Here is a 135,265-nt window from a genome sequence, read left to right on the forward strand (position 1 = left end):
GAAGCTCGGACGAATGGTCAGGTGGCTGATAAGTGATGGACCCAAGAATCCATCCTTGGGCTTTGTGGTTAAACTGGCCATTGTTTCCACTGCCGAATGCAACTATTAAAAGCATCTTTCAGTTCAGTGGCTCAGTCGTACCCGACTCTTGGCGACCCCATGAATCACAGCACGCCAAGCCTCCCTGTCCATCACCAACTCCCGGAGTTCACTCAAACTCATGTCCATCGAGTCGGTGATGCCATCCAGCCATCTCATTCTCTGTCGTCCCCTTCTCCTCCTGCCCCCAATCCTTCCCAGCATCAGAGTCTTTTCCAGTGAGTCAACTCGTCGCATGAGGTGGCCAAAGTATTGCAGTTTCAGCTTCAGCATCAGTCCTTCCAATGAACACGCAGGATTGATCTCCCTTAGAATGGACTGGTTGGATCTCCTTGCAGTCCAAGGGACTCTCAAGAGTCTTCTCCAGCACCACAGTTCAAAAGCATCAATTCTTCAGCGATCAGTTTTCTTCACAGTCCAACTCTCACATCCATACATGACCACTGGAAAAACCATAGCCTTGACTAGACGGACCTTTGTTGGCAAAGTAATGTCTCTGCTTTTTAAGATACTATCTAGGTTGGTCATAACTTTCCTTCCAAGAAGTAAGCGTCTTTTAATTTCATGGCTGCAATCAGCATCTGCAGTGATTTTGGAGCCCCAAAAAATAAAGTCAGACACTTTAGACAGTGACATATAAAAACTGGGAATCCTGATGAATGCGAAGTTTTTCTTAGGAACTCAAGTTCCTTCAAAGCTTGTTCGAGTTTCTGTTTTGAAAATAAAATCTGGGCACTAGTTTTGAATGTGTTAAAATACTGATTTTTTTAATTTGTGGAAGGGAAGTAGTTCTTACGCAAGTCCCTATATTTTCTGAACAATTTCATCTTTTCCCTTGAACCCAGTGCTGCTTACATTAAAGTGCATCTTAACTCCACTCTTCCAAGATCTCTCTTCAAGATTCAGTCCTTAATTTCCAACTGGTGAACATTATCATGTAGATGGATCCCACCTCCATTTTGCCTCCCCTCCACCCCGACCCCCATCAGCACCTCAAACTTAAGCCCTAAACCAAATAGCTTATCTCCCAATAAATAGCTTCTTTATCCCCTACCTGAATTAATTGCATCATCCTTCTGTTAGTGGTCATTTTCAACAACTTCCTCCTACTCATATTAACTGAATTGTAAAATAGTTGTCTTCTGTAATGCCTCATAGCTATCTTCTTTCTAAGCCTATCGATTAGAGATTGAATTCTGGACAGTTTTTGGTGGAAATGACCATAGTAACTACCTTCATGTCTTTTACATTCATCCTTCACAGTCATCACAGAAGTCTCTCTTAACACAGTCTTCAAAATCTATTAGTGACTAATTCTTGCCTATAGATGATCTGAAATCTGCCATTTAAGCTTGATGACCCTCTACACTGTCCCTAAGCAAATGATCCTGCCACAGTGATCTGGCCTTTATTCTTGGGTTTGCTGTGTTCCCACTTCCATTGCCATATTCTTTCTCTTTCCCCAGCCTGTAATGTTCCTCCTTTCTCCCTACTGCTTGTCCTTCATGGCTTCAATTTAGATGCCCTTTCCTTGAAGCCCTCCTTGGACCCTACACTTAGATTAGATTTGTACTGCCTTGTGCAGTGTTGGGGCCTCCATTTGGCACTTGGGTATAGGTACATGTTTCTCTCCTCCACCAAATTGTAAGCTTATTAAAGAGGTTCACATCTCTTTTTTATCCCCCACTCACTGCCTTCTACATAGTAGGTTAATTGATTCAACTGTCAATTGAAGGAATAGATTCAGAAGTAGTGTTTTAAATAAGGGAAACAAGATGATAGACCAGGGACTGAGTTATCTTCCTAGAATCTGGGTTGTTAAGCTAATGGAAGATTGCAAAGTGTCCAAGAGTTCAGGAAAAGATCGTGCTTCTATCCTGTTGATTGTTCCCTTTTTTCATGAAACGTGAGCCTCCACATATCTGGAGAATTTACGGAACATTAGCAGTTTTATATATATATTGGGTCTCAGTTGTGGCACAAGGGATCTTTGTTGTCGCATGCAGGATCTTTCATTGTGGTGCACAGGCTCTGTGGTTTGTAGCACGTGGGCTCAGTAGTGGCAGTGTGGGGGCTTCGTTGCCCCATGGCATGTGGGGTTTTAGTTCCCTGACCAGGGATCAAACACGTGTCCCCTGCAGTACAAGGTAGACTCTTATCCACTGGACCAACCAGGGAAATCCCAGCAGATATCTTTAATACTTCCATTTTTGTAAAGGTGGTATCTAAAAAAAATTAATGCACATATAAGTTGCTCAGAAGTAGTACTTCACTACTGACTGATCAAGCTTTATATTTATCGATGACACATGCTACTATTACATCCTTTACTTTTCTCAGAAGTTACTTCCCCACTGAAGATCAGCTGATTGGATTGACTATACTTAATGAGAAAATAGAAAAAGGCAGATCAGGAGAGATAATCCCTTCTGGTTTTCCCTCCCAAAGTGAGTATATAAGAGTGCCCTACAAGTTGTTCACCTACAAGATAATGCCACTGAGAAGTGATTCACGATGAAATTGAATAAGAGTAAGATGGCTTTTTGTGAAATTTTTATGAGAAATTAGATTGGCCTTTAAAACCAGTGCCTCTGGAAGCTGAGTGACTTAATCAACTTGGAAAGTGGACAGATGGGGCAGATAATGAACAGGAAGAGCTCCCTGTAACAGAACAAATGTCCTACCTGGAATTTTCCTCATACCTGAAGAGCCAGTCTTGCTTAGTTCTGCATTGTTTGTCTTCAAATCTACAGTAATTTATTATACACCTGCTGTACTAAATTTTAGGCTGCATATTTCCTGTTCATTTTTTTTAACTTGCAAATTTTTATAAAATAGGCATTAATTTTTAATTAGCTTTTATTTTTAATATTCTTCTGATGTTGGCAATTGTGTTTTAAATGATAATTACTTAGTAAGCTAGACTTTCAATGTTCACCCAAAACCAACTGGGGAAAAGGCTTTACATAGAAAATACTCTATTTAAAGACTCATGCATATCTAAGCCTAAGGTTTAAAATTTCATCCTACCATCTCTTGAAAGCTTTATTAAAGCTTTTTATTAAGAACTTTTCATGTTTATATGAAAGTAGAAAGGTTAGTATAATGGGCTGGTTCTAGGTTTTTAAGTCGGTCTTTGATATGTAATTTTTATAACCCCAAATAAAGAGTCACTCTATCAATTTCAAAAAGCAGGTTGTAGTTAGTTTTGGGAATTTTTAGGGTTTGTCTTTTGAAACATTGCACAAGAACTATTTTAAAGAATGAACATTCTTAATAATGATAATATATATTTTCAGCTAACAGGTATTCATTTAGTACCTACTATTCATTTCCCAGATACTATTCCAGGCACTGGGGCTACATCCATGAAGAAAATGAAAATCCCTGCTGCCTTCACAGAGCTTGTCTTCTAATGAAGGTTGATTTGACAAATTAACAAAATACGTGGTGTGCCAGGTGATTAGTGCTGTGAAAAAAAATTAAGTAGGAAAGGAGGGATAGAGAATACTACTGGAGGAAAGTGTTTGCAGTTTAAAACAGGAAAGTCAGGTCTTCAGAGAAGGGGGCATTTGTGTGATAGTATGGAGAAAGCTTTCTGGGCAGAGGTGCGAAAGTCTTGAGGCAGGAGCAGAGTGAATGCGGTTAATAGTAGGAGATGAAGTCAAAGAAGTAATAAGGGCCAGGTGGTAGGAGCCTTGTAGACCAATACAAGAACTTTGGCTTTTATTCTGAGATGACCAGCCATTGGAGGATATTAAAACAGGGGAATGACATGATCTTACTGGGATCTTGGAAGGATCACTCGGGATTTTGTGTTGAGAATAGTTGTGGTGAAGGCAAATGCAGAAGCAGGTAGACTTGTAGGAGCCTACTGCAATAGTACAGGTGAGAGAAGATGGCTTGGACCATTTTCTCCATCTGCTAAGATGAATCGTAGCAGTGGAAATTGTGAGAAGTGGTCAGGTTCTGGATGTATTTTGAAAGTAGAGACAACAGTATTTGCCAACATATCAGATGTGGAATGACAGAAGAATCAAAAACAACTCCAGGGTTTCTGGCTTGAGCAACTGGAAGGATGGAATTTCCATGAACAGGGATGGGGGAAAAGAGGCAAGTTTATTTTCTGTCAAACCTATAGGATATAGAGGGGGCTGAAATTTAGGGGAGTAGCTGGGGCTGAAGATACAAATTTGGAAGTCATCATTTGATTCGTTTTTAAAGCCATGAGATGGAAAGATAACTGGAACCCAGTTATCTTAACTGGCTTATGTCTTAACTAGGTCATCTCCCTCATACTAAATCATCATGCCAAAGTAGGGTGTATTCCAAGGACAGAGATGGTTCAGTATTTGAGATCTTGCACTGCAGTTCACCATGGTAACAATGAAAAAAAATATGATCATCTCAGTAAATGAAAAAAAAAAAGTGGTTGATTTTTTAAAAACACACATATATGATTTTTTTTTTTAATTTGGCCTAGCAGTGGCAGAAAGGAGCATCCTTAATCTAATACAAAGGATTTGCTGAAACTTTCAACAAATCAGCATACCTAGCAGTGAAATTTTAAAAGCTTTCCCATTATAGTCAATAATAGCAAGTCAGGGATACCTATGCGCACTGCTATTGTACTATAGGTCCTAGCACAGTGCAAGGTCTTGATCTGACATCTCCATAATGCAATAAAGTGAGACAAAAAAACATTGATTATAATGATTGCATTAAATTGCACACTAAATTGTGTGGTGATAGAGAGTGCTTTTGTGGGGTATTGTTTAAATTGGTCCTTAAATTTGAATTGATTGTTTAATTCCCGTTAGGAATTTTTCACAGATCAGGAAACAGAGACCAAATTGCATAGCTATTAAGTAGCAGGGTTCAGCTTTAATCTCAAGTCTTCTGGGATTGTCACCTGCCTTGCTCTGTTTGTACCGTAAGGAAGTAACACCGTATTTCTTATGGCTCAGTTTTCCTTTTGCCACCACATCATCAGTCTTGTGCCTAAATTCATACATTGTCCTTATTGATGTCCCAACTTCCCTCCCCATTCCAAGCAAATCCATCTTGAACCTGTTGTCAGAACAGTCTTCCTTTTGGAGGAAGACTCATTAGTTCTTTTTCAGAATTCCTTATATCCAGTATTGGGGAGAAGGTGGAAGAAGGGGGAGAAGGTGGGCCTTTCCCCCACTTCTCTCTTTATAGAGTGAGTTTAATAAAAATAATGTTCATATGGAGTCTGCTGTTCACCCCTTGCTCTTCCTCGTGCAGGTTGAATGAATAGCCTAGTTGGTGGATGATTGCTTTTGGTCCATGTTTCTCATTTGGGTGGAACTAATCAAAGTTTGACAGACTTAATGTAGGGGATTTATTATTCTCTCTTTACTTCTCCCTATGACCAGAAGCAGAAACTTCAGTATCTGCTTTCCCTTCAGACAGGAAAGTAGCAAGCCCATTCAGGGGTCACATAAAGCTCTATTGTCTAACCTATTGATAGTAAAAATGATATATTTTTTTCTTCATCTGCTTTTTATCTTATTTCTCAAAAACCTAGGTTCAGAACTTGGGTGCCACTTTTTTGGCCCTGGCAAAGCCCCCAAAGCTAAAACATAGGCATAGGCCAGCATTTAAGATCTTCCATATCTGGATCTCAAAGTAGAGGAGAAGCTGGGGCTGTGCTGACTTGACCTCAGAGGAGGATGGCTAAAACTTGTGAGCTCAAGGTAGCTGAGGGCAGTGGTTTTCAGCCATTTTTCCACACTAACACCTTGTCAGCAACAGTGGTTCACTATTGCCACAGTTCTCAACCAGGAAACAGAGTACACCCCTAGGGTGGCACCTCAGAATCTGTGGGGAAGATACATTGATTAAACAAGAATAAAAGGTGACTGTAACATGCCCCCGTGGGGGAGCCCTCTGCATTCTGCCGGCCCCATGGGAAGCAATGACCTAGGCGCTGATCCTCAGCTGTACACATTCACAAGCTGAATTTTGTCAGCTCCTCCACTGATAATTGATCCCTAGGGTACAGAGACACACAGCTCACAGCCACAGGAGGCTGATTTATAATCTGGAATGTCATTTAACCAATTTAAAATGGAAGATACAGCTTCCTAGCGCTCGAACTACTCATGACCCCTTTTCAAACCACTCTCAATGAGTATCTACATGGCTGAAAATCAAATGAGTAACCAGCTATAAGAGGTTAAGAGAAAACTGGACTGACGAAAGACCTGGTTTTCAACCCCAGTCCTGCCACTGACTTTGATCTTGGGCAAGTCTAAGCCTTTCTGAATCAGTAACCTTGAGACAAGACAGCCTGCATCACAAAATTGTCAAATTGATTAGCATGATGGAAGCACTTTGGTCATAATCAGATGTTTTTCACATCTAAGAAACTCACCAAAGCATAGATTCTTTTCAAGGACTTGCTGCCTATTCTAGGTCTAGCAATACAACCTTGCTCCATTGGAGAAAAATTTCTTTTTTATTTGTAAACTTGGCATGCAAGGCCAGATATAGTGTAATTAGTGCCAGATTCTTTCTCTCCATCCTACCTCCTTCCTGTAAGCACACCATACACTATCGTGTGTTCACTTGAAATCACACACATTCATCGTACACATTTTAGATTGGTTGCCTCTTGGGACCAGACTGCTTCTAGATAATACCAGAGTTTCCAGTTCAGTAGGTCTGGGGTAGGGCCCCAGGATTTATATTTCTAACCAGTACCCAAATGATGCTGATCTAGGGACTACACTTAGAGAACCTCTGATCGAGTGCAGATGATAATAAGCTTTGCTGATTCTACTAAGGAAAGCTGCTGCTTCCCTGTTACTGTCTTACTCTCACTTGAGTGCCTGTCCTTTCTTCCCTTGGGAGCTGCTTTAGGCATTTGCCTGAGCTGTTATCTCCCAGCTGAATAGACACTCATGTCTCTCTTACTGTATCACTGTCTTTATGAAGAATTTGAATTTTAAAAATATATAGATTTTTTAAAAATTCAGTATCATTTAGAAACATTTACCTAATTGTCTTAAATGGAAATAATAGGGAGTGGATAGCATCACTTCACAGAAAAGGAGTTAGACAACCGGCTTACGTGACTGAAAGCTTCTTGAGGGCTGTGTCTTACATTTTTACGCTCAGGTTCCGGCACTGAGTGCCCTGGCATTGTTCCACAGGATTTGTACACACTGACACATTTAATCCACACAGCACTCCTGTAAATCCCTGTTTTACAGATGAAGGGCCTCGGCTCAGGGAAGTTGAGTGATTTGCCCAAGTTCACACAGCTGAAATGTATGAAAGCCAGGATTTGGACTCAGGCTGTTTGACACTAGAGTCTGAGCTCAGAAAGTTTATTCACTATTCTGAAAGACTATCTGCTTCCCACTTCATAGAAGAAAATTAAGTCAACAGGTATTTCTTCCACTATAAACTTATATATATTCATACTTCTCCCCACTCTCTCTCCTCTAGTCTCAAAAGGTTTCTCTCTCTCTCCCTGTTCAAGGCCAGTCTCCATTATGCCCTTGACCCTGCCTATTTTTAAGCACTGTCTATATTATATAAACATTCAGAGATGGGTGCTATCATTTGTGGCTGGGTTAGACTTTGTGAAGGTGGTAGCACTTGAGCCAGAAACAGCTTACATCCAGAGGCAGGCAAGGGAAGAGGAGAGTCCTAACATTTGACTCCCAGGCCAGAGACTGGAGGGCAGCAACTGGAGTATCTTTATTGATACATCAAGTTTGAATAAGGGAATTGAAGAGTCACCTAAAAAGTTAGTTAGGAAATATAAACACAGAGGGCCTGAGGGCTGAGCTAAGGAATTCTGACTTTATTCCATGGGCAAGTAGGACCCTATACTGACAAGGGTGCTCAGTGATCCTACATAAACCTGGTGGCAGAACATTTGCTGCCTTGTAACCAGGATACACTAGGTGAACAGACCAGTGGGACACCCACGAGGAAAATGAGAGCCCAATTCAGGGCGGTGGCACTGGAAGCTATAAGAAAACAGATGTGGTACTTGGCATATTTTATTAAATAAATTTCATATCTTTGAAATTGGAATACATCTTTCAGTTAATTGTATGTCTCAACTGGCAGCATTTCTCCTCTCTTAACAACAGGTAAAAATCACTGTGTATCTTAAATCTGATGGTGTCCTAGATTCAACGACTATAAGACCTGAAAATGAGTAAGAGATAGGGACTTTAAAGGCTAAGTTTTAAACCTGGGTGACTGAAAGAACTATATTAATTCTAACAGAAAAGTAAGGCATTTCCTTGACCCTATATAGAAGTCTAACCAAATCTTCTATTTGAGCAATGACTCATAGATGATAATGCTACTCACCTACCTTCCCCATCTGAACTATTAAAAGGAAATACTTATTAATGACAACTTTAATATGAACATGTGTTTGACCTTCAAGAAACTGTCATAATTTGGGGATTCCCTGGTAGTCCAGTGGTTAGGATTCTGCATTGCCAAGAGTGTGGGTTCAATCCCTGGTTGGGGAACTAAGATCCCACAAGCCATGCGGCATGGCCAAGAAAAAAAAAAACTACCATAATTTAAAAGGAAGAGGGAATTGTCATTGAATGGAGTACACGGTGCTTAGGGATGGATGGCATGCAGTTTCTGGATCCAGCTGATACTCAAACATACAAAGCAATGGATAACATCAGTCATTTGAACAATCGGAACTTCTTCAAATACTGGCTCACTTCTTCCTTGGGGTAGGGACGGAGCGCGATGCAAGTGGGGATGTTCTCTGGCTGCTCCATCCACAGCTTGTGGTCAATGTTCTTCTGTTGCAGCGTCTCTGCCAGCAACTTTAAGGTGGTCTCATCCGGGACCTGAAAGGAGCAGTACACAGACTGAAAAGCCCACTTAGGAAGTGACAAAAAGCAAAAGCAAAAAAAAAAAGTATGAAGGGGGACTCCTTTTAACTGAAAGTGGAGGAACAGCTCTACCAAAGAAGGTGCTGTAGAGAATATCTCCAAAAGCAACAGCTTCATCGCTCCATTTGCCATTCACTCTCCGAAGGGGTGGGAGTGAGGTGAGGTTTAATATTCCTATGTATAAAATGGAGCTTTTTCTCTCCCCTCCTGAGACTGAGGGAATGCGCTGTCAGTAATTATGCTCTATACATTTTCTAGTTCTGGTACCTAAACAGTCATCACTAATCCCACAGCCAGCTTTGACGTGAAGAGTTGACTACTGGAAGGCTTTCTAAAATCACATCACTTCCACCTCCCTCCTACTTCCACCCTAGTCCACACAAACCAAGAAGGATTTTCTTACTGCTGGGATAGTTCCCCCTTGTTAACTCAGTGGTGGGCAAATGATTCTCTAGTGTCCTTCTGAAATTGTTTCTCATCTTTATCACCCATGCTGAATCCCATTACAGGAAATAGTAAAGCTATCATTCAGAAAATAAAGATCGTTAGTGTGTTATGTTGCATAAGGTATATATATATATAGCCTAGAAAGGCAGAAGCCACTAAGATAACTAGAGGTTTGTCTTATCAAAGTAGAGGATGCTGGGATTGCTACTCTTAATGTATTGAGTCCTTTGGGCATACTGAAGAAGAATGCATTGACTTCCCTTCCTTCCTGCAAAGCAGGAGACCTGGGTTGAGGAGATCCCCTGGAGAAGAGAATGGCTACCCACTCCAGTATTCTTGCCCAGAGAATTCTATGGATAGAGGAACCTGGTAGGCTACAGTCCATGGGGTCACAAAGAATTGGACACAACTGAGCGACTAACTTTGCACCACTTACTGGTTGTGTGATCTCTGATAAGTTGTGTGGCTTAGCTGAACCTTTGTTTCCCCCCTGTAAAATGGGATGATAATGCTTCCTAGTAGTAATGAGAGTCATTGAAATTAGGCTCAGATCTGTGTCTGGCACACAGTAAGCACTCAGTAAATGGAGTTAATCATGCCATTGTCATATCTTATTGGTCTTTGTGGCTATGGGAGCACCTTTATTTAATCAGTGGTGACTCCTAAGTCCCTTTCTTGAGTCACAGCTAACAACAGACTCATGACATGTTTTTTAAACTCAGAGGAGTTACTTAATCTCTGAGCTTCAGATGTCTCATCTAAAGGGGTAAATATTTTATCTGCTAAAGGCAAGAGAGAGGGAGATGTCTGAACCACATGATTTCTTGAAGTTTTCCTATAAAAGTCCTATAAAAAGAATCCAAAGGAAAAACGATCTGTTTCTTTTCTGCCTTACAGATTCTCAGGACTTCTCCCTGCAGGTTACTATTTGATGTTTCAACACTCAACAGCAAGTTTTCTCTTGAAAAATAATGCTTTTGCCAGCTAGCCAAGAAGGAATTACCCCAACCCTCCACCTCAGTTATTAAGATAAATTTTATAATGAGAAGAAAGCGGCTTTAAAATGAAAACAATCATTTTTTCATTATAAAATATGTGCTTGATGTAGAAAAGTAAAGAGAGAGAAGTATTACTAAAAAACCAAAATTCCACTATTTAATATTTGGATGTATTTAGTTTTTCCTATCATAATCTGGATCATTTTGTATGTAGACTATAGTTCAATGAGCACCACGTCATGAGCACTCTTCCACGCCAGCTAAATGTACTTCAAAAACACGACTTAGGCAAGTTTCATAATAATCCATTATCAGAGCCGAAGTTTAGCTAACTCATCATATTGGAAATTTAATGATTTCCACATTTTTTACTATTATAAAACGCTCCTATGAGTATCTTTGTGCAATGCTCTTTGGATGCATCTTGTTATTTTCTTAAGATACATTTCTAGAGACAGAATTGACAGAAGGTAAGGGTAAGATCTGTTTGGCCATCTGTAAAAAGAACCTTACCTCTGATGGCTAGGTTCAAATCACACTAGGGTTCACGTTTATTTTCAAATGTTGGGGTCAGACCCAGGTAAATGCTTCAGTTTGATTTCACTTACAGTAAGGAACCCTCAGTCCCTATCCTTCTGGATCGATTTTTCGGAGAGGGATAAGGACTGTACTTTTCGGCACAGCCATTAAAAGGCCAGCCCAGAGCTCAGGTAGAAAGGCGGGGAGAAAGCCCTCCGCCCTCACAGGCATCTATTTAAGAGGGACGCCGGTGAGACTGGAGCGGTGCGGAAAGCATTTATAACCGGCCGAGTGTCCATTCTTCACACCGTCAGGCCCCGCCCCGTCTAGGTAAGGCTCGCCGGCCAGTAAGTAGCTCAAGCCCCAGAACCGTTTCCAAAACTTGCAAGTTAAACGCCACCCCAAGACCGGCCCAACACACACACACACACACACACGCCACACCCACTCCATGATGTTAGGCGCCCCCCCACCACACACACACACAAATGCCACACCCACTCCGCGAGGTTAGGAGCCGGGACTCAGAACTACACGCACTTCCGGCCCAACGTCCTCAAGGTCCCACCCCTCTGCCTAGTGCCTCACCTCTAGGACCACTTTGCGCATGCGCTCTAGCTCCCGGAGGTAAGCGGCTGTGTGCGGGTGGTCGCGGTGAAGGTGCAAGGCCGCGGTGGCTGCGTGACAGGCCTGTGCGACCACTGCGCCAGCTGGCCAGGAAAACGGAGCCTGTAATAGATCCTTTCGTAACACCAAGTACTGTACCAGGATCTGCGGCTCTCCGCCAGAGGCCGCCATCTTCCTGTTCAGCTGAAAGGCCGGGACTACCAGGCGGTGCATGCCGGGATCAGGGAGGGGCCTTGAGCGCTGCCATGTTTTTGTACGGCAGGAGCGCAAAGCACGCTGGGACCGCTTGGCTAGGTTTTGAAGGCGAGGGTGGCGGGAATTCTTGGCCCGGGCTAGAGTGAGCAAGAGAGGCGGTAAAGGGAAAGACAGACCCAGTGGCCGACGGGGCTCTGACCAGGGTGGAAGGCTGTGCGGCCTCTTAACAGCCCCTTCCGTGTGCGAGGAAATCCAGAGAGGGGATCCAGAGGCGTGGCGCCGCGGCAGCGCGCAGGGACCGGGAGGTAGACGCCGACTCGGACCCGGGGATGGGCCGGGCGGGTCAGGGAAGGGGTGTCCTAGCGAATACGTTGGGGTGTCGGGGCTCAGGGGTCCGTGTCTGCGTTGTGTGGGCCGGCCTTGTGGGTTTGTCGTGAGTCTGAATACATTCTTGCTATTTTCTTTTGCCCGCAAGGATAACTCAATTACTGGTGCCTGGACAACTTTTCTAGGAAGGCCTTTGAATATCTGAGGAGGAGATGGAGCTGGCAAATACTTTAAGACAAGACGGCGAGTCTCGCGGAGGTATTCAAAGGTTCACGTTTAACTACTGCGCCTCAAAATAATTCTCGGGCTGAAAGGCCATTTCTCCTCTAACCCGAAGTTTGGGAGCAGGATGGTGAACGAAACTAACGTGGAAGACTTAAAGGCAGCTCAGATCATTGGAGCAGGAAAAATGACTTTTATTTATTTCTAAGCTCTTTTCCTTTTGTCGACCAGTAGGTTGCATTCTGTAGTATGCCAAATGTTCGTATTCCGAGCTGCAGTTCTAGCCAGTGAGCCTTTTCTTCTCAGAACTTTTGGGGGGCCATTCCCCGCATTACTCCCATGTAAGGGGCCGTGCCAGGCAGTGACCAGTGCTGGTTAGACGTGGGTTTGAGTCTGGCTGTGTCATTATAAATATTGTGGCCTTGGGCAAGTTATTTTACCTTTTTCTGCCTTGATTGCTTCATCTGAAAAATGGAGGAAATAATAGCATTGTGGTGGTGGTTGTGGAACTTAGATAAGTAATTGTTTTAATGCTTTTCATTGAAGCATTTAGCAGATGCATAGTGTATAGGAGATATAAACGCTTTAATTCTTTACGTCCTTGATCTAGTGTTAGTGTCTTAGTATGTAGGAAATGTTCGCAGATGCTTCACTGCTAGAGTTGATTAGCATTTTAAAACTAGGACCTCAACTATATTGGTCTTTAGTCTCTTGGAAACTGAGATTGCCCGAGTTTCTGTCCATTGGTGAGCTTGTTTTCCTGTCTAATGCCCAGTAATATTGGTGGACAGTTCCTTTGAGTGTGTGCCTTAATAGTTCTATGCCCCTGATACTTTTCAGGGCTTCAGAATACTCATTCAAGTCTTTATGGATGTCGAAAATAAATCCAGTTATGCATTATCACTTTGGGAAAACGTGTATAAAACCTAATTAAAAAAAACTTTTTATGACCCTGTTTTCCTCTGGGTCACTATTATCACAGATAACCGAGATTAGCTATATTTAGATGATTCCGTTTTTGAACAGTGGCCTAGTAAGGAACCACTTGTAGGTCAGTTTTCTGCCTAAGAGGTTGTTGACCATTGACTTCTGTTGTCAGCTCCTCTTGTTTTATAAATTGTTGGTAATTGTTGTCTACAGTTTAACGGACCACAAAGTTCTGGGGAAAGGGTCACAGTCTGTTCTTCCCTGAAGTGCTTCCTGTTCCTGGAGTTAGAAATCCTTAGCTTTGTTTGAAAGTTCCCTTTTACTTCCTTCAGGTGTTTTAGCTCACTTGGAAAGACTAGAGACTCAAGTGAGCAAATCCCGTAAAAAATTGGAAGAGCCACAGGATGCACAGGCTCTTGAAGCCAGGATTCATGAACTGAAACGTCTGCGAGATAAGCTGAGGGCTGAAGTGAAACGTCGTCAAGCTAGAGTGAGTAGAAGTGTGATCGATATTGGCAGGCTTTCCTGAAGTGTAAAAACCTAATATGATCTGGGATAAACAAATATTTTACCTATGGTCTTAACTGGAGCAATTTAGCAATTTCAATCCTTGATTCCTCAAGTGATCACACCTATAGAGTCAGCTGATATCAATATCATCTAACAATTGGCAGGCCTTACTGATGGGCCAGGTGAATTCATAATAGTCTCTTACCTGCCCTCATGGACATGAGCCTCTTACCTCAGTTTCAGCCGGACTTGAGTCATTAGTACTTTTGTCATTAATACCATTTTTCTAGCATCATCTTTCACCCAACTTGAAACTTCACAGTAAACTTTAACTCTTTCCTCTTTTAAGCTTTCTAACCCAGATCCAGTTAGTAAAACCTGTCAAATACTTTAGATTGTGCTGCCCCCCAGCTCCTCCTTACCATAGCTTGTGCATTATACACATGGTTCTTAATATTGACCAGGTGATTTAGATGGTAGGAGTATTATAGTAGTCTGCTAGTTGGTTCTCTTCTAATATTTATGTTTTCCAATAAATTTTGCACAGCCAAGAAAATGTTCATAAAATACTACACTTTTCATTAAATTACCAGTTTTCTTGCTCATTGTTAACAAGCGTCCTCAGCCTTCCTTCTTTTTCTTCTCTCTCTCTTCCTTGTCTCCTTTTCTTCCTCCCTCTTCCCTTTCTTTTTTTTAGCAAAGAAAAAATCTGTATCTGTGTATTAATGTAGATAGATAAATATGTATATATAGTGCACAAATCTAAAGATGCTTTTATAGAGATGAGCACACTTTGGTAAGTACCACACAAATTAAGGTGTGGACTGTTACCACTACCTGAGAAGTCCCCCTCCTCCATCCTCGTCGTCATTTCCTTCAAGGTAACACTATTCTGGTTTCTGTTACCATGCACTGGTTTTACTTGTTTCTGAGTTTTATATAAATGAAAAAAGTATGAACTCTGTTCTGTCTGTCTTTTGCAGATTGATTTCTCTGTGAGGTTCATCCATTTTTGAGCATGCTGTGGTCCTTCTTAGCGACTGAACAGCAACAATGTATGTCAGTTCAGTTCAGTCGCTCGGTCGTGTCCGACTCTTTGTGACCCCATGAATCGCAGCATGCCAGGCCTCCCTGTCCATCACCAACTCCCGGAGTTTACCCAAACTCATGTGCATTGAGTCGGTGATGCCATCCAGCCATCTCATCCTCTGTTGTCCCCTTCTCCTCCCGCCCCCAATCCCTCCCAGCATTAGAGTCTTTTCCAGTGAGTCAACTCTTCACATGAGGTGGCCAAAGTATTGGAGTTTCAGCTTCAGCATCAGTCTTTCCAATGAATACCCAGGACTGATCTCCTTTAGGATGGACTGGTTTGATCTCCTTGTTGTCCAAGGGACTCTCAAGAGTCTTCTCCAACACGACAGTTCAAAAGCATCAATTCTTTGGCGCTCAGCGCTCTTCACAGTCCAACTTTCACATCCATACACGACTGCTGGAAGAACCATAGCCTTGACTAGACAGACCTTTTTTGGCAAAGTAATGTCTGCTTTTTAATATGCTATCTAGGTTGGTCATAACTTTCCTTCCAAAGAATAAGCGTCTTTTAATTTCATGGCTGTAGTCATCATCTGCAGTGATTTTGGAGCCCAGAAAAATAAAGTCTGACCCTGTTTCCACTGTTTCCCCATCTATTTCCCATGAAGTGATGGGACCAGATGCCATGATGTTAGTTTTCTGAATGTTGAGCTTTAAGCCAACTTTTTCACTCTCTTCTTTCACTTTCATCAAGAGGCTTTTTAGTTCCTCTTCACTTTCTGCCATAAGGGTGGCATATCTGCATATCTGAGGTTATTGATATTTCTCCCAGCAATCTTGATTCCAGCTTGTGCTTCTTCCAGCCCAGCGTACCTCATGCTGTACTCTGCATATAAGTTAAATAAGCAGGGTGACAATATACAGCCTTGACGTACTTCTTTTCCTATTTGGAATCAGTCTGTTGTTCTGTGTCCAGTTCTAACTGTTGCTTCCTGATCTGCATGTAGGTTTCTCAAGAGGCAGGTCAGGTGGTCTGGGATTCCCATCTCTTTTAGAATTTTCCACAGTTTATTGTGATCCACACAGTCAAAGGCTTTGGCATAGTCAATGAAGCAGAAATAGATGTTTTTCTGGAACTCTCTTGCTTTCTCCATGATCCAGCGGATGTTGGCAATTTGATCTCTGGTTTCTCTGCCTTTTCTAAAACCTGCTTAACATCTGGAAGTTCACGGTTCACACATTGCTGAAACCTGGCTTGGAGAATTTTGAGCATGACTTTACTAGCGTGTGAGATGAGTGCAATTGTGCGGTAGTTTGAGCATTCTTTGGCATTGCCTTTCTTTGGGATTGGAATGAAGACTGACCTTTTCCAGTCCTGTGGCCACTGCTGAGTTTTCCAAATTTGCTGGCATATTGAGTTCAGCACTTTCACAGCAGCATCTTTCAGGATTTGAAATAGCTCAACTGGAATTCCATCACCTCCATCACTTAGAAAGTGATGCTTTCTAAGACCCACTTGACTTCACATTCCAAGATGTCTGGCTCTAGGTGCGTGATCACACCATCGTGGTTATCTGGGTCGTGAAGATCTTTTTTGTACAGTTCTTCTGTGTATTCTTGCCACCTCTTCTTAATAATATCTTCTGCTTCTGTTAGGTCCATACCATTTCTGTCCTTTATCAAGCCCTTCTTTGCATGAAATGTTCCCTTGGTATCTCTAATTTTCTTGAAGGGATCTCTAGTCTTTCCCGTTCTGTTGTTTTCCTCTATTTCTTTGCATTGATCTCTGAGGAAGGCTTTCTTATCTCTCCTTGCTATTCTTTGGAACTCTGCATTCAAATGGGAATATCTTTCCTTTTCTCCTTTGCTTTTTGCTTCTCTTCTTTTCACAGCTATTTGTAAGGCCTCCTCAGACAGCCATTTTGCTTTTTTGCATTTCTTTTCCATGGGGATGGTCTTGATCCCTGTCTACTGTACAGTGTCACGAACCTCTGTCCGTAGTTCATCAGGCACTCTGTCTATCAGATCTAGTCCCTTAAATCTATTTCTCACTTCCACTGTATAATCATAAGGGATTTGATTTAGGTCATACCTGAATGGTCTAGTGGTTTCCCCTATTTTCTTCAATTTAAGTCTGAATTTGGCAATAAGGAGTTCATGATCTGAGCCACAATCAGCTCCCGGTCTTGTTTTTGCTGACTGTATAGAGCTTCTCCATCTTTGGCTGTGTACGTATTTTATTTGGTTGTGCTGAATCTTTTAGTTGTGGCATGTGAGATCTAGTTCTTGACCAGGAATTGACCCAGGACCCTTGTTTTGAGAGTGCGGAGTCTTGGCCACTAGACCATTAGAGAAGTCCCCTGGTCATTATTGCTATATAATTATTCCGTTTGAGAAAATATCCCACAATTTATTTACTTATTGAACTGTTGGTGACGTTTACTTTATTTGGATTTTTTCACTTTGGGGGTATTAAGAATAATGCAGTATTCTTGTTGCTATCTTTTGATGTGAAAATACATACTTTTCTGTTGAATTGCTGGGTCACAGGGTACAGCGATTATTTTTAGTAAATACTGTCAAACAGAATTTGAGACTGACTGTACCAATTTTACATTACCAGCAACAGTATATAGGGTTTCCATTGTTTTGCATCTTTACCAATACTTGATACTACCAGTTTTAAAAAATTATCATTCTAGTGAGTGTAATAGTAAGTCACTGAATTAATTTTTCTTTTAATTAATGATTTTAAGTACCTTTTTGGACACTTGAAAGTCTTATGAAATGAACTTTTCAGAACTTTTGCAGAATTTTTATTGTGTCATATATCTCTTATTAAATTGTAGAATTTTTTACACATTTTGGTTAGAAGTACCTTGTTGTGTATCTGTATTCCAGATCTTCTTTTGAAGACTAACTTGCCTTTTCACTCTCCAGTGACATCTTGTGATGAGGAAGTCTTCATTTTAATGAGGTTTAAGAATCTAACTTCATGTTTCCTTTGAATAAATATCTGCCTAACTTAAGAACATGGAGATGTTCTGTGTTAACTTTCTGTAAGTTTTTATTTTACTTTTTACTTTCAAAAATACAGTCCCTCTGGAATTGATTTTTGTGTAACATGGTGTGAAACAGAAGTCATACTACTTCTTTTTTAAAAGCATTATTTATTTATTTTGCTGTGCCAAGTCTCAGTTAATGGCACTCTGGGTCTGTAGTTGTGGCATGCAGTCTCTCAGTTGTGGCACATGGGATCTAGTTCCTGACCAGAGATCAGACCCAGACCCCCTGGATTGGGAGTGCACAGGCCTAGCCGCTGGACCATGAGGGAAATCCCTGAAGGTCATACTTGTTTTTTTCCACATGGATATGCAGTTCATTCAGTACCACTGTTGAAGGTCACTCTTTCCCCATTGTATCGCAGTGGATCTTTGGGTCCGCTGCGGGCCCATCTTTGACTTGTTCTGTTCCATTGGTCTGCTGGTCTTTGTGCCGGTACCAGAGGTTTATTACTGAAAAGTTTTGATGCCTATAGTTTAGGTCTTACTCTTCAGAATTATCTTGGCCATTCTTGGCCCCTCAAATTTCACATAAATTTGGGAAATGGCTGTCAGTTTCCAAAAAGAAACCTCTTTTTAATTTTGATGGGAATTGCATTAAATCTATGCATCCATTTGGAAAGAGTTGAAATCTTTATAGTATTGTGCCTTCCAGTCATTGTACATGGCATATATCTTCTAGTTTCTTGGGATGAATACTTAATTGTTTTTTAAGTCTTTTTTTTTTTTTCTTCCGTATGTGTTTAAAGTTATAAATTTCCCTCTAAGCATACTGTCTTAACACACATGGGCCACAATAACAAAAATACGTAAACTAGATGGCTTATAAGCAACAAATATTTATTTTTCACAGTTGTAGATGCGGGGAAGTCTAGGATTATGACAGTGGCAAATTTAGTGTCTGAGGGCTTATTACCTTTTTTTAAAAGAATATTTTATTTTTGGCTGCACTGAGTCTTCATTGCTGCAGTGCCCGGACTTGTGGTGACTTCTTTTGTAGTTACGGCACACGGGCTCCAGAGCATGGGCTTTGGTAGTTTTGATACTTGGGCTTAGTTGCTCTGCGGCATGTGGGATCTACCCAGACCAGGGATTGAACATGTATCCCCTGCATTGGCAGGTGGATTCTTAACCAGTGGACCACCAGGGGAGTCCCCCTTACTACCTCTTTGATTGTGGTCTTCTCATCACGTGGCACAAGGGGCAAGCTAGTTCTTTGGCATTTCATTTATAAGGACACTAATTCCAGACATTATAAGGACACTAATGAAGGCTCTCCAGTTATGACCTAATCACCTCCCCAAGGCCCCACCTCCAAATACCATCACATTGGGCATTAGATTTCAGCAGGAAATTTGAGGGACACAAATATTCATAGCACATGGCTTTAGCTATATCTTGCAGGTTTTGATATGTTTTCATTATCATTTCAATTCAAAATATTTTTGATTTCCATTGTGATATCTCCTTTGTCCCATCGGTTTAAGAAGTATACTGTATAATATCTAAAAACTGGATTTGTTAGTAATTTTTTTAGTTACTGATTTGTAGCTTAATTCCATTGTGATTGAAGAATACGACCCAGCATGTGGTGAATTTTGATAAATGTTCCATGTTCATTAAATGTGGATTTTACATTTTTGGGTACTGTATTCTCTCTATATATCAAATAGACCAAATGTGTTCATCATGATGTTCATTTCTTAACTATTTTACATGTCAACTTATTAGTTACTGGGATAAATGTGTTGATCTCTCACTATGATTGTGGATTTGTACATTTTTCCCCTTCCATTCAGTTTTGCTGTGTAGTAGGTACAGACAAATTTAGGATTGTTTTATCTTCCTGGTTGGTAAGCCTTTTATTTTTATGCAGCGACCTTTTATCATTATCAGCTATCCCTGATAGCTCAGTTGGTAAAGAATCCGCCTGCAATGCAGGAGACTCCGGTTTGATTCCTGGGTCAGGAAGATCTGCTGGAGAAGGGTTATGTTACCCACTCCAGCATTCTTAGGCTTCCCTGGTGGCTCACCTGGTAGAGAATCTGCCTGCAATAGGGGAGACCTGGGTTCGATCCCTGGCTTGGGAAGATCCTCTCGAAAAGGGAAAGGATACCCATTCCAGTGTATAGTCCATGGGGTTGCAGAGTCAGACATGACTGAGCAACTTTGACTTTATCATTATGCAGTGTTCCCTTTTATTTTAGTTAAACTTCTTGCCTTAAAACCAACTTTGTCAAGTATAACTTCGACAGTTCATATTTTTGTAAGTAGCATATAGTTCGTTTTATTTTTTTTAATTTATTATTTTTTATTGGAGGCTAATTATTTTACAATATTATATTGGTTGGTTTTGCCATACATTGACATGAATCCGCCCCGGGTGTACATGAGTTCCCCCTCCTGAACCCCCCTCCCACCTCCCTCCTCCCTTTATCCTCCCTCTAGGTCATCCCCGCACACCAGCCCCGAGCATCCTGTAAGTAGCATATAGTTAGTTTTAATCCAGCCTGGCTGTCTTTGTCTTTTAGTTATTTAGTCCATGAACTTTGAATGATTCCTAAGTGTCAGACTTTATATTTTTGGGTTCCAAAATCACTGCGGATGCTGATTGCAGCCATGAAATTAAAAGACGCTTATTTCTTGGAAGGAAAGTTATGACCAACCTAGATAGCATATTAAAAAGCAGAGACATTACTTTGCCAACCAAAGTCCGTCTAGTCAAGGCTATGGTTTTTCCAGTGGTCATGTATGGATGTGAGGGTTGGACTGTGAAGAAAGCTGATCGCTGAAGAGTTGATGCTTTTGAACTGTGGTGCTGGAGAAGACCCTTGGGAGTCCCTTGGACTGCAAGGAGATCCAACCAGTCCAATCTAAAGGAGATCAATCCTGGCTGTTCTTTGGAAGGACTGATGTTAAAGCTGAAACTCCAATACTTTGGCCACCTCATGTGACGAGTTGACTCACTGGAAAAGACTGATGCTGGGAGGGATTGGGGGCAGGAAGAGAAGGGGACGACAGAGAATGAGATGGCTGGATGGCATCACCGACTCGATGGACATGAGTTTGAGTGAACTCCGGGAGTTGGTGATGGACAGGGAGGCCTGGCGTGCTGTGATTCATGGAGTCGCAAAGAGTCGGACACGACTGAGCGACTGAACTGAACATATCTAGAAGAACTTCCCTGTAGCTCAAACGGTAAAGAATCTGCCTGCAATATAGGAGATTAGGGTTCAATCCCTGGGTCGAGAAGATCCTCTGGAGAAGGGAACGGCAGTCCACTCCAGTGTTCTTGCCTGGAGAATCCCATGGACAGAGAAGCCTGGCAGGCTGCAATCCATGGGGTCGCAAAGAGTTGGACACGACTGAGCGACTAAAGCATATAAGGCAATATATCTAGATCTCCGTCTACCATGTTACTATTTTATTTGTTGTTTGTTTCTCTTCTTTCTTGCTTCTTTTTGGATATTATGCCACTGCTACATTAGCTTCTTAATTATATGACTTTTAGCATTTTTTTAGTGATTATCCTTGAGAAAACAGGCTTGTTTTTCTTACTAGAATATACTTTAGATTAGTACCTTTACCACTTCATAGATAATTATAGAACCTAACATCTTTTCTTTCCCACACTTACAACCTTTCCTGTTGTTATTGTCATATGTAAATTCTACATGTATTAAACTCTATGAAACACGTCATTGTACAGTCACTGTGCCTATAAAGTTATATACCTATTTATGCTTTTCAGTGCTCTTTAGTACTGCATTTCCATATTTTCATCTGGAATTATTTTCCTTCAGTTTAAGGAGCTCCTTTTGGTACTATTATCAATATTGGTTTGCTGGAAATGAAAATTCTCTATTTTTGTCTGTCTGAAAGCACCCTTATTTCACTATATTTTTCATGTTTAAATGGGTATTTTTGCTGGGTATTCAAATTATAGGTTGAAATTTCTTTCATACTTTAAATACATTTTTTCATTGTCTTCTGGTTCCATAGTTTCTTTCAGATGTTAGTCTTACTGTTTGAATATAATATGTCTTTTTTTCTCTGGCTGCTTTTAAGATTCTGTCCTTGGGTTTTAGCAGTTTCACATCATCCTGTAGCTAGGATTGGTTTTCTTTATCCTGCTTTGTGTTTGAACTGAACATATCTTTAATCACTTGCAGTTTTCATTTGTTTGGAAAATTTGCCCAGTATCTCTTCAAGTAATGTACCTGTCTTGTTCTTTTTCCTTATTTCTGGGGTTTCCATGTGTGGAGTTTTTGTTTTTACTGTGATCTGTCTTATATCTTTACTGTGCTTTAATCTAGCTATGAAAATATACCTATTTTCCACTTTTCTTATGTGTCCGGTCAGCTTTTAAACCCATTGAATTCCTGATTTCTGTTACTGTAGTTTTTGGATTCAGGATTTTCATCTGATTCTTTTTAATAGATTCCAGCCCTTTGGTATGAATTTTCCATCCTTTAATCTGTGTTAATGACTATGTCTGATAATAAATAGCTGAATGCCCTCAGATCTGCTTCTGTTGTCTTCTTTTTCCTTCTGGTTTTCAGCCATCTGTTCTTCTTTCCTGATATGCTTGGTGATTTTTCTTTTTAATTCAGTGATGGGTAGTGTTTGAAAAAAATTGGGATTCTGAACTATGCTGTCTTCTAAAAATTTCAGAAAAAGAATTTCAGTGTTTTTTTCTGACAGGCAGATAGTGTATGGGCACTTCACTATCAACCAGCTGAGGTCATCTGTTTCTGGTTTGCCCTCATTCCTAGAGTGTAGTCCTTTGTGGAGGCCTTACTTGAAAGCTTGGGTGTGCTAGGACAGATGTGTCAAGATCCATCTTTGGCAGGCCCTGAGCTCCACAGTCTGCTTAGCTTTTTAATTTTCAGCAGCTTCTTTTCTGTCATGTCTGGAGGACAAGTGGCATGCAGCCTGTTGGGTTCCCATTTCTATATCTTGGCCCATAGGAATTCTGCTCTAGATGGTAGGTATTGCGAGGTGGCATCGGAGGGCAGAAACACTGAAATCATAATCACAGAAAACTAGTCGATCTGATCACATGGACCACAGCCCTGTCTAACTCAATGAAACTAAGCCATGCCGTGTGGGGCCACCCAAGACGGGTGGGTCATGGTGGAGAGGTCTGACAGAATGTGGTCCACTGGAGAAAGGAATAACAAACCACTTCAGTATACTTACCTTGAGAACCCCATGAACAGTATCAAAAGGCAAAATGATAGGATACTGAATGAGGAATTCCCCAGGTCGGTAGGTGCCCAGTATGCTACTGGAGATCAGTGGAGAAATAACTCCAGAAAGAATGAAGGGATGGAGCCAAAGCAAAACCAATACCCAGTTGCGGATGTGACTGGTGATAGAAGCAAGGTCCGATGCTGTAAAAATGAGATGGCTGGATGGCATCACCGACTCGATGGACATGAGTCTGAGTGAACTCCGGGAGTTGGTGATGGACAGGGAGGCCTGGCGTGCTGTGATTCATGGTGTCGCAAAGAGTCGGACACGACTGAGCGACTGATCTGAACTGAACTGAACCTCAGTCTCCAGTTTCTGTTGCCCTGGCACTGTGAGACTGCTGCAGAATCTAGCCTGCAGCTTTTTATTTGGCCTGTATGCCGTGTGATAAAAATCCACAAGACTATGAGGGGGAAAACCCAACTAACTTCCACATTTTTCTTTAGTCTTCAGTCTGGCTGTTTTGGTGGTCTCTGATGCCTTCGGGCCATTTTCTGTTTGTTTACTTGCGCAGTTGCTTATTTCTTTTAGGTATTTCATCAGCTTGTGTGATTGTCTCAGAAGGAGTTAGTCTGATAGCATCTCCTGGGTTGTAGCTCACAGTGTGCGACTTATAATCAGTATTTCTCATCCTGGCACTTGAAAGCCTGCACAGTCTGACCCAACTTTCCCAGCTTTGCCTCTTTACAGCTGTTTTTGCTCACCCTGTGCTTTCCTTACCTCCTTTTCTTTCTCCTCTCACAAGACTCTGTACTGCAGCCAAATGCATTGTTCTTCAGGCTGGCACAGTTTCTACTTCTGATTCCTGGTACTGTATATAACCCACAAGATTCTTCCTCTACTGTGAATTCATAGCACCAGCTGGCTGACCACAGTAGCATTTCTTGATTCATAACATAATAAATACTTTGCATTTACATTTTTCCCATGTAGGTGAGGGCATGGGACTTTTATTACGCCTCTGTACCCAGATTGATCTTCTACATGCCTTGCAGGTTAAAGCATCTACTGCCAATGTAGAACCTGACCAAACATTAGAGATTAATGAGCAAGAAATTTTGGAGAGAAAACAGGAAAACGTGAAAGCCATTCTGCAGGCATATCGTTTTACAGGTACAATTTTTTTCTGGCCTGTTTCAGTCTGAGTCTCCTCTCTAGTGAGATAGTTTGCAGGATGTATTATTAGTCCTGGACCTATTTCATTAACGCTGAATTTTGCCCCCCACCCCCTGACATACACATGCAGAACTGGCCCCTGTGTAGCAGCAGATTGGTTGGTGACTGGCTTAGACTATTCATTGTAGTGATTCAACACGTACTAGACCTTCCTTTACAGCTGGTTTGCTTGATGCCACTGTTCAGATAGTTTGAACCCCTCAAGTCTCTGTTTCACCACTAAAATGAGGACTGACTTACCTATTATCTGTATCATAAGAGGATTGTGAGAAGACCTGGGTACTACCGCAAATTACTTGACACTCAGGAAAAAAGGAGCCATAGGTAAATTGAAAATTTCAAAATCTCTTCTTCAATAATTTGATACTTAGAATGTTCCCCCCCACCACCATTCTGTGGTTTTAAGAACACAAACTCAAAGTGAGTCAAAATCAGAAGAAAGAGTCTAGACATTCGTTCAGTGAGCATTTGAGCCCATGGTGTGTGTACTGGGCGGAGCTGAGGGCCGTGGGATGCACAGATGAAGCCTTTGCCTCACGTCCCTTAAGGCACTGTCTTACTTGTCCCAGGGATCAGCGGGAAGCTGACCAGCCGAGGAGTCTGTGTCTGCATAAGCACTGCTTTCGAGGGGAACCTGCTGGATTCCTACTTTGTGGACCTTGTCATGGAGAAACCACTTTGGATACATCACCATTCGGTTCCAGTCTTCATTCCCCTAGAAGAGATATCTGCAAAATACCTACAGACTAATACTCAGCACTTCCTGTTTGTTCTCTGCGAATACCTAAATGCGTACTCGGGGAGGAAGTACCAGGCAGATCGACTTCAGGTATCTGTGATCTTATAAAGCATTTTGTGAGCCCAGATAGACTTGAAAGAAAGGGACATGTTCTTTTGTACTTTAGAGTGGTTCATAATTCCAAGCCAGAAGTTTGACTGTTGTCATCCTAATGCTTATTTCTTATTTATATACAAGCTGTTTTCTACCTCCTCTTCTGTTGAAACTTTGGATGATGTTGAGCATGGGTACTGGTGAAGGGATTATATACTCATGAATGATGATTCTCAGGCTTTTATACTTGACCCTTCCTTCCTCTCACAAAGTGATAGGGTACAGTTGCTTTATTTTTAATTCAGTGGAGGCCCAGTAGATGACCTGCTGTGTGCCAGGTATCTTTGCTGAGCCTTGGAAATAGGTGCAAAGCAGAATAATGGTTTCTGAAAATGCTATAGAGGAATTGCTGTCCATCTTTGCCTAAGCTCAGGCTTACATTCTTAGGGTTGTAACTGAGCTAGGGTTGCAGTAAAAAGGGGGGGGGGGAAGGAAATGAATGCAGGCAGGTAATACGTGACTCTTACAAGCTTAGCATTTCTCTGTGCATTTGGAATGACTGAAGCTTCTGGTTATTAATTAGATACTGACATGTGAATGTAGACATGAAGCATTTCAGCCAAACATGTGACATCCCCTGAGTTCTTAGCAGAAATAGTGTCTCCCCAGCCTCTGGCCATTGACTTAGTAAGTGCTTCTTACAGGTCTTCTAGGCTGCTATCAACTCTTAATATCTTATATATCTCTTATCATTTGTCCTTTTTTCAGGCCTTTCTCTATCCTCATTTTTTTCTGAGGTTTAATTAATGGGCCCTGTTTTTGGTAGACATGTTTGATGTGTCATAAACTAAAGGAGATCAATCCTGGGTGTTCATTGGAAGGACTGATGCTAAAGCTGAAACTGCAATACTTTGGCCACCTCATGTGACGAGTTGACTCACTGGAAAAGACTCTGATGCTGGGAAAGGTTGGGGGCGGGAGAAGAAAGGGACGACAGAGAATGAGATGGCTGGATGGCATCACCGACTCTGTGGACATGAGTTTGAGTGCACTCCAGGAGATGGTGATGGACAGGGAGGCCTGGAGTGCTGTGATTCATGGGGTTGTGGAGAGTCGGACACAACTGAACAACTGAACTGAATTGAACTGAACCACCTATTGCCTTTAGAGCTGTAATTGTCGTATACTTTGTGTCTCTTTTGATCCCCATCCCCATTAGAGTGACTTTGCAGCCTTTCTTGTGGGGCCGTTGCAGAGAAACTCATTGTGCAACTTGCTGTCATTTACTTACAAAGTGAAGCCAGAAGGTCAGTCCCTCCCCTTTTGTGCTAGACTGCTGTATAAGGACCTCACGACAACCCTTCCAACTGACGTCACTGTTACTTCTCAAGGTAAGAGGAAGGATGCCTCCAGGAAGAAATTATAATATGCTCTGTGTTATTCACGTGATTGAAACAGAGTGAAATAGTGAGACTATATCAGCTGGTCTTGTTGAGATACTAGCTTCTGTTTCTGTACTATGAACAAAAAAATACAGTCAGTAAGATACCAAGAATATCTGCCCTATTTCTGTCAGTTTTTCCTCTCCTCTTTGTTCAGTAGTAAACATAATTATCCAACTTTTTCTTTCTCCTTTGCTCAGTCCACTGCCACCAGAGTTTTTTCAGCTTACGATTTGTTTTCATTGAAAACCCCTCTTAGACAGCAGATGAGGTTGCGTCATAGGGTCGCTGTGGTGGCGAAAGCCGAGACTCGCTTCACTGTGAAGCCAGGTAGATGTGACGAGTCAGCATACCCTTAGCTCTGCAGAGACCGGTCTCTGAATGGGAATTTTTCAGTGATGACCGAGATTTCTGTTGTTAAACGTAACATAATGACAATGACGAGAAAAAGGGTAAAGTTTTTTAGGAGGCAGGTTTCACATCATAGGTTTTTAGATTTCTCTGGGCAGAGTCTATGTTTCTGGTCTCAAAATTTCATTGGACCAGTAAGGAGCAAGGCTCTCTCAGCTCCAGACCAAAAACGAAAAAATAAAAGCTCCATGGGTCCCAAATATTAGCACTGGGAGATTGACAAATCCTGTCTTTTTCTTTTTTTTTTTTTTCAGGGACAGAAGCATTACCCAGCACATGGGAAGAACAGCGAGCAGCCCATGAAAACCTGTTTTTTACGAAGCCCCTACATCAGGTGTTTACTTCATTTGCAAAAAAAGGGGAAAAGCTGGATATGAGCCTGGTCTCCTAGAATATTTTCTTTGGGAACACATTAGAAGTGAGTGAATGAGTACTGACCACACCCACGGGCAAGGCCCTGGGGACTGAAAACTGCTGAAGGGTCACACTCCTCCTGGGGACCGTCCCTGGAGTGAGCACAGACAACCACCTTATCAGGATGGTCAGGGACAAGTTTGAGTCGATTGACCCTGGCATTTTTGGACAGGTCTCCGAAATTGCCTGGTCACTTGCTGCAGTGCTCAAAATCATCTCTTCTTGAGATATTAATCACACATTTTAGCTGATAATGAGAATTTTTTATAGAAGGCATTTTGTGGGAGAGGGTGTATTACCATTATGAAACCTTTAGCTAACTTTGTCTCACTTTCCTGTCTGTGACTTTTGAGAAGAAAGTTCTTAGAACTCTCAGGGTTCATGATATGACATGAATCATATAGTTAAGAAGGGAAGTGTGGTTAATCTTTGGTTTGGAGTGGAATATTCTCAGCCACTGCTTCACAAGGAATGTGGAGTGAGTACTACGGATAGAGTAATTGGGGTTGCATGTATCTAATGTTGTTTCCTAAAACATGTTGGGAGAGCACTGAATGTCTTGAGTCAGCTCATGATCAGAAGTCTATTCAGACCTTGATCATTGCAAAGGAAGTGGACCTCTCTCCTTTATCTGTTTCCTTTTCTGTAAGCTCCAGGCCCTGGCCGTGCAATTGTCTTCATCCTCTCCTAGTCCAGTTAGTGAACCACTTCTCCACATAACTATGGCCTCTGCTCTGCTGGCTATTTTTTGTTCCTTGCCTTGGGAGTATGTGCAAGGCCAATGCATGGATGTGAAAATCTGTCACTTGCCGGGTCACAAATAGGAGTTGTCACTACCCTTACTGTCCAAAGCCCTGAGCTGTATTCTGGCCTCACTCTAAAATGGTCCCATCATAGAGCTGATGGCCAAGCAGCAACCTGCAGGTGTGGATGCCACAGGTACCTCTGGGAGGAGCACAGGGGGATGGTCGAGCCAGCTTGAACCACCATCTAGAAGGAAGCAGCCTAAGAGGGAGGTGTTAGTTTGTTCTTGCCTTCCAGGCACACGGTAAGGACCAGTGTATTAGGATCAATTCAGTCGCTCAGTTGTGTCCAACTCTTTGCGACCTCATGAACCGCAGCATGCCAGGCCTCCCTGTCCATCACCAACTCCCAGAGTCCACCCAAACCCATGTCCATCCAACCAACTCATCCTCTGTTGTCCCCTTCTCCTCCTGCCCTCAATCTTTCCCAGCATCAGCGTCTTCAAATGAATGTGGGAGAGAGCAAAGCACTTCTCAGATGAGGGCTGTTAACAGAATTGGCGCAAATGATCATATTCAAGTTGAATAAAGCTTTTAATAAAACAGTCTTGTTCTTTATCAATACCTGTAAATTCTCTCTTTAAGCAGTAGCAAAGGCGACTGTAGCAAGAGCTCAAAAGGCAAGGCAATATTGGAGTGTTTTCTTAACAGAAAGTTAAAAATATAAATGTAGAAGATCTGTTTATATATTTTTCTTTCAGAAATAAAGTCCCTTTCCCTCCCTCCCTCCCACCCACCAGGTAAAAGGAAATATTGCACTTTCTGCTCCCATGACTAAGGTGACTGGGGTTCCAGAAGAACCTTTCAAGATTATCAGGACAAGGGCCATTTCACCTAACTCGGACCACAGACAAGCAGGTCTTCAGAGTGAAAAACACTGCTTCCAGGTTCTAGCTGGGGAGCAAGTGGTGGCCAGTGAGTAGCCCTCATCTGAAGCAGAGCTGCTCCACCTCTGGCAGCCCTTCATACTCACAGTGGCCGTGGCCTCTCTGGGTGGAAGAGGGCTGGTAAGAACTAGGGCTCTGGAAGGAACATTCCAGCACTATGACTATGAGCCCTACTCTGGGTGAGCTAGAGGCACACTGAGGAATAGTGTGGCCCCCCTCAGAGCTCACACGTCCATGGACAAATGAAGGCTGCAGGAGCTTGTTTAAACCTAAAGTCTGAGTGTGCACGTCAACAGCCTGGGTTGTTGGGACTTGGTCACATGTCCTTTCCCGAAGCCTTTCTTTGATACCCAAAAATAAACTCTCCCTCCCACTTCGAATCTTGTAGGGTTGGAGGCCATTCAGGAGTTGTCTACTACCTGGTGAGGCAGTGTAATTGAGGCGCCGTTAGGGAAGGTGGCCAGCTTGTCTCGGCCCTTCAAGAAAAAGGTTAGCAGTTCCCCCTTCCCTTTCACAAAGATGGGCCCTCTCCTCACGAAGCGGAAGCCGTACTCTCGAAGGATGACTTGGGTTTCTTCCACCACCTGTAGAGGAGAACCGAGAGCCTGGGCTGAGGGGCTTGGCAGCACCCAGCACAGTTCCCATACTCAGGCCTGCAGGGCTCTCCTGTCCCCTTCAGCCTCGGCACAGATTGGGGGTGGAGAGAAGGTTTGCCTAGTTCTCTCTTCCAAAGGTAGCCTTCCTTCCTGCTCTCTTAGGAGGTCAGCCATAGGTCACCTTGTTTGGCAGCTTGTATCTTGCTTTTTTGTCCTCTTTGCCTTTTCTGTGGAGCTTTCCTGCCAGACCCAGTGACAAAGATCAGGTGGTTTTGAGGGGAGCACTTGGAGGCACCAAATGTCAGCTAGTTCACACCAAGAGGCAGGATGTTCTTACCCAAAACTTAAACCTACACTTTGCAAATAGAGTTGAAATATTTCCTCCCTTCTACTGAGGCAGCTCTTCGCACTCTTGCTCTTGACTGCAACACCACCTGCTTAATGTTCTGGGCCCACAGAACAATGCCCAGCAACACATGCATTGTTCTGATTCTGTTCCCTGGACTTACCTGGATGTTGCCCATGACCCCTGTGGACTCCATCCTGCTGGCTACGTTGACTGTGTTGCCCCAGATGTCATAGTGTGGTTTCCGGGCTCCAATGACCCCAGCCAGGACCCCTCCTTTGTTCATTCCTGAGGGACAGGCACAAACCTGAGCTTAGCCCCATTGCAGAAGCCACCAACTCCTCTCAAGAATTTCCGCCCGACTCCAGCCACAAAGTTCCTGGTTATATAACCTGATGTCATCAAGCCTGACTCGAGTTCCCAGAGGACAGAAATCAAGTCTTCTCATCCTCACTGTGCTCAGCAGACATCAGCCACCCTGCTGTGCTAAGTAATTTAGTGCAGAAGTTGCCAGTTTCTCTTGCCACCCACATGGTACTTCAAGTCTCCTGTGACCTTGCCCAGGATTGAGAACCCCCTCCCCAGAAGTGTGTGATGGGTGGCATTAATCCTAAGGGGCTGGACTGAAGTGACAAGAGACCCTGGAAAGAGAGACAAACTCAAGCCCCAGCCAGATTCAGAAGGGAGGCCATCATAAACAGCATGGGACAGGAATGGCTGAGCATCACATTTTCGGTTTGATCACTGACCTAAAGACCCTTAAGGTCTCTTCAGCTCGAGAAGTGTGACCCTCCCCACCCGAAGTGCATCGTGTCTTTCCAAGACCCCTCCCCTGATCTGCAGAGTGCCCTGCTTGGGGACGGGGGCACACAGCAGGAGAGGGCACGCTGAGAGGCCTTACCAATGCGCAGCATGAAGTTGTTAAAGGACTGGTTGTTGATGTTGGTGAGCGTGTCCTTCATGGCCAGCGCAAAATCGGCCAGATCTGCCAGGTGCTGCCAGCGCTCCTTGTCTGACTTCTCCTCCTGCGCCAGAGAGTGGCTGTGAGTGCCAGGGCCAGCTGGGCGCCTTCAGCTAGCTTATAAACACCGTCCTAGACATGTCTTTTTAAGCTCATCCATAAAATGGAGATGGCTGTTGGGTCTACAGATAACAAATGCTAGAGAGGATGTGCAGAGAAGGGGACCCTCGTACACTGTTGGTAGGAATGTAAATTGGTACAGCCACCATGGAGAACCATACAGAGGTGCCTCAAAAGAGAGTTCCCGTATGATCCTGCAGTCCTGGGTATATATATGGAGAAAACTTTAATGATCTATGCACCCCAGGGTTCACTGAAGCACTGTTTACAATAGCCAAGTAGTCATGTATGGGTGGGTGTGACAGTTGGACTATAAAAGAAAGCTGAGTGCTGAAGAATTGATGCTTTTGAATGGTGGTATTGGAAAAGACTCTTGAGAGTCCCTTGGACGGCAAGGAGATCCAACCACTCCATCCTAAAGGAAATCAGTCCTAAAGGAAATCAGTCCTAAATATTTCCTAAAGAAAATATTCATTGGAAGGACTGATGCTGAAGCTCTAATACTTTGGCCACCTGATGCGAAGAACTGACTCATTAGAAAAGACCCTGATGCTGGGAAAGATTGAAGGTGGGAGAAGGCGACGACAGAGGATGAGATGGTTGGATGGCATCACTGACTCAATGGACACAAGTTTGAGTAAGCTCCAGGAGTTGGTGATGGACAGGGAAGCCTGGCGTGCTTCAGTCCATGGGGTCTCCAAGAGTCGGACACGACTGAGCAGCTAAACTGAAGATGTGGAAACAAATGTCCAGTGGCAGATGGATGAATAAAGGTGTGGCACATACAGTGGAACACTACTCAGCCGTGAAGAAAGAAAATGCCATTTGCAGCAGCATGAATGGACCTAGAGATTATCACACTAGGTCCAAAAGACCAATACCATATATCACTTTTATGTGGAATCTAAAATATTACACAGATGAACTTATCTATGAGTCAGATGCAGACTCAGAGAACAGACTTGTTGCCAAGTAGGGTGGGGGAGGGATGGTTAGGAGTTTGGGGTTAGCAGATGCAAACTATTATACAGAGACTGGAGAAACAACAAGGTCCTGCTATATAGCACAGGGAACCATTCGATAGCCTGTACTAAACCATAATGGAAAAGAAAATGAAGAATGTGACTACAACAATCATTTTGCTGTATGGTAGAAATGAACACAAGATTATAAATCAACTCTGTATATGCCAATAAACTAGAGAGCATGGCCACACAAACCATCTCGTGCCTGGCCTAAGCTGTGGAACAGTAGTGCAGGAGGAGGGTCGTGTGTGTTCCCCTCTCTGCTCATAAGTTCAGTAAACCCGTGTTTATATTTGTACCGCATGGTGCTAGTTGGTATGTCCTAGGGGACCCCTTCACACAACAACAGCAGTAGTTAATGGCAGCTACTTATATTACACCATTTCCCACCAATGATGTGTGGGCTGCCTCTCTCTCCCCATCCATCTCCTCTAGCTACTGCTGGTTAGCTACCTTGTTGGAGCTGGTAAAGCCATTGGTGTTGACATCTGGGGTGACTCCTGAAGCTGCCATGTAGGTGCTACCAATGGTCTTGATCTTGGTGATGACCCGGAACTTGGGATTGTCCAGAAGCTGAGGCCAGTGTTAAGAGAGAATTGTCAGCAGTCAAGGGAGATGAATGAGCCAGCTAAACGACAGATCTGCCCATTTTTTTACAACAAACCCATGAAACATCTGAGAGATGTTTTCTTATAAAAGCTTCATTTAGCCAACATCTGCCATGTTATCCTGGGCCACTGTCCTGATTTTTGAGCCTCAGTTTCTACCATATTAACACACGGATAAAAGTGCCAGTCTTGAAGTGTTGAGCATGATTGTAAAAGCATTTCCCCTGGTACACAAGTTATTAATACCTGATAAATGTTTGCTGAATCTGAATTTGAGGATAAGAGGAACCAGAGGGGCCTCAGAATCTTGTTTTGGCCCGACCTTATCCTATGAACTTGTAGGTGATTTCCCAGGCTCCCACCTGGGACCCAACATTTCCAGACAACTGCAGAAGGCCATGCATTTTGAGGAGGAGTTTTTATGGGAAAACAGCAGCCAAAGTAACTCTCAAACTTCTTGGGCTGCAATCTGGAAGGGCTGGCTTTGTGGCAGGATGCGGGGGCCAGGATAGTCACTCACAGAGTCAAAGTCTGAGATGATCTCATTGAGGAAGCGCAGACACTCAATGCCGCCATTATTGATGCTCTCCTCTGTGTAGAAGTCAGCAAAATTGGGCAGGGAGGCAAACATAACTCCAATCTCATCATAAGACTGGCTGTACAGCTCCTAAAGAGAGGCAGGGCCAAAGTGCTCAAAGACAGTCTAAGTGAATGACATGCTACAGAAATGAATGTCCTTCACACCCATGACATGGGCACTCAGCTTTTTGGACACATACATCTCCCAGACTATCCTGACTTTGAATTATTAGAAAGTAGCTCATTGCAACCTTGGAAACCAAAAAAGAGTTTTGCTAGTTCCTGCCAACAGCCCAGCTCTAGGAAAGAGGGCAGTGGGAAGCTGGGAAGTAAGGCATGAGAACCACTCGGACAATCAGAGTCGACAGAAAGGTGGGCTCCGCTAAGGCCTCGTCTTCTGAAACGGGCCTCACAGAGATTATGGCTTGTGGAAACTGTCTACGGTGATGCTCTTCACCAAAAGAGATTCTTTCGCTTCTAATACTGTGGTGCTGTGTAGGTCCAGCCCTACCTGGGCCCCCAGGCCATGTCACGAGAGGACAGAAAGCCATAAGACAGCCCCATGGCTCCAGCATGGGGCCACACCTCACCTCATCTCTCTTCTTGGACCCCAGGAAATGGCGTGCCACATGCTCAGGTAGCATGTTGGTGACCAAGGCTTCGTTCCAGCGTCGCATTTCATAGACACGTTCCTTCTGGTCGTGGACCTCAATCTTCCACAAGAACAGTGTCCGTGCCAGCTTTTCCACCTATGGATATAGACACAGACAAGGTGTGTGCCCTAAGCTGGCCATTTGAGGGACTTCTCGGGGGTCCAGTGGTTAGAACCAGGTGTTTTCACTGCTGTGGGCCTGGGTTCAGTCCCTGGTTGGGGAACCAAGATCCCATAAAGTGCAACCAAAAAAAAAAGTTGAAAAATGGGAACTTGAGAGGTTCCAACATGGAAAAACTGAAAGGAAGATGGAAATGGCTGGATAGCAGGGGAAATGAATCCCAGAAAGATTCATCTCATCAAAAAAGGCCACACTCTACAGCTGGGGTGAGGATCCAAGCCTCTGTGGTTACAGAAGGATGTGAGGGGCCTCCTGGGACCTCATTTTAACTACAGATTGGCCTTGTGGGTGGTGGCAGCAGTGGGGATCTCTTAGTGCAGGGAAGAGCAGTCCCCATTTCCAGTGGGCTCCAGTCACCAAGTGGCTGGAGGTGGCTGCAGTTCTCTCACAAGCCACTGGGTGGCTCCTGAGCTAATATGGAAGTAAGTCCCTTGTGTGGGTACTTCCCCTCCCTCTTCTTTTTCCTTTTAACCAAACAAAAATTTCACCAGCTTCTTTCCCTTTCTGGCTCTGTAGTCAGTGTGTTAGTGACCCCCAGAGTCAGGATGAGTGGAGATACATGAGCCCCTGGCCTAGGAAATTAGAGATTTTACCCAGGCTTTGTGCCCCACCCCCAGGCTTCCATCAGCAGGTCAGAGCAAGAGGTAAGAACTGTTGTTCTGGTATTGATATTCCTGAAGAAGAGACCAGAAAATGGCAGAGGTGGTGGCCCGACCAGGGTCACATGCCATGTGGGGTAAGAAAAACGGCATCCCCTAGGAGCTTGGGTTCTTTGATCCTGGGGCTGCTTCTCAGGAGGCCCTGAGCAGTCGGCGCAGAAGCGGCGGGTATGCAGGCACTCACATGGCGGGAGAAGTAGTAAAAGCTCAGCATCATGACGAAGATCATCACTGTCATCGAGTACTTAGACGGCACCAGGGGCAGCCTGTGGGGCCCAGAGAATTAGCTGAAAGTGCGCCCTGCTGCCCTCTGCTGACCAGGGAGTTTTTATCCCCTCTAACGTGGCTATGCTGTTTCCTATCACCCCAGAAACCTTTCTCAGCAGCTTAAGCACCTTCATATCAGTCCAGATGCCCACTGGGCAGTAAACATTTCTGAAATCACTTGGTTTTGGTCTTAACTTCCAGCCAACTCCTGGACAGTTCAGGTTGCACTTGGAATCCACGTCAAGCCTTCAGAGCTGCTCCCTAGATGTTTATTAAACACCACATCACCTGACTGATCACGGCAGTAGCCATAACCATGTAGGAATCTGGAGAAGGGAAAGACTAACATCTCAGTGATGGGATGAGGGCACAGTTGCACCATGCTTTTCTATAACTGTCAGCCATATTTTTGTGTGGAGCAGAGTTGGTATTATATGCATATACCACAATTTACATATCCACTTAGTCTTAGTTTCAGTGGGGTTCTTTGTTTTGGATGTTTGTACGTGTGTGGCTATTATGAACAGTGCAGCTATGGACATTCTAGTACATACATCTGGGGACAAATAACATGTACATTAATTTCTCTAAGGTGTATACACAGCAGTGGAGTTAGTCATAGGTCTATTTTCACCTTCACCAATTAACTCCAAATTGTTTTCTTAAATGGTTGTACCATTTATGCTTCCACCAGGAATGTATGGGTTACCATAATCCATGATGTTATCAGACTTCTTAATTTTTGCCAAACTGGTTGGTGTGTCACAATCTTTCCTGGTGGTCTTAATTTGCATGACCCTGATTACTTGAATGCCCTTAATTTATTAGTGCCTATTTAGAATTCTTTTGTGAAAGGGCTATTCAAGTCTTCTATCCATCTTCTGTTAGGTAATCTTTTTTCTTTTCTTTTTTTTTAAACTTACTTAAAAGTCTAATCAAGTCACTGCATCGTAACATTCTAAAACTTCAGAGCTAAGATGGGATCTTGAAGAATTCTACTGATAACCTCTTCAAGAGATGACACAGACTCAGGAAAACTGGCCTGCTGAGGCCCCACAGAGAACCACTGTGGTGGGGAAAGAATCCAGGTGTTCTGTATGAATGCCACAGGGCTCCTTCCTCCTCAGGCTTCTGAGGTCTGTTCCGCAGCTGTCATCCTGTGGCTGCTCCTTCTCTCCACCTCTCCAGCCTGCTCTCTATTCCACCCTCTAGACTGCTCTGCATTCTCTGCACCTCAGGAGAGGCCAGCATGGCCAGATAAGCAGTGAAGTCTGCTCCAACCTCCCACAGAAACATGCTGACTTTTCGAGCTCAAACAGCCCATACAGTGTGCTTCTGGAAGGATGAGACCCTGGGGCTTTGGCCTGTTGTATTCTGTCTGCTGAAGAAAGGGACCAGAAACGCAGGGCAGGACGGGAAAGTAGACACCCTTACCTGTTAGTGCCATTGAGCCCCGAGCTGGAAAACACCTGCATCTTCTCCAAGGCCACCATCGGAAAGCTGTTGGGACAGATAACAGCACATACTTGCACCCATCCAAACACTGAGGTGACCTGGGCCTTCCAGTCCTCAAGAAGGGACAGAATCCGTCCTGGGATTACAGCCAACCAGTCTGTGAGAAGCCACAAACCCTGATTCCCATACAAGCCTTTGATTAGCCCTAGAGACAGATGGCCAGCTCACTGCAGGCCCATGACCTTGAATCGGGGACTGGGGAGGCGGGTGGGAGGAAGGAGACCATGCAGATCTCCAAACAGGCTTCATCTTACTCGTGTTGCTGGAAGCGTTTGCGGTCGTAGTCATCAAAGATGGGGCACCAGGCGTAGATGTTGATCACAGCCACGGCCCCCGCGATGAGCAGCATGAGTGTGAGCTTGACCATGTGGCTGACCTGCACCAGCATGATGGTGGCGATGAGGGACAGCACGGCCACGTAGTTGTAATACTTGGGGTTCTCTACGCAGCCATCCTCCACCTGCATCTCTGCGGTGCCGTTGGTGGGCCCTGTGTAGTACTGGAGACAGCTGAGCTGGAGGCCAGGACAGTGAGTGGGTGAGGAGAGCGTGGGGTGCAAGGGGACAGCAGACACTGGTAAGAAAAGGCTGGGCCGTGGCAGCTGCCACTTCCCATGGCTCCCTCAGAAACCCCAAGCAAGAAGGGAAAGTTTACCAGGGGACAGTAATGCGAAAGTCAGTAATTCCTGCTAAGAGCTTTACCATCATCTCCTCTGATGATCATGAAAATTCTCTTGTGTATTCTGAGTACTGGTCCCATCATATAAGGTGCTTCCCAGGTGGCTCTAGTGGTAAAGAACTTGCCTGCCAATGCAGGTTAGAGATAAGAGATGCCTGTTTGATCTTCCTGAGTCAGGAAGATCCCCAGAGAAGGGAAGGGAAATCCACTCCAGCATTCTTGCCTGGAGAATCCCACGGACAGAGGAGCCTGGAGGGCTATAGTCCATGGGGTCGTACAGAGTCAGACACAACTGAAGCAACCTAGCACATAGCACACACACGATCATATAAAACAGACAGGCCACCCTTGGCCAAAGTAGCAAAATTAGGGGACGACAGAGGTGAGATGGCTGGATGGCATCACCGACTCGATGGACATGAGTTTGAGTGAACTTCGGGAGTTGGTGATGGACAGGGAGGCCTGGCATGCTGTGATTCATGGAGTTGCAAAGAGTCGGACACGACTGAGCGACTGAACTGAACTGAACTGAACTGAAAGCCAGACTAGGAATCTGGGGTTTAGGTTTCAGGCCTAAGATGCTCTTGCCCACATCGTACTGTTTGCCCCGGAGGAGCCGTGGGGCAGCCAGTCAGCCACCTCACGGTTCACTGTGAGGGCAGCCGGTCCCCGCTCAGACTCCTTCCTGGAATCTGGTTGCCAGTCCCGCTGCTGGGCAGATGTAGTCAATGCAAACTGCATCCATAAACTGAATCAGACCTACTTTCCTTCACTTTCCCCCCTTGGCCCTTATCTGGCTTTGGGAAAGCCCTCAGCATGTGACTCTATCACGGGGAAAGTCTTACACTTAGCCGGATTTTCACCCCTCCCCTGGTGACAGGACCTCCTGCTGGCCTGCCAGTGTCCATGACCCTGATAGATAGTGGTCCCCAGACTCAGACATCAGGTTCCAAGGGTTCCTGACACACAGGAGACCTGGGCCTTCTCTTCCCTGCACTGTGGTCACCAGCTACCTGTGGGCATGTCAGGGCTCTGAACCCCATTCCTGTTGAACTTGGATCGAATGGCCTAGGATTTCTCACCTATATGCTGCCAGAATAAGCCTCCATGCTGAGTGTTCTCCTGTGCTTCAGTGTTAAAGAGAACAACGCAAATAATGTTATATTTTCAAAAAACAGAACTCTTAAGAGAGTGCACCTGGTGCTACCAACATTGGATGAAGCTGTGAGGCCTGACAAGAGAACACCAGTGACAGTGCTAAGCACCCAGTGCTCAGTAACTGGCTGGTGGCTTCCCACAGCTGTCCTTCTGCCCCTTCATGGAACCTGCAAGAACTGAGGAGAGCAGATCTCACGTGAGCTCAGTCGCTCAGTCGTGTCTGACTCTTGGCGACCCCATGGACTGTAGCGTGCCAGGCTCGTCTGTCCATGGAGATTCTCCAGGCAAGAACACTGGAGTGGATTGCCATGCCCTCCTCCAGGGGATCTTCCCAGTTCAGGGATCAAACCCAGGTCTCCCACATTGCAGGCAGATTCTTTACCATTTGAGCCACCAGGGAAGCCCCAACAGAGGAGTAAATCTGCCACCAGCCTCCTGGGCTCAGTGAGGCAGCCGCCCCCAGTGACCCACCTCTGGAAGGTCTGGCTCTGCTCAGGTGGATGAAGGCCCAACAGGAGCGCTCCTCTGGGGAAGCAGGTTTACTTCCCTTGTCCTGCTGGATGCCTGACACTAGCCTCATTAGGGGACACTTAAGACACACAGAAAGCTTAAAGTACTAGGGCCCCTGAGCAGTGAGACATGGAGGAAGAAAAGACAGGACAGGGGTTTAGAACGGCTTCAGTTCTCCACTGTGTTACTAACTGGCTGTGTGACCTAAAACAACTGACTTAACCTCTCTGAGCATCATTTTTTCCCATGAAACTACAGATGATACCGACCTCTTGGGATTATTATATGGATTATATGAATCAACCTATGTAAAGCCCCCAGCACAGGTCCTGGAGCTGGGCTCCTAGATGCGGGGAGAACAAGGAGGTGGCCTGGGGAGAGAGGCAGTCTGGGAGGTACCCTGGGGAGATGACCCCGCTGGTCGGGATGATCAGTTAGGAACCCAAGTGCCACTCCAACCTGTGTCTAGCAGCCAGTGTGAATAGCTGTGGGGACAGGATGGGCTGGCAACTGCTCATGCAGGTCAATTCAGAACCCTCCTCTGAGAGAGGGTGTCCCTTCAGCAGGACAGCAGGGGCTCACCATGTCCACCACGTTTGCCATGACCAGAATGAAGATGGCCAGCATGGCCCAGGTGTTCCTGGCCCAGCGTGTCCGGTCGATCCAAGTAGAGAAGGCCACGAGCTTCTTAGGAAAGGCCTACAAGCATGAAATTTCAAGGGCCTTGAGACTTGACAGCTTTCTCCTCTGTAAACATGGCTGCTAAGCACTCTGCTTGCTCCCACACTTCCCGGGAACCTGGGAAGCAGTGCTGTGTGCGTGCGTCAACCAAAACCCGACTGTGGCAGAACTGAGAAGGCACGTGGATCCCAGCTCAGCCTGCCAGTGCTGCTGGAGGTGTGGGTGACACTCCGTGACCCAGATATCAGAGCCCTTCCCAGAGCTGCTCAGGGATCAGCCCGGAGCCTGTGCGTGGCCCTCCAGCAGCAGTCCACTCCTGGCCTCTGGGCGGTGAAGCCAGGTCAGGGGAGTTTTCAGGGCTGGCTGACTTTGCCTGGCCCCTCCTGCCTTCCCTGGGTCAGTGTACCTAAAACCCCCAAGTTACTTGTGAGTTACCTGCCAGATTAAATTTCCTAAAATGCTGCTTTTCCCTTGTCATTCTGATCAAAACCTCTGCCTGGCACCCACTGCTTATAGGAGAAAGTCTTAATCCCTTGTGTCTGGCTTTGGGTCCTTTGCAATTGGAGCCAGTTCACCTTCCAGCCAGGCCTCTTCTGCTTTTCCACACAGGTTCCCATTTATCTTGAAACAGCTCTCTCACCCTCGCATGCTCAAGGGCCTGGACCAAAGTGGGTGCACAGCCAATAGTGAAGGAGTCTGTCATAAATGAATGGATGGTGCTGAACCATCGCAACAGGAGTCATCTACTTGTCAGGACCTGACAGCACACAGCTCCATCAGCACCTGCTCTCACCGGGAGTGGTACTCACTTCCAGATGGCTCTGAGCCAGGAGGAGATGCGCTTCTTACCCGCGGAAAGATGGCAGCCAGCGAGCAGATCGTCAGGATCAGGAGCAGAGCCTCCCCAACCACAAAGGTCACATAGTTCGTCATGAGCCTGTAAGAGAGAGAACATGCTGAGGAAGAGCCCAGGGACTGGGGAGCGGGGGTCACGTGGGCAGGGGGCTTAGTGAGCGGGGTCAGGGGCCAGGACAACAGGGGAAGGGAGACAGAGGGCAGACCCTCCATGCGAGGCCAAGCCTGTACCCTAAAAGTTCCATGTGATTTCCCCTTCACACAGCTGCGTGCAGGGTCTGGAGAGATGCAACTCTCCCCACTATAACTGTTCTCTAGAGGCATTTCCCAAAGCAGGGCAGACTTACAGATGCCCTGCGTAGAGCCCAGTAAAATCTGGGAAGGGATTCTCAGGAACAAGCCTTCTGCCGTGTCACTGTGATGGAAGGGGAGAGCATGGAACAGAGCAGCTTACGGCCAGGGGCCGCTGAGCTGACAGTGTTCGCTGCATCCCTAGACCTTAACCCTTGGTGCAAAGTAGACAGTAAATATTTGTGGAGTAAATGAATGGATTTGGTCCTCACAACAATTCTGAGTTAGCCAGATATTATTATCTTCAGATTATCAACATCCTGCTCTTTCACTTTACAAGTGAGCAAACTGATGCTACAGGAGCCCTTAGTGATGTGCTCAAGGTCATAGAACAAACAGGCGGCAAGCCACACCCAGAACCTAGGCCTATGTAACAAGTCCAAAGCTCTTCTAAGTTCCCCAAACTGTAATCAGAACAGGGCTCTGCACCTCTCCCGGTGGGGAATCTCTGAACTGGAGTGAACTGCTGATCAGCTTTGGGGAGAAAGCAAGGGAGGGGGCAGCCATCCTTCAGTTCAGGCTTCAGCAAGGATTGGGGCAAGGATTCCACAACAACTTGCCTTGCCCTGGAGGACCTGCTGCTGTGAGAGGAGACAAGCCTACACCCAGAGCCTGAAATCTGTCTTTACTAAGATGAGCCAAGAAAGGGAGCAGGTGGGTCACGGTGATTGAGGTTGAAGAGCATCTCCAGCCCGTCTTCTTGTCCCAGCACCACTCAGGCCCACCCAGCCAGATGTCCAACCCCTGGACCCCTCCCTTCCTCAGCTTTCTCAGCCCTGGTGTGAGCTCCACTTTGACGCTAGTTCTATTGCAAGACCCAGGGGCAGAGGGAAGGAAGGGGGTGCAGGGCGCAGTCCCAGCATTCCCTGGGCTGCTCCAGCGGTGCGGCCTGAGGAGCTGAGCCTGAGGCCCTGAGTCACGACGCTCCATCTGAGTCCTTCTACCCTCAGGCCTCCAGCCTAGGTAGCTTGTCCCCTTCCGCCCTCCTGAGTGTAGGGCCTGCCCTGCCCATCCCTCACCAGGGGTCAATGAGGATCTCCACCACGGCTGTGCAGAGCAGGATGACGCAGGAGCAGCTGAAGGCAGCCCCGCTCTGCTTCTCCTTCTCCACCGAGTAGCGGGTTTCCATCTCGGGGTCCATGAACCGCATGGACAGGAGGAAGGTGTTTCTCTTCTTCACTCTGCAGTGCAAACAAGCCCCATGAGACACATTTAAGAAGACTAAACTTCCTGGACCACGTGCCAGGGCTGCTCAAGGCTAAGACCAAGGGGCCAGGTGTCCATAGGGCCGCTTACACCTGGGCAGACTCCCGTTCGAGCAGCGCCTCATTGAGTAGCTGGTTGAGCTCATGCTCGTCCTCAGAGGCGTCCACCACGCGATCAGCTAGGTCCTGAAGGCGCAGCCTCCGGCGAGGGTTGGGGAACGAGGGGTTGTCGGCCTGCAAGGCAGGGCAGCAGAGTTGGGGGGGCAGGTAGGGTGGAGCGGGGAGAGGTTGGGGAGACACACGGCAGTGTTGGGGAAAAGAGGAACAGAAGGGATCACAGAGCACCACCCCGTGGCTCTCAAACCCATCTCCTGGGGAAAGTCTTCCCAGTGGTCTCACGTGGCTCCATCCTGCTTGGGTCTGGACCCAAAGCCGCAGGCCTTCTGGCTTTCCCTGAACTCACTCAGGCCCCGTGCCCCTAACAGGAGCTCTACAGTGATCACCCACTAATGGTAGTGTGGGGAGCAGCCACCGGGCTCCTGAGCAGAAGACCTGGAGTCAGAGATTGCTGCTGGGCAGTGCGGTGCCAGTACCTTCCGCTATGAGGCCAGGGGAGTCACACAGCTGTACGCGTTGGCATTCTCAGGGATGTAAAAGACCCCCAGCCCTCGGGCTTAAGGGAGCTCTTAAAAGAGCTCAGATCTGGCTCATCTGAGGGGAGGAAGATCTGAGGGGGGAAGCAATGCAGAGAAACTAACAATCTTACTGCTAGTGGGGTGGTGGGGCTGGGGCGTCCCCTACCATTTTTATTCCCGGTCACAAAGGAAAAGCATCAGCTCCAGACACATGACTCCAGACCACAACTACACAGCCATCAGTCCAAACAACAGCTGGGACTGGGCTCGTTAGGGCTGTCGGGATGGGTCCAAGAGTCCATCCGGAAGCCAGAACCAAGATGCCCCGGGCTGGAGCTCAGGCATGCCTCAGGTGGAGTCTGACCTGTATAATCCACGCTCCTCCAGCCCCAATTTCTTCTCTGTAACACAATACGGATGCTCTTTTCCAGCACCAGGAACCTCTGTCCCTGAAGCATATCTGAGAGCAGTGCAACACTGGCTAATCGTGAGGACAGAAGAAATCACAGGCTGCTAATTAAGCCTTTGTTAATTTGTTAGTGAATTACACTGCATTGGTATTTCATTTTCTACCAAGAAAATCACAACAAGGAAGAGTGACTGAGCATTGTGGTGCTCAAGAAAACCCAGTTCTTCTTCAGCCCCATCCACCCTCTCGTCCTCCAGCTCCTGGCCTACAGGCACAGGGCAGGAGAGACCGGTGGTGAGGCTGACCAGCTCACAGCAGCCTCCGTGGGGCCGAGACCCATCTCAGCACCTGCCTCTGCCAGGGGATGCACTGAGGAAGCTCTTCAGTAATGGACGGATCCTGGACACTCTCCCAAAGTGGACCCTGATTTCAGGGGCACAGCCTGTGAGCTCCTTTGGAAACCCTCCATCTGAGCACAGGACTTGCGGGGTTTGGACCTAGCTAGAGAGGTGGGCACAGCCCTGAAGGCCCACTTCCAAAACAGTCTGATCCTGGAGCAGTATCCACTGGTATCCTCACTGCCCTCAGACCTACAGGGTTAGGGACATCAGAGCTGGACCAGGCCGCGGCAGTGGGCGCGTCTTCTGACCTCAGCCACACCATCCCCAGTGACTGAAGGGGGTCCAGTGAGACCAGGTGGGGGGTGACCTGCCCCAAGTTATGCAGCTCCAAGGATGGAGCCCAGCGAGGGGCCAGGCCTGCCCTTCAGCTCAGGACTCTTCACCTGCTGCCTCCTCATCTCCGCCCACATCCATACCTGGGCATCTTGCTCCTCGGGCTCCTCAGATACAGAGCCGCTGGTGTGAATGCTCCCGTTGGACTCCTTGGTCTCAATGAGGGCAGGGGAGCTGGGCTTTGAGGAAGGCGGCGCTCCGTTCAGCAGGGCCTGCAGCAGAAGGGAGGGGCCATCAGGGGCCTCCAGGCACTGCCAGCTGCCCACCCAGGCAAGGGGCTGGTATATTCTCTGGTTTGGAATCTCCCCACTAGAGTTCAGAGGCCTCATAGCCTTAGAAACCTCACTATTTGTTTCCACCTCCCGAACATCCATTTTAGAATGCTGTAATTTTCTAGTATTAAATTTCTAGTAATACAATTTCTAGTATTAACACTTTTCCAAGCAGAGAAAGATCCTAATGTTCCAACTCCTATTTCTTTTTTTTTTTTTATTAAAAAACTGAAACTTACAATGTGTTTATATCACTCACTGAGTACATGGCATTTAAAAACAACATCATTAGAGAAAGATAAAAATACAAAGTCTTAAAACCTACGGGATATGGAAAACAATATCCACTGAGGCCTTAAATGTAGTAGACTTTACATAACTCCTATTTCTAAGTAACTCAGGGACATAGAGCTTCACAGGGATCATTTTTGGGGTAGGGAGCCCTGTCAAACGCCTTCCAAACATCTGAATAAACTCCATAAACCAGTTTCCCCGGGATTAGTGCTTTTCTTTGACAGAATAAATGAGATCCTCTGCACAGGAACACAGTCCACTCATTCATTTACTGAGTATTTATTGAGTAGTTACTGTGTGACAGGAACTGTTGTAACTTCTGGGGACACAGACACAATGTCCTGACCCGGGAGCCCACCTTCTAGTGAGGACAGGCAGACAGCAGTGAAGCAAAGAATAAATGGCTACAGGAGGCCTGAGAACAGGGCCTGGAGAGGCAGGGGAGGCAAGGGACACAGGGGTTCCCGGGGAGGTGACTGTAAAGGGGAGGCTGGGGAGGAGTCACTGCAAGGGTAACATTTCCGTAAACATGTGACGGAGCACATTATGCAGCTCTCAGACGGGTTTTGGGGAGCAGGAAGCCTGGAGTGGGCGTGCACCTGGAGTGGGTGTGCAACCAGAGTGGGTGTGCACCCAGAGGGTCCGAGCAGCAGCCAGAAGGCCGGCGCTGCCTGAGCCAAGCGAGTGAGTGAAAGGGGTCGGGCAGTGAGGACCTGCTGGATGGGGTTCCTGACCTCAGGGGACTTTGGCTCTTCCTCTGAGTGAGACGGGGACCAAAGGAAGATGCTGAGCAGGGGGGTGGTGACATGATTCACCCAACATCCCTGCAGGATCACTCTGGTGGCTGTGAGCAGACAGAGGGCAGTGGGGCGAGCGCAGGAGCAGGGTGACAAGCTGGGGGAGCACCGCGCTGACACAAGCATGAGACGACAATGGTGCAGATGGGACGTGGCTGCCAGGGGTGAGAAGAGGGGGCCTAGCACTACATTGTGCAAGAAGGGGCTCGTGGATTGCAGACAGGGGGCAAGGATGTCTTCAGAGGTTTGGGGCTGAGCAGTTATAAGAATGGAGTTGCCACTGTTAGAGATTGGGAAGACCAAGGAAGAGTGGGTTCTAGGGTGGAGAGAGGTTTGGGAGCTCGGCTTTGGACCAGTGGGCTTCCCAGGTGGCGCAATGATGAAAAAATCTGCCTGTCAACGCAGGAGACACAAGAAATACAGGTTCAATCCCTGGGTTGGGAAGATCTCCTGGGGGAGGAAATGGCTCTACCCACTCCAATATTCTTGCCTAGAGAATCCTGTGGACAGAGGAGCCTAGCAGGGTACAGTCCATGGGGTCGCAGAGTCAGACATGACTGAGCACGCATGCACACACACACACAGATGGAGATGCAAACGTGGCTGAAGTTTAGTGCAGGGATGCCAGTGGGGCTGAGATCGCAATCTGGGAGATGTTGGCGACAGCATTCAGGACAATGGAATGAGACTGGCAACAAGGTCCATAGAGACGGGAGACGTCTTTTCAACACTTGGGAAGGATTCGTTGTGATAACTCTTCTCACACTCTCCTCCTCATCACCCTGTTCAACTAAACCACGGGGAGAGGTCGCTGTAGATGGAATGGTGTCTGCTCCCGTGAGGCCCAGAGAAGCCGTCACCTCTGTCCCGACTGCTCCCTGTCACCGCTCACACATGGCTCACGCGTCACCTCCTCTATCTTGTCTGTGTTCGACTGCTTCCAACTCACTCCCTGCTGAGCCGGTTTGGTGATCTGCTAGCTCGGCCTTCTCAGAGCACATCTGGAGCAGGAGAAGTTCTAAACTACCGCTGAGCTAATCACAAAGGCTTATGATAACTGTGCTAAACTGTCAGTGCAGTTAACACGCACTGGGGGCTGACAGTTGCTGCAGCGCCCGGTAGAGAAGACAACTATCAGATACGATCTACAGTAGGCCAGCATCTTAAGTTCTCCAAGAGAGATGCGCCACAGTGCTGGGCATGAAGTGGATGCCTGACACAGATCTGATAAGCATCGTGTGAGAGAGGGTTCATCTCATAAACAACAAAGTCTACAAATCAAAGGTGCAGAAAGTCCTCAAAGGTTAGATACGAAAATGCCATTCATAGAAGAGAAGCCCCAGGCTGACAACCATGTGGAAAGTGTCCAATCATACTAATAACTGAAGAAATGCGATTAAAACAGTGAGATACCCTGGCTTCATCTTTCAGATGAATGAAGAAAAAAGTGAGTCAAGAACCAGCAAGGGCCCAGGGAGGGTGGCAGGAGGTGGGGACGTGGGTTAAACTTACATTGTACAGAACCTTTAACCCAGCTTTTCCACTTTGAGACATTTATATTTTTCAGGTAGGGGCATCTAAGAAACAGCTGAAAGTCAACTTTACAAAACACTGAAAATCTGGATTGCCTCAAAATGTCAGTACAAGTTTTGAAGGGGACCGCGCCCATGATTCCATGAGGAATGGATTGGCTCCTTTGTCTGGCTGGAGCATTTGGGAAGAAGTCTAACTCCCATCCGTGGGATGCTGTCGCCTGTGCTTCCGTCCTGCATGGTGGCATCCGGGTCCTGGGGCCCAACAACTCAGACCCCACTCCTACTCACCCAGAGCCTCTGTGCCAATGTTTCAAGCTACACATCCATGAACTCAACTTTTCTCTAATTGGAAAACTGAATAATGAAAAGCAGCTTCAGAAAGATGCTGCTGCCAAGCCAAGACCCCACCCGTAACTCGGGGGTGTCAGGCGCCACAAACAACTCCTGACTCACGTGATGCACACCATGCAAGGGTTGATTGAATAAGAAAACACAAGATTAGAGCAAATAGGAATGTGCGTGGCTGTCACAAAGATACATTTGACTGCTGCTCTGTGACTTCAAGATGGTCCCTAGGACAAGCAAATTTGTGGGTAATTTTTTTTAAGGAGTAACATTTTAAAATTTACTAAAAACTTTTTTTTGGCCAGAAACTGTAAATGTTCCATCACTTCACAAAGGTCACTGGTTTCTCAAATGACTGTCAGTTAGCATCTTACGGAATTGCTTAGAAGAAGATTTTTAGTTTGTTCTAGGGAATATATTGAAGTTCCGCATGTAGCACTCATAAAATATGAAGACTCAAGAATTCTATGACCGGGTCAAGTGTCATTTCCTGGGGCTCCACTTTCCACCCTGACATTTCCTAATTTTCTGCAGGACAGCTTTCTACTTTTTCTGAGTTCTTTAGAGCATTTCCTGTTGCTCAGACTTTACCCTTGGCACAAAATACCTTGTACTGCCCTTTGCTCTAACACTGCACCTAGAGGACCTCTCATGGTTCCACCAACTCTTCTACAGTCTCATCTCTAGGCCTGGGGGGTGGGCGGAAGACTCACCGAGCCGTTGAGGCTGTTTTGGGCAGCTGTCTTCTTCACCTCTGGCTTGGAAGCAATGATGAGGTAGGTCTCGATGCCCTTCTCTTCTAGGTAATCACAGCGACTGCCCCCCTCGCCCGGCTCCACATCGAACTCTCCTCTCAGGCAGTCCATGGTGCTCTGGGAGATGTGCACGCGCCTGGGTTCCGGTGAGAGGGGCCCTGAGCACAGGCCAGGCAGTCCCCACCCCGGGGCAGCCCCCAGCCACCCGCTGCCCCCGGGACATAGCAGTGCCCGGTGAGTCTTGCCATTCGCTGGCTGTGTGGGTAGCCCCGCACCACCCCCTCTCTGAGCCTCAGCGGTCAATCCGTGAGACGGTCTGTCCTCCCGGGCGGCTGAGGGTATCAGATGAGATAAGGAACTGAAGTCTCTGAACACGAAGGTCATAAGGTCTGATCCACCCAGTTGTGAGTCTCAGCTGTACCACCAGCTGTCAGGGGGTAGTAACCCATGTCTAGGGAGCCACTTTGAGGGAGAGAATTGTGACTGCTTCCAAAGGAAGCCCCCCGGACCCAGGCTGGGAAGATTTGGCCACATCCCTGTCCATCCTGAGGAAAGGACCTGCCCCACTGACCCCGACCGAGTCTGTAAAGAGCTCATGAGATGCGCAGGTGCTTCAGGGCCTGTCAGGAGACTCTCACAGCTAGTAACGCCCTCCACTGAGACCTGCGCCCTGCAGGAGCTACGGGGACCTCAGAGCCAGCAGCCCCATAGCAAGTGAAGGGGGAGGGAGGACAGACTCCTGCAGGGCCCAGGAAGAGGAGTAGCTCCTGGGTGGGGAGGCCTGGCTCTCCAAGATCCCTTGTCCCTTGTCTGGACCACAGCCCTGAGGGATGGGTGGGACGGTCCCCTCCCTCAGCCCCTATGCCCATCCCCACCCTGGGAAGGAACATGCGCTCACCCAGGGATGCCGCCAGCCTCCATCTTGTTGGCCACGGTGACGTCGGTGGACCACACGTCATACTGCCAGCGTTTCTGGCCGAGGACGCCCCCCAGCACGGTGCCCGTGTGCACCCCCACGCGCATGTCCACCCCAGTCCTCGTCTTCTCCCGCACGTACCTGCCAGGCACCCACACAGAGGAGGGCGGGTTAAGCCTGCGCCCAGCCAGGCGGCCAACCCCTCCGCAGCCGCTGCCAGCTGCCCCCGCTGCTTTCTGCCCACGTCTGAGTCACCCACTGCGGGGGTTACAGCAGGCAGCGGCCTGAGCCCATATTCAACAACCTGTGTGTGATTTGGGGGGAGACAGGGAGCCGGAAACAGCAGAGACCCCCTGCCCCGACGGACCTCCGGCTGCTCTCATTCGTGCACTCGTCCACGCGGCTGACGTCACCGAGCGTCTACTATGTGCAGACCCTGTGCTAGATGTGTATGCATGGGGGGGACCACCCCGGCCTGAGACCTCCAAGAGAAGACAGCCGTGAATTTCAGAATTTTGCCCAACCGTGATAGGAGTGGAGGTGAATCTCTAAATCCTGAACCATGGTCCCCTGGGAAAGGCAGTCCCGGCTTCTCTCCAGCCAGTCCTAGAGGAGGATGCTAACAATGCGAAACCACCCCCTTGGACACACACCCAATTCCAAGACTCAGCAAGGTGCTTTCGGGGGGCTGAAAGCCCAGGGCCCCCCAGAGGCCTTGAGGGGACAGCCAGGAGCATCCCTAAGGGATCTCCAAGCTCAGGGTGCAGAGACCGTAGCGGGAAAGATCCTGGAGACGCAGAGCTCACTGCCTTCAAGGCTCCCAGCCTCAAGGCAGGAGCCAGAGCTGTGAGCTCAGAGACCAGGGTTCCAGGCCCAGCTCTGCTGCCCAAACACCTTGTGACCTCAGTGGTAATGCTCCTGCTGCACTTTGGACTTCCTGGTTCAAGAGACCGGCATGGGGATCTCGGAACTTATCTGTCCTGGGGGGTCATGATGAGGAAACACAGGGAGAAGAGATGGGCGGACACTTGGGAGGAAAATAAAGAAAATGTGAGGTGGAGGCATTTCAGGAAGAGGGCACCTCCCAGAAGAACAAACAGCGTGTCCTGAGGCTAGAAAAGCCCCCATCGGAGGCTGCACCCACGTCACACCCTGACGGACCCTCCTTGGGGGCCTGGGTTACACAGGGCCCACCAAAACAGGCCAGCTCGGGAGGTGTGCTTCCCCGAGGGGCCAGGACCCATACTCTGGGAGCGCCCCCATCTCCCGCCAGCGGCGCCCCACTTACGAGATGGCCTCCACCATGGCGAGCCCCATGAGGATGGAGCAGACGGCGTGGTCCTCCCGGTAGTCAGGCAGCCCACAGATGCAGTAGTAACAGTCGCCCAGGATCTTAATCCGCAGCTGGTGGTATTTCTGAAAGGGCGGGGTGTGGACTGGGGTCCTGAGGCCCCACCACCTTCTCGGTGAGGAGGGGTGAGAGGCAAAGACTGCTGGGGAAGGCCGGGTGGGAGGAAGCCGTGGGAGCCAGGGAGGACGGGGAGGGGCAGGCCCAGGCCACACGGGTGCCCCCCGCCCCCCACCGTGGGCAGCCAGCTGAGGGGCAAGGTACTTACAGCCGCCAGCTTGTCAAAGCGGGCAAAGAGCTCGTTGAGCAGCTTCACAAGCTCCTGGGCGCTGCAGGCTGAGGACAGCTGGGTGAAGCCCACGATATCAGCAAAGAGGATGCTGCAGGGGAGGAAGGGCCAGCAGTGAGGACACGGATAGCAGGCCAGGCTCCACGCTGCCCACCGCCCGCTCCTGCTCCAGCCCCCAGGCAGCCAGGTCCTCGCTCAGGCCCCAAAGTGGTGAGGCTCTGGCACATCCAGGGTGCATTCAGGGCTCTGGCCTCTAGCTTAGCTTGTCTGTGGTGTCTGTACAATGACGGGCCTGGACCATACGGCCCATCTCAGCCCCCAACGTCCGGCAGCAAGGCAGCTCCTGTGCGGTCTGAGGTTCATACTGTGGGGAGGGGTGCGTGTTTCTCGTCCCCAGGAAGACTCTCAGCTGACCCCCCGAAACCCCCATCCAGTGCTCAGAACACAGGCCCGTGGCCAGCGCACCTGACGTTCTCGTGGCGGTACATGTACATGGTGTTGAACTGCTGCTGGTCTTTCTGGCTCTCGTCCTTCTTCATGTCCTTCAGCATCTCGTCAGCCACGTGCTTGGGCAGGATGGAGAGCATAAGGTTCTCCTGTGGGAAGAAAGGGTGAGCAGGGAAGGCACAGCCGGTGTGGACACTCAGGAAGACATGCCCCAGTCCTGGTGACAGACGTGGGCCAGGAACCAGGTGACCTTCCGTGGAGACCTGGCAGGGCAGCCTCCACGCTGGAAAGCAGCAGGAGGCCCAGGACAGGTCATTTCCTGCCCTGAACAGGCTGAGTGTTGAGACCTGAGCGTCTTCAGAACACGGATGGGGCTCAGAAACTCACGGAAACACTGAGTGACTCGTTACCACGAAGCACTTAGAAGGTGTCTGCACACAGCAAGTATGCCATACACCTCAGCTGCTCTTGTGTCGCTTGATGTGAAGTGTCACTAAGGCACCGAGACAGAACGTATCTCAGAAAGACAAGGTCTACACTTGCCCCGGGCTTCCGAGTTGACCACAGGCTTACAGATGACAAGCTCCAGGGGGTTTTCAGGTCAACAGGAGACCTTCTGTCCTCGGCCAGGCCCTGTGAGCTCTGTCTGATCCAGGCATGATGATGAGGGGACATAAAGAAGGATCCTGCCTTCCATGCTCGTCTCAGCCTTTTTCTCCCCCTGACAAATGCATGCAGGGTGCACAGTAATCCAAGGAATCAGCAGGTGTGTGAGGGGCTGGGGAGGACATGCCTGGCTGGGAAGGGTGGAGAGGGACCACAGGACACCAAGGATCAAGAAAGTCCAGCCTCATGCTGCCCATCTACTGCAAACTCCGCAGCCCCTGCACACATGGTCAGGCCTCTCCCTCGGATTCTGCCCCAAACTCTGTCCTCCAAAAAAAGACTCTCTGGGTTCCCTGGGAACCTTGGGGACATCGGATACAATCTAGTCCTGTGTGGTGGCCGCTCCTAGCACAGTCTGAGCTCTAGGACTGTCAACCAGGGCCGGACAAAGGCAGCAGCTGAAACACAAAGCAGCTCTGATGCCCCAAACCCGGATGCCTCAAAGACAAGAGTGAGGAGGTCAGGGCTCATCTCTGGGGAGTGCCACGGGGGGAACTGTCACTTTCTGCATCATATTTCTGTAGCTTTTTGAAAGAGAACAGATGAGTTCTGAAAGCAGATCATCATTCAATGTCAAATTGTCAAATAATAAGAAAGCGGCTGTGTTGTAAATTACAGCTACTGATCTTCGTGTGCTGTGTGAGGCAACCTCATGGTCGACCAGAAACGGTTAAGGAGGCAGAGTCTACTTTAAGGTAGAGTCTGATAAGGGGCTTCCCAGGCGGCACTGGTGGTAAAGAACCTGCCTGCCAATGCAGGAGACGCAAGAAATGTGAGTTTGATCTCTGAGTCAGGAAGATCCCCTGGAGGAGGACATGGCAACCCTCTCCAGTATTCCTGCCTGGAAAATTCCATAGCAGAGTCTACCTTAAGTCACTCTGATAAAACAGGTCTTAAATAAGAAGTAGGCGTAGTGTACACAGAAGAAGGGACAATTTGTCAGATGAGAAAAAATGCAGGAAAGAACATTCTAGAAGGTGGAGGGCAGGAGCAGGAAAGTGGCTGAGTGGGCAGTGAAGGAGGGGCTAGGCCCATGTCACCCCAGGACTTTCGTGCCAGCCAGGCTCTGCTCTCCTCCTCCTCCCACCACCTTCCACATCTGATTTCACATCCCCGGATGGCTCCCACAGTGTTCTCCTCTGTGGCCCCAAGGCCTCCTCCCCGTGACCCACTTGCTTTCACGGCCCCTGCTCCCCCTGACTCCCCTAGTGGCGCCTCCCGGTAGACAAGCTGGATACCATCTGCTTTTCTCTGCATGCCTTCCTGCCCTCTGTTCTGTTGTCACTCTTTCTAGAACACCTTTCCTCACAAACCTGCCACCTCCCCAGAGCCCCCAGCCCCTGGCCAGGTGTGTTCACCCTGCTCCTCACTTATACCCACTTTACCAGCATCTTCACTGATGCTGACCTTGTTTGCCCTTACATTTCAGAGATTCTAAACCCACTCCTGGGTCGTGGCTTCTTTTAAGATCGTGTGATGCTAACGATGGATCTTTCCGATAAATCCTGACACACGCATAGAAGGTTCTTGACAGTCACCCTCAGAGTCCAGGTAAAACTTCAACATTTCCTCCACGTTCTTGGAGGAGGGAGAAGCTGGGATCCAAGTGCACTTGCCAGGTGGGTCTCACAGGGGGCGCAGGGGTGGACAGGACAGGGGCCACCCAGGGTAGACTCAGGGGCCCAGAGCAGAGAGATATGGCTTGGTCTCCCCAGCAGAGAGGCAGAGCCCCACCCTGCTCTTCCTAAGATAGCAGTTGCTATATGTTTTGAGAGTCATAAGAATGTTCCAAGCCTCTGACCCATTAATGGCTCCTCTGGGAATTTATCCAACAGAAATAATCCAAAAGAAATAAAAAGATTTATGGGCAAGAAGAACCTCACTGCAGCATCACTTACACTTGTGGAAAAAACTCTAAGCAGCCCAAATGTCCAGAAAATGGCTCATTAGATTGTGACACATCCTCTGGATGGAAGATTATGAAACCTTAAAAATGACCTTGATGAAAACTGTTACAAGGAAATAATGAGAAAGAGTCTATGAAGGTGACGCTGGATACACGCGCATCTAAATAACAGCAGAAGGATATATGCCAGACAGAAACGGGCAACTCAGTGCGGGAGATCAAATTAGGAGAAAATTTCAGATGTTTTTCGAAACTGCTATATGGTGTCATCTAGAAAAGGAGGTAGCAACCCACTCCAGTATTTTTGCCTGGAGAATTCCACAGACAGAGGAGCCTGGCAGGCTGCGAGTCCACGGGGTTGCCAAGAGTCAGACATGACTGAACAACTAAAACCACCTCCATATGGTGTCATACTGCTGTGGATTTTTTAAATTACGTTTTAAACTGGAAATAAACACAAAACTTCCTGTTGCCTCCAGCTGTGACCTGACCCTGGCTTGCTATAGCTACCACGGTTTTCTTCGAAAAGGACAATCCCTGCAAGGCCACTGAACTAGCTCCAGACTCCTGCGTCTGCTTGGATCTAACCTGAGAAAGAAGACCGATGGCCAGGTACGAAACAAGCAGAAGACCACAGTCCCGCAGCAAAGGGAGGAGGGAGGAGGCAGCAGCCCTCTCTCAGGAACCATGAGACAGACCCAGCACTCTGGGCCTTCTTTCTGCAATTCTCAGAAGAGAGCAACTTGCCTGGCAAATGGATTCTATTGACCAATATCACAACCATCCCTCTTCTTCCCTAAAATCTTCCCACCTATCGTGTATTTTCACAAACGTGTAAACTGCCTCCATTCTGCAGGTGCCCGAATCGAAGTGTGGAGGGTTAGTGGTTTGCTCTGGTTCCTCGGGCGTCATGGAAGACCCAGAACTCGAACCCAGGGCTCTTTGACTGATGGAATCAGGGGGTTCTTCTTCTTACCCAAAGGACGTGCTTTTCTCACACTACCTCTCTCACCTGCATCAGACATTGTTCTGCTATGAATGTGAAGTGCTCGAATCTTATCCAGTAAGGAGCTCACCTGGGAGTGAGCCCACCAGAACATTCTGTGGGTCCCAGTCCCCATGGTGCTATGTGGGAGGGTGGGTCCTCTGTGGGCACCTAGCATGGTGGCCTGGGGCATACCAGACTGCCGCTGGGACTCCTCCTGATGGTCAGCAGAGGAGGAGGAGGAGGGTGGTGCTGAGGTGGGTGCAGGAGAGGCCTGGGCTCAGTCCTGGGCAGGCCTCTCTCCCTCTTCCCCATGGGCTGAGGGGAGGAAGTGAAAGGGGCCAATGCTATGAGCTCTGCCTCAGTGACTGACAGTCGGCTCTGAATGTAACCAAGAGTGAGGGCCCTGGGATACTGGGTTACCCTAAAGCTGTGAGAGATATCAGCTCCAGAGGGGCTCACTTAGAAGGGGTGCCAGCAGGACTCCCCTAAAGTGCAGGTGAAATCAGCTGCCACTGGACTGACCACTGGCCCAAGGTGCCTGGCTACTGCTGGAAGTAACTCGACACTGCCAGGAAAAGCAGCAACCTCTGGTGAGTCCTTGGGTGTTTAGGCTTCAGACAGTCCCCTGGTTCAGTTAAGCCCACCTCATGAGACCCAAGGCTTCATGACCCCGAGTCTGGCCTGCAGACGGGGGCCTGAGGCTCACCTGGCCCACGATCCTCAGCTGACTGGGGATCACACTGAAGTTTGTAAGCACCACTTTAGAAGCATTTGAGAAGGATCTGAAGGAAAGGAAACTGAGGGGAAAAGCACAGCCATGATTATGTAATGAAGAGGGGCTTACTGGTGCACCAAGAAAAAGATCCTGCTGCTAAGGTCACTACTAGAGACCCTGGCCTCCAAGGCCATGCTCAAGCAGCAGGCAAAACCTTCAACCGAGACCTGAGGATTAGAAGAACACTTAAAACCCAGAAGACAAGGCAGCAATGAGATTCAAGTCAAGGTGGAAATGACAACACACCTCCAGAAACTTGGACTGTATGAACAGTCAAAAACGCAGAGGTCCAGCCCTCACCCAGGCTCCTCTAAGAAAGACAAAATCCACTGATGATCACAGTCCCAAAGAACTGGGAATAGAAGAGGAAGATGTGATCAGAGTTTATCAGGAACAAAGAGAAGGCGCAGGGGGAGGGTGTTCAACAATTTGGATGATCTTTTCATTTAAGTTTTCTTCTCCCTTAACCCTTTTTAATTTTTTAAATTAGTTTTTTGTAACATTTTCAAAACTGAATTGAAACTATCACCTCTGTATCTCTAAAGCTCCTGGCATTTTGAATTCTAACACTCAGCATTCATTTTCAGGTGAATTTCTATGATCCACTCCAGACCCCTTCCTATCATCTCTCCTTTTATAAAAAATGACATGTGTGCAGAGGCCACTTTTCTCAGGACTGTGCCTTTCCAGGCTGGTGGTGCCCGGAAAAGTTCTGGCAAGAGCCTGCTGGACATTTGCCAGAAACTAGACTGTGGGAAAAGGACATTTCCTTACCTTGAAGCTACATTTAAAATCTGATGGTCTAGACCAAAGGAAGGAATCGAAGTTGGAGGTTGAAGACAGATGTAGAGATAATAATGATTAACTACACAGCAGGCTTTGCTAAAGAGACAAATCATTTTAAAGGTTTAAAAATCCTATTGGAAGGAAGAAGAGTAGCTGCAGGGGGTAGAGCAAAAAAAAAAATCACTGAGCTGGGGTCAAGTTTCTAAGGCCCCTGTGACCTAGGGCATACACTGCCTCTTTAGCCTTGATTGCTCATCTGTAAAATAGGTTCTCTCTTTCTCTGTTCAAAGTGGAAATCCTTCCTAGAAAGAAAACTTCAGAAGACACATAGGATGTATTTATAGAATATCTGGATGGGACATCACAGGACAATGGGTTAATATGGATGTTACTCCATAGTGGTCTGGTAAAATGTACAGGATGACGTTCAAAGTGAGTGAATGTAATAACCAACTACAAGAGAATAGAACCGGGGAGCCACAGTGTATCGACACTAGGGGGATGTCCAGCCATTTGAGATGCTATTAGATCTCAAATGAATCCACAGCATAAAACGGTGCCTACACAAGTCCCTTGGCCCTTAAGAGACGTTAAGTTCCTGAAAGAGGAGGTGGTGGAGTTGCTGGGTCCTCCCCCCAACAAAGAAACAGATCACCTGGGCCGTGGTCAGCAAGTGACCGTGAGGGGAGGGCGCTGGAGTCGGGGCACCTGAGGGGTGGTGGGGGGTGGGGATGGGCGACTGGGAATCAACCCAGGAAAGGGAGGGTCCTGCAGCCTCACAGAGAATTCAAGTCCAAGGAAAGCTGTTGTGTAGAAAAGGGATGTGTTTGCTCTGAAGGCCCCACAAAGGAAGACTGCAGAGAACAGACTATTGCTTCCAGCAGAGGCAGAATGTTCTAAAAGTCAACGGAGTTCAAATAAAGAATGTGCTGCCACGAGAGGTGGTGGGTGATCTGTCATCCTCAGATGTCATGTGAGAAGGTGGCAGGAGGGGGCAACCACCAATGGAGGGCTGGCCAGCAGATACGGATTCAGGGCCCCAGAGGCTGTGAAGTGGTTCTGCACAGAGAAACAAGGCGGGTGAAGAGCCTCCCGTAGCCCCTGTCCAGCCCTCAAGCTTTGATGCTCATCCTGAAAATACACAGCAACAAAAGGCAAGGCCCGGACCCTCTGGGCAAAGAACCAAACAAGGTCCAGAAAGAGAGAGAAAATCTGTGGTAGGCCTTATGAGCAGAGCCAAAGGCTGACCTTGTGAGCAGAGAAGGACCCAGGCCCACAACAGGGGCGGGGGCTGGGCGAGCAGACCCGGGTTGGGTGGGGGTCCTGGTCCCTGGGAGAAGAGACTACAGTGACCCCGGGCAGGATGATCGGGCCCCTGAGCTGTGGTCTCCTCATCTGTAAATGGTCACGTGCTGAGCTGCTCAGATGAGCCCCGGACAGAGCACTGTGAGCACAGCCTCAGCCAGGCTTGGGGAAGGGACAGACCAAGCCCCCTTCTCCTTAGTGGGGACTCATGCCAGGTCTCACCTTCCTGCCGCCCTGGGATTGAGACAGAGGAGGGGGCCAGCACTGCTCCCAGGGGCCCCAAGCGGTTACAGCTGATACTCTGATGAGGCAGATTCACGAGTTAATCACAGCAGCGTGGTCACCAGGGACTGCGATAAATGAGCTTGGCTGATGAGAAGCTAAGTTTCTACAACACCCTCGTGGAAGGGACAGAGGGAGGGAGACAGATTAACTGTGGCGAGACCGATGGTGCCAAGGTGGTTGGCGCGTGTGCCTGTGTGTACAGTGTCTGTATGAAGTAAGCATGTTAATTCTTATCTAGTTAAAGGATGTGTATGTTCTTACACACACACACACACACGTCACTACAATGGGCAGGGAGAAGACCCACAGCTGTCTCCAAACATGTCTGTTCTGGTCCTCACTTATCCACATTCTTGGAGTTTCCAGGCCACTTAGAAGCCAAAAGGTCACTGGCCCCCAGTGGGTACCCATCTTGGTCTGACTACCTGAGCAGAGGACGCAGAAGGAGGAGGAAATGCCAGGTGGGAACCTGGCCTGTTAGCCCAGGAGGTCAGGGTCCAAATAGCACCTGACCTGACGAGAGGACCCGGGACCACATCATGTAATCTGGACAGTCTGCCATCTGAGAGTGAACAGACAGCCACCATTTAGACCCAGGGGGCCCACATGCGCTGCCTCATCCCGAAGACAAGGTCATGATCAAGGTCACTCGAAGAACAGCCACTGGTCACCTAGGCAGACCCCTGAGCTGCATGCTGTGAAGGTCAATGGTGAACAGTATTCCCAGGAACTCAGGGGAGCAAGGCCGTAAAGTTGCATGCCGACTGGCTGGTCTCATAGGGCAGGAGTGCTTTGCTGTCTTCAGGCAAAAGCTGGGAGAGTTCAGAGGACGGAGAGGCTGTATAACTCAAAACCCAGTGTATCTTTAAACAAGACCTTCCGGGGCGAGACAGGCTCCAAGCCAGCAGCCCAGGATCTCCCAGAAAGACGGACTCCACACCCAACCTCAGAGTTGAGAGGACAGCCCAGAAACCATACAGACCGAGGGTCGGCCCTCACCCTTACCCTGCTAGAGGGGAGAGCAGGTGCGGGGCATGTGGGACTGACAGGCACCTGCCTGGGTGCCTGTGTAGTCCCCAGAGACAGGATACTTCGGGCCAAGGTGACCAGTATCTCAGGAGACAGCCCTTTGGGCCCAAAGATAGTCACCCGTGTGGTATCTGGAGCCCTCACCAGACAGCCTGGCACAAAGCATGTGCTCCTAAGAGGTTTGGTGAGTTAATGAGCTGTCAACCAGGAGCCACGGCTCAAGGGGCAAGGCATCACCCTCCAGAACAGCACTTTCTGCAGTCATGGAAATGTCTGGTAATCTCTGCTATCCAACGCGTAGCCACGAGTCAGCCACACGGAGCTCCCGAGCTCATGAAATGTGGCTACTGCAATAGAGGAAGTGATTTTAAATTTAAAAATTTTAAATAATTTTAAACAGTCCCAGTGACTGTACACCTCTAGAATGCTACAGCAGCAATTAAGTCCAGCTCACATGCCAACTCTGAGGGACAGAGAGCAGCTGCCCAGAGCACTGTGTTGAGAAGGATGCTGAGGTCACATCTGTGATCAGTGCAGAAGAGTGCTAAGATGCCTGCTGTAGAAGCACAGAACATCTGCCTTCGTCTTGGACACAGAGCACACTCACCACCTCCAGGCTAAAATCCTTAGAGCCATCTCTGACTGAGCCACCACTCTCCCATATCCCAGTCTACCCTCCAGTACCCTGCCTTCAAAACATATCCACAATCTTCTGTTCTCCTCATCACTCCATCCTGGTCTGGGCCATTTTCCTCTCTCACCAAAATTACTGCAAAGTTTCTAACTGGTCTCCCTGCTTCTTCTGCTGTGTCCTCTCCACCAGCAGCCAGACTGATACATTTGAATCCTCCAAAGCAGGGTTCTCCTCAAGGGAAAAGTCAAGGTCTAACAGGCCCCATCACCTCTCTGCCGCACCTCCCACCTCTCATCCCCTCAGCTCTGCTCCATCTGCACTGACTGCCTTGACGTTCTGTGAACATACCTCAGGGCCTTTGCACTTACTGCTCATTTCTCTGATCACTGAATGGCTCGCACCCTCACTGCCTTCAGGTCTCTGCTCAAATCTCATCTTATTAGAAAGCCTTCTTTGGCCCATGACATTAAGCAGCAATCTAGACACTGTTCTGTTCACAGCTGTATCTCCAGGGTCTCAAAGCATGTCGAAAGTATTTGTGGGGTGAATCCTATCTTTGAGACAGTCTGACAATCTTATCCTGTTCCCATTTCATAGACAAAGAAACGGGGGCTCAAAGGGCAGAAGTAATTGGCTCAAGGTTGTGCAGCAGGTAAGTGCCCTGGCTCGGATGTGAATGTAAGTCTCACTCTGCACCCCGTGCTGTCAGACCTTTCCATTTCCCAAGGCAGCCAGAAATAACAAGTTTTTATATAGAATGTCTATGTTTTTAAGTACTGGAAAGTTGTGAAGCTCTGGGCAGGTCAAAGAAAACAGAAACCAAAAGAGTGGATGTTGTTTGGGACTACTCACCTGACCCTCCTAGTTAGTAACTCTCCCCAACAGATAGCCTCACCAGGATGGAGAGGGCGAGGGCCTACTCCCCAGAAGGGTTTTGTTGTGATGACTAGATAATTCAGTAAAAACTCAGCCTACGACTTGGCACAATAAATTGCTTAAAAAAAAAACAAAGCACAACTACCCCTATTACTAAACAAAACTTCATCCTTCCAGCCAGAGAAAGGTGGGGACACACCTCAACCCTGACCACGCTGGATGCAGACTCTATGCCGGTGTGCAAAGGAAAACACTGCTGGGCTATGTGGCCAGGGCTCACGACCTTCCAGGGCCTGGCAGGGACCCAGCTCAGCGGCCACACAGCCCAGACAGGGGGCTGCCCACCAGCACCACGGGCAGTGCCACCAGTGCCCATTCCCCTGTCCCCCCACTGGCAGGAGCCCTTCACTGCCTTAGAACAACCTTTCCTCTGAGGGCTCCTTACTTGCATCATCTAACATGCATTTATTTTGTCAAATCCTGGAATGTTAGAATGAAGACCATGCTGTGAAACCCAAGTTGTGAGAGCTGGAATGGAGAGACGCACTAATTCTTACTTCATGCCATTAGAAGGGAAATTCACCTTCCGGCTTTTCTCAAACCAAGAAGCCTTCAAGGCTAAACTAAAAACACACTCGCGAGTGGTTCTGTGAAGCAGTTAAGGCAGCAGGGATCTCCAGAGGCTGATATCAGGGGGTTTCCTCTGTGGTTCCCGTCAAGTAAGTGATGGGCTTGCCCCACCTACATCAGCTGCTTATATAACAAGACGTCATCATGTAAAGAGGGATAGGCAGAGCTGCAGCGGACAGCAGGGTGCATCCTCCTCCTCCGTCCCCATCCCCCACTGGCTCCCAGGAGGCAGGTCCCCAGTCCCAACCTCACTGTTGCCAGGACAACTGCAGGCACTTTGAGGGCTGACACTGGAAGCCAACCCCTAGGCTGGGAGGCAGCGAGCTTCTCACCTTTCTGTCACTCTCATTCCCCTCTCCCCACCAACCGAGGCTGAGATCACTCTGGGCCTTATTCTCACAGCTAAAGGTCTTGAAGGGAACAGGGAGACCGGCTTGGGCAGAGACATTCAGAAAAAGACAGGAGATGGAGCTTTTGAAATGGTTTAATTCTGAGTCCCAAGCCTCTCTTACTTGAGAAGTCTGACTCTCATGGTAAATGGGTAAGGCTCCCCTTGGAGACGTGCTCAAGGACAGGAGGTCACCCACCCCGGCAAAGACTCCTGCACGAAGAAGAAAGGCCATCCCTGGTCACAGGTGACCTGGGCTTCGGGCTGAGGTAGGAGGAGAGGCAGAAAGAAGCAACTGTTGTCTGCACATCCCACTAGGAGCTGAATGGGACCCCCCCCCCCCAGTGCCCACCCACACTGAATTCCCCAGGACACCACGGAGGAAGGAGATCTGGCCCTGGCCCTCACTGGGGATGGGTGATGATGACTGCTTTTCTGACCCTGGGCTCCCCTGCAGCTTCCTCCTCCAGGAGCGAGGAGACCAAGGGAAGTTCTCCTCCCCCAGTGAGGACCTACCTGGTTGGCTTCCTAACTGAACGTGATCTGGAGGGAAGTGCAGGCCTGCCTAGCCATGTCCACATCCTCTCTCCGCCCTCCCCCACAGGCACCTCCAACCACTCCCCATCCCTGGGAAGTGATTCTGAGGGTGTGATTTCGAAAGGTTCATAATTCTGCAGTCCATACTTGGTGACAGGTGTGCTGGGTGGATTTCCTGGATGCCTGCAGTTGCCAGGTGGCAGCTGGGGCGCTTAGCAACCCTCAAGGTCCCCAACTAAACCCTGCAGCTATGGTCACATGAGAATAAAGAAAAACAACTCCAACCTGTGGTCCCACCGGATGGCCTAAAGTGTCAGATATGTGCTCAGCAATACAACGAGAGGCCCTTGCCTGCCAGGGCTATGCTCGCTCTTAGAGCCTCAAACCCATGAGGCCCCACTCTCCCGGCAGAGGAAGAGACAAGCCGAGTCACTGGAATCCAAGACCCCGTCCCATCTCCTCATCACCCACCTTTGTCTCAACACAGCCTTTTTCACCTCAACAAAAAGGAAAAAGAAAAAAATCCCAGTAAACTTGAAAGCCTGTTCTAGCCAAGAGCCCAATTTAAAAATTGTGGGTTTTTTAAAATTATTTTTTAAAAGAAACCTCTGGATTAAGGGAAGTTTTTCTCTACTTCTCTGTATCTTCAAAATGTATCCAACAACAATAATATTAGTGGTAAACAGTTCAGGGTCTACTATTTCTGTTCAGTTCAGTTGCTCAGTCATGTCGACTCTTTGTGACCCCATGGACTTCAGCATGCCAGGTTTCCCTGTCCATCACCAACTCCCGGAGCCTACTCAAACTCATGTTCATCACCTCGGTGATGCCATCCAACCATCTCACCCTCTGTCGTCCCCTTCTTCTCCTGCCCTCAATCTTTCCCAGCATCAGAATCTTTTCCAGTGAATTGATTCTTCACATCAGGTGGCCGAAGTATTGGAGGTTCAGCTTCAGCATCAGTCCTTCCAATGAATATTCAGGACTGATTTCCTTTAGGATGGACTGGTTGGATCTCCTTGTAGTCCAAGGGACTCTCAAGAGTCTTCTCCAACACCACAGTTCAAAAGCACCAATTCTTTGGCACTTAGCTTTCTTTATAGTCCAACTCTCACATCCATACATGACTACTGGAAAAACCACAGCTTTGGCTAGATGGACCTTTGTTGGTAAAGTAATGTCTCTGCTTTTTAATATGCTGTCTAGGTTGGTCATAGCTTTTCTTCCAAGGAGCAAGTGTCTTTTAATTTCATGGCTTAGCACTGTGCTAAATAAACCCTTTACATTTAGCTTCCATAATAAGCATATGAGACAGCAAAAACTTGAATATCTCATTCTAAACTGCTACATCTTAGAATAAACTGTGACTTTTATAAGGGTTAACACTTGAAAACACAGAAGGAGGAAGAAAGACTTGAAGAAATATGCCTCTATCAGTATTTTTTGTTTGCACTTGTCAGTTTTGATCAAATATTGTACAATGTATACTGAAAAAGAAAAGAAACTCTTCCAACCTGTGTTCACCTGGCTTTGACTTGACTCAAATAAGAAAACAGTGAGCAACAGCTCACAGGATGCTACCACTGCCTTGGGGCCTGTTCCCTGCAGCTGGGGTTTCCAAACAGACATCTGTGCGGGGAGCTGCAGGAGTTCCAAAACAAAGAAGTCTTTTCTAGATAAGGAAAACTTAAGTGCCTAAGTCCATTCTCATGCATTGCTGAGAGGAGCGTAAATTGTTTGAACTTCTGTGAGACAATTTGGTAATATTTATCAACATTAAATATGTCAGTATGTCAGCAAATTTGGAAAACTTAGCAGTGGCCACAGGACTGGAAAAGGTCAGTTTTCGTTCCAATCCCAAAGAAGGGCAATGCCAGAGAATGTTCAAACTACTGCACAACTGCATTCATTTCACATGCTAAGAGGATAATGCTCAAAATCCTTCACATCAGGCTTCAGCAGTACAAGAACTTCCAGATGTACAAGCTGGATTTTATTTTATTTATTTATTTTTAAAGTATAAAGAAATAGATGAAATGCATTTTATCTCTTACATCTTCTGCATTGGCAGTTGTATTCTTTTTTATTTTTATTTTTTTAAAAAGGCAGAGGAACCAGAGATCAAATCGCCAACATCCCTTGAATGATACAGAGAAAGCAAGGGAATGCCAGAAAAATATCTACTTCTGCTTCACCAACTACGTTAAAGACTTTGACTGTGTGGATCACAACAAACACTGAAAAATTCTTCAAGAGATGGGAATACCAGACCACCTTATCTGTCTCCTAAGAAACCTGTATGTGGGTCAAGAAGCAACAGTTAGAACTGGACATGGAATAATAGACTGGTTCAAAATTGGGAAAGGAGTACATCAAGGCTGTATATTGTCACTCTGCTTATTTAATTTATATACAGAGTACATCAATGTGAAATGCTAGGCTGCATGAATCACAAGCTGGAATCAAGATGGCTGGGAGAAATATCAACAACCTCAGATATGCAGATGATACCACTCTAACGGCAGAAAGTGAAGAGGAAGTAAAGAGCCTCTTGATGAAAGTGAAAGGAGAGTGAAAAAGTTTATTTAAAACTCAACATTCAAAAAACTAAGATCCTCACATCCTGTCCTATCACTTAACGGCAAATAGAAAAGTGAAAAGTGGTAACAGTGATAGATTTTATTTTCTTGCTCTCCAAAATCACTGTGGACGGTGACTGCAACCATGAAATTAAAAGATGCTTACTCCTTGGAAGAAAAGCTTTGACAAACCTAGACAGCATATTAAAAAGCAGAGATATCACTTTGCCAACAGAGGTCCATCTAGTCAACGTTATGTTTTTCCAGTAATCATGTTCAGATGTGAGAGCTGCATCATAAAGAAGGCTGAGCACCTAAGAATTGATTCTTTCAAATTGTGGTGCTGGAGAACATTCTTGAGAGTCCCTTGGACTGCAAGGAGATCAAACCAGTCAATCCTAAAGAAAAGTCTTGAATATTCACTGGAAGGCCTGAGGCTGAAGCTCCAATCTTTTGGCTACCTGATGGGAAGAGTCAACCAGATGCTGGTGCTGGGAAACACTGAGAGCAGGAGAAGGGGGTGACAAGATGAGATGCTTGGATAGCATCACTGACTCAATGGACATGAGTTTGAGCAAGTTCCGGGAGATACCGAAGGGAACAGGGAAGCCTGGTGTGCTGCAGTCCATAGGGTCGCAAAGAATTGGACAGGACTTTGTAAATGAACAACAACAACAAATCAACATTAAAAATGCACGTGCCATGTTATATAACCCAGCGATTCCACTTGTATCTATTCCCCAAAGGCTTGGAAAGCTGAGACTCAAAGAGATACTTACACACCAACAGTGCATGGAGGCGTCATTCACAAGAGCTGAAAGATAGATCCCATCAACAGATGAACGGGTAAACAAAATGTGTTACATATGTATACTGGAATATTATTCAACCTTAAAAAGGAATGAGATTCTGATACATGCTACAACATGGATGAATCCTGAAGACATTATTCTAAGTGAAATGAACTAGTTACCAAACGACAAATGTTGTAGGATTCTATTTATATGAGAGGGCTTCACAGTGGCTCAGTGGTAAAGAAACTAACTGCAATGCAGAAGATGTGGGTTCAATCCCTGGGTTGGGAAGATCCCCTGGAGAAGGAAATGGCAACTCATTCCAGTATTCTTGCCTGGGAAATCCCATGGACAGAGGAGCCTGGTGGGTTGCAGTCCACGGTGTCACAAAAGAGTCAGACATGACTTAGTGACTAAATAACAACAATGTATATGAGGTACCTGGAACAGTCAAATTCATAAAGACAGAAAGTAGAATGGTGATTTCCAGGGGCCAGGGAAGGGGAGGATGAAAATTTAACATTTAATGGGTATAGAATTTCTGTGTGGAATAATGAAAAAGCTCTAGAGACAAAAAGTGGTGATGGCTATACAACACTGAGAATGTGCTTAATGTCACTGAACTATAAACTTCAAAATGTTTAAGATGGTAAATTCTACCTTATGTATATTTTATCACAGTAAATATACATATATATATACACATATATACATGTTCACACATATATGTATACATAAATAATTTTTAAAATGCACTGATCAAGCAATTCCACTTCTAGGTTTTTAGTTTTCAAATATATTTATACATATATAATATGGTATTCCTATAAAGATATCTATTATAGTAACGTTTGCAGTAGCATAGAACTGGAAATAACCTAAATGTCTTCTTAAAGGAGCCCTTTTAAATAAATGATGTTACCTCTACACAATGGAATTAACACAGTCACAAAAAGCATGCTGCTGCTGCTGCTGCTAAATCGCTTCAGTCGTGTCTGACTCTGTGCAACCCCATAGACGGCAGCCCACCAGGCTCCCCCGTCCCTGGGATTCTCCAGGCAAGAACACTGGAGTGGGTTGCCATTTCCTTCTCCAATGCATGAAAGTGAAAAGTGAAAGTGAAGTCGCTCAGTCGTGTCCGACTCTTAGCGATCCCATGGACTGCAGCCCACCAGGCTCTTCCATCCATGGGATTTTCCAGGCAAGAGTACTGGAGTGGGGTGCCATTGCCTTCTTCACAAAAAGCATGAGGCAATGCAATATGGACTTGGAACCCTTTCTAAGGGACTGGGTGAATAGAGAGTGCAGAAGTGTGAACATACCATTTGTGTGTGAAAAGTCTATACAGGCACACCTCGGAGATATTGTGGGTTCAGTTCTAGAACACTGCAATAACGTGAATATTGCCATAAAGTGAGTACATTGAGTTTTTGGTTTCTCGGTGCATATAAAAGTAATGTTCACACTATACTGGAGTCTATTAAGTGTACAACAGCATATCAAAAAAAAATACTTCATTGCTAAAAGTTTCTAACCGTCACCTGACCCTTCAGCAAGTCATGATCTTTTTGCTGGTGAGGGCCTTACCTTGATGTTGATGGCTGCTAACTGATCAGGGTAGTAGCTGCTGAAGGGTGGGGTGCTGGGTGACAGAGGCAATTTCTTAAAATAAGACAATGGAGTCTACAGCATCAGTTGACTCTTTCATAAATGGTTTCTCCATAACATGTAATGCTGTTTGACAGCAATTTACCCATAGTAAAACTTTCAGAACTGGAGTCAATCCTCTCAAACTGGGCTTCTGTTTTATCAACTAAATTTATGTAATATTCTATTAATAAAGTCTTTGATGTCATTCAACAATCTTCACAGCATCTTCACCAGGAGTAGAATCTATCAAGAAACCATCTTCTTTGCTCATTCATAAGAAGCCATACTTCATCCATTAGTTTCATCAGTAATCAGTCATATCTTCAGCCTCCAGTTCTAATTCTGTCTCTCCTGTTATTTCTACCATGACTGCATTATTTCCTCCACTGAAGTCTTGAACCCCTCAGCTATTCATGACGGTCAGAAACAGCTTCTGTTAATGTTGATATCTTGACTTCTTCCCATGACTCACAAATGTTCATAATGGCATCTAAACTAGGGAATCCTTTCCAGAAAGTTTTCAGTTTACTTTGCCCAGATCTATCAGAGGGATCACTCCCTATGGCAGCTACAGCCTTACAAAATATATTTCTTAAATAATGAGTCCTGTAAGTTGAAATTATTATTTGATCCATGGGCAGAAGAATGGATGTTATGTGGGTAGGTATGAAAAAAACATTAATCTTGTACTTCTTCATCAGAGCTCTTGGGTGACCAGGTGCATTGTTAATGGGCAGTAATATTTTAAAAGGCATCCTTTTTTCTAAGCATTAGGTCTAGATGGTGGACTTCAAATATTCAGTAAAAATATGCTGTAAACAGATGTGCTGCCATCCAGGCTTTGTTGTTCCATTTATAGAGCACAGGGAGAGGTGATGTAGCATAATTCTTAAGGGTCCTAGGATGTTCAGAATGGTAAATAAGCATTGGTTTCAACTCCCAAGTCACCAACTGCATTAGCCCCTATCAAGAGACGCAGCTCATTCTGTGATGTTTTGGAGTCAGGCACTGACTTCTCCTCTCTAGCTATGAAAGTCCTAGATGACATCTTCTTTTTTTTTTTTTTTGCTCTTTTTTTTTAAATTTTTATTTTTATTGGAGACTAATTATTTTACAATATTATATTGGTTGGTTTTGCCATACATTGACATGAATCTGCCCCGGGTGTACATAAGTTCCCCTTCCCGAACCCCCCTCCCACCTCTCTCCTCCCCTTATCCTCCCTCTGGGTCATCTCCGCACATCAGCCCCAAGCATCCTGTAACATGCATCGACCCTGAACTGGCGATTCGTTTCACATATGATAATATACATGTTTCAATGCCATTCTCCCAAACCATCCCACCCTCACCCTCTCCCATGGAGTCCCAAAGACTGTTCTATATATCTGTGTCTCTTTTGCTGTAGATGACATCTTCTTCTAATATAAGGCTATTTCATCTACATTGAAAACCTATAGTTTAGTGTAGCCACCTTCACTAATGATCTTAGCTAGAACTTCCGGATAACTTGCTGAAGTTTCTACATCAGCACTTGCCGCTTCACCTTCCATTTTTATGTTATGGAGATGGCCTCTTCCTTAGACCTCAGAAACCAACCTCTGCTGGCTTCAAACTTTTCTTCTGCAGCTTCCTCACCTCTCTCAGCCTTCACAGAACTGTTGAGAGTGAGGGCCTTGCTCTGGATTAGGGTTTGGCTTCAGGGAAGGTTGTGGCTGGTTTCATCTTCTATCCATATCATCAAAACTGTCTGTATCAGCGATAAGGCTGTTCTGCTTTCTCAGGAACTTTTCCTTTGCATTCACAACTTGGCTAACTAGTGCAGGAGGCCCAGGTCCTGGCCTGTCTTGGCTTCTGACATGCCTTCCTCACTAAGCTTAATCATTTCTAGCTTTTGATTTAAAGTGAAAGTCATGTGAGTTTTCCTTTCACTTGAACACTCAGAGGCCACTGTAGGGGTACTGATTGGCCTAATTTCAATATTGTTGAGTCTCAGAAAATAAGAAGGTCCGAGGAGAGGGAGAGAGATAGGGGAATGGCCAGTCAGTGGAACAGTCGGAATAAATATTCTTTATTAAATTTGCCATATCAGATGGGCACAGTTCATGGTCCCCCCCAAATAAATACAATAGTGAAAGCAAAAACCCATGATCATAGATCACTACAGCAAATATAAAATTAATGAAAAAGTTTGAAATATTTTGAGAGTTACCAAAATATGACCCAGACACATGAAATGAGCAAATGCTACTGGGGGAAAAAAGTGGTGCTGACAGACTTGCTTGGTGCAGGGTTGCCACAATCTTTCTTCTCCTTTCTTTTTGTGGGAAAAAGAAAGCTTGTGGGATCTTAGTTCCCCAACCAGGGATTGAACCTGGGCCCTCTGGTCTGGAAAAGACCCTGATGCTGGGAAGGACTGAAGGAAGGAGGAGAAGGGAGCAACAGAGGATGAGATGGTTGGATGACATCACCAACTCAATGGACATGAATTTGAGCAAACTCCAGGAGAAGTGAAGGACAGAGAAGCCTATTGCAGTCCATGGGTTGCAAAGAATAGAACATGACTGAGCAACTGAACAGTAACACTTCAATAAACAAATAATAACAGGAGCAGCAGTGTGTCTTACGGCTGGCATTACAATGGAAGCCCAAGGACAAGGGAAAGACTCCCTCAAAGGGCAGAAAGTAAGAATCTGCCAATCTAAAATTCTTTATCTGATTAAAAAGTGGCTTTCAAAATTGAAATCAAAATAAACTCTTCAAGCAATCAAAAATGGGGGAGAATTTAGTGCCAACAACCTACATGAAAAGCAGTATTACAAGGAATTCCTCAAGAAGGTGGAAGCACGGCAATGAAGAAGTGGAGTATAACCGAGGGTAAAATATGGGCAAACATAGGTCATGACAATTAACTGTAAAAAAACGATAATTGTGTAAGACTGTTTTGTGGGGTTTAAAATATATGTTGAATTAAAATACATTACAATCGAATCACTATGTTGTACACCTGAATCTAAGAAAATATTGTAAATCAACCACATCCCAGTTTTTTAAAAACCTGAAATAAATAAATAATAATATACATTACAGTGACTAGAAAATATGGGGGAGGGGGAATTAAGTGTTGTGAGGTCTTTGCATTGTGACCAAAGAGGCAAAAATACTTTGGGGTAGATGCAAATGAGTCATAATTGACATTCATTGATCTTATTTCATTTTTGAAAGGCATTTTGATACATACACGTGCTAGGTCAAAAATCAAGTTCCAACAAATTTCAAAGGGCTAAAATCATACAGTTCAGTTCAGTCCCTAGTCGTGTCTGACTCGCACATGAACCGCAGCATGCCAGGCCTCCCTGCCCATCACCAACTGCAGGAGTCTACCCAAACCCATGTCCATTGAGTCAGTGATGCCATCCAACCATTTCATCCTCTGTCGTCCCCTTCTACTCCTGCCCTCAGTCTTTCCCAGCATCAGGGTCTGTTCAAATGAGTCAGCTCTTTGCATCAGGTGGCCAAAGTCACACAGAGCATGTTCTTTGACCGCAGTCAAATTAACCTAAAAATCAACAATAAAATGATAACTTTTAGGAACTTCCCTGGGAGTACAATGGTTAAAACTCTGTATTCCCAATGCAGGGGGCATCAGTTTGGTCCCTGGTTGGGGAATTAAGATCCCTCAGGCCACATGGTGTGGCAAAAAAAAATAATAATAATAACTTTTAAACAGTCCCCAGATATTTATTTGGAAATTAATTAATGTACTCCTAATGGCTTAAAAATCCCATGGATGGAGGAGCCTGGTAGGCTGCAGTCCGTGGGGTCGCTAAGGGTAGGACACGACTGAGCAACTTCACTTTTCACTTTCACACATTGGAGAAGGAAATGGCAACCCACTCCAGTGTTCTTGCCTGGAGAATCCCAGGGATGGGGGAGCCTAGTGGGCTTCTGTCTATGGGGTCACACAGAGTCGGACACGACTAAAGTGACTTAGCAGCAGCAGCAATGGCTTAAAGCTCAACATTCAGAAAACTAAGATCATGGCATCCAGTCCCATCACTTCATGGCAAATAGATGGGGAAACAGTGGAAACAATGGCTGACTTTATTTTTCTGGGCTCCAAAATCACTGCAGATGGTGATTGCAGCCATGAAATTAAAAGATGCTTACTCCTTGGAAGGAAAGTTATGACCAACCTAGACAGCATATTAAAAAGCAGAGACACTACTTTGCCAACAAAGGTCTGTCTAGTCAAGGCTATGGTTTTTCCCGTGGTCATGTATGGATATGAGAGTTGGACTATAAAGAAAGCTGAGCACTGAAGAATTGATGCTTTTGAACTGTGGTGTTGGAGAAGACTCTTGAGAGTCCCCTGGACTGCAAGAAGATCCAACCAGTTCATCCTAATGGAGAGCAGTCCTGGGTGTTCACTGGAAGGACTGATGTTGAAGCTGAAACTCCAATACTTTGACCACCTGATGTGAAGAGCTGACTCATTGGAAAGGACCCTGATGGTGGGAAAGATTGAGGGCAGGAGGAGAAGGGGATGACAAGAGGATGAGATGGTTGGATGGCATCACCGACTCAATGGACACGGGTTTGGGTGGACTCCGGGAGTTGGTGATGGACAGGGAGGCCTGGTGTGCTGTGGTTCATGGGGTCACAAAGAGTCAGACATGACTGAGTTACTGAACTGACTGAAACAGTTCATGTATCAAAAGCACATCAATGGATTTAGAAAATACGAATTTTAGAATTTAGAAAACTGAGCTAATTGACAACAGAAATATGACATATTGAAACTTGTGGGATAAAGCTAAAGCAACATAACGAGGGAAATCTATAGCAAAAGTACATGTTTCAGAAAAGAAATGCTGAAAATTAGCTATATAAGTTCCATTTCAAGAAGATAAAAAATAACACCAAATTAATCCCAAAGAAAATAGAAGAAAATGACAAAGTTAGAAGTATATATTAATGAATTATAGAAATGTACAAAAACCCAAAAAGGTGTTTCATTGAAAAGGCTAAAACGTGAATTAACCTTAGTAAAACAGATTAAGAAAAAATTTAAAAATAGAAGGCACAAATTACCAATATCAGTAATGAAAAAAGAAACACAAATCCCATAGGCAATGACACATAGAGATAAAATACAATACACGTAGAGCAACAATTTGAAAACTTAGATGAAATGGATAAGTTCTTGAAAATACAAAAACTTTCCAAAACCCACGCAAAAGGAAATGTAGACCCTTACTTTTTAGAGGAATCAATCTACTCATAAAGAAAAACTCCAGACCCAATAGGGCTTCACAAGTGAATTCTTCTAAACATTAAAAGAGTAACCTAAAAGAGGGAACATTTCTCCAGTTAATAAGTTGGCATAACCATTATACCCAAACCTGTCAAGGACACATAAAGAAAGTTTAAATGGAAAGCAGGTCTCATGTACATAGTCACAAAAGTCCTAAAGAAAAACACGAGCAAATGTTAACTCACAGCTAGCAGAACGCCAGTGCTTTTCTCATCCTCAAAGGGATTGACACAGATTATTCCATTTTACCCGCAAATGTATTATCATCTGTACTTCACATATAGGGAAACTGAGGCCCAAAGAGGGGAAAGAACTAGCCCAAGGGCACACTCAGACTAAAGTCCACTTGATGGACATTTACAGGCACCTGCTGCACCCCAGCAAGGCCTGGGGGAGTGTCCCTCCTCTCCCTTCACCTCCCTGGACCTCTCATTCCAGGGCCAGTGTCTGCCCTGCTGCTGCCACACGGCCTGGGCAGATAGCCAGATACCCTCTGGCTACTCCATAGTGTCCAGGAGGCCTGGAGCAGACAGGGGTGGTTCTCGCTACCAGGCCCCAGGCTCCCTGCACTGACCCTGCCAGGAGCGAGCATACGGCCCGGGAATTAGAAAGCAGGCCTAGTGGCCTGATCATCACCACTCCCAGCTTTCCAAGTTACAAAGCACTTCTGTCCGTGTTTCTTATTTGACCCTCAGGGACCCCTCAGCAAGATGATGATCATCAACATCTCCACTTTGGAGTAGCAATACTCCCACTTTAAAGATGAGGAAAGTGAGGCTCTACAGGGTGGATAACTTGTCCAAATCATCCACACATAGAATAACAGACCCAGGGTGAGACGCAGGGCCTTTCTCACCACCCCAGAAGGCCCCCACCAAGCACCGTGGAACGTGATTGAAGATGTCCTGGATTATACACTATGAGACTGACAAGATCAACACAGATGAACACAGATCAACACACATTATACATGCACAGACTATATAAAAAAGAACCCTCCAGTCTAGCTGAGTGGTGACATACACATTTTTTTTTGAAATGTAGAGAACACAGAGGGATGCCTCCACAGTATGAGAGGTCAAATGCAAACAAGAACCAAGACAGTATAGAAGGCAGAAATTAAAGAATGCCTTTGAAGGGGCTCAATAAAGCCAGTAAAGCAGGATTCTTTAAATGCGTTCCAGCTGCAGCAGCTCCTTGGTAACGACAGGACACAGGGCCGAGGAGAAGGGGACAGGTGTGATGGTCCCTTGTCACCATGGAAGTCAGGATGGTTCCCCTTCTAAAGCCTGTCTTCTGAAAGAGATGAGGCCAAGGCTCAGCTCAGAAGCTTCTAGACCTCATTGGTAAACAGAGAGAGAAGGAACGCCCCAGGACAGAGGAAGCCAGGACACACCAGCTAAATGAGTCAGTGTGTGCCTTCAAACAGCACTGTCTGGAGAATGTGAGGTTCACCAATAGAAACCCCCGAAACTACTGCCCTGCCCACCTGGGTGGCAGGGTCCATGAAAACAGCAGTTTCAGTGAACCTGCTGAGCCCAGAGCAAACAGCACCACCTGAACACAAAATGACATGGTTCCCAGGGCAGAGAGGCATATATTTTCAACCTACTGAGTTCGTTTATTCAGGGGAAGTCAACCTATGGAGAACAGGAAACTGGTGGATGAAATTTCTGAAGACCTTCAAAAAGCATCTGAGATGAATCCAGACCAAAAGCTATTTAAAAGACTGAGTCACATGAGAGCAGGGAGCTTCTGCGGTGGATGAGGCTGGAGTGAAGCCAGTAAACACAGCATGGGGACAGCAGGCACTTCTCTCAATGGAAAAATGTAAACAGTGGGGTCCCCAGGGGCTGGGCTGGTTTTACCGTGTTCACAAATGACTTAGCAGGAGAAGGAATGGGGAGCTTGCCCTGAGTGCAAAGGAAACAGTGCCCATGCGAGGAGGGATGAGGGGATGACAGACTTCACCCAAAAGGACCCCGAGGCCAGGGAATGTGTCTTCCACCCCCACCCCACTGCAGGGAGCCCTCAGCACACAGGAGGTGGGCAGCATGAATCTGCACAAGAGGGAGTGACAGAGGGATAAGAGTGATGCCTCCAAAGAAACTGTGGTGCTGGAGAAGACTCTTCAGAGTCCTATGGACTGCAAGGAGATCAAACCAGTCAATTCTAAAGGAAATCAATCCTCAATATTCATTGGAAGGACTGATGCCGAAGCTCTAATACTTTGGCCACCTGATGTGAAAAGCCAGCTCACTGAAAAAGACCCTGATGGTGGGAAAGACTGAAGGCAGGAGGAGAAGCGGGTGACAGAGGATGAGATGGTTGGATCGTATCACCGACTCAGTGGACTTGAGTTTGAGGAAACTCCAGGAGACAGTGAAGGACAGGAAAGCCTGGTGTGCTGTAGTCCATGGGGTCGCAAAGAGTCAGACACGACTGAGCAACTGAACAACAGCTCTAGTAAAAGAGAATTCAAACTCCAAGCCCCACTGAGCCCTTGAGACCCAGAAGTAACTGGGCTCACTCCCTTCCGACAGGCCCCAAACTGGGGTCCTAGGCTGGTACTGCCCCAAGACCTTCCCCAGAGAGCCTGACCTGCTGCTGACTCTGCTCCTCCAGGTTCATCTTCACCTCCAGAGACTGGCGGGCCTCCAGGAAGGCCTTGCGGTGCTTGCGGTCTGCCATGTAGTAGGACATGATGCCCACGACGATGGCGCACAGGTAGAGGAAGACGTTGGCCAGAATCTGCATGCCAAGGAGGAGGAGAGGAAAGCACAATGGTCAGGGCCCGCCTTCAGGAGAGGGAGGGGACCAAAATCCACCCCCAAGTTGCCCAGGGTCCAGGGAGGTGTCTGGCAGAGCCTCCGGCCTTGAGCGGGTATTCAGATCCCTGGAGTAGACCCTGCCCCTCGCCCACCATGGATGCCTGAAGCTATTCAAGGGTGTGGCTGCAGGCCTGGAAGGCTGGCGGGAGGACCACTGTTCTCCCATCCTCCTTTACATGGTAGCCAAGCCGGCCCATCCTGCCCACTGCGAGGCCTGAGTGGTCCCTCCGTTACTCATCCATTTACCCACTCACTCATTCAGCGACCACTTACCCTTACTTCATAGGTGCATAATAGCTGGGGAGGAAAGTGAACCAGATGACCAGGCGTGTATAATCCTAACAGCTACAGGTCATAGGGAAGGTCACAGGAGACCAGCAGAGGTCCTGGGCTGATTCCATTGTCACAATGCTACCTAACATGTGAATCACAGGTTACAGACCTCTAGGATTCACGTGCATCCTCTGAGCCAACTCACCTGCCACCTGGTGAGAGGGCGGCCAGCACCAACATCCAGGTCTCACAAGGAGCTAAAGCTACAGGAAGCAGCAGAAGGGGGTTGGGATCTAATGTCAGTCCAGTGAGCTCAGTGTACTGGCACCAAGGGCTTCTTTGGGCATCAAGAGGTTGTTTCCCCAGCCCTGGCACCCTGCAGGCTGCCTAGGTGTCCCTGGTCCCTATCTCCCAGAGGCTGCCAGAGGTAACTTTGACTGTTTACCTGACATCCAAACCACATTTCCGGGTGCTGGCCGCTGCCGGCTCCAATCTCTGACCCAACTTGTCCCCATCTGGGGCTGGACCAGGCTCAATTTCATACTGTTCATGGGGTTCACAAGGCAAGAATAATATTTTTTCCAGTAGTCATGTATGGGTATGAGAGCTGGACCATAAAGAAGGCTGACCACTGAAGAACTGATGCTTTCAAACTGTGGTTTAGAGAAGACTCTGTCCTCTGGACAGCAAGGAAATCAAACCAGTCAATCGTAAAGGAAATCAACCCTGAGTATTCATTGGAAGGGCTGATGCTAAAGGTGAAGTTCCAATACTCTGGCCACCTGGTGCAAAGAGCAAACTCGTTGGAAAAGACCCTGATGCTGGGAAAGACTGAAGGCAGGAGGAGAAGGGAGCAACAGAGAATGAGATGGTTGGATGGCATCACGAACTCTATGGACATGAGTCTGAACAAACTTCAGAAGATAGCGAAGGACAGAGAAGCCTGGCGTCCTGCAGTCCATAGGTTGCAAAGAGTCAGACACGACTTAGCAACTGAACAACAGCAAAGGTTCTAGTTCCTCCCACTTCTCTAAGACCACTGGCTGTGAATCTTCTCCAACAAGGCCTGTTTCCAGGTCTGGTGCCTCTTACTCCCCTGAGGCTGCCCCAGGTTCCCTTCCTTGATTCTCTGAGGGCCTGTCAGAGGTGGACAGACCTCTCCTCTCAAGGGTGTGGTCTTTGGAGCAGAAGGTGGAAATTGAGAGGTGGGAAGGGAGACAGAAGTTCTTAGTTCCTGGCCCTAGGGGAAGAAAAGATCAGTCCAGTGGAACATAATAAATTCTGAGGTAGGTGAAAAATGCAGGGAAGTCCATTTTAGATTTTTAAGCAAGAAGGTTTAATAGATAATAAGGCAAGTTAATTGTAACATTAATTTTCTGAGCATCCTTGGTTATGCTGTATCCCTTCTGTTTTAATGTTTCATCAGGGCTGCTGGTTGATACTAACTAGGAGAACCTACCACCCAGAAAGAAGCTTCCTAAAGAGCTTGTACTTGGCTACCAGTCTGAGCCTGGAGGTGTAGGGGGACACTCAAGAAAGGCCCACTTAGTCATGAATTAATTAGAAGGTGCGACGAACAATAACAGAGGCGTGTCTTGGTGCTGGTAATCAAGTCACTGGCTGATAATCTCACAAGCTTCTTAGACAGTTGGTTCTGGCAATTAACAATAGCCCGATCTTGGGCCTGGGCAGCTCTGATGGCTAACACCATTTATGGGGCAAGCAGGTGGGATCTCAAAGTCCTTTGGGACATCTCTTGTGTCTTCTTCTGGACCATGACAGCCCATTCCCACGAGCGATCAGTATCAGTATGGCCTCAGGCCACTTTATTAAACACCATTATTCACGGGGTCACCAAGAATCAGACACGACTGAGCAACTGAACTGAACTGAATGATCAAAAAAGCTGCTAATTTATAATTTATGTTCATTGAGTCAAAGCAAATCACACAGATCACTGGGTCTCAAAGCCAGTCTTCTTTGAGGTCCAGGAAGCTCCATCAGCCCAGAGGCCACTCTCCAGGGGGCCCATGGGGCCTTAGAAATCTGCTTGCCCTCAAGTTCATGGCTCAGGAAACTAGACTGTCAAGGTCAGGCTGCTCCCCATGCATACTCATGGAACAGCGGCACTCCATCAAAGCCCACGGGAGGGCAGTCCAGATACAGTAGCCACCAGGCCAAGAGTCTAGGGACTGACAGGGCTCAGGGTCCTGGAGGGTAAGGGAGGTGCCACACATCTGGACCCAACACCTGCCAATGTCAGCAACTGAACCAGGGGCTTCAGACAAGGTGGGATAACCTGGGGCCTCTGGCCTGTGTCTGCCCTGGCCATAGCCAGCCTGGGCTGTCACACGGCTGGGGACAGAGCTCCACACTCAGGGGTCTTCCTGATCACTCATAAGGATGGAAGAGATGGGTTGTGTAAAAGGTACCATGCTGAGATGCTTGCTCCTTGGAAGAAAAGCTATGGCAAACCTAGACAGCATATTAAAAAGCAGAGACATTACTTTGCTGACAAAGGTCCATATAGTCAAAGCTATGGTTTTTCCAGTAGCCATGTGTGGATGTGAAAGTTGGACCATAAAGAAAGCTGAGCACCGAAGAACTGATGCTCTTGAACTGTGGCGTTGGAGAAGACTCTTGAGTCCCTTGGACTGCAAGGAGATCAAACCACTCAATCCTAAAGGAAATCAACCCTGAATATTCATTGGAAGGACTGATGTTTAAGCACCAATACTTTGGCCACCTGATGCAAAGAACTGACTCATTGGAAAAGACCCTGATGCTGGGAAAGACTGAAGGCAGAAGGAGAAAGGGACGACAGAGGATGAAATGGCTGGATGACATCACTGACTTGATGGAAATGAGTTTGAGCAAGCTCCAGGAGTTGGTGATGGACAGGGAAGCCTGGTGTACTGCAGTCCATGGGGTCGCAAAGAATCGGAAACAACTGAGCGACTGAACTGAACTGAGCTTGTGTCAGGAATTACTGTTATGCATTACCTACTGAGGCATCCACCGAAGAAACCAAACTTGCAGACAGACCAGCAGAGTGCAGCTCTAGTGGAGAAGTTCCAAACCAAATATTATAATCCAAAACCTAGAAGAGGATTCAGATTTGGTTCATGCCTGGGGCCATGTAGGCAAGACAGCATTCCTTTCATAGAACTGTACATATTTTAAAATAAAAGCCATTTTTGCAATGCCACTTGCAGGAACAGAGTCTAGAAAGTACATTCAACGGTAGCCCTGGACTCTGGCACTGCCCCTTGCTAGCCAGGTGCTGCCAGGTCAAATAACCAGCCCAAGTTCGTTTCATCATCTTTGAGCTGAGGGAGGGGCTGTCTCATCTGGAAGGTCCCTCAGCCCTGACACTGGTCCTCTGACCTCACAGAGGACAAAGGAGGGATTGGAGACCTGGTCCCGAGAGGCCAGGGGAAGGACAGCAGGTTGGTTCCAGGTTGGCCAGAGACCCACACTGCCTCCTGTGCCCTGGGCACCCGTAGTCCTGGGAAACCTCACCGCCTTCCTGACCTGCACTCTCAGCTGCAGGGATATGGAGGCAAAGGGCCACATCTGGGCCATGTGCTGGAGGCTCAGATAGGTCCTGCAGGTGCTATCCACGCCAGGGAACCCCCTCCACTTTTCAGTGAGCGCATCTGTTTCCAGGCGATTCTTCCCACAGTCCCAGGCCTTGGGTCTCCTGGAGCTCCCCCAGTTTTCTAAACTTACTTCAACTGAAGAAAAGGCCCTCATGGGGTGCAGCTGCTCTAGTCCACCTGATCTCTTTCATATGCAGCCACCATTCTGAGGCCTGGAAGGAGCTCAGTAACCCCTCAGGGCCAGGCAGAGGTGGAGAGGCTCAGCCCACGACAACAGGCCAACTCTCAGCCTCCAAATCCAGGACACAAATCCGCCAGGTGATGCTGCCTAGCCAAGGAGACCTCCAGTCAAGGAAGCAGGGGTCTGCTCTGAGGAGGGGCCAGGGGGTGCATTGCAACAGGTCCCCTGGGGTGATGGGGGCCCAGCTGCTCTGCCCCAGGTGTGCACAGGTGATTGGCAGAGCAGGCTGCACACACTCCCAGGGGGCCCCGAAATGCAGCCAGGGCCGGGAGCCCCTGATCTTGTCCAGTTCCCTTGCCTGCAACACCCCCTCACTCCACACCCTTACATCCTAGACACAGGCACGCACCTTATCCGCCTCATCTCATTGAATCTTCACAAGGTAGGTGATGTTATTCCAATTTTACAGGAGAAGAAATTGAAATTAAACAAGGGCTCATAACTAGAGGATAAGGTTTCTTCCTGCTCGCTCAGTCATGTCCAACTTTTTGTGATCCCCATGGATTGTAGCCTGCCAGTCTTCTCTGTCCATGGAATTTTCCAGGCAAGAATACTAGAGTGGGTTGCCAGCCCCTTCTCAAGGGGATCTTCCTGACCCAGGGATGGAACCCGTGTCTCTTACATCTCCTGCAAGAATCCTCCTGCAGGTGGTCTCTTTATCACTAGCGCCACCTGGGAAGTCCTCTCTTCTTATTCTTTGATGCACAATTCCATCCTACAAGCACCCTTGGCTAATTTATATATTTATAACCCCACTTTTTCCCAGAAAGGCTATTGGATATTTTTTAACACTAAAATTAAAATTTCCACCAAGATACCAGCCCTAAGGCACTTACTGTGAGCTGCTTGCGCTTTTCATCTGAAACAAAGCAGTACATCGACAGATTTCCACAGTCTCCATACACATGGGTGGTCATTAGCTCTAGGCTCAGGAATTCCTAAATTATCTGTTTCATATTTATAAATGTGAGTGTGTCTCACTTAGCAAAAGGAATGTGCTCCCCCAAAACACGTTTTGAAAAAATGAGTTGTGCTCCTTCAGCAGTGAGCTCCCACCCCCCACCCAGTGCTGCACCAAGGAATCAAAGGTGACCAGGAGGCCACCCCAGGGCCCACGAGCCCAGCGCTGCCAGAGAAGGTCTAGGTCCAGGGAAGGCCACGATGATGGACAAGGTGGGCAGCTATCATCTAACTCATCTGCTACTACTGCCTCTCACACTACAGTTTAAAAGCTGCAGACGCAGCTTTGGCCCCGCTTTTGCAAACTTTTGGCTGCCAGGAAAGCTTGAAACCTGGAGGGAATCTGAGATGTGTCTTTCCCGTGATTATGACCCAATGGGCTTCTTTGAGCTGAACCTTGAGCTCTGCTGGTCTGGGATGAATTTTGGAGTGGTGCTCCCACTCCAGTGAGTGGGGAAGGGCCTTCTTGTCAGAATTCAACTCCCTCTGGAGCCGCCTTTCTTGTACCCACTGCTGCATGAATACCTCCCCCAACACCCCAGCCCACCTGGCTGCCCCTCTTCCTGCTCAACCTCCATCTCCCTTCCTCCCCTCCATCCCCTCCCTACCCTCCTCACACAGGGTTCTGTCCTGTCTCTCACAGACAGGGCACCTGATAAGGCCAGCACTGATGTCCTCACCCCTGTGTCCCCAGAATCCACCCCAGACCTCACCCCGCACCCAGTGCTCAGGAAGCCAGAGCAGTTGGGCTGGATACACCAGGTAAGGAAACCACATCACAGATTCCCCGCTCAGCTGACCCCTTCAGCCTCTGAACACAGATAAGCAGACAAGAAACCATCCTAAAGTCAACCTCTGCCCCCCCACGACCTCCCTGGACCCAGCCTTCTAATTAACATCCCATCTGCAGCATCCCACCCTCTCCCACCCTAAGATCAGAGAGGAATGGGGCTTGGTCACTCCCCCAGGATGGTGCAGACCCCCAGGACAGCAGGAGGGGGACAGTCTGAGAAATATGCAGAGTATAAAGCAGAGCATACAAAGCGGCAAGAGAAGGGCAGGGATGGGTGGGGTGCCGCGTTCATTCAGGAAGAGGTTAGATGGCATTACACATGCTCCAGAGAGAGATGGGGTCTCAGAAACATGGTAACGGGCTCTGATACTGCAGCCAGTGAATGAGCGTGGCCCGAAGTCTCTGACTCTATATCATCCAGAGGATGAATCTGGAGAGTTCCAGCTCTACTTTCCAGTTCTGAAAGTGAACAGCGGCCCGGATGTACAGACCCCCACTCCTGCTCCTCCCCATGGTCCTGGGATGGCCACAACAGCACCACGACCTGGTGCTTGCCTGCCCACCTTGACAGGCAACGCCTGAGAAGATTACTCTAGGGTGCCACTGAGGTCACCTCTTCATGCCCTAGTGGCCTCCTTTAGACTGGGCAGCAGTCTTATTTCAAAAGAATTGTTCCTTGAGATGAATGGAGACAGTAGCATGGACGCATATACACTAGCATATGTGAAACAGACAGCCAATGGGAATTTGCTGTATGACTCAGGAAACCCAAAGCGGGGTTCTGTACCAACCTAGAGTGGTGGGAAAGCATGGGAGGCGGGAAGGAGGGGACATATGTGTACCTATGGCTGATTCGTGTGGAGGTTTGGCAGAAATCAAACCAATATTGTAAAGTGATCATCAATTAAAAATAAATAAACACAGCTATAAAAAGAATTGTTCTTTTTTTCCTTTTAAACGCAAGATTCTAAAAATAATGAATAAAATGAATGAATCTCCCAAGTGGGTAAACAATCAGACTAAAACTTCGTCTAACCCACGACAGCTGTACCAAGTGTTTATAATACCCCAGGCTCAGAAATGCAACCGTGAGAAAACTCCTTTACGAAATCCTTCCTCTTGGAATCTGACGAGTCACCACATCCTCCACAGTCTCTAACAGCCCACAGGGACAGGGGTGGCTCTAAGTGGGGCTTTAAGATGGAAGTCACCCCACCAGAGACAGGCTCATGGCTCAAGTACCTAGGCTGACCTCGCTCTGTAAGCTCATTCAGGCCTGCAGATTCCAGAACATTCCCCAAATGGGGGGTGGAGGGGAAGACTGCAGCTCCAGGGTGTCAGCTGTCCTCAGAGATCTTGTGAAGCTCTGCTGCTGGGGGAAGGCCTCTGTTCATTAAAGCTAACTCAGATGTTTTGGAAAAAACCTCTCCCAGGAGCTGCAGGGCGGGAAGGAGCAGGGGAGGACACCTCTGCAGCAACCAGCCTCTACAACCTAAGGAAGACGGGCCAGAGCCCGCAATGAAATCCACACAGTGCCCACCAGGTCCCCACCTGGGAAGCCGCGCCCCCGGTAGACCCTTGGAGGGGCCCACTGGTGGATGGACACATGGCAAAGAGTCTGGGCCATGCAGTCACAGAGAACCTCCCCCATCAGCAGCAGGCTGTGCGGCCTGGAGCAAGTCACTTAACTTCTCGGAGACTTGGCCTCCTCATCCTCACTGTAACCCTGAAGGCTGTTCCACTAAGATTAAAACAGATTCTCTGCAACACCACCTAACAGAGGGGTTGGCACAAAATATGCTAATGACATTTTAAAAATTTCTTCCAGAGAAGAGAAGGAAAATTGGTACCTAACACTTTATTTTAGGCTATGCTGTGTGACATGTGGGATACTAGTTCCCCAACCAGGGATTGAACCTGTGCCCGCTGCATTGGGAGCGCAGAGTCTTAACCACTGAACCACCATGGAAGTCCCCCTAATAACACTTTAATGAAGTTTTACAAGAACTTTCATATTCAACGGGTCTCCTAGCAATGCCGAAACTGGAATGCAGATCTCCCTTTTCATTTTTCCCCCTACAAGCACAGAGTTTAAATTTCAAGATATTTAAAAAAATTCTGTCCTGGCCCAGAAGACCAAACATCAGAAACCAGCCTGGCCAGGCACAGGTGGCCTTGGGGCAGGTCCACCACCGCTTTCTTGCCCAGCAAGCACACCACCCAAACACGAGGCCAGGGCTGCTCTCCCCACATTCCTGTCTTGGTAGCTGATTTGTGATGTGGGTCAACAGAGGCTGGGCAAAGGCTATGGGGCTTGGGGACCCTGGGAGCTCAGCACCCAGTGAAGACTTGGAGCATTTATGCATATGGGGTCTGCAGTTAGTGGGGTCATGCTCCCGTGCTCCCCCAGGGTAAACGCCAGCATCCTTGAGCCGAGAGATGACTGGAGTCTCTAGTCAATACAACCCTATTCAACGCAATGCAAAACTCAAGCCTTGGGGCACTGTAACAAGCTCTTCCAAGTCAGGTGTTTTGTCAAGTTTCCACCACCTGCCTCAAAAGGACTTCCAGAAGCTTCCTACTTGTTTAATAGCTTGGACATGCCTCTGCTAAAAGATATTCAATGTTCACCCTCTTCCAAAACAAAGATGACTTCCAGATAGTCATCCAGCCATCTTGACGGGCGACACAAGGTCCCTTGTGACCTACTAGGTGACCAGAAGAGCTTTCCAGGTTGTGCACTGCACACCGCAGGGGCACCACTCCAGACTCAGACACGATGGCTCCCCTGAAAACGTGGAGCACAGAAGCCCTGACTACGGGGCTCCCATGTCACTCTTACATCTTGTATGTGGCTGCTGCCCACCAGGCTCCCCTCATTCCAGTCACACTGGGCATCTCTCCAATCTCTAACAAGATGTGCTATTTCAGGGCTCTACAACTCCATCCAGAACACCCTGTTCTCTCCCCTCCCCGACCACTAGAGGGCTGGTCACACACTGAAATGATGCCCTGACTTAACCAGGTCAAGCATAAGCATGCAGCACACCCCTGGCCCTTAATCATCCCTCAGAAACCGTTAGCTGCTATTACTGTTTCAAGATTATCTCCAACACCCCTCCCTGATTCCCAGACAGAACCATCCATCCATCCACCCATCAAGTTAGTGAATGCCCACCCTGTGCTAGGTAGGTACTTGGCATTTAGCAGTGAATATGGCAGAAAAAGTCCCTACTGTCATGGAGCTGATGATTTGGTAACAAAAGACAAATAAGCAATAAATAATTCAACAATAAGAGTATCAAAACTCAGCAGAAAATAAAAATGAATGAGTGACTGGGTGGCTGCTTTAGACTGAGTGAGGCAGATGGCTCGGCCCCATTCTTCACTCCCGGTAAAGTCCTGTTCAGCCACACCTCTGCCATGGCCTCACGGAGAGTGGTGAGGTTCCTCCCTCCTGCTGACTCGGACTGTGTGATCTACTTTGGCCAAATGGATGTCCGTGCATATGATACAAGAAAGAAATACACTTGCTTCCTGCTCTGTGCTGCTGCTGTCGCCATGAGAACAGCATGCACCAAAAGTTCACTGGTCCAGTAGAATGAGAAACCCATGGAGGAGAGCTAAACTGAAGCTGCAGCTTGTAGCCAAAACCAGCTGAAGCCCAGCCTACATCAGCCACACCCCAGCCAACCCACACCCCAGCCAACCCACACACATGTGAGCGAGAAATGCGTGGTTGTGAGCCATTGACGTCTGGACTGTTTGTTACAAAGCATTAGGTGAAAACAGCTGACTGTGGTTAGATGGTTAGGATAGGTCTCCCTGAAGCGGTGTTGCTTAAACCGAGATATGAACGTCAAAACAGTCCCAGTCACAGGAAAAATCAGAAGAAAGAGCCTCTTGGATGGAGAATACACTGGTGCAAAGACTCTTTCCCATGAGACAATCCTCCCCCCTCCACCTCCTGATGCATCTGCGTGTATCACCCAGACAAGGACGCAAGGAACACCTGCGGTCAGGGTGTGTCTTGTACTCACATTTGCAGCTGCAGGGCCTGGCCCAGTTACTGGCATAGAGCAGAAGTTAGCTGCACTAATGGCTATCATAGAAAGAAACTAAACGAACAGTCCATTCTCCACTGTGGTGTCCCTTTAGTAAGAGCCAAAATCCAGCCACAGAAAGGCTGGAATAGCTCTCAGCTGGGGTGGGGTGGTGGTGATCTGGGGACCATTTTGCAATGTGTCAGGGAAATTTTTGATTGTCACAACCAGGGGGGAGGATGCTCCTGGCATCTCCTGGGTAGAGGCCAGCGCTGCTGCTGAAGACTGCATGGTGCACCAGGCATTTCCCACAATGAGGAACTGTCCAGTCCCAAATGTCAACAGCTCTGAGGTTGAGAAACCCTGGCCCAGAGCAATGCCTTCTTCCCTTTTGATTCCTGAGTCTTCACTTGAAACTTGCTTAAGCTTTTGGACTGAAGAACAAGGAACTCTGAGGACAAAGATGGAACAAGAAGATTTATTTTTATATCAGCTGTAGACCTCATGGGCTAAGATGACAACACTACCAATACTTGCTAAATGAAAGGACACAGAAGCTTAAGAAATGCACCCACAATGGACAGAAGGAAGGTCCAAATCCCATAGATAGAGATGATTAAGACCAGAGAAGGGCACCTGGTCTGTCTCCTCCCTGGTGGAGCAGATGCAGGAATAAACACCTCACAGTTGGCATTTGATACTGACGAAGGATTATCCACTTGAAGTCTGTGGACCAGGCTAGGGAGAGTCAGTGAACCTCTAAAATTGGGGGAAATTTTTGCCCTCTTCTGGGGAGCAAATTCCATTGCTTTCACCAGACTCTCCAAAGGATCTGTTTGCCCAGATGATGAAGAACCACAAAACAAATCAAAAGTGCTCCATCTCCTCGTGCGGCTTCACAGCAAAAATACAAAACATCAGGTCTTGGCATTTTGTGTCTCTTCTTACACGTGACCCCATTAGTCACCTTGGTCTTTTTCCACAGGCCAAATGAAAGGCCAATCCCTTTCTACTTAAAGGAATATGTTTTTAAAATGTTTAATGATGTTTGGCTTCAGATTTTTTTTTTTAACTCAACCCTTAACTGTCCCAAGTTCTTACTGAGTGATGGACCCCATGCTGGATCCTACAGAGTGAAAAAGAACTTCAAGAGCCCAGATCTACTAGAGGAAAAGAAGCCACAGGAAATGCAGGGAACACAGACTGATTGTGAGAGGAGAGGAGGACAGGCTGGCAAAGGCGACAGTCCCTACTGTACAGCAAAGTGATTCAGTCATACATATATATATATATACATTCTTCTTTATGTTCTTTTCCATTATAGTTTATCGCAGGATTTTGAATATAGTTCCCTGTGCTCTATAGTCCCCACTCCAGTACTCTTGCCTGGAAAATCCCATGGATGGAGGAGCCTTGTAGGCTGTGGTCCATGGGTTCGCGAAGGATTGGACACAACTGAGCGACTTCACTTTCACTTTTCACTTTCATGCTTTGGAGAAGGAAATGGCAACCCACTCCAGTGTTCTTGCCTGGAGAGTCCCAGGGACGGGGGAGCCTGGTGGGCTTCCATCTATGGGGTCACACAGAGTCAGACACGACTGAAGTGACTTAGTAATAGTAGTAGTAGTGCTCTATAGTAGTCCCCAAGAAGGAGTAAAATGGGCTCAGTTCAGTTCAGTCGCTCAGTTGTGTCCGACTCTCTGCGACCCCATGAATCACAGCATGCCAGGCCTCCCTGTCCATCACCAACTCCCGGAGTTCACTCAAACTCATGTCCATCGAGTCGGTGATGCCATCCAGTCATCTCATTCTCTGTCGTCCCCTTCTCCTCCCGCCCCCAATCCCTCCCAGCATCAGTCTTTTCCAGTGAGTCAACTCGTCGCATGAGGTGGCCAAAGTGTTGCAGTTTCAGCTTCAGCATCAGTCCTTCCAATGAACACCCAGGACTGATCTCCTTTAGAATGGACTGGTTGGATCTCCTTGTAGTCCAAGGGACTCTCAAGAGTCTTCTCCAACACCACAGTTCTAAAGCATCAATTCTTCGGCGCTCAGCTTTCTTCACAGTCCAACTCTCACATCCATACATGACCACTGGAAAAACCATGGCCTTGACTAAATGGGCTAGTCACACTCAACTGTGGGTTTTCACACATGCTGACAACACAGAGCTTTTATATACATATTAACAGATGGATCAGTAAGTGTGTCAGTGCACGTGTGCTCAGTCATGTCTCTTTGCAACCCCATGAACTCTACTTTGGCCACCTGAGGCGAAGAGCCAACTCATTAGAAAAGACCTTGATGCTGGGCAAGATTGAAGACAGGAGGAGAAGGGGATGACAGAGGACAAGATAGCTGGATGGCATCAGTGACTCAATGGACATAAGTTTGAGTAAACTCCGGGAGTTGGTGATGGACAGAGAAGCCTGGCGTGCCGCAGTCCATGGAGTCGCAAAGAGTCGGACATGACTGAGAGACTAAATAAGCCAGGATCCTCTGTCCATGGGATTCTCCAGGCAAGAATACTGGAGTGGGTTGCCTTGCCCTCCTTCAGGAGATCTTTCCAATCCAGGGACGAACCTCCAATCTCCTATGTTTCCTGCATTGGCAGGCATGTTCTTTACCACTAGCGCCACCTGGGAAGCCCTACTATGTGCCTGTGTGCTCAGTTGTGTCTGACTCTGCAACCCCATGGACTGTAGCCCGGCAGGCTCTTCTGTCCATGGGATTCTCTCGGCAAGAACACTAGAGTGGGTTGCCATTTCCTCCTCCAGGGTAATACTTGGATAGTAAAAGCAATTTAACCCAATTTCTCACAGGGACCAAAGTTAAATACAGAAAAGGCAAAAAGTAATAAACTGTACACTCATGAAAGTCACCAGAACAATAAGAGGGTTCCAGCTGCCTGCTCTGGCCTTCTCACCTCTAAGTAGCCCTACCTGGATTGAGCGCAGAGATCCTGACTTCCTGGAACTGTCTTTGAGCGAGCCTGAGAACAAATGCACCAGCCCAGAGGAGCATACCATCTGAAGACAGAAGGAGAGTTCTAGAACCCCAGCAGTATGACAGTCACACAAACAGCACAACACGAAAGGGATCTGCAGTCTCACAAGCACATGGAAGCCCCTGTACGCAGAGCCATGGAACTCAGCAAACTTGGGATTCCGAGGACTCCGTACCTCTCGATGCAAGATGACTCATGTCCTGAGAGTAGAACTTTCTGCAGATTCTCAGCTGCAGAAACCCGCGTCATGGCTTTCTCCTTGGAGATTCGATTCTCTCTCTGCCCTCCGAGTGCTTCTGAGGGATTACTCAGCCTCCCAGAGGCAGCCCTGCAGCCTCCCAGAGCCTTGCCTGGAGACACCCGGGATGTGGTTTTTTAGTCACTGGTTCTGACTTGACCCTTCAGCGCTTATTCCTCAGTTGTTGTTTCTCTAGTTTCTGAGCCAGGTGTGCTGGCATCCCAAGGATGACTGACTAAGACTCAGGAATCTAAATTTTGCACCCCCACTCCGGGTGATTCTCTTTTATTCGCTGTCCCAGGTGGTAGGCAGGCATGCTCAGTCGCTCAGTCACGTCTGCCTCTTTTCAACCCTATGGACTGTAGTTCTCCAGGCACTTCTGTCCATGGGATTCTCTAGGTGCTACAGTAAATATTAAAACAAAGCCAAGATCCTGGAACCTTCCTGGTTCTTTAAACTAAACTGTGAACATTGCAATCGCTTTACATCAACTCCCTCTGCCTATTGCCTGTTTTTATTCTGTCCATTTATTCTCTTTCCTAACAATCTTCTGATCCTTCTCACCCTGAGTTACAAAGTCACCATCACATACTGGCCTGGGAGGAACCTGCCAGGCCACAGCCTGGTCCTCTCCCTACACCATCTGAGTCACGTGACACACAAAGACTTTCAAATTCCACAACTCAAATTTAAAGGCCTGGCAAGCCATCACCATTCCTAACATTCTTCAGCCTCAACTGTCTTGAATTAGCACCATCTGAGTAGGCTCCCAACCCTGGCAGCACCTGAAACTCACCTGGGGGCCATGCCCGGGCAGCATCCCAGAACAGTAAAATCTGAAGCCCAGATGTGGGCATCGTTCAAAAGCTCCCAGGTATAGCCCGGGAACAATGGGAACACCCAAGCTTGTCGCAGTCTCCCCAGCCAGCCCCAGGCTGAAGGTCCCATTTCTGCCAGCCAAGGGTTGGGACCACAGTTCACCTGACTGTGTACCCGAGAAAACAGCGCCCAGTCCCAAGTAACCCTCAGTGAGCCTTTGTTGGCTTCCTGTCATTGGTTCTCCTTTCCACACCTCCAGTGGGTCATGCATTCCGTCTGGTCTTTCTGGGTTTTCCTCATCGTCCTCCTCCTGCCATCATCTAGCCCAAACCCTCACCTCCCCCAGGACTGGGCACAGATTTGTTTCCCTGGCCCCTCTCTGGTCTTGCTAATCTCCCCTCTGTTTAGTTCAGTTCAGTTGCTCAGTCGTGTCTGACTCTTTGTGACCCCATGAATCGCAGCAGGCCAGGCCTCCCTGTCCATCACCAACTCCCGGAGTTTACCCAAACCCATGTCCATTGAGTCGGTGATGCCATCCAACCATCTCATCCTCTGTCGTCCCCTTCTCCTCCTGCCCTCAATCTTTCCCAGCATCAGGGTCTTTTCAAATGAGTCAGCTCTTCACATCAGGTGGCCAAAGTATTGCAGTTTCAGCTTCAACATCAGTCCTTCCAATGAACACTCAGGACTGATCTCCTTTAGGATGGACTGGTTGGATCTCCTTGCAGTCCAAGGGACTCTCAAGAGTCTTCTTCAACACCACAGTTCAAAAGCATCAATTCTTGGGCGCTCAGCTTTCTACCCTCTGGGATCACGTTAAAATTCCACAATCACCTTTTTGAAAGTTCCATCTCCTGCCCAAAACACCTCAAGAGCTGCCAATTTTCCTCATTCTGGTACATGAGATCCTACATAACTCTGTCCCCTAGGACCTTTCCTAAATATCTCCCACAGTCCCCAGATGTAAGCCACCTGCTTTAGCCAAGTTGATGTCCCCAGTGTTGTCACCCGGCAGGCACTCCTGAACCTCAGCACATGTCACAGCCCACACTCCGAGGACCCGCAAACTTTTCCACCAAAGTACGTGTGGAGGAAGTTTCACCTCTTTCCCTGCTGGGGCATGCGGATTCTGCATTCTATCCCATAAAAACCCACGTCTGAATTACTATTTTTAGGTGTCTTAAATGTTTGCTTTGAGTAAAACACATGAGTCTGTCTATTACACGCTCCACTTGGGCAGGGACAAGATCTGTTCCACGGACCCTGTGTGGCCAGCACTGGACAAACACCTGGCACATAGGAGGCGCTCAGTGACTACTGAGTGAAGGAATGAATAAATGGGGGATGGAGGGGGGAGGGAGAGACTGAAGGGAGGGAGGGAGGAAAGGATGCAGGGAGGGAGGATGGAAACACAGCCGTTATAGTCACCCCGAGTTATCCCCAGTACACCAGGCAAGCACACCTTGCATCCGCCCCAATGTGAGCAGTGCCCCACCTGAACTGGCCCCCTCATCACCTTCCTCCCTTCCTTCAAAATTGAGCTGACCTCCGCCCCTCCACAGAGCCTTCCCGGATGGCCCCACCCCTGAGCGATCACACTCTCCTTGTGTTTCTTCTTTAGTTTCTTAGAGAGGAAATAAGGGCAAGATAAGTCATTCAGGGGAAACAAAAAGTTTAAAGATGCAGACATACTCTGATCTCATTTTCAGAGTAGAAATGAAATGGGGCAGGAGCAGAAACACCAAAATGTCACCAGCGCTTATCACGCAGGGAGGGAGATTTAGGATGACTTCTGTTTTCTTCCTTTTCACCGCATCATCTTTCTGCAGTGACTCTCTCCGGGCAGAGACAATAAAGACATGGAGCACGATGGGAAGTTTCAGCTGTTCCCGCCACTCGCTTGAAACACCCTAACCACCACTGGACCGGGACCCTTAGAAACAGAGACTCGTCTTCAGGGAAACTCCCTCTTGCACTGGGAAGAACCTCAAGAAGCACCCGGTGGCGGGCAGCCCCACCCAGAACCTCCCCTGTGCACATACCTGTTTCTACGAGACATGCCTCGCCCCCCACCCGATTTCTCAAAGGGCCATCTGGGAAGATAAACCTTCCAAGGGTCTTGAGACAAAATCTGGGAGCAGCATCAGATGGGCTCGCCCTCGGCCCTCCTGCTCTGCTCTGTGAAATGCAGGAACCCACAGGCTTGCAGCCACCAGGAGTGAAGGGACAGACCTGCCCCAGACCCTAGGGGTCAAGCCGATCGTCTGTCATTCAGCATTCAGTGCCAACACATGCAGAAGAGGCACCATCTCCTGAGCTGCTGCTGGTTCTGGTTACCCCCACAGAGCCATCATCGCCTCGCACTGACAAGCCTTCCCCGGATAAAGGCGAGTGTGCATCCAGCTGGCAGGGTGGCAGCCATGAATCCTGAGTGGTCCCACTCCAGGTCATCAGTACTGGAAGGGAGGACCTCTTGTTGTCAACTGCAGAGTCTCTTACAGATGATGCCAGGTCGCTCACTGGGTCTAAGTTCCCCTCTGGACCTGGTTTTCATCCTCTTCCCTCAAATGCTTTGTCCACTCATGAATGCCTTCACAGTCCTTGCCCTCAAAGACCAGCCACCCAGCCGGCAGGGGCTTTCTCACCCTGGGAACACACATATCTCAGACTCCCAGGAGAGCTCTCAACCCATCCCCTGACTTCCTGAGAAGCTTTGATTTATTTAAATATTTCTCTTTGGTTTTTGCTGAATTTTCCCACTTATCAGCCTTATGCTTTTGATCAGATCTTCTCTTCTAACCTGGGTGGAGGATTAAAGCCCATCACCAGCATGGCCAGTGGTCTGCCCCATTGGGACCCGAGTCCCTCCCAGCTCATACTCGGTGTCACACTTCCTGTGGCATCCTTCCTCTGGGGGCCCCCAGGACTATCTGTCCCAACCCCTCTCAAATATATTAACACTCTCTATAAGATAAACACTCAAGGACAGTAAAACAAAGCAGTTAGAAACTGGGCTTGAATTCCAACTCCACTACCATGGTTTGTGGCCTTGGGAGGTGTCATCACTGCTCTAAGCTTGCTCCCTTCTCTATGAAATGAGAATAACAGGACTCCTACCTCAGGATGGGTTAGGGAACTCATGAAAACGATGTGTGTAAAGCACCTGGACTGTCTACTTGTGGTGCACAGGCTCAGCAGTTGCAGCACACGGGCTTAGTTGATCCTGGGCATGTGGGATCTTAGTTCCCTGACCAGGGATTGAACTCATGTACCCTGCATTGCAAGGCATATTCTTAACTACTGAACCACCAAGGAAGTCCCATAGATCATTCATTTTAGATCTTTTTTATTTTCATTAGTATTTAGTGCGATGAATTTCCCTCTTGGCACTGCTTTGTCTGCATTCCAAAAAAAATTGGTATGCTCTGTTTTCACATTAATTCAACACATTTTCTAATGTTACTTGTGATTTTTCTACCCATTTATGCATGTGTTGCTTAATTTTCCAAATGTAATTTGGAATTTTCAAGATATATTTATTTCTACTTCAATTCATTATTTTTTGTCAGATATATTACACTTTGCACGATATTAGTAACTTTTTAACATACTGAATCTTGTATTGTAGTCCAGACTGTGTGTCTTCATGAACATTTCAGTGCATTTGAAAAATATTATACTCTGCAGTCATTGGGTAGAGGGTTCTATAAATATCACTTTGGTCTGGCTGGTTGTTAAGTTCTATTAATGCATTCTTTTAATTTGTCATGTGTTCTATATTCTTTATACTTCTAATTTGTCTATTTCTTTTATATCAATAACTGAAAGAGGTGTGTTGCAATCTTCAAATATAATTACAAATTTGTCAGTTCCTTTAAGTTCTCTTGTTTTTCTGCTTTACATATTTTAAAGCTTTGTTATTAATATATATATATATATATATTTAGGGTCTTAATGTCTTTTTGATGAATTGACTCATTTATCATTATGAAATCTTCCTCTTTATTCCTGGTAATTTTCCCTATTCCAAAGTCTGCATTGTCTGTTACTAACATAGCCAGCCATCTTAGCTCTCTTTTGATTAGTGTTCACATGGAATAGCTTTTTCTATCCTTTTAAATCTGTGTCTTTATAATAAAAATGGGTCTCTTTATGACAGCTTATAGTTGGTTCTTACTTTGATACCTGCCTATTAAATAGAATCATTATATCACATACATTTAACATTATTTTCAGTATGGTTGAATCTAAAACTATCTTTTGTCATCTACTGGTCTTATTTGTTCTTTGCTACTCTTCCCCTCTTTTCCTGCCATCTTTTGATTTTGTCTATCATTCTACTTATCTCCATTACAGGTTTGTGTGCCACACTTCTTTGTTATGTTTTTAATGGTTGCTCTGAGATTTATAATACAGGCATACCTCAGAGATGTTATGGGTTTGGTTCCAGTCACTGCAGTGAAAGAGAATATTGAAATAAAGCAAGTCACACAAATTTTTCCAAACACATAAAACTTACGTTTACACTATACTGTAGTTTACTAACTGTGCAACAACATGTCTAAAAAAACAACATGGTGTGTAAGTCACTTCAGTTGTGTCCAACTCTTTTGAGACTCTATGGACTGTAGCCCACCAGGCTCCTCTGTCCGTGGGATTCTCCAGGCAAGAATACTGGCGTGGGTTGCCATTTCCTACTCCAGGGGATCTTCCTGACCCAGAGATTGAACCGAGGTCTCTTTCGTCTCCTGTATTGGCAGGCAGGTCCTTTACCACTAGGACCACACCCTAATTAAAAAAAGACTCTATTGCTAAAAAAATTACTAATAATCACCTGAGCCTTCAGCAAATCATAATCTTTTTGCTGGTGCTTCGAAATATTGGAAAAGTTAACCAAAATGTGACCCAGAGACACAAGTCAGCAAATGCTGTCAAGAAAATAGTGCCAATAGAATTGCTCTATGCAGGGTTGCCACAAACCTTCAATTTATGAAAAGCACAATGTCTAAGAAGTGCAATAAAGCAAAGCACAATAAAATGAGGTATGCCTATATGCACCTTTAATGTAGTCTATTTCATGGATATTTAATTTCCAAATACAAGGGTTTTTTTAAGCATCTTAGATATTAATTTCTCATTTTGATATCAATTTCTCATTTAAATGCTTTCTTCTCTGCAATGATTCTGTGTTTTTTCAATCTTCTAACCTTATTGTGGCTTTCAGTGACTAAGTCAAAGATCTTGGTAAATGTCACACTGCGCTTGAAAATATATGGGTTACTTTCAAACATCTTTTGATACTGATTTCTAACATAATTCCACAGTGATAAGAGAACAGACTCTGTATGATATCAATAACTTTAGACCATGAAATTTTTGCACCTTGTTTTATGTCCCTGGATATGTTCCAGTTCTCCTGGTTTATAGTCTACGAGAACTTGAATAGAATGTGTATCCTGCCATTGTGTGAAATTTGTATAAATCTTAATTATGTTGAATTAGTTTATAGTGCTTTTCAAGTCTATATATCCTTCTACTTTTCTGTCCATCCTATTGATTTTTGAGAGTTTGATAATTGAAACTCCAACTAAAAATCTTAATTTACTTAAAAAACTGTAATAGAACTATATATAACTTTGTTCTGCATTTTTCAAGTCTCCTATAAATGTTACCATACTTCCATAATTTAAATTTTTTAAAAAGAAAAAAATAGTCTACATCAAATATTATTACTTTACATGTAGTGTAAGAAAATTATAACAGTATATTTTCATTTCTTCCCTTTTGTCCTTCGGGTTACTGTTGTCATACGTCAAAAATCTATGTTATAAACAGTACATTGTTTTTGCTTTATACAGTCTTTTAAAGAGATTAAAAATGAGAAAAAATAACTTCCATAGGCCTCTTTATTCTTTCTGTACAGTCCAAATTTCTATCAAGTATCAATTTTCTACTGCCTGAAAAACTTTCATTAATGCTTTCTGGTATAGGTCTGCTGATCATGAATTCTCTCAACTTTGTCTATTAAAAAAAAAGTCTTCACCTTCATTTTTTGAAGGATATTTTTTGAGTATAGAATTCTAGCTTGATCTATTTTTCAGTTCAGTTGTTTTCTGCCTTTAATAACTTCCGGCCTATTATTCTTATCTTTGTTTCTCTATGTCTTCCTTTCTGGTTGTTTTTATGAGTTTCCCCTTAACTACTAGGATTAACTAACTTGATTGTGATGTGCTTTGGTACGATTCTATTTTTGCTCTTTATATTTATTTGAGTTATTTTGAGCTTCCTGGAACTGTGAATTTATAGTTTTCATTGAATTTGGAAATTTTTTCACTATTAGAAAAATACTTTTTCTGTCTTCTCTCTGCTCTCCTGAGATTCTATTGCTTCCCACTGCCTACAAAATGTAGTCGAAGCAATTTCAAATAGCTTTCCAGGTCACCCATTTGAGATCCTAAACTACCTTCCAGACTCATCTGTCTCATACACCCAATTCTGCAGTCAAAGTTGTGTGTGTGTGTGTGTGTTCAACCCCAGACCACTGCCCACCAGCAATTGTCTCTGCCCCCTACCAATCCAGGGCTCAAAATATATTTCTCCCCTCAAGGCACAGTTCAGTACTGCCTCTTCTAAGAGACCTTTCCCAACTAAGGCAGAATGATGCTTTTTCTCTGTACTCTCACAGGTCGTCTGCCATAGTGACTCCCTGAGAGCTTGAGGACATACTTTCAGTCAATGTGGGATGAGTCCCACCCTCAGCACCCGAAGAAACAAAGGCACTGGACTCTGTGACGGGAGTTAAGAGTGACCTTATGTCAAAATGCACCTAAGCATTTTCCAGAGAGAAGTTGAGCACACAGTATTTTAGGAAGAAGTGAGTCAGGCAGCATCTCTCCTTTTTCCAAAGGGAAAAATGAGACACACAGCAGATTAAGTCAATTATCCTGAGCCAGAGGAAATATCCTCCAAGGATCTTCACTCTCAGACCAGTCTCTCAAAGTAGCCTCTCAAGAGTTGGAAAAAAAAACCCATTCCAGCTTCCAACTTCCTTCTTATAAAGTCAGGGGAGCAGGAGTAGGCAATTCCAGGAAACCACTCAGCTCTTGAATCCAGTTATCTGAGGAGAGAATCCTTGCCAAGGCCCCAAGAAAGCAAACAGAATTCCCCTAATTAGAAGAACTAAAGCAAGACGAATCAAGCAACCAAGAGCAGCTCACCAGCAAAAGACATGAAGCCTGAGGCCATCCCAATTTTTCACTGGAAATTCTTTCAGTGGCCCAGAACTCCACATCATCCCTTCAAACACACCCACACCAGGTGACCTGCCCTCCTTTCGTCTCCACCTCCCATTCTCATCATTCTCGCCACACAACCACAGGCTCGACAGTCTCCTCTCGAAACAAACTCCTCCTAACACCCTACTGGCCCCTCACTCCCTTTCACTCCATCACTGCAAGGTCACCTGCCTCCAACACCCACCAACCATTCCTACCCACAGCCCTTTGAAGCTGCCATCTCCACAGTAAGTTCCTGAATCAGAGCTACACAAACTACTCATGAGCTCCTCTCTGTTTCCTGCTCCCATCGCGGGTCTGTGCCCCATCACACGGTGGGCCACAGTGGAGCACAGTGCGGGCCTGGGGGCCTGGAGGCTGAGGCTGCAGACAGAGGTACTGAGACTCTCTCTCTGTGGGACCTCAGGCGAGTCACTTCCCCTCTGGGCCCCAGCATCCTCTCTGGAAACACTCAGTAATAACTCAGAGGCCACCCCTCCTGGCAGAAGCAGTGTGGGCAGCAGGGGAGCGCAAACACAGGAATGAGATCCTCTTAGGTGCAAATCCCAACACCTCCCGATCTGTAAATACCACTCAAGCCAAATGCAGTCTGCCACCTTCCAACAGGGAAACTTTGGGGTTGTGAGTCGTGACAGATAAGCATATAATCTTAGTAACACTTGCGTCTGAATGGGGCTTTGTGGTTTACAAAGCGTGTCCACTCATCCTCTCAACACAGCCTTCACCACAACCCTGGAGGAGCTGGCGTGTCATCATTACCAGCATGGCAAACACACAAGGCAAGCACTATTCCAAGAGCTTTATTAGATCACTCAGAGACTTAGTAATGAAGGCACAGACAGGACTAAGCAACCTGACCAAGCTCTTGGAGCTGGAAGAGGCAGAACCAGACACAGAACCCTGGCATCTGGCCCCACGTCTGGCTCGTGCTTACTGGGTTCGTGTCCTCTGTTCTCCTCACTCACTGAGAAGACCAAGTTCAGTGACGTCAAGTGGTTTTCCCGAGACCCACACCCATAGCAGAGCAGAGTTTCAACTCAACTCCTGTTCACTGACGAGACAGTGATGAAACAGACAAAATCAGAAACACAGAGGATGTCAGCACATGGCGGGTATGTGGCTACGATGACTCTCCCGCAGCTCAAGGAGTGGCCGCAGGTAAGCACGAGAGACCACCAGCATGGACCCCACGGGGTGCTCCTGGCCGAAGGAGGGAAGGGCTACAGGTCACCAAGGACATGTGACCACCTCGAGGGGGACACCAGCTACTATAAAGGAATACGTGGATATTAGCACTGAGAGGCTTGCTTCATTCATTTGCATAAACTTACATAAATAATCTCTCAATCTCAAATGTGCGTATATCACATACACATGCGATCAAAGAAAACTCTCTGTATGTATGCATACTACACACTTGGCAATTGTTGCCTATGGGGAGAGGAGCGGCAGAGGAAAAGGGGGCTTCATTTTTATGTTTATATTTCTGCCTCAGTTGAACCTGCCTGCCAATACAAGAGATGTAACAGACATGGGTTCAATCCTTGGGTTGGGAAGATCCCCTGGAGGAGGAAATGGCACACCACTCCAGTATTCTTGCCTGGAGACTCCCTTGGACAGAGGAGCCTGGCAGGCTACAGTCCGTAGGGTTGGAAGTGTCAAACGTGACTGAAGCGACTTAGCATGCATGCATGAAATATTAATATTTCTTACAATAAGAACAACACATGGTATAGAAGAAAAAAATTAATCGTCACCTCTATCTGTACAAAGGGACCTAATGTTAACAGCAGGTATCCTTGAAGGATAATACTATGGATAATATTTCCCCATATTATTTAGTATTTTCCAGGCAAAAGCAGAGACATTACTTTGCCAACAAAGGTCAAAGCCAACAATAGTCAAAGCTATGGTTTTTCCAGTAGTCATGTATGAATGTGAGAGTTGGACTATAAAGAAAGCTGGGCACCAAAGAATTGATGCTTTTGAACTGTGATGTTGGAAAAGACTCTTTGCAAGGAGATCCAACCAATCTATCCTAAAGGAAATCAGTCCTGAATATTCATTGGAAGGACTGATGCTAAAGCTGAAACTCCAATACTTCGGCCACCTGATGTGAAGAACTGACTCATTTAAAAAGACCCTGACGCTGAAGGCAGGAGGAGAAGGGGTAACAGAGGATGAGAAGGTTGGATGGCATCACTGACTCAATGGAAATGAGTTTTGAGTAAACTCCGGGAGCTGGTGATGGACAGGGAGACCTGATATGCTGCAGTCCATGGGGTCACAAAGATATGGACACGACTGAGCAACTGAACTGACTGAACTGAACTAAGGCTTTCCCTAGTGAGCACATTTGTTACTTTTATATTAAACAGAACCATATGAAATGAAATTGCCATTGCTTGCATGTTGAAAATGGTTGGATATTGGTTATTTCATGTGATTCAACTTACTCGTAATTCATGCAACAACATTCAACAACGATGGAGGGATTGCTCTGTGCCAGGCCCATATTCAGACAATGATTATTTTTTTAAGAAGATAAATAAACCAAGCTCCCTTGTAGGCAGGACCTAAGGGTACTGTGTCTGTGTCCCCAGGAACCTGTGCAAACATGTTTGGCCGAGTGAAGAGATAAATTAGCAGACAGAAGGACAACAGATGCCCATCAATAGGCACACACACGCAATTAGACTTCCTAAGCAATCAACAACAAACACAGCATCCCTGTAGGAAAAGAAGAGGGCAGACAGAGAAGAGGATAGGTCAGACTCTGGGTAACTTGATAAGTGTGCTGGTCTTTATTGCTCTGGCAGGGCAACAGGAACAGAGAAGCAGTGGGGAAGGGAAAGGCATAAGGGGCATGCAGGCTGCAGAGGAACATGGCCCAGGTCAGAGGACAGCACAGGGAGGCAAACACATCTCCAGCCCCAGGCTACAGTTTCAGTGAATGGTCCCTGGGACCAGCTCCTCTGCTGCCCCCACTCCCTTAAATAGCACATCCTGCCAGGTCAGGGACATTCTGTCAGTCTCTGGGGAGCTATCCTACCACCTAGGCAGCAGTGAGTTTCTTTAGATTAACTTCCATTTTCACGTAGATTCTAATTCTTTTATTAAGACCTCACTGGAAAAGAGCCTGATGCTGGGAAAGATTCAGGCAGGAGGAGAAGGGGGGTGACAGAGGATGAGATGGTTGGATGGCATCTTCGACTCAGTGGACACGAGTTTGAGCAAACTCCGGGAGACAGTGAAGTACAGGGAAGCCTGGGGTGCTGCAGTCCATGGGTCACAAAGAGTCAGACACAACTGAGCAACTGAACAACAACATCTAAATTTCCATGAGTGGAGACCACCCTCCCCACCAAACCTCAAATTACAGCTGTGGTCTTTACACCTCTAGCATTTGTGACTTGCAACAAGGCAGGATGGGCAGGGTTCTGAGAGCAGGCAGGGGAAAATGTGTCTAAGACGGGAAAAGGCACCACGTCTCAGTTCGCAGCCAAAGAAAGTGCTACGATGATGTAAGGCCCAGAAACCACGTCACCTGAGGGCTTCCTGAAAAAGTGCAATGGGTTAGGCTGAAGAGGGAACTGAGAGAGAGCAAGATGGCTGAATCCAAACACCGGGAAGGCCACTGGGTAGAGAATGAGAGGCAGACGTGAGTTCCTTCCCCTGGATAAACCAGAACCAGGACCACATGGGGCAGGATGGGGCTCCAGCAGGAGGGCCAGGAACACAGTTCAGTTCAGTTCAGTTCAGTTGCTCAGTCGTGTCCGACTCTTTGCGACCCCATGAATCACAGCACACCAGGCCTCCCTGTCCATCACCAACTCCCGGAGTTCACTCAAACTCATGTCCATCGAGTCGCTGATGCCATCCAGACATCTCATTCTCTGTCGTCCCCGTCTCCTTCCACCCCCAATCCCTCCCAGCATCAGAGTCTTTTCCAGTGAGTCAACTCGTCGCATGAGGTGGCCAAAGTATTGGAGTTTCCCAAACCCATGTTCCGGGTTAGTCAAGGCCACCTGCTCCCACAAAACATGCCGACCTTCTGTACACAGCGGGCAAGGCCTCTCTAGAACTTTCCTGCACATCTGCTCCAACTTCTGGTGGTGGTGTAGGGTAGTCGCTACGTCGTGTCCGACTCTTGCGACCCCATGGACTGTAGCCCGCCAGGCGCCTCTGTCCATGGGTTTTCCAGGCAAGAATACTGGAGTGGATTGCCATTTCCTTCTCCAGGGGATCTTTCCAACCCAGGAATCGAACCCAGGTCTCCTGCATTACAGGCAGATTCTTTACTGACTGATACATGAGGGAAGCCCATAATGTAATTAAGAACCTAAACAAATAAAATATCAGTATGAATAACAGACAGTTGTTATTTCTAAGAAAAGTAAAATGAACATTTTGGAAATTTCTGAATAAATGTGAGTAACTAACAGAAACTGCTGCTAAATTAGAAGTGGGCAAGACAACAGTAAAAATTTAGCCAAAATAAAAGTCATAAAGCTCTAAGATTTGGTCCCCAGATCATTTTCAAGTGACTTTTAATCCTCTCTCCACTTTAAGGAAACTAGAAATTACAGAGGTCACATCTTACCTACAAAAGGTCACAAGGAACACCAAAAGGACACCCAGACACAATGATCTTTCCTTTCCACAAAAGACGAGTAGCTAGATGTTTTCAGCTGAAATAAGCTATTTTAAATGCATGTAAATGTTTATATTTATGTGTAATTTTTTTGTGATTGCTGGATTCTATGACCAGATTCTAGTATATTAAAAAGCAGAGACATTACTTTGCCAACAAAGGTCCGTCTAGTCAAGGCTATGGTTTTTCCAGTGGTCATGTATGGATGTGAGAGTTGGACTGTGAAGAAAGCTGAGTGCCGAAGAATTGATGCTTTTGAACTGTGGTGCTGGAGAAGACTCTTGAGAGTCCCTTGGACTGCAAGGAGATCCAACCAGTCCATTCTAAAGGAGATCAGTCCCGGGTGTTCATTGGAAGGACTGATGCTAAAGCTGAAACTGCAACACTTTGGCCACCTCATGTGACGAGTTGACTCACTGGAAAAGACTCTGATGCTGGGAAAGGTTGGGGGCGGGAGGAGAAGGGGACGACAGAGAATGAGATGTCTGGATGGCATCAGCGACTCGATGGACATGAGTTTGAGTGAACTCCGGGAGTTGGTGATGGACAGGGAGGCCTGGCGTGCTGTGATTCATGGGGTCGCAGAGAGTCGGACACGACTGAGCGACTGAACTGAACTGACTTTTAAAAATCTACTTTGTTGAGTTAAAGTTCGCATACAATAAAAAGCACCCATGTAAAATTATATTCCCTAGCCATATAGTGATTAGGACTCTGTGCTTTCACTGCAGGGGCCCCGAGTTCCATTCCTGGTCAGGTAACTAAGATCTTGCAAGCCATGTGGCACAGCCAAATAATAATAATAAAATGTTACTTTGTTGAGTGTTGACAAATTCACACAACTGTGTGACTACATCCACAGTCACCACAGGGAACGCCTCCATCACCCCCAGAATGTTCTTTTGTGCCCCATCCAACCCCCTTCTTGACTCACAGTATCTAAGGTATCGTGGCTCTCACACACACAAAATGCATCAAGTTCATCTGGTGATCACCAATGCTTACCACCATCTAGCTTTTGTTTTTACTCCCTTTTTTTCACATAAAGTAAAATTCTCTTTGTTCTGACACACAGCTGTATGACCACTGTCAAATAATTTAACTTTTGGCATCAACTGACCGAGCACCTGTGTCAAGCTCTCCAGGTTAAAGGACTGTCACTGCATTTGGACCTGACACCAGCCATGCTCCATCTTCACTCTCTGATTCTGGGCACCTTGTTATCTCTGTAAATTGGACTGCAAGCTCAATGATCTTTTCTACCCCTAAATCCAGAGATGAGTGTTGTGAGGTGAGCATGAAAATGAACAAAATGAGGCCATCCAGGAGCAATGGACACCCACAGCTCCCTTATTCACAATAATGGAAGCAAACAAGCTTCACATTCAACTCAATCTCAAGCATTCAACTGGAAGGAAGAACACATTTGACATTCCTCCAGTCTAAATCATTTCAGACTTCCTTCACTGTGTCTCTCACCTGCTGCTACTCTTAATTGATTCCTCCAAAAAGAGGGAATAAAGAAAAAAGATATTAAGTGAAAGGCCGTGGCCGTGATGCAAACAAACAGCCCTGCATCAAAAGTACAGAATTCTTGGGGCTACCCTGGTGGTCTAGTGACTATGACTCTGCACTCCCAATGCATAGGGCCCAGGTTCGATCCCTGGTCAAGGAACTAGATCCCCCGTGCCACAATTACAGGTCCTTCACTCCACAACTAAGACCTGGCACAGCCAAACAAATATATATATATATTTATTTATTTTTTACAAAGTACAGACTTTTTTGTCCTCATAGGGAACTTCATCTGCAAAGTATGCATTTCGTTTCTTAGACGACAACAAAAAAAATGGTGGCTCAGCTAAAGTAACCATCCTACGTAGGACCCTTTACTGACATAAAGGGGCAACATCCCAAATCTGTCCCCAGAGACAGGCCACGTAACAACTACGGCCCCAGTTTAGGGAAGAGGGGGACTCCTCTGTTTTCCAGAGTGCTTGATGCAGCACAATGAAAGATAAACTGTAATCATGTGTAGGAGTTTAGAAAACAGAGAGCTGACGACTGAGAAATTGTGGCACTTTTCTTGCAATCCGGGGGAGGCTGCGTCTAGCTGACAGCATCGCCCATTACTGGGAAACGGGCCCCGGGGGTGGCAGGGGGACTCCCAGCCCCAGCCTCGGAGTATGATCCACCTCAGCACCAGGCAGTGCTCTTTGCTCAGATTCCCCTTCGGGAAGTGACTGATTTAGTTTCTTAGGAATTGGTAGTAAATTTGTAACAAACAGGGTGTTACCATCCTTCAAGAATGGTAAGGGCCACCTACCATCAGCAGGTTGGTGACTTAGCCTTGGGGTTATAGGTCAGTCTCTTAAGAATGTGACCCACGGGGATCAATTCCCCACTGCCCAGCCCCCTTGGGTGAAAAACCCAGCCTCCTGGGGGCTTCAGGGGCAGCCCTGAGCCCAACCCTGGCCTGGGCAGGCAGCTCCCAGCCTTACCCTGCCAGCTCTGACTCAGCTGGCCCCATTTCATGGGGACCAGTCCTCAAATGACATGGGAACAACAACCCGCGACCACGGAATCTTGCGAGTGTTCAAATCCAGTCTGCATACACTGGGATTTCGAATGGGGGTAACGCGTGGTATGGGATTTCTTCTGAAACATGTCCTTTTCTTTTCTGTTTACAACAAAGAAAGGGCTCTTGAAGAGAGGAACAGGAAAAGGTTTCATCATTATTCAAAGCAAACTTCTTAGGAACCACAGAGAGGAATTCTGCTGGAAGGAACGGCTGAAAATGTAATCAGAGGAAGGAAGATACATCAGACACAAAACAGCCAGGAGGGGAAAGGAGAGAGGCAATGGGCCTGCTGGTATTACATATACATAATAATAAGCAAATGAAATGAGATGATAAATAAATAAAATTAATAAAGTAAGAGTAACCAAATGTCCTACAGAAAAGGAACAGTTGAGTTAATTATGGTACATTTAGCCGACATCATATTATGCAGCCATTAAAAATGATAATGTGAACACTAATTTAAAACAGAAAAAAGTCTGTGCTATGAAGCTGACTAAGTAGAGAGTAACGCGTACAGCTTTGTAAAAATTTCTAGAAAGGAAAGACTAGAAAGAGACACACACAAAACTGGTTATAGGATTATAATACATTTCTCTCATTTCCAAAGTTTCTGCAATATTAGATGGCATTTTATAATTAAAAACACTCTTTAAAATAATCCTTTCACAAGGAGGGGGAAAGAGCCAGTTGGTTACACAGAAGAGGAAAAGGATGATGAATAAACCTGGTCTGATTCATTCATTGATCAAAGATCAGAGATGGTCTGTCAAGATTAGGTACAATAAAGAAATAAACAGCTACCATTCTCAAGGTGCTTTACAATTTATAAAGTGCCCTTCCAGACCTATCCCCCCTCCCCCACAAGGTGACAAACACTCCCGTGAGCAGTCCCCCACCTGACACCCCAGCCCTACTTCACCATGGCTTGTCTAAAGCTTCCCCAATGCAAAAGAACAAATGGTGCAAACACCAATAGCCAGGGACTGCCTCCTGCTTCCAGAAGGGCCAACTACCCATCACCGGCCACCTGGGAAGAGCATGTCCCACGCAGGAAGCAGAGGTTGGTTTGGGCATGGATGTTCCATGTGGGGGACTGTCCCCCAACAAGGCTGCTCCCTAGTGTTAGGTCCTAAGCCCTCTTCTTTTTTGATTCTACACACTGTCCTTAGGCAACCCCTTATCCTCCCTATGGTTTGGGGTACCACTTAAAGGCTGATGATCCCCAAATCTAGAACCCATGACCTCTCTTCTAAGCTCCAGATCTTAAACCCAGGGCCTGGTATACAGAAGGTGTTCGGCAATCCCCTGAATAATCTGATAGTTCCACCTGGATATCCCACGGGCACCTGAGCCTGAACTCATCTTCTCCATCCTCTGATTCCATCTTGGTGAGTGGCCTTCATGGCATCATGCCTGGACTACTTCAATAGCCTCCTAAACAGTTTCAACCTTACTCATGTCCACCAGAAAGATTCTATCAGAATCCACAAATCAGATCCTGTCTGCCCTGCTTCAATGGAGCCTCATCATTAGAGGAATAAAGCCCAAATTCCTTCAATGAAGCATCATCATTAGAGAAATAAAGCCCAAATTCCTTAGCCCTTCCACTACTTAGCTTCTCTATACTTTGTATCTCTAGCTCCTGCCACCCACTTCTGCTCCTGTCATACAGAATTTTCACTAATCCAAAGCAAGTTAGAATCTCCTATGACTCTGATCAGAAAGCCCTGTTCCCACTGCTCCCCCTGGTAAACTCCTACTTATCTTTCAAAACCCAGCTCAACAGTGAGCTCTTAGGAAGCCTTCCTCTGTTTCTTGAAGCAGGGTCTCTTTCACTAACAGGCTTATACCACAACCTGGGAGCTCCCTGATGCCAAGGGATGACTTTCACTCATTCTTTGTATACTTCTGCCTAGAATGATGCTTGGTAAGTGACACAGGAAACAGTTTCTCTTTAAACTAGAGGGACTAGCAGGAAGGTGGGATGGGATGGTGAGAGCTCCAACTCTGCTCAGTCATTCTTCTACATGATCTTATGCAAATGATTTTTGCCCAAGGTCAAGATTAGAAATAGGCCAATAGGATATCAATGACTCATTTTCTGGGCCCCTAAAACCCTTTTCTATTGCTGCTTTTTTCCTAGACAAGAAAAAACTTTATTAACAAGTGGTAAAGAAGTACAGACTAGCACTCTTGAAGAGTTGTATAAGTCTTGCTTTAAAAATGCCATTTTTGAATCACTTAAATTAACATCAGAACGTTTCCCTAGCCTGGATCTAACCAAATATTTAGCAAATTCTCAGAGTTGATGAGGAAGGAAATAAAGATAAAAGCAAAGCAGGAATGTATTTATTCAACACACATGTAAAGAGGGAGAGTCGGGACCAAGGCACCTCAAGGGGCTATACTAGTGGTCTTACTCTCCTTGGGCAAATGACAATCTGCTAAGAAAGACAAACTGGACGTGTTTCTGATGGATGCACACAAGCAAATTTCCACCTCCTGAGAAAGGAATACAAACATCAGACCGGGCTGCCCATCTAGCTGATCCGTGGAGAGAAAGGGCCGGGATTGGTGCTGGGGTTGTGATCGGAGGCAGTGTGCCCCCCTCCACCCCGGACAGTACCCTGGACAGAGCGAGTATGTTTATTTGAAAAAGAGAACAAATTCTTCTTCAGAACATAAGGCAAATCCCAGGCAGATGAACCATGAGCTATCATCTTTTCACGTGCAAGGCAGTTTCTGACTTTGAGAATCTTAGAAATGATGTGTTGGGTCTCATAGAGAATCCATACTTCAAAAAGTTTTACACAGTATCTGCAGAAGACTGGTTCCAGGGACTGTCACGGATAACAAGGGCATATATTAACATAAAGTGGCACAGTACAATGAAGACAGTCTGCTCTCCGTATGTGTAAGTTTCACATCCACGGATACGGAGAAATGACTATACAGCAGACCACATTTCTAATTTCTGAAGCATCCTAAGGTACCCCACCCAGACTCATGGCTCTCTTCATCTCTTTCCTCCAACATCCCTCATGCACCCCTTGGTTTAGTAAAAAGCCTCAGAAGACGGCGGCCCTCCATCCCTCCCTTCCTAGTATGTACATATCACTCTCACATCAAGGGGTAGAATCAATTTCCCCTTATCCTGCACCTGGATTACTGCTTGTGACTTGCTTTGACCAACAGTGATGGGTCTAGCCTTTAAAATCTCTGATAACTACCACCATGCTGTGAAGAAGTCCAAGCTAACCACTTGGAAGGGTCACTTAGAGAAGCTCCAAGACTCCAGGCATGTGTGTAAGACCTTCTTAGGGTTTGCCAGCATAACTGTCAGTTGAATGCTGGTGCTGAAAGAAACAGTCCAGGTAGCCAAGTGAGTGGCCTTGGCCAGTGCATTGGAAGCAGGGCAGCGCCTAGCTGAGCACAGAGAATCATGAGATTAAATAAATTGTTACTGTTTTAAGGCATTAAGTTTGAGGTTATGTTATATAACCATGGATAACTGAAACACATAGTAAATGAAGGGATGGTGGTGGTGGTTTAATCACTAAGTCATGTCTGACTCTTGTGACCTCATGGACTGTAGCCTGCCAGGCTCCTCTGTCCATGGGATTCTCCAGGCAAGAATACTGGAATGGGTTGCCATTTCCTTCTCCAGGGGATCTTCCCGACCCAGGAATTGAACCCAGGTATCCTGCATTGCCGGCAGATTCTTTACAGACACGTATACTAAGGCCACTGAGAAATAAGCAACCCCATATTAGTGAACTTCCTAGAGAGCCAAAATGTAATCCTTATTCATCCAAACTTGTTCTTATCCATTTCTGATAAAAAATGTTTTTTAGAATGTAGTATTAGACCCCACTTTACACTAAATGTAACCTAATGTATTCCTGAAGTGGGGGTCATGATTATAGACATGAGTTACTATAAGGTCCTGTAATGGAACAATGCCTCCTCCAGCCAGGAAGGTGTATACAGACTATTAGCTGCAATGGCCGGACAGCTCGGCCTCCATAAGCCGCACTATGTCTGCCCCTAGAAACACCTTCTCGTCCCCTACGTTGCTCCTTCTGATACTTGTGGGTGAAGAAACTGAGGACCCAATCCTGGTGGAACTGTATCTCAACAGATTCTTGGGGAAGATCTAAGGGGTTCTTTCATGCCGAAGAGAAGGAACTCTGGAATTCCACTGGCCAGGTTCATATCCTGCTCCTCCACTTGCTATGTAGCCCTGGATGAGCCATTTCACTCACATATTTCAGTGTCCTCATCTGTAACACAAAAATACGACCTGCCTCTTGCTGGAAGATGCTCACTGAAACACTGCAAGAGCTCAGTAAACGTGAGTACCCTGTCCATCCCCAGGTTCACTGGGTCTATACCTTCGCTTTCTTTCTTTAAGGATAGGAAAAGGCCCCAGAAAAATGCAGCCAGGGGAAGGGACTGAGAGGAAACTTTCTGCAAAGCTGTTTACATGTTCAATAACTGACTATTCTTTCCCCCTGGCAGCTGGATTCAGTGGCCTCCCGGTCCCCTCTTATGTGTTTTCTTGTTATCCCAGTTCCTACATGATGCCTGTCTACACACTTGCGGAGGATGAGCCATCTGTCCCACGTGGGATGGGGGCAGAGCCCAGGGCCAACAGGACAAAAGCTGGATTGCTGTTACCCAATCCCAGTCTGTCTCTGTCTGTCTGTCTGTCACTCACACATACCTATCTGTCATTTACACACACACACACACACACACACACACACTCCCTTTGGCTGCTGCAAGGGGCCAAGAGCTGGGTTGCTGTTGCCCACTCCCAGTCTGTCTGTCTGTCACTCACACACACACAGATACCTGTCTGACACACACACACCTACACACTCACACACACACCTACACACTCACACACACCCCTACACACTCACTCACACACACACACCCCTACACACTCACTCACACACACCTACCTCTGAGGCTGCAAGCCCCAGGCTATGCCTCCCCACCTCCCCATCCAGCTTCTGTTCCTGCTCCCTGCACTCACTTCTCATGAACTCCTGGTCACGCCTCCACCAGGAACATTCTGTCACAGGCTTCTCCCCTCTTTACATCCAATTCCCAGGGGGAAACAGAGGGGTGCTCCCTGTGATATTTTAAGGCCTCCCACCTCTTGGCCCTGTTCTTCAGTGCTGCTTATAGCAAAGGCATTGGGGGACAGCCAAGGACACACAAAAGAGGTTGCAGAGAAAAAGAGGCTTTCAGGGACACCCCCTGCCCCTCACCCATCATCTCCCCCCTCCACCAGTGATCCTTCCCTAGTTACCAGTCCTCCTCCCTTCTCTCATCCTCCCAGGCCTCACTATTCTCATTTGTAAAATGGAGCCAGTAACACCCAAGAATCAGTTGAGATGATGCATGTGAACCTGAGTTCCAGCCTATACACAGGACATCTGCAGCATGAGCTCCCTCCAGCCTCCCAGAGCCGAAAGCGCATTCACTAGGTGGATGATCTGCTATGTAATTTGTAGGTGTGAAAGGAATCACACATCCACAGCTCCATCATGCTCTAATTTGTGAATAAAGGTCGTAACAGGCTATTAATTCCATGAGAGAGTTTTGCTCCTGAATAGCCTCTTTGCTAGGAAATAAAGCTGTGAAATATTTCTCAGGGGTTCCTCACCCCTAATTTGCCAGACTCATTTTTAAGGACCCTTTCAGAAGCGAACAGATGTCTGCAGCCACATGTGAGGGCCTTGGGAGCAGCCACTGGCCACAGGAATGTTCTCCATCTTGGCTGCATCTTCTTCCCGCCGCATCTGCCCCTTCGTTCTCACCCATCAGCAGCTGCCTGGCCCTGCCCTTGACCCCATCCCTGCTTCATCAGCTCACCGATGGGGCAGTAAAAGGTAAGCTGGGCCAGGACCCAGGCAAGGGGAAGGATGTGGGGAAAGCCAGTTGGCCTCTCCCTCCCCCAGCCCCACACCGTGCTCTCCTCCACCACAGCCTCTGACATCATTATCTGACTCCCTTCAGTCCCAGACCTGCAAGCTGCAAGGTCCATACTTGTTGCTCAGTCAAAGTCACTCACCCACTAATAAACGAAGCCCCAGTGACACCCCACCCCACAGCCCCTGACTCCACCTGCTCTTCCTGCTGGAACCCCAACCAGCCTGCCTCCATGAGAAGAGCCAGGCAGGGCAGGCTGGGTGGCTTGCCTCTGATACTTCAGGCTACCCCAAGGCCCCCATGTCCTTCTATCTCCTCCCATCCCAGATTCAAGTATGCGTTTGTGGGGAGGAAGGGCCAGAGGAAGCACACTCAGGCATTGGGAACGTTCCTTTGGTGCTGCTGGCAGTCACAAAGCCCCAGAAATCCAGTGTCTACTTCTAACTGTGAAACTGGGTTCACCCCCACCAACCCAGGAGGGAGTCCCTGGCTGGAGCCAACAGGTGATGGCAGAAGACAAAGCAAAAGGAGTCTGTGGGCAGGAGAAAGCGACGCAAGGAAGTGCCCGGTGTTACTCTGACTGTCGGGGGGGAAAGGGGGTCTGGCTGCCTGGTCCTCATATCCCTGTCCTCCAGCCCTGCCCTCTTCTATGCTGGCACACCATCCCGGGGGGTTTCAGGGGCCCAGGGAAGCAGCAGACAGGTGAGCTTCATCCCAAGGCTGTGGAGGGGGGAGGTGTCCAGGTGTTCTCCCCACAGCGGCAGGGGGCCACAGGGGGCTCAGGGCTCCATCATGCTCCTAGGAACTGAATGCAGGGCCCCTATGACTTAAGCCTTCAGTGGGTGGGCCTGGGAACGCAGGCACCTTTTCAAAAAGTCATATTAGTCCCAAACAAGTGACTCAGAAACTTCTGGAACACAGCCCACTGAAGGCTGGGGCCTCCTGCATTCTATCTCAGGCTCCCAAACAGACCCTGGGAGCCCCGTCTCTCTCCCTTCTAGTCCCAAAGCTGTATCCAAGGCACTGCTTCCATGTCAAGGTCATGCTCTCCTGGGATGCTAACAACTGCTATTCTTGATTTACTTCTTTTTCTTTTTTTTCCGTTTCCTAATCTTTTGGAGTTTCCGTTTCTTAGCAGTGCCCCGAAGACATCAGCAATCAAGCATTCACCCTCTGGGCTCCAATGTGGAAAATGACTGATTTGCCTCCTTCATGGGCAGTGAAGCATACTGGAAATTCATGGGGTCCAGGGACCCCGGCAAAGAGGAAAGAGCTAGAAGTGACTGTTTAGAAAAAGGAAAGGATTCCGAGTTTGATCCCAGGCCCCAAGGGCTGCTATGCCCACCGATCTGCCCGCAAGCTGTGCTTTTCACTGATTCCCAAAACGAAAGCCTCTCACCATTCTTGCCCAGATAGCTTCCAGCAGGGCCCTCAGCTAGCAGGGGCAAAACTTGAAGTTCGCCAGCTCGGAAGTCATTAGGAGTATGGCAGGCTGTCACCTTTTATGAACAGAGCTTTGGGAGGAAAAAGGACCTTCCAGTGTGCCTACATGAATCCATGTACACCAGCCCAGGGCTGGGCCCCTGCAGAATCAAGGCACAGAGCTTCTGTGAGATGACACTGCATGAGCCAGAATGGGAAAACAGGAAGAATCTTGGTCCAAGAACCGGGGGAAAAGTTAAAATAGAGGAAAAAACCTGTGTTTTCCTCTAACCAAGTCGGGGGCAGTGGGGCGGCCCCACAGGGTGCTTGCATCGACCACCGGCCTACTGTGCCCCTGGAGACTCAGCCCCTCATCCCAGGAGACTCCGGCTGAGATGCAGGCAGTGGTGTGACGTAGAAGGAAGAGTCCTGAAATGGGATTCTGGACACAGACAGTCCAGCTACCCCCTGCCATACCTAGCTGCGTGGACTGAGAGAGGTCACTCTCCATCTCTGGGCTCATACACAAAATGAGGAAAAGGTAGCGAGCAGGATACACGGCTGTGGAATTCATAGACTCTCAGCCCTACAGAAGCCCCATCGCCCCATAGGTGACCCAGCTCAGAAGGCCAGGCATCACATCTCCGCAGCCCCTCAGCACCTACCCAGGGTCTTGGCACCCAGTGGGGAGCACAGACTATCTATTAAGTTGAAGCCAAACTTCCGCCCCTTCCAGCAGAAGGCTTCCTCCAGAACCAGCAGACGCTCCCTCACTGTGGCTGGCTACCCTGTCCCCGTTTGCATCCCCGCACCACGGCTCCCGGGGGGAGACCACCACTCCCTCTATCATCTGAGCGCTCAAGCACCCTGAGCTCTCAGCAGAAGTGGGATCTATGACAACCACACAGTCCTTCTCATCTTGTTCTTTGAGGTCACCTTTCATCTTGATAACAACCGCTTTAGGCAGGCAAACGCCGTCCCCACTGGGCAGAGGCACACCGAGTCCACACAGTCAGCCTCTTGCTGAAGCCACTCAATGCCAAGTTAAGAGGCCAGAAGCCAGGGGAGCCCTCTTTCCCCACAAGAGTCCTTCCCAGGGGGTCAGTAACAGAGACAAGGCTGCCTCGCTTGGGATCAGGCCCAGGCCCTTCCGGCCACCCACTCAGACTGGGCGTGGGTTGACAGAGTGGCCAGTGTCCGGAAATCCTCTGATCCCTCAAGCCAACCACAGACCAGCGCTACTGCGAAGCCAGGGGTTGAGAGAGAGGTGGTCCTTCTGACACACGTAGATGAGCGCCCCAGACCACCACCCCGTCCGAAACAGGTACCACCACAGCTGAGAGCCGCTGGGGAGGGAAGTCACTGGCCGGGTCAAAAGGCGGGACTCACCTCCCTCAGCAACTGCACTCCCTTCAGCCCATCCTGCTGCTGCTGGGCCACGGTGACCCCCAAGACGAGTGTGTGCACCACGCAGGAGACCACGGAGATGATCACAATGGGGCTGAGGCTGAGCGGCAGCGTGATGAAGAAGGAGAAGACAAAGAAGGCCTGCCAGCCCACCGTGTCGCTGGCCGCGTGGGCACGGGAGAAGTTCAGGCCCAGGTAGGAGAAGACCTGGGCGGATATCAGCAGCCACAGCAGATAGGGCACCACTCTCCGAGTGACCCGGTTGGGGAGCAGCCCCTTTTTGCAGAGCACGAAAAGGATGATGTCCAACACCAGCCCGACCCCGGCCACGGCGAGGGGGGCCAGCTTGTCGCCAGAGAAGACCACGGCGCACATGACCACCACATAGCAGTCGAAGAGGGCCGCGAAGACCACCAGCACCAGCAGGGTCTCATGGCGCTGCCTCTTGAAGTAGGTCTGGTACAGGTTCTCCAAGGACTCCGGCACGAAAGTCAGCCGCATGAAGCGAGGCAAGCAGAGGCACGACCCCGAGTTCCGCACAGAGATCTCATGGGTCCGGCCCACCCCGCGGTCAGGGTCCGAAGGCAGGCTGACAGAGTACTCGGCCGAGTACTCCGCCGAGTACTCCGGCTCGGAGAAGCCCTGGGTCCTCGGCATCCTGGCTGGTATCTGCTCCTACTGGCTCCGGAGAAGCCGGCCGCAGAGCAGAGGAAGCTCTCTGGCACGGGCCACCTACCGGGACTCTCGGAGACCTGGGGCCACTTCGGGCAGGAACGCAGAGCGGGATTCCAGGGCCCAGGGAGCACTGACCATCTGGAACTTAAAAGGACATCACTGAGTAGAAGCCCCTCTTCCTTCCTACCCAAGCTTTCTCCACGACCTGCCCCAGCCCTCCTGGAAGAATCCTTGCTGCCAGAGGCTCCAAAACCGAGGCCTTTCTCCTGCCACCCCAACGCTCACGGCCACCACCCGACCACACACATACTGAGTCTTGTCCACCCAAACACTCTGCTTCCTGTCTCCGGCTGTGAACGGGCCTGGCTACCTCTCCACCCATCCCTGGTCTCTCTCCGTGCCATCTCAGTCTCTCTCACCCCCCTGATCTCAATCTAAGTCGCCTCCAGGCCCAAGTCTTAGAATGTGAGGATAAAACATGCTCCAAGAAACCAGCGCCAGCCTGGGGGTTCCTGAATCTTTCTCTGTTTACTTCCCTTCCCAGCCAGCCCTTTGGCCCCTGGGGCTCCCCATCTCCGGGCACTGTCTGACCTCCGGAAGGCAGGCCCTGACCCTGCGCTTACCTGTGCGGGAATCGAGAGCCGCGTGGCCCGGGCCAGTCCCCTCGCGGGCTGCGAGGCCGGGTCACGCGTGCAGCGGGAGGAGACAGGAGGGCTTGGCGCGCCCGGGGGCTTCTCCCCGCGGAGCCGCGCCGCCCCGCTAGCGCCGCGGTCCCCGGTCCCCCGGCCGGGGCGCGACCCTCCCGCCGTCAGGCCGGGAAAGGCGCGGGGCTGCCCTTCAGCATCCACAGGCGCCCGGCCGCTGGAGAAAAGAGGAGGAGGAGGCGGCGGCGACTGGAAAATTCGGGGGCGCCAGCCTCTGGGGCTGCGGCTCGCGGGGCCGGCGCCCTCCCTCTGGCCCCGCAGTGGTCGCGGTGGCGGCGGCGGCAGCGCAGCTAGGGGCGCACCCGGGGCCCTTGGCGGCAGGAGCGCGGGCCGAAGCCGGGGAAGCCCGCCAGCATCCTCTGCCCCGCCCGCGCGCCGAGCGGAGCCAGCCGAACCCGGGCGCGCGGCACAGTGAGTCCCCGCGCGGCGCTGGCGGCCCCGGGGCCACGCGCGCTCCAGGCCCCGGGAGGCGGGCGGCGCCCCTCCCTCCCCGCAGTCGCCGCCCTCTCGGCGAGCGGGTCCGGAGCTGCGGCGGGGGTGGGAGGGAAGGGGAGGCGCCGGGGGGAGGCGCGCCGCTCGGGACCCGGACCCGGTGCGGGGGCAGGAGGAGGAGCGCGGAGGCGAGTTGCAGGGGCCCCCGCGGCCCCACGCTCCGGCACCGGGCGGCGATCGCTGCGTGGAAGCTCTAGGTGGGCGGCGGCAGGAAGGATGGGCTAGTCAGGGCCTTCCCCTCGCAGGCCCGGTCTCGGAAGATAAAAGCCCGGGACGTGCCCTCCCGCAGGTGAGGCACGCTCGGGGCATCCCGGGCGCCCCCTCCTCTACCGCGGCTTCCTTCCGGGCTCGGAGAGGCGGGGGCTGAGGTTTGGGGACGACTCCCCTGCCCGGCGCGCCAGGCCTGTGTCCCCGCCCACCCTGGCAGCCCAAACGCCGGCCTGAGCTTGCCGCAGAAGGGCCCGCAACTGAGCCCGATTCTTGAAGGAAGAGGGTAGGAGTGGCCCAGGAGGCACGTGGAACTGGGAGAGACCCTGCTGCAAAACGATCTCTTGTGCACATTCCACCTGTTTGAGGCGTTTTTTGAATGTAGAAACGCTGTTAAGAAGGCAGATGCTCCTTTGAATGGTTAAGTCTATCAGTCTCTTACACCATAGTATAAATTACTTTCCTCGAATTTGACAAAAGGTCTTGTCAAGATCAATCACAGGCTTTAGGAATTTAGATAAAGGGAGAGAAGGATAAGTTGTTTTGAAACACAAGAAACTATGTGGAGGGAGGGAGTTGCTGAGGACAGCCAGCCCTTTCAGGGTGGGCTCCCTGGGGAGAGCAGAACTGGGTAAGAGAAGAGAGAAACCCAGCCCTCCAGGCCCTGGATGAAGGTGACTCCTGGATCTCTTGAGATCATCTATGAGGGCCCTTTGCCGAACCTCAGTGGGTAGATTCATTAGACTTGATCCGATCACAGCTGTTTCTGTCTCTCATACTAACTACGAACAACTACTAACCTCAGCCCAAACCTGTCAGGGTTTGCTTCCAAAGGTGAGAAATATGACATCAAATTAGGAGGAGAGTAATTTCAATAATCCCTGGGTCAGGAAGATCCCCTGGAGAAGGAAATGGCAACCCACTCCAGTGTTGCCCAGAGAATCCCAAGGACAGAGGAGCCTGGCAAGCTACAGTCCACAGGGTCGCAGAAGAGTCAGACAAGACTGAAGTGACTAAACAACAAACAACAGTTTCAATAAAGCAGCATTTTCCCCCATTGGAATTCAAACATTTATTTTGAATCATTTAGTTCAGTTCAGTCGCTCAGTTGTGTCCAACTCTTTGCGACCCCATGGACTGCAGCACGCCTGTCCATCACCAACTCCCAAAGCTTACTCAAACTCATGTCCATTGAGTCAGTGATGCCATCCAACCATTTCATCCTCTGTCATCCCCTTCTTCTCCCACCTTCTATCTTTCCCAGCATCAGGGTCTTTTCAAATGAATCAGTTCTTCACATCAGGTGGCCAAAGTATTGGAGTTTCAGCTTCAACATCAGTCCTTCCAATGAATATTCAGGAATGATTTCCTTTAGGATGGACTGTTTGGATCTCCTTGTAGTCCAAGGGACTCTCAAGAGTCTTCTCCAACACCACAGTTCAAAAGCAATAATTCTTCGGCACTCAGCTTTCTTTATGGTCCAACTCTCACATCGATATATGACTACTGGAAGACGGACCTCTGTTGGCAAAGTAATGTCTCTGCTTTTTAATACGCTGTCTAGGTTGGTCAAAACTTTTCTTCCCAGGAGTAAGCATCTTTTAATTTCATCAGTTCAGTTCAGTTCAGTTGCTCAGTTGTGTCCGACTCTTAGCGACCCCATGAACCACAGCACGCCAGGCCTCCCTGTCCATCACCAACTCCCAGAGTTCACTCAAACTCATGTCCATCAAGTCAGTGATGCCATCCAGCCACCTCATTCTCTGTCGTCACCATCTCCTCCTACCCCCAATCGCTCCCAGGATCAGAGTCTTTTCCAGTGAGTCAACTCGTCGCATGAGGTGGCCAAAGTATTGCAGTTTCAGCTTTAGCATAAGTCCTTCCAATGAACACCCAGGATTGATCTCCTCTAGAATGGACTGGTTGGATCTCCTTGCAGTCCAAGGGACCCTCAGAGTCTTCTCCAGCACCACAGTTCAAAAGCATCAATTCTTCGGTGATCAGCTTTCTTCACAGTCCAACTCTCACATCCATACATGACCACGGGAAAAACCATAGCCTTGACTAGACGGACCTTGGTTGGCAAAGTAATGTCTCTGCTTTTTAATATGCTGTCTAGGCTGGTCATAACTTTCCTTCCAAGGAGTAAGCGTCTTTTAATTTCACGACTGCAATCAGCATCTGCAGTGATTTTGGAGCCCAAAAAAATAAAGTCTGACACGGTTTCCACTGTTTCCCCATCTATTTCCCAAGAAGTGATGGGACTAGATGCCATGATCTTTGTTTTCTGAATGTTGAGCTTCAAGCCAACCTTTTCACTCTCCTCTTTCACTTTCATCAAGAGGCTTTTGAGTTCCTATTCACTTTCTGCCATAAGGGTGGTGTCATCTGCATATCTGAGGTTATTGATATTTCTCCCAGCAATCTTGATTCCAGCTTGTGCTTCTTCCAGCCCAGCGTTCCTCATGATGTACTCTGCATATAAGTTAAACAAGCAGGGTGACAATATACAACCCTGATGTACTCCTTTTCCTATTTGGAACCAGTCTGTGGTTCCATGTCCAGTTCTAACTGTTGCTTCCTGACCTGCCTACAGGTTTCTCAAGAGGCAGGTCAGGTGGTCTGGTATTCCCATCTCTTTCAGAATTTTCCACATTTTATTGTGATCCACACAGTCAAAGGCTTTGGCATAGTCAATGAAGCAGAAATAGATGTTTTTCTGGAACTCTCTTGCTTTCCCCATGATCCAGCGGATGTTGGCAATTTGATCTCTGGTTCCTCTGCCTTTTCTAAAACCTACTTGAACATCTGGAAGTTCACAATTCACATATTGCTGAATCCTAGCTTGGAGAATTTTGAGCATGACTTTACTAGCGTGTGAGATGAGTGCAATTGTGCGGTAGTTTGAGCATTCTTTGGCATTGCCTTTCTTTGGGATTGGAATGAAGACTGACCTCTTCCAGTCCTGTGGCCATTGCTGAGTTTTCCAAATTTGCTGGCATATTGAGTTCAGCACTTTCACAGCATTATCTTTCAGGATTTGAAATAGCTCAATTGGAATTCCATCACCTCCACTAGCTTTGTTCGTCGTGATGCTCTCTAAGGCCCACTTGACTTCACATTCCAAGATGTCTGGTTCCAGGTGAGTGATCACGCCATCATGATTATCTTGCTCGTGAAGATCTTTTTTGTACAGTTCTTCTGTGTATTCTTGCCACCTCTTCTTAATATCTTCTGCTTCTGTTAGGTCCATACCATTTCTGTCCTTTATCGAGCCCATCTTTGCATGAAATGTTCCCTTGATATCTCTAATTTTCTTGAAAAGATCTCTTGTTTTTCCTATTCTGTTGTTTTCCTCTATTTCTTTGCATTGATTGCTGAGGAAGGCTTTCTTATCTCTCCTTGCTATTCTTTGGAACTCTGCATTCAGATGCTTATATCTTTCCTTTCCTCCTTTACTTTTCTCTTCTCTTCTTTTCATAGCTATTTGTAAGGCCTCCTTAGACAGCCTTTTTTGCTTTTTTGCCTTTCTTTTCCATGGGGATGGTCTTGGTCCCTGTCTCCTGTACAATGTCACGAACCTCCGTCCAGAGTTCATCAGGCACTCTGTCTATCAGATCTAGACCCTTAAATCTATTTCTTACTTACACTGTATAATCATAAGGGATTTGATTTAGGTCATATCTGAATGGTCTAGTGGTTTTCCCTACTTTCTTCAGTTTAAGTCTGAATTTAATTTCATGGCTGCAGTCAAAATCTGCAGTGCTTTTGGAGTCCCCAGAATAGTCTGTCACTGTTTCCACTGTTTCCCCATCTATTTGCCATGAAGTGATGGGACCAGATGCCATGATCTTAGTTTTCTGAATTTTGAATTGTTACACAATGTTAAAGGAGGCACAATTTTTATGTTTAACCAAGTGCTCATGCTCTTGCTTTAATCATGTCCAACTCTGTGCTACCATATGGACTGTAGCCAGCCAGGCTCCTCTGTCCATGGGATTCTCCAGGCAAGAATACTGGAATGGGTTGCTATCCCTCCTCCAGGGGATCTTCCCAACCCAGGGACTGAACCTACATCCTTACATCTCCTGCATTGGCAGGCGGGTTCTTTACCACCACCAACACAACCAAGATACATGTGTTGATAAAAGGAAAAAGAAAAAGCTGATAAATATTGTTTGAGCCTGCTTGGGCACAAGGGACAAGCACATTGTGCCTTCTGTGAATCCCTCCTGTTTTCCTGGCACACATGCCAACTCTTGGGGTTCTATGGAGCTCCCCACTTGGCAAGGCCACAGCCAGCCCCTGGGCACTGTAGGTTTCCTGATGAGCCTTTGTCCACCACCCATGCCCTGGCCTCTCCTCCCCACAAACCTGTGAAGGGAGCGGGTTCCACACAGAAATCTCTCGCTCCCTCCTACCCTGACTGCTGACCTCACTGCTCTGCTCCCTGGCCTTCCACAATCCTCCTCTCTCAGCCATGCCACCTGTTCAACAGACCTGTGCTGAGAGCACCCAGGATGCCCAGCTGGCCCAGGCATCCATCAGGAAAGACCAGAGAAGCCACCTTGCCCGTGCTCTCAAGATGCTTGCCGGCTCTGCCAGGGTACTATGTCCACCAATATAGACCCTCAGCTGAGCACAGGCCACCTGAAACAGGGCCTTTCAGGACCAGAGGGGACCATTGGATTGTCTGGAGCCTCTGCCAAGGCTCAGCAGCAGGACAGCGCACTCCCAACCCTGTTCTGCATCCTGGGTCATATGCATAGCCCTTCCCTATGGATGTGAGAAACCCAGGAGGGCAGCTGCAGCCCCTCATTGAAGCCAGAGGCAACTGAGTAAGAGAGGCGGTCAGGGAAAACACAACTTGTCAGAGACAGACAGTGAGGCCACAAGAGTCTCAGCTGTTTCCCTCACAGCTGCTTCTCCAGAATGTGGCACCTAGTGGGTGCTCAAAACAGCCGCTGAAGGAGTGGATGATTTCCTTAAGGAGAAATGGCACTTTATAAGTGCACCCGGCTGTCCCTGAGAAGACCAACAGGCCTTATTCACTGATGCCGAATGTGCCCTGGGCCGGGGTAAATTAAAGATAACTAGGGACTATCCTCGGAGAAGGCAATGGCAAGCCACTCCAGTACTCTTGCCTAGAAAATCCCATGGATGGAGGAGCCTGGTTGGCTGTAGTCCGTGGGGTCGCTAAGGGTCGGACACAACTGAGCGACTTCACTTTCACTTTTCACTTTCACACATTGGAGAAGGAAATGGCAACCCACTCCAGTGTTCTTGCGTGGAGAATCCCAGGGACGGGGGAGCCTGGTGGGCTTCCATCTATGGGGTCGCACAGAGTCGGACACGACTGAAGCGACTTAGCAGCAGCAGCAGCAGCAGGGACTATCCTGGGCTTCCCAGGTGGTGTTAGTGGTAATGAACCGGCCTGCCAATGTAGGAGACAGAGGAGATGCAGTTTCCATCCATGGAATGGGAAGATCTCCTGGAGGAGGGCGTGGCAACCCACTCCAGTGTTCTTGCCTAGAGAATCCCATGAACAGAGGAGCCTGGTGGGCTATAGTCCATGGGGGTCGCAAAGAGCTGGACACAACTGAAGCAACTGAGCACACACGCATGCAGGGACTATCCTGGCAGTCCAGTGGTTAATTAAGACTCCAAGCTTCCATTTCGGGGATGCAGGGGGTGTGGGTTTGATCCCTGGTCAGAGAACTAAGATCCCACATGCTACATGGTAGGGCAAAAATAATAATTATAATAAATTTAAAAAATTAAATAAAAATAACTCCACTCAAGTGAAAAGGGGGCGAAGTGTCTTCAGTTTCTAAGCTATGCATCTTGCATTATCTGGACAACTGACATGCATACTTTTACAATCAAAAGATAAAGTAAATCTATCTTGCAAACACACATGCACACATCCACACAACCCGAGACCATGAATGGCTGTGTGGGTGACTTGCCTATGACACATGTCCTAAAGTGAAGACAGAATTACGGGCTTGGCTAGAAGCTTGGAGGGTGTCCAAACCTCCACCCGATCCCAGGATCCACTCGGACAGGATAAGTGTTTGCTGAAGGCAACTTTTGTTTGTATGATTTGAGTCTAGAAATGATTGCTGAGAATTAATGGTTATTGGATAAACAAGAGTGGTGTGCCCCCCTGGGGAAACATGGTGGCTCCTGAATCCAGCAAACAATAGATCAGAGCAGAACCCTGGAGTCCTGGGGAAAGAGAAATGGGAGGAGAGAAGATCCCCAGCTCCCCTGGTGCTGGGCCCCAGGAGGGCCCTGATTGGGGCCTCAGCTGAAAGCAGAGCCTGACATGGGCCTGTGTGCAGGTGGTTTAATTGGGAGAGTGACTCCTAGGGAGGGAAGACAGGAAAGCCAGTAAATACAGGGTGTGTGCCAGAGTGGTCCCTGCCGTGGGCAGTGGGGCTCAGTCCCTCTGGGACCCTCTGAGGAACCGTGCAGAAGGCACCTGGGCATGTTTGGCTGGGTGACTGGAGCAGGGGGGGAGGGGATGGTATTTATCTGTCTGCCTCCATCCTGCAGTGCTTGCGGGGGCCCCAGTCGGTGGGTATCCTCTCAAGTACTTGCAGGCATGCCGGTGTGAGCCTCAGGGAGGCTGAGTGGTGGGCAAAGGGGCAGGAAACAGGATATTCGTGCAGAGAGGCAAGGAGTCTGCACGGTGTACCCACAGCAATTGCAGAGTAGATGGGTGGGCCAGGAGGATGTCTCCTACAGGGCTCAGACCCCTCACCGACTCCTCCAACTCAGAGTTTCGGAGCCTTCATCTGGAGGACAGGAGCCCTCTGGAGTCAACCATGGGCAGTGGCCTGGATGCTGCAGGGGACTCAGATAGATGATTCCAGCTCCCCAGTTCTCAGTATCCTCGTGGTGGAAAACAGAGACTGCCCCCTAGGAAATGGGGCTCAAGGGCATCAGTGTGTGTTAGTCACTCAGTCGTGTCCGACCCCACAAACTGTAACCCACCTGGCTCCACTGTCCATGGAATCCTCCAGGCAAGGATACTGGAGTGAGCTGCCATTCCCTTCCCCAGGGGATCTTCCCAACCCAGGGACTGAACCCAGATCTCCTGCACTGCAGGTGGATTCTTTAGCATCCGAGCTCCCAGGAAAGCCCAGCAGAATGGCTGACTAGTCTCCACAGAACAAGTCAAATGGGAGTTACCAGCCACCTCCTGGCCAGGTTGCCCAGCCACTCTGGTGCTGCTGCTCCTGCGGGACCTACTAAAGCCGGACTGGGCTGCCGTCTCCCTCGGGCCCTGCCTGTGGTTACATCTGTGTCCCTCTCTTGACCCCACTGTGGTTTTCCTCTCTGACACTCAGCCCGAATGTCACTTCTTTGTGTCTCTCTGTCCTTCTCTGTTTCTTGCTGCTTCTGCATCCATGTTAAGGTCTCCCTGGCTCTGCCTCTCCTCTGGGTCGCTTGTTGCACCACTGTGAGCATGTACAAGTATGGGAATGAGTGTTTCGGAGTGTGTGGGTACATGTTTTGTGTTAGAGTCTGTGACAGTGAGAGTTACGTGTGTGAGATGAGTGTGAGTGCATGTGTGTGCTGAATGTGATGGGTGAGCATGCACATGTCTCACCGGCACAGCCACACTGCCCTTGCGGGTAGGCTCCAGCCTCATCCCCTCCTCCCCCATCTGACAGCCCCAGTGCCCTGCTCCCTTCCTGGGGCCTCTGGGTGGGCAGAGAGCACAGTGAGGTCCACCTTCTCTTGCCTGGACGGAGGTGTCTCTGGGTCTGTTCCATCCTGGGTGTGAGCATCTCCTCATGAGCTGGGCCAGCTCTCTTCCAGCCCAGCATTTGAAACAGAGCAGCTACTCCATAACCTGCTGCTGAAATAACATCAACTTAATACCAACCATTTGTCCCCTTGCACGCACTGGTCCATGCTGCCCCATGGGCGGTGACCCTGTTTCCTGTGGGATCCTGCCTCCAAGCGCTGTGGTGTTCTTTCCTTCAGCTTTATGACTTAGGTACTACCCAGGTCCCCATTTTACAGCTGAGGAGACGGGCTCAGATATGAGAGGTGACTTGCTCCGGAGCCCACAGCGAGGAAGGGGTAAAGGAGAGCTGGACTCCAGGTGCTCCAGGCAGCACACAAGCACAGCTCCATCAGGAATCCTCAGAAGCTTGCTCCAGGCAGGACACTGTGATCTCAGACTCAGTGCCCAACTTACGGCCAGGGGCACCCGGCAGAATCATGGCTCCCTAGATGTCAGAGCTGGAAGACATTCAAAATATCATTCTGCTTCAGCCTGGATGAGGAAGTTGAGGCCCAGACAGGTTAAATTTGGGACAAGTAAGACACATGCCCAAGGAGTGCAAAGCAACATGTGGATGCTGAGTAATCCGAGGCCTCTATGGAAATGTCACGTTTCCAAAAGCACTTGAGCCAGGGCCCCTCCGGGAAGTGGCACCATAGAAATATGCCCTAACGAGCCTCTCCCAGCCTGCTGGGGATTCGAAGGAGCAGAAAAAGATTTTGAACACAGAGAGGGGACAAGGCCCAGGCCAGCAGGAGATGGAGGCCTCCGCTCCACAGTGCCTCTCCCTCCCTCTGGTCCCAATACTCACAAGAGCCCAGTTCTTAGGAGGTCAGGCTAGGGGCTTCAAGAACGGCTGGCTCCATGCCCTCATTGCAGATATTCAAACCTAAACCATTCCAGCAGCCACTCCCTGGCCTAGCGCCCCATCTCAGGACTTGGGAAGCATTTCTTGACCCTATTCTTCCTCTCTCCTCCCCTCACCCATTCTCTACACCCCCAGCTAGGGCAATCAATCATTCCAAATCCAGATCTGATCTTATCTCCATCTTCCTACCTGCCCCCCGCCCCCACCCCCCAACATGCTAGGGGATCAAATGTGATAATGCTTGTAAAGTGCTCAATGTCATTTTCCCTTGAAGTTGTCCTCAAGGAATAGTAGTCATTTTTCACTTGGAGATCTGTAACCCACTTGGAGTGGGTTACACGGTTCCTTGTCACCACCCTTCCAGAAGATAGGTACATGGCCAAATCCCTGGAACCTGTGAATATGATCTTATTTGGAAAAAAGTGTCTTTGCAGCTGTGATCAAGAGATGAGATCATGCTGGATTGCCTGAATGACCCGAAATATGATGTCTTTAGGAGACACACAGAGAAGATAGGCACAGATGAGGAGGTGCTGTGACAATGGAGGCAGAAGCTGGAGGGATGTGGCCACAAGCCAGGGAACACCTGGAGCCCCCAGAAGCTGGAGGAGGCCGGGAGGGATTCTCCCCTCCAGCCTCCAGAGTGTGTGGCACTACTGACCACCTTGATTCTGCAATTGTGGACCCCACACCTGGGAAAGAGTACATTTCTGTTGTTTTATGCCATCCAAGTTGTGATAACTTGTTCTGGCTGCCACAGGAAACTAAGGATCCAATTGTACATTTCCATACCTATACTTCCTGGTGACTCAGGCGGTAAAGAATCTGCCTGCAATGTAGGAGACCCGGGTTTGGATCTCTAAGTCAGAAAGATCCCCTGAAGAAGGGAATGGCTACCCACTCCAATATTCTTGCCTGGATAATCCCATGGATAGAGGTTACTGTCCATGGGGTTGCAAAGAGTCGGACACGACTGAGCGACTAACACTTTTCTCTCCCATAGCCTGTGAGTTCTGTTGATACAATGATCCTGTTTTGGTTTTTAAACTGCTGATTGCCCTGTGCTGAGGGCCGAGCAGGTCCCTGGTAAGGGTAATCCTTTTCTGTAGCTGTCATAATAAACTGCCACAAACTCAGTGTCTAAATGGTACAGGTGTGTTAGCTCAAAACTCTGCATGTCAGAAGTCCAAAATGGGACTCACTGGCAAAAACCACGACATTGGTAGAACTGCATATTTTCTGGAGATCATAGGGGAGGACTTAAATCCTTACCTTTTCCAGCTTCTAGAGGCTGCCCGCAGTCCTTCCCTCAGGGACCCTTCCCCAGGCTTCAAGGCCAGCAATAGTGCATTTCTCACTGTTCTTCCACAGTCATACCCAGAGCCAGAAAAAGGTTTTCCAATTTGAAGGACCCATGTGACTAGCTTGGACCCACCTGCATCATCTCATCAAGGCTCTTAATCACATTTTAAGGCAACATCGTCACAGCTTCTGGAGACCAGGATGAGGACGGTTTGGGGAGACATTATTCCACTGATCAGGGGAGGCGCCTGACATGCTCTCCAGGCAGGGTTTCTACTCTTGATACTGCACTAAATGCACTAGCAGGTAAAATCTGGAGGTTATAAAGCATTTTAAAAGTCTCATTTAAAAAGGTACTTTCTTCTGAGAGAAAAGAGGCCCTTGAAATCTTCTAGCGCAAGGTAAAACTGGGAAGGAAGAGGCCCTTCTGTGGGTCCCTCTCCCTTCTATGTCACCTAATTGGTGTTGCTCCACGACGGCTGGTTGGGAACAAGAGGACATTATGAGCCCAACAGAAGAATGGATGCCTGAGGTTCATGGGTTTCATTCCAAGATTCTTCTCCAAAACCCCTTTTTGCTGTCTTTGGCATATCTCCCGGAAGCACACACAGTTCAAACAATTTTACTTCCTCAAAAAGTGTCTATGGTTTTCCTACTGCCTTCAGATTCAATTCTAAAATCTTTAGCATCCAGGATACTCCTTGGTTGGGTCCAAACCTACTTATCTCACGTAATCTTCATGGTTCTATGGCAGAAAGATGATTATATGTCCATTTTACAGATGAGAAAACTGAGACTAGGTTCATAACTTGCCCAAGGTTCCACAGCTAGTAAAGGGCATGGCCCAAGTGTACACCCACACCTCTGACCTCAGGCTGTGCTGTGCAATCTGACTTGCCCAGCCTCACTGGACATCACTGGGGGGATAACCCTCCATAGCCTGCCCCCTTGCTTGGCTAGGGGTGAAGTGAGCATTGGACTGTGGGGGAAGCAAAGCAGGAGGAATGCAGCAGCTATAGCTGATTTGGGGTAAAAAGTGGCTCAAAAAAGGATGAGATCATCAAGGAATAATGGACAAGAAGGCACAAAATGATAATTACCAGAAGACTGTGGTCCAGATTCAAGTAATGCTCTCTAGGATTCATTCCACAAAGTTCTGAGGCCCTGCTGGTGTGCTGACTTACACTCAAATTAGACATGAGCAGGTTGATAATATCCATGTGCTTCTGCAGATAGTGATTTTTATAACTATTAAATAACTCACACTGGCATTACTTTCCCTCTTGCATTCTTAAGAAAAGATGCTATATACTCAAGGGGTGGTGGAAATAAGTTAGCTAACAAGCTTTGCCACCCCTCTTCCAATCTTCCTTTGCCACATGGGGGACAACAGGCAGAGCCAGCATCTTTCTGAAAGTGTTATATTCAGGAATATCTGCTAAGCTTTTTCAAAACCAGACCAAACACTTGGTCCTTTTTTTAAAAAAAAATTATAGCTCTTATTTTAAAAATTTCTTTTTTCACTGTATTAAAACTCACTTCTGGAGAAGGCAATGGCAAGCCACTCCAGTACTATTGCCTAGAAAATCCCATGGATGGAGGAGCCTGGTAGGCTGCAGTCTGTGGGGTCGCTAAGGGTCGGACACGACTGAAGTGACTTCACTTTCACTTTTCACTTACACACATTGGAGAAGGAAATGTCAACCCACTCCAGTGTTCTTGCCTGGAGAATCCCAGGGACGGGGGAGCCTGATGGGCTTCCGTCTATGGGGTCACACCGAGTCGGACACGACTGAAGTGACTTAGCAGCAGCAGCAGCAAAACTCACTTCAGTGAAGAGGGTTCAGGTGGGTTGGAGCAACTCTGTCTCTTACCCATCCTCCCCTCCTCGGTGCCTCTGGCTTTCCATGCACCCAGCCCTGCCAAGTGGGAAGCCAGCGATGGCTCTGCTCATAGCTGAGCAAGGATCAGAACCCCTTTTGAGGGTCTCTGGTTGAGATGGCTCTGACCCTTCCATTTACTATTAGCCCGGGACTACCTGTAAGCTTTAGATCTGTTTGGACAGGAAAGCTTATAACTCTGCTCTGCTATTTTCAGCAGCTGTTAGCGCTGAGTCAGTCTTTCTGCTGCTGGCTTGGATGCCTCTTGCTCTTTCTTTCTCGTGCCGTCAGAGACTGGCTCTGGCAGTGACTGCCCATTTGCCTTCCCTGCACTGCTCTCTTTATCCCTTTCTTAAGGCAGGACAAGTTTGTTTTTTTTTTTTTTTAAAAGAAACCTATTTTTAATTGGGAGATAATTTCCTTACAATATCGTGTTGGCTTCTGCCACACAACACACAACAACGTGAATCAGCCATAAGTATACATATGCCCCTCCCTCTTGAGCCTTCCCCCCCAATTCCTCACCCCCATCCCACCCCACTAAGTCATCACAGAGCACCAGGTTGAGCTCCCTGCACCTGTACAGCGGCTTCCCACTGGCTATCTATTTTACACACAGTTAGTGTATATTTGTCAATGCTCGTCTCTCAATTTGTCCCACCTTCTTCTTCCCCCACAGTGTCCGAAGTCTGTTCGCTATGCCTGTGTCTCCGTTCCTGTTCTGCAAATAGGTTCATCAGTACCATTTTTCTAGGTTCCACACATAAGCATTAATATACGAAATTTGTTTTTTCTGTTTCTGACTTACTTCAGTCTGTTTAACAGGGTCTAGGTTCAGGGTGGGTTCTTAGGGGTCTGTATTTCTTTGCTTCTCCTAATAAAAGCTTCCCCACAAGTCATCTACATTCATCTTGTTCATGATCTTGGATTAATGTAGCTGTAAGTGGGAATTCTTTTTAAGTCAAGCCCAAGTTCAATGCCTTTAAACAAACAAAAAATACATTTAAATAACTTTAGAGAGAATAATATAAAGGATTTGACTGTTAGCTATAAATTGATACTCATTGTTCATTGTGTATGTGTGTGTTTTTTATCCCAGAGTCTAACAGAGTGACTGGCATAGAAAAGGCACTTATAAATGCTTGATGGAGGAAGGAATGCTTAGGAATAAATGAATAAATTCTAAGGTGTTAAAAGCTCAGTGATTAATCCCTCTCAAGGGTAAAACTTATAATTTAACACACAGAATTTTTCTTTAATCAATTGCAAATGGTGGAATTCTCAGCCATCTCTCCTGGAGTTGGGCCAGAGATGTTTTGGGGTAGTTGGGTTGTATTAGAATTGTTGGGATTATTTCTGTCCTAAGTAACGCCAAACTCAACTCACAATGGCTTCACGGTAGAGAAAATATCTCTATAACAAGTCTTTGGTTAGAATAGGTCTAAGGTTAGTTATTTGGTGGCTCAAACCCATCTGTAAGGGGCATGTTGCTTTCCAGATTCTGCCCTGCCACCCTTGGGGAATCAGTTCTGCCATCACAGGCTACCTCCCCGCATCTTGGCCAGCTGGCACCACAATCTAGCATCACACACAGATACATTATTCCACAGAAGAAGAGAAACCGTTTCCTCCCAAGCTGCCCTTTTCAGGAGGGCGAAATTCTTTCCTGGGAGCTCCCTAGAATGTCCATTATGTCTTTTTGGCTAGAGCAGGGTCACGTGCCCACTTCCAAATCAGTCACTAGAACTGGTACCATCATCAACGGCTTCAATCACTCATGATTCACCCTGAGCCTCACAGTGGAGGGACAGACACTAGGAGTCTACCAACAAGGAAGAAGCGAGAAATGGCTACTGGACAGGCCTTCAACAGTACTGACTCTGCTGGTTCTCATGGACTAGGCCCGATTCCCGACAAAGCCAACTCTCCTGTCACTTTTCCAAGGAACTTCTATAAACCTGGAAAATACTTAAGTTTCACTGAGGAAATTATGCCAAGCTTTGACTGGTTAACAAGCAACATATTTGGATGCTAAGGCACCCATGTTTTTCTTATTTTCTTACACTCCATTAGGCTCCTTTTAGTCAACATTCAGTTGTGTTCTGTGACTTCTTTCATAATCAGTTGGAAAACACGTGGTTGAAAGATCTTCAATCTGTTTCACAGTTCAGCAACAGAGGTCATTCATTCACTCATCAGACATTGACTGTGCTTTTATTAGGCAACCAAGAACAGAAAGAAAAGATACGGTCTTAGTCTGCCAAGAAGTAATACACTGGAGAGACCTCTGTCCAGTTGAGGAGAAAATCTATGAAATGTGCCTGCGCAGCAGAGGTGAGTCCAGATACATTTCAGAGGAAGAGGCATCTGAGTTGGACATAAAAGTTCAGTAAGAATTTGTAAGGAGGAGGAGAGGGCATGTGCCTCAGTCCACTGAGGCTGCTGTAACAAAATACCACAGTCTGGGGGGCTTAAATGACAGTCATTTCTTTCTCACAGTTCTGGAGGCTGTCCTATATCAGTGGCTCTCAAACATTACACACCAGAATCCTCTTGTGGGCGTATCTAGATACAGACTGTTGGGCCCCCAAGAATCCGGTACGTAGGTCTGGGATGGGGCTCAAGAATTACCGGCATTTCTAACAAACTCCTGGGTGATGCTCAGGCTGCTGGTCCCAGTTCCCACGCTGGGAATCATTGTCCTACACAGTTTCTCAGTTCCTGAAGCACCCACCGTGCTCTGCAAATGGCAGGTGTTCCATCCATCCTTGCTGCAATGAATCATACACTTCAGATTTAAAAGACTATCAAAGACTTAATACCCACTGATGATGCTGACCAGAGGCTGCTAGTGAGTTAAGTCAATCTTCCTATCTAGTAATTTACATCATGATATACACTAGTTTAATTTCAACCAAACCTACTAAAATGCATTTTACAGAACCCCAAGCCTTGCTGTATTAAAATTTCCTGACAATGTGGTGGGTATACACTCTAGTGCAGGACTATCTTTGGGGCACTGGATTAATTTCATCTGGTTTGTAGGGAAAATCACAAGTGAGTCACCTTTAGGGCTCTATTAAGGAAAATGGAGTGAGGTTTTCAAAGTCTTTAACAGCAATATTGTCAAAGACCATAATCAGTCAACAGAATTAATGAGTGCCTCCTGCAAGTCACTGTGACAAGTGCTGTAAGAGATGAGGCTGAATCTTAAGCCCTGCCCCAAAGGGTTAACCATCTGGTTGAAGGGATGAGATAAAAGAAGAGGATCTTCTTTTTGTCCCCCCAATTTTAAAGTTTTTATTTTGTATTGGGGTACAGCTGATTAACAACGTGTGGTAGTTTTGGGGGAAAAGTGAAGGGACTCAACCATACGTATACATGTATCCATTCTCCCTTCCCATCCAAGGGGGCACATAACATCGAGCAGAGTTCCATGTGCTATACAATAGGTCCTTGTTGGTTATCCGTTTTGAATATAGCAGTTTGTACATGACCTTCCCAAACTCCCTAACTACATACCATCCCCCAGCAACAATAAGTTTGCTAAGTCTGAGCCTCTTTCTGTTTTGTAAGTCCATTTGTATCATATAAAAGGAGAGGTTCTTGAGGGGTGTGAGGAGAGCTTAGATATTGGAGGATGCACAAAAGCTGCCTACTCCACTTTCTGCGGGTAAACCCAGAGCTAAGCTGGAGTTTGCTGTTATCACAGTTCATGAACGTTTACTGGTGCATCTCTTCCCAACTTGGAATCAACCACAAAGAGTATTTATGCCATGAAAACTGGGCCAAAGCCACAAACCGGGGCTCTCACCCACCTCCGAGAGTCAGTTTACCAGCACACCATAAACTTCCCGGCCTGATAAAGTTCAAGGTGGCTTCCAAGGTGTAGTCTGGGAGCACTGCAGTTTACCAGGGAAGCTTGGCATAGAGTGGCGATGACTGAAAGAGGGGCTGTGGTGCCTCATTGCTGGGCTGAGGGAAGGTGGTCCACGTTACTGACCGCCCACGTGAGCAGGGCGTAGAGGTGCTTAGAGGACCAGGCAGCAGAAGAGCCTGGGGTCAGCTTGGATGCCTAGGAGGATGAGTGCTGGGACCTTCAGTCTGGAAGCCCTGGTGGGACCATGATGACATCAGCAGATGGCAGGCCAGGCGGGACCTGCTAGAGCACTGAGGCCACTGGGATGAAAGATGCCAAGAAGGCCAAAAGATGAGAGGTAAGGCAGCCCTGTCCCAACTCTAATCTCCCCTGGGAAGAGGCAGGTAGTGGAAGTAGGAGGGGGAGGTGGGGACCTTGCATTTACTGAGTTTTAATCTCAAGTTGATCATGTTTAAAACCAGAAATGAGTAACTTACCTTAGGAGGCAAATTTTAAGTTTACCTGTCCTTGATGAAAATGGTGAGCTTGGGAGCCAAGATAACTTCCATTTCACAAGAATAAAGATTATCTTTGAACATCCGAGTCTTATTGCTTTATTATTAAAAATTTCAGACCTGTGACATTTGCCTTTGTGAAATGAGATGCCATATCGTATTTTCAAGTAGCAAGAATTTTAGGGTTTCTTTATCAAAAGAAATGAGAGGGTTCAACAATGCCTATTGTTAACTTTATGAAAAACTTAATTCAATAACTTTTTTCTAAATTAGTTTTCCTTTTCCTTCCTCTTCTTTTTTTTGGGGGGTAGGAGTGTTGCACTAGAATTATATACAAGAGATATGGAGGCCTAGTATTATTGCCTTTGTAAACTCTCAAAATGTAATGATCTTTAGAAAGGACCACACGTGTGTGTACTAAGTCGCTTCAGTTGGGTCCACCTCTGTGACCCCATGGACTGTTGCCCGCTAGGCTCCTCTGTCCATGGGATTCTCCAGGCAAGAAGACTGGAGTGGGTCGCCATTTCCTTCTCTGGGGGTTCTTCTCGACCTATGAGTTGGACCCATGTTTCTTATGCTCATTGGCAGGTGAGTTCTTACCCCTAGTGCTACCTGGGAAGAACGGAAAGGGCCACAGGTGTAATCTAACCAACAACCTCATCTAATAATTGAGGACTCGAACCTCAGAAGGGGGCCCCTCACACAACACTATTAACAGATAAGCCTCTGTCTCAGGCCTTCTGACTTCAATTCCACTGCTTCTGTGTTATCTGAGAAAGTGTCTTTGCAGATATGTAACTACAGTAAGTGAATCTGAAATTCCAGCCAGAGAGCACTGATGCTATTTTAGCTTTTCCAAAAAACTTCTAAATGACTAAAAGCGTTTTTTCTGTTTTAGTCTGAAGTTTCTACTAATGTAAAGAAGTAAGATTTAATTATAGCCCAGAGCGTCCATACCGTAGAGTCCCCACACAAGCTTCAGAGTGAATCTCTTTTTTAATCGGGTGCTATATTTAGTTTTTGGTTTCATATAACATTTTAGATGATTAAAGTAGTTGACATTCATTGGGAGAACTCAAATAATATAGATAAGCATAAGGCAGAAAGTCAAACCATTGGGATTAGCAGATGCAAACTATTATATATAGAATGGCTAAACAACAAGGTGGGCTTCCCAGGTGGTGCTAATGATAAAGAACCCTCGGGTCAATGCAGCAGACAAAAGAGAAGCGGGTTTGATCCCTGGGTCAGGAAGATCCCCTGGAAGAGGGCATAGCAACCCACTCCAGTATTCTTGCCTGGAGAATCCCCATGGACAGAGGAGCCTGGAGGGCTACAGTCCACAGGGTCACAAAGAGTCGAACACAACTGAAGCGACTAGGCACAAATAACGAAGTCCTACTGTATAGCACAGGGAAATATATTCAATATCGTGTGATAATCCATAATGGAAAAGAATATGAAAAAGCATGCATATTTAAGTATGCATAACTGAATCACTGTGCTATATGGCAGAAATTAACACAACCCAGTAACTCAACTGTACTCCAATAAAATATATTTTAAAAAGAAAGTCAAGCCAACCTGACCCCATCCCCTAAAACCCATGCCCCAGTTGGTCACTCTATACAGTATGGTGAATATAAAGCAGCTTTTCCTCCTGCAATGATAGTGATTCCAGTGCGAAATGCTAAGTTTTGGGGTGGAGCGAGGGAGGGAAACAGCCCTTTAATAGCTTCTCCATTCTAAAGATGACAAAAGAATAAGTTAGGGATGTGAAAATCACCCAGAAACAAAATCGTAAGGCTGACAGGTGCTATAAAGGAATCTGTCTCTGCCCACCAGTTATTTCTTAAGATTCTCATGGCGGATATCCCTTAAGACACAATTTTCAAGTTGTTCTGGAGGCATCAGAGAGTTCTACCACAGTTTGTTCAAAATTTCACTTAAATAACCCTGTTAATAAATACCCAGATGTACCATATTCCGTATTTTAATTTGCTGTTAACTTGTCAAGTTAACTCCCTCTTGGCTTGGGCACACCTCAGAAAGAGGTTTTTTTCATTCCTAAGCACAAAATTTTGAACTTGGGCCATTAATGAGGAAAATTGTACCTTTGTGGTCTTTTTTAAAATGCAGGGTTATTCACATGGAATTATATTCAATAGCTTATAATAACCTATAGTGGAAAAAATCTGAAATAAATAACTGAATCACTTTGCTGTATACCTGAAACAAACACAATGTTTGTAACTATGCCTCAATTTTTCAGTCAGTTCAGTCGCTCAGTCGTGTCCTACTCTTTGCGAGCCCATGGACTGCAGCACTCCAGGCTTCCCTGTCCATCACCAACTTCTAGAGCTTACTCAAGCTCATGTCCATCGTGTCAGTGATGCCATCCAACCATCTCATCCTCCGTCACCCCCTTCTCTTCCTGCCTTCAATCTTTCCCAGCATTAGGGTCTTTTCCAGTGAGTCAGTTCTGCCCAACAGGTGGCCAAAATACTGGAGTTTCAGCTTCAGCATCAGTCCTTCCAATGAATATTCAGGACTGATCTCCTTTAGGATGGACTGGTTGGATCTCCTTGCTGTCCAAGTGACTCTCAAGAGTCTTCTCCAACACCACAGTTCAAAAGCATCAATTCTTTGGTGCTCAGCTTTCTTTATGGTCCAACTTTCATATCCATACATGACTACTAGAAAAACTATAGCTTTGACTAGACAGCCCTTTGCTGGTAATGTCTCTGCTTTTTTAATAAGCTGTCTAGATTGGTTATAGCTTTTCTTCCAAGGAGCAAGTGTCTTAATTTCATGGCTGCAGTCACCATCTGCAGTGATTTTGGAGCCCAAGAAAATAAAGTCTGTCACTGTTTCCATTGTTTTCCCATCTATATGCCATGAAGTGATAGGACTGGATGACGTGATTTTTGAATGTTGAGTTTTAAGCCTTCCATTGAATATTCAGTTCAATCTTTTAAAAAGGTTAATTAAAAAACCCTGCTAGTTCATAAAAACATACAAACATGGGTAAAATTGCAGCATTATTTGTAGTGACAGAAAGCTGGAGACAAAGTCGTGTGACTGAATTATTTACAACATACCAACACAATTATTATCATTCAGCCACTAAAAAGACTGAATTAAATCTAAACCAATTGACTTAAGATTTTTATGAGGTACTACTGAATGAGAAGAGAAAGGCAAATAAAAGTATATATAATATGATCTTACTTTTGATGAGATCCAAAACCAAAAAAAGAAGCAATCCCACCAAAAAGGCAAGCCTATTTATATCTATGTAAGTAACATGGTAAAGCAGGTACAACATTACTTATGAATATGAAGCAGAGTACTTTAAAATTTGGACTGTGAGGCTGATAGTGTACACTGAGGGCCTGGGTTATAAAGTTGGGTGAGCTTGGATTTGAATAGCTTTCTGTGTGACCTAGAGCAAGTCACTTAACCTGAGCCTCAGTTTTCTTATCTGTAACACGTGGCTAACATTACTAAAGCCATGCATGTTCTGAAAAGTCCTCTGATTGTTTCTGTCACTGGGAACTTCTCATTGGCTGTCTTTTTAGGATTATCTGATAATTTTTAATATCTAAAATTATCTAATAATCCTTCTCTGTACCCCAGCTTTCAGCTTCTGCTCATCCAAGTTTTTCTTCCTTTTCTTTTAGGCAGCCCCAGCCCCTGGAAGTTCTGCTCATTTCTTATGAAGAGCAGCGTGGCTCTGTGTCTCACCACACAAAGCCACACCGGTTTTCCTTATATCTGAAATGTCACCAGGTCGTTTCACTGAAACGTCCTCGTCCAGCATGCCAGCAGCCCAGAGTGCCTGGCAGAAGCGCTAACCCCGCCAGCACTGTGAGCCAGAGGGTGCAACGTGGGGATCTGGCATCTGCCCATAGCAACGGGCGTTTCCCCTGCGGTGGGTTAGTTTCTAAGCTGTGTCCGACTCGTGCGACCCTATGGACTGTAGCCTGCCAGGCTCCTCTCTCCACAGGATTCTCCAGGCAAGAAGACTGGAGAGGGTTGCCATTTCCTTCTCCAGGGGATCTTCTCAACCCAGGGATCAAACCTGCATCTGTTAATGTCTACCTGCACTGGCAGGTACATTCCTTACCACTAGCGCTACCTGGGAAGACCAGCATCTCCCCTAGGAGGCAGTAACTGCCTGGTAGGTTGCTTTTATATGGGCGATGTTAAACCTGTAAACTTAAATAAATTTATCCTAATATGATGCCTCTCCCTTTAGTATTTAATGCATGAAACTTTTTGTTTTCTCTCATATTCTGAAACCAGCAGAATGTTCACATCCTGGTGTCTGAGGCATGCAGGACCTCGATTTTTCTCAGTCATGGACTTTTACTTTCTCTTCCCTAGTACAAGTGCTTTCATGGGCTGCATCTGCTGATTCTATAATTACCACTAACACGTAACTGTTTAGGATGCACAGAGAAATAATTTTCTTAAAGTCCAAGCATCCTTTAGAACAGGCTGCTAATTAGAATTTTAACTGGGTGAAATTAGAGGTAAATACCACTTAACTAAAACAACAACTGAGATTCTAGGTATTTTCCCCTCAAAATGAACACAACCTTATAACTTCTATGGGAGAATATATTAATATTTTAATTATGTAATATAAAACATATATAAAGAAACCCCTAAAGTCTAGTACTATGTCCTCCAGGTCAACAGGAAAAACCACTTTGTATAATGATAGTGGTCAAGTTCTCAAGAAAAAAATTAATACAGCATTTTAACAACCTACATGGTCTTCCATATGTAGCAGCAATCAGAGTATTAATTGCAAAATTGCATATCTTGAAAAGCAGTCAAAAAATGCAAATTTGCCTCTTCAGAAATAAATCTA

General features: G+C 47.2%; 3 protein-coding genes across 3 annotated transcripts; 1 reads left to right on the forward strand and 2 right to left on the reverse strand.

The window, feature by feature from the left end:
- Positions 1 to 4,054: 4,054 nt before the first annotated feature.
- Positions 4,055 to 11,845, reverse strand: PTRHD1 (peptidyl-tRNA hydrolase domain containing 1). Its single transcript, XM_055399641.2, has 2 exons — positions 11,564 to 11,845; positions 4,055 to 8,966 (listed from the first exon to the last, which is right to left on the reverse strand). The coding sequence occupies exons 1-2, from the start codon at positions 11,813 to 11,815 to the stop codon at positions 8,796 to 8,798; spliced, it is 423 nt and encodes a 140-aa protein (XP_055255616.1). The 5' UTR covers positions 11,816 to 11,845; the 3' UTR covers positions 4,055 to 8,795.
- CENPO (centromere protein O) lies at positions 11,841 to 28,768 on the forward strand. Its single transcript, XM_055399637.2, has 7 exons — positions 11,841 to 12,102; positions 12,273 to 12,382; positions 13,606 to 13,763; positions 24,129 to 24,246; positions 24,879 to 25,138; positions 26,361 to 26,532; positions 27,249 to 28,768. Exons 2-7 carry the CDS (start codon positions 12,337 to 12,339, stop codon positions 27,383 to 27,385), a joined length of 891 nt encoding a protein of 296 aa, XP_055255612.1. The 5' UTR covers positions 11,841 to 12,102; positions 12,273 to 12,336; the 3' UTR covers positions 27,386 to 28,768.
- Positions 28,769 to 28,924: 156 nt separating this feature from the next.
- ADCY3 (adenylate cyclase 3) lies at positions 28,925 to 112,879 on the reverse strand. Its single transcript, XM_055399636.2, has 21 exons — positions 112,060 to 112,879; positions 74,567 to 74,716; positions 50,840 to 50,970; positions 50,354 to 50,465; positions 50,026 to 50,153; positions 48,720 to 48,878; positions 47,780 to 47,957; positions 43,907 to 44,035; positions 42,137 to 42,279; positions 41,860 to 42,021; positions 40,484 to 40,571; positions 39,536 to 39,652; positions 36,862 to 37,121; positions 36,527 to 36,592; positions 35,010 to 35,091; positions 33,924 to 34,082; positions 33,275 to 33,421; positions 32,600 to 32,719; positions 30,942 to 31,065; positions 30,204 to 30,328; positions 28,925 to 29,682 (listed from the first exon to the last, which is right to left on the reverse strand). Exons 1-21 carry the CDS (start codon positions 112,732 to 112,734, stop codon positions 29,500 to 29,502), a joined length of 3,438 nt encoding a protein of 1,145 aa, XP_055255611.2. The 5' UTR covers positions 112,735 to 112,879; the 3' UTR covers positions 28,925 to 29,499.
- Positions 112,880 to 135,265: the final 22,386 nt, after the last annotated feature.

Source organism: Moschus berezovskii, chromosome 11, assembly GCF_049115385.1.
Source record: "Moschus berezovskii isolate FMDL1 chromosome 11, NW_MosBer_1.0, whole genome shotgun sequence".
Lineage (NCBI taxonomy): Eukaryota > Metazoa > Chordata > Mammalia > Artiodactyla > Moschidae > Moschus > Moschus berezovskii.

Coding starts and splice junctions, on each gene's coding strand:
- PTRHD1 (XM_055399641.2), bottom strand. CDS start 11,815: ATGCACCGCCTGGTAGTCCCGGCCTTTCAGCTGAACAGGAAGATGGCG. Junction 8,967..11,563: donor TGCGCAAAGTGGTCCTAGAG/GTGAGGCACTAG, acceptor TGCTCCTTTCAG/GTCCCGGATGAGACCACCTT.
- ADCY3 (XM_055399636.2), bottom strand. CDS start 112,734: ATGCCGAGGACCCAGGGCTTCTCCGAGCCGGAGTACTCGGCGGAGTAC. Junction 32,720..33,274: donor TCATCTCAGACTTTGACTCT/GTGAGTGACTAT, acceptor CACTGGCCTCAG/CTTCTGGACAATCCCAAGTT. Junction 30,329..30,941: donor CAACTTCATGCTGCGCATTG/GTAAGGCCTCTC, acceptor CCTGTCCCTCAG/GAATGAACAAAGGAGGGGTC.
- CENPO (XM_055399637.2), top strand. CDS start 12,337: ATGGAGCTGGCAAATACTTTAAGACAAGACGGCGAGTCTCGCGGAG. Junction 12,383..13,605: donor AGACGGCGAGTCTCGCGGAG/GTATTCAAAGGT, acceptor TACTTCCTTCAG/GTGTTTTAGCTCACTTGGAA. Junction 25,139..26,360: donor ACCAGGCAGATCGACTTCAG/GTATCTGTGATC, acceptor CATCCCCATTAG/AGTGACTTTGCAGCCTTTCT.